General features: G+C 40.1%; 1 long non-coding RNA gene across 1 annotated transcript; it reads right to left on the bottom strand.

The window, feature by feature from the left end:
• Positions 1 to 48,983: 48,983 nt before the first annotated feature.
• On the bottom strand, positions 48,984 to 112,165 carry LOC130138815 (uncharacterized). Its single transcript, XR_008817091.1, has 2 exons — positions 112,072 to 112,165; positions 48,984 to 49,117 (listed from the first exon to the last, which is right to left on the bottom strand). It is a non-coding gene; the product is annotated as an uncharacterized LOC130138815 (long non-coding RNA).
• Between the last annotated feature and the right edge of the window lie 32,014 nt (positions 112,166 to 144,179).

Below are 144,179 nucleotides of genomic sequence, written 5' to 3'. Positions count from 1 at the left end.
GCACAATTTGTTAAAGAAATCAGAAAACCCCAAAATTCAATTGAAAACTAAGAATTTTGAACCCAAATTGGGAATCATGCCCAATATGAAATTGTTGAACCATGAGACCATCATTTCTAGGGTTAATCAGATGTGAGTAATTCAATTTTGATATCAATTTTGCCTAATCAGGTCATTAGGACATCAAACTGAACAAAACCCTATTAACCCGAATACAAAAATGTGAAAATCTTGGACACAATTATAACAAAAATTGGGAAAAATCATATATTTGGGTTCGGAATGTGATGGGGAATTCAATTTTGGGGTTTAATTTTGAAAATTGAGTCAAAATTGAGTTTAATTGGCGAATTTAGACCAACACGGGTCTGCCGGGTCGACTGGGTCGATCACCTTCTTCGCCCGACTCACCTAGATGCACTAAACCCAGAAAAAACCATTTCAAGCCCATGACTTAGTCGATCATTTCCGGTCAAATAAACACGTGTTTGACCTGAATGATAGCTGAAGAATCTCCAGCTGTCGTCGGAGATCAGTTATCATCGATTAGAAATCGGTTCTAACGATCTCTGGGGTGGGATTTTCTATCAATGAAAAACTGAAAAAACTTGAACATTGCGGGGGCGAAGGCGTTCGACGAATTGCTAGAGAGAAAAAAGAGAACCAGGGAGCGAGAAAGCAAGAGTTTTGAGCGTGAGAGGCATGTAGAGGATCCCGGAACTGAGCATTCGACGCTTCCTCCGGCGAGGAAACGTCGGCAAATCAGTTCAGAGAGTGATCTTCCATACCTGAGAAGTCACAGATGAAGTTGCCTGTCAAGGCCTGAAGATAGGTTTTAGCCGGCGCATACTGGACTTTCTCGGCGAAGTGGCGACCATTGACTGATAGAGTAATCGTCCAGGAATCGCCCTACGGTTGTGGTTTGACTTAGAAATTCCAATCTGACATCAACGGAGAAGGTAAAATTTGCTCATGCTCATAGTTTCATAAAATCCAGATTTCATGTTTCAGTTTTGTTATGTTTGATTGTGCCATTTTCTTCATGATTCTGAATTCATTGATGATTGAAACATGTTTCTGAATATATTTCCCGTTGTTTGATTATATCTTGGGTCATTAAACGGTATGGACTGAGTCGGCCGCCACTGTTGATCATCACCGGAGCTTCCCTGATCACACCGGAGTGTTGTTTGTAGCCAACAATCATTCAAGTTAGCCATTTCTATCTTCACTTGATGTTTTGATGTTGATTTGATCGCTAGAAAACGGCTAGGATGATCATAATAGGGGTGAATGTTAGAAAAGTTGGAAAGGTCAGTTTCGAGTTGGCATTTTTAGGTTCGGTTTTCGCAGGCCGATGAACGTCCGCCGGCATTCCGAATAGGTTAGATTGAAAATAGAATGTATGGACATTACAATAGTGCAATCGGAATGGTGAGATAGTCGTCGGAAGGTCATCGGCGACGGGCCCAAACCGGTGACCCCGAAACATTGAACTCCGAATAGTGCCCACCAACCGTTCGAGGAAATGCCTAAATGAGAAATGGTCAAAACGGCGTCGTTTTGGCTTTGGGTTCGCCGGAGGAGATGACCGGCGCCGGCGCCGGCAATGCCTGGTTCGGCCAAGCCGAACCGGGTTGAACCGGGCCAGTCCGGTTCACTACTTCGGTGGGAATTTTAAAAAATAATAAAAAATGATAAAAAAAAATAATAAAAAATGAAAATTTTCATAAAAAATAAAAAATTCAAAAAAAAATCTAAATTTTTTTTTAGAAATTCGAAAAATTTCATAAAAAATAAAAAAATCACAGAAAAATAAAAAATTAGAAAATTCATGAAAATTCAAAAATTCTCAGAAAATTCATAAAAATTAAGAAAATTCAGAAAATACAAATAAAAAAATTCAAAAATTTTAAAAATTCACACAATGGTCCAAAAACACTGTGGCCAACCATAAAAAGTGAAATTTGAATTTTGGAAGTGCCCAAGTGGCATTTTTAGAAAATCCCAAATTCAGGGGTTATAACCCCTAAAAAATTCAAAAACTCTAAAAAATGTAAATCATGAAATGAATAAGCTTCTAGAGCTTCATTAGGGTTTGGATGTTTTGATTGATTTTCATTTTCAGAGACCACTTAGGATTGATTGATATGATTGACATTGATTGTACATTTAATGCTTGTTTGGTTTTTCCTGCGATTAGAATGGATAGAATTAGTGGGTAAGCCTCAGAAATTTGCATGACACGTTAGACGTCGTATCGTTCTTAGGTACCGAAAGGGCGTTAGGGATCTCGATTAGGGATCAATAACGTAACCAAGTCCCCATACTCAGAATCTTTGGTTCGTAGAATCGTGGTATTTCTCCCGTACCTCGATTAGGTTTCTAGTCTACCTACCAATAATGACTAATGACGACTCCAAAATCACAAACCTAGACTAAATAGGAAATTACCTTTCACTGTCACGTGAGGTATGGTCTAGGAGAGACCCTTACACGGAAATACCTCCTTAGCGCGCAAATCCCGAAAGCCCCAAAAAAGCGTGGCGCGACAGGCTTGACGACTCCGCTGGGGAGTTACCTTTTCTAAGTGGACTTAGGCCTAGATAGAACGATATGCTTGTGTTTTGTGCTTGCAAGGATCCCAGGTACGTCCCGCTAACGATAGTGTTAAATGGTTTTGCAGGCGGGTGGTATAAAGAGTGTAGACTTTGCGAACCCTTGTTTTGTAGGATGGTGTTGGGATTGAATGTGGTTTGAATGAATTTTAGAAGTGCTGTTTGGTTATTAATTGCTATGCATGCTTTTAAATTGCTTTAGCACTACACCATTAGCACACACCACCCATGGCCCAACCCCGGCTGTATTTAGGATTACCCTTAGGAGGTATGTGTTTAAGTGAAACTATGGGCCGATTGCTCATGGGATCATTTAAATACAATACCGATCACCGAGGTGGAATAATATTTCATTACTTTAGGCCGATTGCCTATTGGAATGGAATCCCTTGTCCATTAAGGTGATGACCTTGAGCCTTTAACATATCCTACCCTTTTTAGGCGTCAAAACTTCACTGGTTGCATTCGCTTGTCATTGTGGTTGGTATACCTAAAACCAAACAAAAATATCATGGTAAACAAGTATCGTTCCATTCCATTCTTTTACAATTATGCATGTTAGTTGGCACATTCTTAAAAAAAATGCCTAAATGACATTCAATGCTTGGTATAAATGCCATTTCGTTTTAGAATGCATGATTAGGGTGTCATGCTCCATTTGACCATTCTTTCATTTTTAGATGAAATGTATAGGTCCATGGCGGATTTCTCATGTAATTCAAATGCTTATTCGTTCACTTCAATGTATTCGAAGTTGTAAACCATAGTTCAGGGCTTTATGGTCTAAATGGAGTATGACAGAATGGGCATTTACATCACATATTGAATTTGTCTATGATCTTAACTATAAGCTCTTTTAAGGTTTAAACAGACTCAAAATGACATTTGCATTACTTTTGAGGTATGCAAGTGTATTTAATCTCCGTCCTACCTTAAAAGGACATATAAGTGAAATGGGGGCATTAAAATCAATTGGTAATCCATGGTGAATAATAATCACTTTCTTTTACATGCTTTAGATCGAAATGGGGAAACTAGACATACAAGTCATTCCTATTCCAAGGAAGGAGCTTTTTGGCATGGTGGGTAAACATGACAAAGGACAATAAAGCATATGTCAGGGAAAGGGTCGGGTATTTGTTCAAGCTTATCAACCTGGAGTACCAAGTGAGTCTAATCCAAGCATTATCCCATTTCTGGGAAGTTACCACGGCCACATTTCAATTGGGCGAGCACGAGATAGTACCTACACTAGAAGAATATAAGGCAACTATTGGGATTGATTTAGAGTCAAGAACCATTGAGCCCCCAGTTGGATTGAAACCCACAAGCGTTATAGCCGAATTTTTAAACTTGAAGACCCCTTAAGTGGAAAAGTTGATCAAATCGAATACCGGGAGATTTCATCTATCATACTTGGTGGACAATTACTCCAAATTGCCGAAAGAAACGGGAAATACTTTCGCGAGGGTTTTTATTCTGGCCTTCTTCGGATTCGTTTTATTTCCTGCATGAAGGACGGGATTAAATCCTCTCGTTGCGGTAGCTGCTAGGCAAGCTTGCCTAAAATGGGACTTCTCCAATATGCTTTTGGCGGAGACCATCATTTCATTGAACAAATACCAAAATCAACTAAAGGGTGTACTGTAAGCTTCAGCTGGGTTACTTTCTGTATGGTTTATTTCCCATACTCGACCTTGAGAACGTTATATGCGCATTCGAGAGATCGACTCATCTACCAACCCTATTGAGAAGTATTTGAAATTCCAAGACAAAATGCCAAAGTACTCTTTTCATAAGTGGGCAAACTTCATTAGAGCATTAACTCCCGACTAGCTTCGATGGAGAATTCGATGGCCAAAGATAACGGAAGCTCAAATTACTACCCAAGACGGTAATTTTGTGCCTTTGCTAGGATTGAGTGGCGGAACTGCTTATCGCCCAGTAAGAGTCATACGGCAATTCGGAATGGTTCAATAAATTTCACCTATTTGGCATCTTGAGGAGTTCACATTTGAGATACCGCAAAAACCTCTACCTGAAAGGAAAAATTAGGAGGTTGCGAACAAGGGTCGATGGGATCGTGAATTCCTTGAAGAGATCAACCAAGCAAATAGTACGATGGCCGGAAGATTTGGAAGGAGAAATGAAGCTCTTTTTGGCATCTAATGAGTATATAAAGTGGTTGAAGGCTAAGCGACCAATTGACGTCGAACCTTATGTACCTTTGAGTGTTACAACTCATTCTAATGAGCCGTATATCCCAAAGTACATTATGCCAAGCACGCCAGGTGTAGAGCCGTATGTTCCCGAGGAAGTGGTAATCGATATGGAAGAATGGGAGACACGAGTCAAGGAGTATGAAGAAGCTGAAGCTACCTTAGCTAGCAAGAAGCCTAGACTTGTTTAAGCTAGTGTTCCCCTATTTTGTTGAATAGCATTGTAATAAAAATTTTCCAAATTGAAACAATTGCTTAATGAAGTTTCAAAATTTTTTGTGAAGAATCACCATAGATTACAATTCTTTGAATTGTATGATTCCTTGAGAAAGACATTGATGAAAAATTTTATACAAAGCTAAGGTTTGTATGAAATTTCTTATCCTTGACAATCTCATAAAACCATACAATTAAAAGAATGTAGGGTTTCATGATCATTTTACTATGCTGATATCGGGTCGTTTTTGGAAAAATAGGTTGTTTAGCAATGGAAGGTAAAAGACCTCGGACTCGGCTACAAGTTAGAATGGCGGAAGAAGAAACCCGTGCTCGACTAGCTGAAGTCGAGAATCAAATCACCAAAATGGTTGCAATGATGGCAGAAATGAAGGCTTTTATTCTCATATCTCGAGGATCTTATCCTACTACTCCAAATATGGGAACTTCAAACGCTACCGAAATACCTATTGAAGACCCAGTCAGAAACAAAGAACCAGTTCAAGAAAATCCTCCAAAGACTACACCTGAGGTGGTAAATTTGGAAGAGGATGATCAAATCAAGAAGACATCCAAAACAAAGGATGAAGAAGAGGCCAAGAGATTATCCAAAATTGAAGAATACTTAGCAAGTCAAGGCTATGAGCTTCAAAGGTTCGACAAGTTCTCGCCGTACGCTAAGGTGGTTGTTCCAGAAAACTATAGGGAGCCAGAGTTTGTGAGCAAGTATGATGGCACTGGGTGTCCCAAAAGCCATTTGAAGTATTATCTCCGTAAGATGGCAAGATATTCAGACAACACGTAAAAGACTACACTAAATGGGATCATTTGGTAGGACAATTTCTTCGCCAGTATAAGTTTAATGTTGAGGTACTTCCAACTAGAGAGGATCTCGTCAGAACCGAGAAACGGAAGAATGAAGGGTTCAGAGCCATGCTTAGAGATAGAAAGCTGTTGCCTCACAAGTTAAGCCCGCCATAAGTGAAGACGAGCTCATTGAGCTATTTCTAAAGTCATTGCCAGTTGAGTATTATGACAAGCTTCATGTATCAGGCTGTCAAACATTCACTATGTTGGTAAAAGTGGGTGAAAGAATTGAATGGGGATTGAAAGAAAAGAAGGCTCGAGAAACAGCAGCACGAAGGCCTTACCCCGGAAAAAAATACAAAGAATCCATCCGAGAAGTGGCTATGGTGTCAAGCCCAAGTACTCATCAAGCATCATTTCCGAAGCAATCAAATGTCGCTAGGAAAAACCCAAGGCAATTCGAGCCAAATAAAAGGCCCGTGAGGCAATATACACCCTTGCCCCGACCTTTGTTAAATCTATTACTAATGCTTCTAGAAAGGCATTTGGTGGCCAAGGAAGTACCGAGAGACAATCCTGCGAGATTTTCTTGGTACGATGAATCAAAAACCTGCACCTATCACATAGGAGAAATGGGACATGATGTAGATAATTGTCCCACTCTAAAGTACAAGGTTCAACAGCACATTGACAAGAAGATATTGAACTTCCAAGAGCCCAAGCCAAATGTACATCAAAATTCTCTTCCTAAGCACAATACAGTAAACATGATCAAGGATGAAGAAACAGTGATTGAGTTTGACAATAAAGATGAATATGAAGTCAAGATTAAAGCATCTCGATTAGGAGAAGCCCACTTTCGTTAAGAAGCACTCCTAAAAGGCGAGATTGTAGACAACTTGGGAGAAGACTCCGAAAAATATAACTTCCAAGTGAAATATACCCCACCACCATGGGCATTCAAAAAAGAAGTAATCGTGCCTGATGGCTGGGGTGGTATGGATGATGAAACCAGTCCTGAGGAGAAAGCTCTACCCAAGAAAGAAATACTTCAAGATGAAACAGATCAGGATGAAAGGAGAAAGAAAAAGTCCATCAGGGTGAAAGGTGTTTCACCTAGAAATCATCCAGGGAAGGCTAAACTGTAGACTTACTCGGTCAAGACAGCGGTAAATACAATTACCGTGTCAAATATACTCCACCACCATGGGCGTTCAAAAATGAAGACATTGTACCAGACGGATGGGGTGGCATGGATGAGGTCCCGATTAGCCAATTAAATCTCAAGAAGAATGAAGATCGGGAAGAGAAAAAGATGAAAAAGACTCGCCGAGGTGATAGGCGATTTGTTCGAAAAGCACAAAGACAAAGTGAAGTTGTTGATTTTCTGGGTCAAGATAGTGGCCGGTATAATGACTGTGTCAAATATACACCTCCTTCATGGGCATTCAAGAACGAAACAATCACACCCAATGACTGGGGTGGAATGGATGCTGACGAAGCCAATAGAAGCATGGTATCCATGATTACACCATTTCTAATCAAGCTTGATGAGGTAGATAAATATAAGGAGGAGGAAGGCCCTGTCACACCGATCACTATCCGACTTCCCATTGATCAGCTAAGGATCAATGAAGAAAAAACACAGCCTGTGATTATCGCTCTCCCTCCAAAAGAAAAGTTTGACACTAAGTGTGTACCTTGGGATTATTCTCCCAAAGAAGTCAATGCCATAACCCGATCAGGGAGATGCAATGTCTCAAAGGAAAGTGAATATGAAAAGAAAGGAGTAACCGAAGAAGATGTCAAACAGTTGCTTTCGATCATGAAGACAAGCGAATTTGAGGTAATTGAATAGCTAATAAAGATGCCGGCACAGATTTCTCTGTTGGATCTCTTCAAGACTTCAGAAAGCCACAAAATGGTACTTATGAGGCTTCTCAATGAAGTGCACGTCCCGGAGACAATTAATGAAGTATAATTGGAAGACTTTGTTGGCACTATTCTTCTGAAAGACCAAATTGCCTTCTTCGATGAAGATTTCCCAATTGATGGGCGTTCCTATAATAAGGCTCTGTATATCGCCGTCAAATGCCGGGGCAAGGAGGTGTCACGGGTGCTGATTGATAATGGTTCCGCACTTAATTTGTGTCCACTAAGCACACTGCATCGCTTGGGGATTAGCGAAGAGCTCATCAAAGCATCTAAGGTAACTGTGCGTTCGTTTGATGGAATGAAGAAAGACGTTACTGGCGATATCGAGCTCGAGGTGAACATAGGCCCTGTGCCTTTCCTAATTGGCTTCCAAGTAGTGGATATTCCGAGGACTTTCAACCTGTTACTCAGAAGACCTTGGATTCATATAGCTGGTGTCATTCCTTCAAGTCTCCATCAGAAGGTCAGGTTTGTCATTAATGACAAGATGATCACCATACATGGGGAGACAGATTTCACCACCTACAAAGAGAGTGCAATACCGTATGTCGAACCCAAAGTGAAAGAAGAACCAAGTTATCATTCCTTCGAAATGATCTCAATGGTGCAAATTCCTGCCGGTTGCATCATAAAATCTCCGGAGTTCTCAATACCATACATTATGTCTGGAAGGGTGTTATGCCAGTATGGATTTACTCCCGGTAATGGTCTTGGATCGAAATCCCAAGGAATCAAGGAACCTATTACTCCTCTCGCTACAAGAATGAAGCACGAAATAGGTTATATTCCAGATAACTCTAAGGATCACCATGGAGGCCAAGGTCGAGGTCGAAAGAACCATGGAGGCTGTAGAGGCCGAGGTGATCGCCTCATTAATCCATCCATATGGAAGGGCAAAGCTAAAGAGCTTCCCTATCATCAGATTCACATCAAGGAAACTTTTCCTAAACCTTCCAAGCTACTTGAAGAAGAAGACTTACATGCAGAAGAAGAATCTGTTCTGCCAAGTTTATTCGAAGAGAATACCATCAACGTTATCATAACTGAGGCAGAAGATGCCTACGCACTGGAGTAGGAAGATTCTCTTGAACTTTTGCTACTAGCTTTTTCCATTGCATTCTGTTTATTACCGTTTCAAATTTCTTGTGATTTCATTTGCAATTTCAATTCAGTTGCAATTTACATTTCTGTTGAGATAGATGTAATCACGTTTTTCAATTCAATAAAAGTGATCAAATGTTTTGTTAAGGACATGTAGAAACAAAACCAAACCTATGATGAACATTATCCTCAATCGTGAGGCTTGAGGCTTTGGGTTTCTATATTGCTCCTCATTGCGAAAATGATTTTAAGAGCAAGGAAGTCTGATGATATGAGGTCTAGCTCTGTCTTTATGTTCTTTCAAAACAAATTTCAAAATGAATTTCCAAAAGGTTTTTTCATAGGACCACGTGTATTACTTACTTTGTATGCAATTACTAATCATGTTTGTTACATGTCAAGCATGAGCATTCGCATATCCATAATAGGTTCATATGTGACCCAAATCTTTCCGAGGAGATCACTTGCGATATCAAAGTAGATAATGAAGATGAGGAATGGATCAGAAGGGAATGGATTCGTCATGAAGAATCAAAGCCACTCACGTTAGAGAAAACGATCACTGTTAATCTGGGCGATAAAGAGAATCCCAAGGAAGTTAAGATTGGGGAAAGTCTTCTCTCAGCAGAAGCAGAGAGGATCACAGATTTGCCCAAGGAATATCAAAATATATTCGCATGGTCTTATGCTGACATGCCAGGCCTTGATCCAAGTATAGTTGAGCATGCTTTACCAATTGATCTAAGTATTCCACCAAAGAAGCAAAAACTGAGGCGAACAAAGCCCGAATTGGCGAAGAAAATAGAAGAAGAAGTGATGAAATTACTCAAAGTCGGTTTCATCGAAGTAGTACCATATCCAGAATGGGTTGCCAACATAGTACCTGTAATGAAGAAAGATGGTCGAGTACGGGTGTGCATTGATTATCACGACCTAAATAAAGCAAGCCCTAAGGATGATTTTCCGCTTCCACATATTGATGTATTAGTGGATAGCACTACTGGGTTCAAAACATTTTCATTCATGGATGGTTTCTCAGGATATAATCAAATCCTCATGAAGAAAGAGGATAAGGCGAAAACGTCCTTCATAACACCATGGGGCACATTTTGTTATAAGGTGATGCCTTTCGATTTGAAAAATGCTGGTGCCACATATCAAAGAGCAATGGTAACTTTGTTCCATGACATAATGCACAAAGAAATCGAGGTATATGTGGATGACATGATTGCAAAATCCAAACAAGGAGAAGATCGTGTTGAGGTGCTTCGCAATTATTCGAAAGACTTAGAAAGTACAAGTTGCGATTGAACCCCAACAAGTGTGTATTTGGGGCAAAATCTGGCAAACTACTAAGATTTGTGGTCAGTAATAGGGGAATCGAAATAGATCCTTCCAAGATCAAGGCAATATACGACTTAAAGACTCCTTCTACAGTAAAAGAAGTGAGAAGCTTGTTGGGGCGATTAAACTACATTGCCCGTTTCATCTATCAGCTTTCTGAGACTGCTAAATCATTCTTCAAACTGTTGAAGAAAAATGCCAAAGTAAAGTCAGATGCGGAATATCAACAAGCCTTTGACAATATCAAAGAATATCTGGTATGCCCATCAGTGTTGGTACCATCAATTCCTGGAGTTCCGCTGATCTTATATTTGACGATTCACTATGAGTCATTAGGAGCGATGCTTGTACAAAGAAGATCAAATGATGGTAAAGAACAAGCCATTTATTACTTGAGCAAGAAGTTCACAGCATCAGAGGTGAATTACCGGGCAGTCGAGAAGACATGCGTTGTATTGATTTGGGTATTATACAGACTAAGACAATACACCCTTCATACCAAATTTTGCTAGTGACTGAGAATGATCCGATCAAGTATCTTCTCGAGAAATCCTCCTTGGTCGGGAAATTAGCAAAGTGGTAAGTTTTGTTATTTGAATTCGACATCAGAAGTTCATCCCAAAAGTCAGTCAAAGGACGAGCAATAGCAGACATGTTGGCAGAAAATTCGCAGAATATTGCCAGTCCTGAAGAACAACTTGATGATCATATATTGACACTAGTCGACGATAAATGGACCATGTATTTTGATGGTGCAACCAACTTATCTGGATTAGGAACTAGGGCAGTACCGATCTCCCCAGAAGGCCAACACTATCCGGTATATGCGAAATTGGTATTTCCATGCACCAATAACGTCGCTGAATATGAAGCATGCATTCCCGGCTTACAATTAGCCCTCTCAATGAAGGTAAAAAGGTTGCAAGTATATGGAGATTCTATGCTCATCATATTGCAAACAACTGGTGAATGGCAAAGTTGAGATACCAAACTAATTCCTTATCACAGATACTTAGAAGAGATTATAGAAAGTTTCGAAGAAGTAACATTCGATTATCTCCCAAGAACTCAGAATCATTTTGCAGATGCTCTGGCAACTTTGCCATCCTTACTACAAGATGAAGATGGTATGGATATAAAACCATTGAGAATCAATATTCTTGAACAATCAGCTCATTGCATGATGGTCCAAGCAGAGTTCGACAACGAACCATGGTGTCATGACATCAAAAGATATCTTCAACCGGAAGAATTTCCTGAAGAAAGCCAACCAGGTGATAGGAAGTTTATACGGAAGATAGCCAACAAATTCTGCCTCAGTGGTCAAATCCCCTACAAGAAATTATTTGATTCAACCCTACTAAGATGTGTGGATGCTACAGAAGCTGAACATATCATGAAAGAAATTCACGAAGGTGAATGTGGACCACACATGAATGGGCATCTTCTAGCCCGAAAAATTATGAGGTTGGGATACTGTTGGATGACAATAGATCACATTGCATCCAACACGTGAGATGTTGTCATCAATATCAAGTTTATGGAGACAAAATCAATGCAACGCCAAACGAGCTACATCAAATGTCCGAGCCATGGCCATTTTCAATGTGGGGCATTGATATGATTGGTCCAATCAACCCCAAGGCCTCAAATGGACACCGATTCATCCTGGTTGCTATTGACTATTTCACTAAATGGATTGAAGCAAACTCCTACACGAATGTTACTGCCAAGAATGGTGCAAGATTCATTAGGCGGGACATCATTGCTAGGTATGGAGTTCCAAAAGCAATAATTACGGACAATGGCTCAAATCTAAACAACAAGATTGTGGATGACTTACTCGAACACTTACACATTCGACATTTGAACTCATCTCTATATCGTTCATAAATGAATGGAGCAGTTGAAGCAGCAAATAAGAATATCAAGAAGATGCTGACCAAGACAGCTGAAAATTATCGTGATTGGCATGAAAGGTAATTGTATGCTCTGATGGCATACCGAACTTCAATTCGAACATCAACTGGAGTAATCCCATTTTCATTGATTTACAGAATGGAAGCAGTGCTACCTATTGAAGCAAAAATTCCTTCATTAAGGATACTATCCCAATTGAAGCTTTCAGAAGCTGAGTGGATTCAACAAAGATATGAATAACTCAATATGATCGATGAAAAGAGACTAAGAGCTATATGCCTTGAGCAAGCCTATCAGAGAAGAGTGGCTAAATCTTTTAATCGAAAAGTGAAACCGAGGAATTTTAAAACAGAGGATTTAGTAGTGAAGAAAGTCATCTTCAACAATTCAGATCCTCGTGGCAAATTCACTCCGAATTATGAGGGTCCATACATTATCAAGAAAGTTCTTCCTGAAGGAGCATTGATTCTTGTAGATATGGCAGGAACAGAATTGGCCTATCCTGTAAGTGTAGATACTGTCAAGATTTTCTACCCATGAAATGAAGACAAACATTCAAGAAAAAATTCGGGTCATTTTAGAACATGTGCATATCACGCATATATGCATACCATGCATTTCATGAATATGTTTATCGGTTTTGCAGAAGCAAGCAAAAAGAATCCGAACCAGTTGATGATTTCAGAATTCCCAATGGAGTTATCAAATAGTAAAGGGAAGTATCACTTCCAATTCTATTTTCCATTGATGTCCTCTAATGCGCTTTCCTTTTTATCATCTCCAGGAAGACAAAGAAAAGGGAGCAACAAAGGAAGAATCCCCAATGGAACCAAAGCAAAACATGCAAACAAAAGGGATCTCGGTAAGTTGATCAGATAGGTATCCTCAAATCGTGAGAGCATGTGTTAAAGAAGTTGCATTTTTAAGAGAAAAATCAAACTTTTTCTTCCCCAAGCGGAATGACACTAAGGCTGAGCAAAACAAAATAGATTGTTTTAAAAAGGAAAATACCTCAGAAATGTTTCAAATAAAAAGTCTTGAAACATGATGTCTTTGAAAATGCACTAAGCATCAAAATTCCCTAAAAGGGATAATTTGACAAAAAGCTTTGAAAAATTTCATAGAAAAAGTTTAGATCAAATCGAATGGAAAGACCTTCAAATGATAAAAGGTAAGCCATATCCACAAATGTCCCTTATACACTCAAAGTTAAAATGGAGAAGTGAGTGAGAAAAACTCATTCGAAGGAAATAGGGGATATTCGCAATGATTACATGGATTGAAATGATGAAAGGTAATCATTTCACTATCCCAAACACATGTTTATCCCTTGTAAACCAAATTTGAGCCAAAACAGTAGAGAAGTTTTCCCAAAACAACCTTGTTAAGAACCACCCCACATTGGGGCAAATCAGGAAGTTTGTGGATTGACAGCTATGGAGAATAGGGTCAAGAAAGATTTTATTGCATACTCTTGCATCAATCTTTCTGTGATAACTTCATATGAAGTCATATGGAAGCTCAAGACATTCCAAGAGGAAGAAGAGCGCTTCATTTCCTATACCCAAACACATTACCTTTGGCAAAGCCCAATTGAGCCTGAATATTCATTTCAGAACCCCAAATTGGTGATCATCTCTTCACACTGGAGTATGAGCATATGATCCACTTTAATAAATAAGAAACAAAAGAGCAGAACACAGAGTTCTTAGAGTTCAAAAGATCAAAGACAAAAGAGTCTGGGGCATGAAAAAATAATGTGCCTGGTAAAATTAAGGCCAAATGCCCGAGAAAAATGAGAAAGAAAAGAGAGTTCAAAACAAAGCTCAAAATGACAAAAAAAAGTCATGACAGAGTAAAGTTAAGATCATGAGAGACCATAAATCACAACAAGTGAGAATAACAAAAGAAAAGACATTGTGATGAATGTTTAGAGGACTCTGATGTTCATAAAGGAAAAGATCTCTAGTGAAAAAAGAAGAAAAGAAAAAGTGGTGATGCCAAGAAGATCATCAATTTCATAAAAACTCTGAATTCAAATAATACATGGCTTTATGACAAAAAGTCATCACTCAAAAAAGTGTATGCAATTATCTTATCCTCAAGGTTCTTAACTTGTAGACCCGAAGTCAGATATGATGAAATCCTTTTTCTTGGCCTTAGAATGCCTATCCTTTGAATAGCCATTGACCAAGCCAACATTACAGTCCTCCGAAAGACCTTATCGGATCAATTGGATTGTATACATTGCGAACATCTTCGAATACCTAAGAATTGGTTAATAGAGACAAAATTGAGGGATATCAGATAAGTTCCAACAAGTTCCCCTTTTAATCAGACGAAGAAAAGACCAAGTTCATAGATGGAAACAAATCCTTTCTAATGAAGGTCTTCCAAACGATCATTTCAAGCATTTCTTGAAAGATTGCAAGCATTTTGTTCAAATAATTCCTCGAAAAGGAAATTTGATTGTCTCAAATACATTAATGCAAAGAATGCATGTTTCCAAACCAGGTTTCAAAAGTTTTTTGCCAACTTAAAACCAGGTTTTTAAACAGTTTGTGGTAAGCTAAGAAAAAACCACGCTTCAAACAGTTTTGATTAATTTCAAAACTATTTTTCAAAATAGTTTTTGGTCAACTAAAAAACCATACAAAGGTTAGTGAAACCTCAAAATCACATAACTCACGGTCAAGGCATTCATTGTTTGAAGTTTTCCCAAAGTCCTACAGGCGAGGAGCCCCGAGGCAAATTCAAGTCCTACAGGCGAGGAGCCCCTAGGCAAATTCAAAGTCCTACTAGTGAGGAACCCCTAGGCAAATTCAAAGTCCTACAAGCGAGGAGCCCCTAGGCAAATTCAAGTTCTACAGGCGAGGAGCCCTTAGGCAAATCCAAAGTCCTACAGGAGAGGAGCCCCTAGGCAAATTCAAGTCCTACAGGCGAGGAACCCCTAGGCAAATTCAAAGTCCTACCGGTGAGGAACCCCAAGGCAAATTCAAAGTCCTACAGGCGACGAGCCCCTAGGCAAATTCAAGTCCTACTGGGGAGGAACCACTAGGCAAATTCAAAGTCCTACAGGCGAGGAGCCCCTAGGCAAATTCAAGTCCTACAGGCGAGGAGCCCCTAGGCAAATTCAAAGAATTACTGGTGAGGAAACCCTAGGCAAATTCAAAGTCCTACAGGGAAGGAGCCCCTAGGCAAATTCAAGTCCTACTGGCGAGGAACCACTAGGCAAATTCAAAGTCCTACAGGTGAGAAACCACTAGGCAAATTCAAAATTCTACAGGCGAGGAGCCCCTAGGCAAATTCAAAGTCCTACAGGTGGAGGAGCCCATAGGCAAATTCAAGTCCTACAGACGAGGAGCCCCTAGGCAAATTCAAGTCCTACAGGCGAGGAGCCCTTAGGTAAATCCAAAGTCCTACAGGTGAAGAGCCCCTAGGCAAATTCAAGTCCTACAGGCGAGGAGCCCCTAGGCAAATTAAAGTCCTATAGGCGAGGAGCCCCTAGGCAAATTAAAGTCCTACAGGCGAGGAGCTCCTAGGCAAATTTAAAGTCCTATTGGTGAGGAACCACTAGGCAAATTTCCAAACCCTTAGGTAAGGAGCTTCAGGCGTTCATGCTTCGTGGATTCGTCCTTAAACCACGAAATCTAAATAATCATTATAATCATCATCACCATAAATTCATGCCCTTGGATAAGTGATAAAGAGACAACTCACAAACAGGTAAGTCTTTCTCCTTCAATCATTAAAAACCTTTCAAAATACATTTTGAAAAGAAAACTTTTGGATTAGATCACGAATTTTAAAAGCAAGATCCCTAATCAGTTGTTGTGAAATTTCCATCTTATTTTGTTCATTGAGTTGATTGAAAACTCAGGTATCACCTTGTCTTTGAGATCAATCTCTAACGAGCTCAATCTCAAAGAGGGGCAGCTATTGACACCTGATTTTTAGCTCATTTTTTTCATATTTTCAAAAATCTCAAAATTAGGACTAGAAATCTTGGCCAAGCCTAGAAACCTATTTCTAAGCCAAAAAAATATTTTTTTAGCATTTTTCTGCATTTTTCCTTAATTTCTTTTAATCAAAATTAATGAGAAAATCAAGAAAAATAGCAAATGGAATAAAAAAATTCCATAAAAATAGTCATTAGTCTTATTTTAAATCCAATTTCATGAATACATCATCAATTTTGAAAAATCTCAATCGGGTATATGTTTTTCCCAAAATTGGGCAAAATTAAACTTGAATTGAACCAAAAATGCAATTAAATCTTTCCTAGTCATTTTTAAGTCATAGTGTCTTCACAACAAATGATTTTGGGACCTTGAATTACATAATGGTCGGTCCAATTGCACAATTTGTCAATGAAATCAGAAAACCCCAAAATTCAATTGAAAATTAAGAATTTTGAACCCAAATTGGGAATTGTGCCCAATATGAAATTGTTGAACCATGAGACCATCATTTCTAGGGTTAATTAGATGCGGGTAATTCAATTTTGGCTAATCAGGTCATTAGGACATCAAACTGAACAAAACCCTATTAATCCGAATACAAAAATGTGAAAATCTTAGACACAATTATAACAAAAATTGGGGAAAATCATATATTTGAGTTCGGAATGTGATGGGGAATTCAATTTTGGGGTTTAATTTTGAAAATTGAGTCAAAATTGAGTTTAATTGGCGAATTTAGACCAACCCGGGTCTGCTGGGTCAACCAGGTCAACCCGACCCGACCCGGGTCGATCACCTTCTTCGCCCGTGACTTAGTCGATCATTTCCGGTCAAATAAACACGTGTTTGACCTGAACGACAGCTGGAGAATCTCCAGCTGTCGTCGGAGATCAATTATAACCGATTAGAAATCGGTTCTAACGATCTTTGGGCGGGATTTTTTATCAGAGAAAAAACCAAGAAAAAACTAAACATCGCAAGGGAGGTATTCGACGAAAGGCCAGAGAGAGAGAAGAGAGAGACAAAGAGAGAAACAGCATAAATTTTAGAGAGAGAGAGAGAGAGAGAGAGGAGTAGAGATCCCTGGATCGAGTGATCGGCGCCGACCGATTGAACGATGCTGGCAAATCGATCATTCAAGGAGATCTCCTCCTCGGTTGACCGGAAAAAGTCTAATCGCAAAGCTCTGAAAACCGTGTCAGTCCGGAGCATCCATAACTCATTCTGCGAATCCAAGACCACCAGGTTGAAGCTCAAGTATTAAGGAACGACTCCATAGGTGTGGATTAGCTCGGCGATTCCTCTTGATCATTGAACGAAAAAGGTAAACATCGCTCATAGTCACGGTTTTCCAGATTTGAGAAATAGCAAACTTGAGTTCAATCTTGCTGATCGTGCGTTCTCTTTCGCAAATCTGAGTTCTTTGATGCCTAAAAAATGTTTCTAATCATTTTTGGTGTTGTTTAATTGCATTTTGGGCATTAAAAACACACAAACCGAGTTGGCCACCCCCATGAACCATCTCGCCGGAGCCCGGAAGTCCTCGCCGGAGCTTCATTTCGGCCGTAGGCGGTCCAAATTAGACTCCCTTGACTTTGTTTGTTGATTTTATGTTGATTGAGATCGATCTAGACGGCTAGGGCGATTGGGATCAAGGTTTGTATTCTGGAAAATCTATGTTGGAACAGTTTACAAGTTAGGTTGATTAGATTGATTTTTAGCCGGCCGACGAACATCCGACGGCACTACGATTAGGCTAGATTGGTAATAGGTAATATGGAATTTATCGTGGATTAAACGGAACGGCCAAAAGGTCGCCGGAGGCTCGTCGGCAACGAGCTCAAACCGGCGGCCTCGAAAACAACAAGCTTAGATCCATGCCCACGTTCGACCGAATGTCCCAGTGAAGAAGGCCAAAAACAGCGCTGTTTCTAGCGTCGTGCTTATCAGGAGGAAGTGATCGGCGCTGGCACCGGCGAGGCCCGGTTCGGCCCGACCGAACCGGGTTGAACCGGGCCGGTCCGGTTCACTACTTCAGCGGAATTTTAAAAAAAAAATAAAAAATGAAAATTTTTATTAAATTAAAAAAAAATAAGAAAAATCTAAAAAAAATTTAGAAATTCGAAAAATTTCATAAAAAATAAAAAATTCACAGAAAAATAAAAAAAATTAGAAAATTCATGAAAATTCAAAAATTCTCAGAAAATTCAGAAAATTTCAGAAAATTTAGAAAATACAAATAAAAAATGTAAAAAATTTTAGAAAATCAATAAAAAATTGAAAATTTGGAAAATTCATAAATGTTTTTTGAAAATCATAAAAAAAATCAATCAATTCTCGGTTAATAAAATTTTCGAAAAAAATTCAAAAAATTCAAAAATTTTAAAAATTCACAGAATGGTCCAAAAATACTGTGGCCAACCATAAAAAGTGAAATTTGAATTTTTGGAAGTGCCCAAGTGGCATTTTTAGAAAATCCCAAATTCAGGGGTTATAACCCCTAAAAAACCCTAAAACTCTAAAAAATGTAAATCATGAAATGAATAAGCTTCTAGAGCTTCATTAGGGTTTGGATGTTTTGATTGATTTTCATTTTCAGAGACCACTTAGGATTGATTAATTTGATTGACATTGATTGTACATTTAATGCTTGTTTGGTTTTTCCTGCGATTAGAATGGATAGAATTAGTGGGTAAGCCTCGGAAATTTACATGACACGTTAGACGTCGTATCGTTCTTAGGTACCGAAAGGGCGTTAGGGATCTCGATTCGGGATCAATAATGTAATCAAGTCCCCGTACTCAGAATCTCTGGTTCGCAGAATCGTGGTATTTCTCTCGTACCACGATTAGGTTTCTAGTCTACCTACCAATAATTACTAGTGGCGACTCCAGAATCACAAACCTAGACTAAATAGGAAATTACCTTCTACTGTCACGTGAGGTATAGTCTGGGAGAGACCCTTACACGGAAATACCTCCTTAGCGCGCAAATCCCGAAAGCCCCAAAAAAGCGCGGCGCGACACCCCTGAATTGTCATATCAACAGAAGAAAAAATTCTTTTCTGATGTTAAAAATTATTTTTGGGAAGAACCTTTTCTTTTTAAGGTATGTGCAGATCAGGTCATAAGGAGATGTGTTCCAGACGAAGAAAAGGTAAATATTCTGCATCATTGTCATGACAGAGAGGTAGGTGGTCATTTTGGTGCCACCAAAACTGCAGCTAAGGTTTTATAATCTGGATTTTATTGGCCCACACTTTTTAAAGATGCTTACTCCTTTGTAGCTTCATGTGATCGGTGTCAGAGAACTGGAAATATTTTTAGAAAAAATGAGATGCCTTTAAACAACATTATTGTGTGTGAATTATTTGATGTTTGGGGTATTGATTTCATGGGACCCTTTACATCTTCTTATGGTAATTTATACATTTTAGTGGCTGTGGAGTATGTGTCTAAGTGGGTAGAAGCTGTAGCATTGCCAAAAAATGATGCTAAGGCTATTGTCAAATTCTTGAAGAAAAATATTTTTACGCGATTTGGCACTCCTAAGGCAATCATAAGTGATAGGGGGACACACTTTTGCAACAAACAGTTTGAAGCACTTTTGAGTAAGTATGGAGTCACACATAAGGTTGCAACCCCTTATCATCTTCAGACTAGTGGTCAAGTAGAGGTTTCAAATAGGGAAATCAAGAGAATTTTAGAAAAAACAGTGAACGCCTCTAGGAAAGATTGGTCAATGAAACTAGATGATGCACTTTGGGCCTATAGGACAGCATTCAAAATCCCAATTGGGATGTCTCCTTTTAGGCTAGTGTTTGGGAAGGCTTGTCATCTACTGGTGGAATTAGAGCACAAAGCATGTTGGCATTGAAATTTCTGAATTTTGACATGCAGTCTGCAGGTGAGAGAAGATTGTTGCAACTAAATGAATTGGAGGAATTTCGCAATGAGGCCTATGAAAATGCTAAGATGTATAAGGAGCGTACCAAAAGATGGCATGATAAACACATATTCAGAAGAGAGTTCGAAATTGGCCAAAAAGTTTACTTTATAACTCTCGTCTTAAACTTTTTCCAGGAAAGTTACATTCTCGATGGTCTGGTCCTTATACAGTCAAACAGGTATTTCCATACGGAGCAGTTGAAGTTGCACATGACACCGAAGGCACATTTAAGGTGAACGGTCAACGTTTAAAGCCCTACTTCGAAGGTGGTTACAACAAGCAGAAGACCACTATTGAACTTCATCCTCCAGAATAGCGACATCTGAGATAGTTTGGCTGAAAACTATAAAGCAAACGCTTCTTGGGAGGCAACCCACGCATTTTTATTATGTTTCTTCATTAATTTTTACGTTCATTTTTTTTTCAAAAAAAAAACCTGATTAATAATTTTTATCCAGGTTAATTTTCTTTCTTGAAGGATCACCTTTTTGGAGTTTAGTCATCAAGACCATCCATGGACACATCCTACAGCAAGGGGAGTTTTCTTGTTCCTATTTTTCTTTTGTTTCTTTTGTTTTTCGCATTGAGGACAATGCTTCATTTAAGTTTGGGGGGAGACAAAATTTTTGGTGAAAATTGTTTTGCTGAATCTGAAAATTTTTTTATTGCATTCCTTGTGAATTTTTGCGATTCTTAGGAAAATTTAAATTTTGTTCAAACTTGCGAATGATAAGTAAGTTAATTTTGATTCTGATGATGTCGATCCACTTACTGAGCACTAGAAGTCCTTAATTTTTGAGTAGTGTGTACATTTAGAGAACATTCATGTGAAGTATGTGCTTTTCTTAGATCTCACCCAAATCTTAGAATTTGTTTGATTTTCTCTTGAGGCGAAATCCTAGGCTACATCTAACTAAGAAAATGATTTAGGCAATTTTTGGATCGATTGAGCCTTTCAAGCCAACCCTGTTTATTTATCCATAGTCACCCCGTTGAGCCTTAATTATTATCCAATCTTTTATTGGCACCCACATACTTTTTAGCTTACATTTTGCCAAATTATATCATTGTCCCACGCCCCATGAACATGTTGATTTTTTTTAGGATAAAAGTTTATTTGAGCATAATAGCAATTTGGGAGGAAGGGTGGAGCATGGAAATAATTTGATTGCTATGGTTATTTGGGGTGTATCTTCTTCAAAAAAAAAAAAAGAGAAAAAGAAAAAATTGCTTTTATGGTTCCCTATCCAACTTTCAATTGAGTGAGCCTTTTGGATACTCAATGGGTTGGGAATGTTCACGTTATATTAGGAGGGGCTTAGGGAGGAACTCCACCATAAAGCAATGAAAAAAAAAAGAGAAAAAAAAAAGAAAAGAAAAAAAAGAAGAGGAAGAATGATGATCCGTAGAGGCAGAAAGATTATTTTGAAGATGTGAAATTGGGGATAGTGGCATGTGCTCTAATTAGATCCTAGAAATCAATGTGTTCATGGGTGATTTGAGCTTAAATTTACCATTATCTCACCATTAGCCCAACCTTACATTACAACCTGAGTAAAGTCCTATTGATTTTTGGTTGGATGATTAGCTTACATTAGTGGAGAGAGGAATGAAAAACAAACCTATGAGATTTGGTTATAATTATAAAGAGTTTTTGAGAGGTTGCATACCAATGTGAACTTATTTGGATTACATATAATTCGAAAAGATGAGGACTCACACACACACTTGGATCACACAGTTAGAATTGGTTTTAACTTATGAATCTATTTCAATGTTTGGATGAAATTTGTGTTTTTCTTTGAATTGTGATTTCGAGCAATTATGGAAGGAAGTCATGGAGGGGGTTGTTAGCTTGAGTATGTCTTATATCTTGCTTTTGCTCGAGACTAGCAAAATGTTAAGTTTGGGGGTTTGATAACTCTATAAAAATAGAGTTATTTTATCTACTCTAGGCAATAAATAATGCAATATTTGTTAGAATATATTTGGATTTCCTTTTATTTACTTAATTTTTCCTTGTTTATGCAGAATATTGAGATATGGAGAAAATAAGGAAAATATGGCAAAAAGAAGGAAAGGAATATGCGACCCAGGGAAGAGTTAGAAGGTGGATATCACATTGGGAATTCTACGATTTATTCCCTAATTTTATGCGAAAAAGAAGCAATTGCCTTGTGAGAGGAGTCTTGGATGTTATCATATAAATAGGATAACTTGGGGGAACATGGAGTTTTTTCATTTAGATCGTTTTTATTTTCAGTGTTCTGAGAGTTTTTCAAGTATTTTGAAGAGAAGACAAAAGTGGTGACAGAATTCTTGTTCTTTGATTCAAGATGTTTGGTTTAATTTCTATTTTCGTTTCTTCTTCTATTATGTTCTAATTTTCTTTGTTAGAGCTACGATGTAGCCTAACCATGATGATATGAATTTCATGCTTTTTACGCTTTGCAAGTAATTTCATTCATGTGAGTTATATATTATTGTGCTTAATGCCTTTAGGTGACTGGCCACCACTTGAATGATCTGATGTGCATGTTTGAGACTGAGAAGTGATAATATGTAATTGCTCCTTATAATATATAACCATGAATTAAATGTGTATAGAAATATACCATGTTATTTGTGTAGCTTTCGGTGATAAGGTGGTTCAAAAGATTCATTGTAAACCGGGAATATTCACAGATTTTAATGCGCTTATGTTTATTTAAATTCACATAGAAATATAGTGAATTGATAAATTGAGTAGGTTTGCTATACCTAGAGATAGGATAGTAAATAGACTAGGAAATTTCGCTATCACATGTTTGATATTGTTCTTGTATGCATAATGATCCGAAATTCATATCTAGTGGTCATGGTGAAATCGGATGCTCTAACATATTTTACCTTATTGATTATCTGCCTTTAGTTTATAAATTTTCGTTTTTTAAAAATTGTCAATTTTTATTTGTTCTCAATTATATTTTGATCTGTTAGATAAATTTTAGAATTAGTCTATTTTTAATATTTAATTGGTTTATTATCATCAATCTCTGTGGGACGATACTCTTCTCATCATTGTATTACTTGTTCAACATGTTCGTTGACACGTGCAGAATTTTACGAACAGTGAGGCAATACACATCGTTGCCCCGACCCCTGTCAAAGCTATTACCAATGCTTTTAGAAAGGCATTTGGTGGCCAAAGAAGTACCGAGGGACAATCCTGCAAGATTTTCTTGGTACGATGAATCAAAAACCTGCACCTATCACATGGAAGAAAGGGGACATGATATAGATAATTGTCCCACTCTAAAGTATAAAGTTTAACAGCTCATTGACAAGAAGATATTGAACTTCCAAGAGCCCAAGCCAAATGTACATCATAATCCTCTTCCTGAGCACAATACAGTAAACATGATCAAAGATGAAGAAGCAATGATCAAGTTTGACAATGAAGATGAATATGAAGTCAAGATTAAGCTTCTCGATTAAGAAATGCCTGCTTTCGTCAAGAAGCACTCCTAAAAGGCGAGATTGTAGATAACTTAGGAGAAGACTCCGGAAGATATAACTTCCAAGTGAAATATACCCAACCGCCATGGGCATTCAAGAATAAAGTAATTGTGCCTGATGGCTGGGGTGGTATGGATAACGAAATCGGTCTTGAGGAGAAAGCCTCGTCTAAGAAGGAAATGCTCCAAGATGAAACAGATGAGGATGAAAAGGAGAAAGAAAAAGTTCGATAGGGTGAAAGGAGTTTCACCCAGAAATCATCCAGGGAAGGCGAAATCGTAGACTTACTCGGTCAAGACAGCGGTAAATACAATTACCGTGTCAAATATACTCCACCACTATGGGCATTTAAAAATGAAGACATTGTACCTGATGGATGGGGTGGCATGGATGAGGTCCCGATCAGCCAACTAAATCTTGAAGAGAATGAAGATCTAGAAGAGAAAAAGAAGAAAAAGACTCGCCGAGGTGATAGGCGATTTGCTCGAAAAGCACGAAAACAAGCTGAAGTTGTTGATTTTCTAGGTCAAGATAGTGGCCGGTATAATTACCTTGTCAAATATACACCTCCTCTGTGGGTATTCAAGAATGAAATGATCACACCTGATGGCTGGGGTGGAATGGATGCTGACGAAGCCAATAGAAGCATGGTATCCATGATTACACCATTTCTGATCAAGCTTGATGAGGTAGATAAATTTAAGGAGGAGGAAGGTCCTATCAAACCAATCACTATCCAACTTCCGATTGATCAACTAAGGATTGAAGGAGAAGAAACACAGCCTGTGATTATCACTCTCCCTCCAAAAGAAAAGTTTGATACTAAGTGTGTACCTTGGGATTACTCTCCTAAAGAAGTTGATGCCATAATCCGATCGGGGAGATGCAATGTCCCGAAAGAAGGTGAGCACGAAAAGAAAGGAGTAACCGAAGAAGATGTCAAACAATTGCTTTCAGTCATGAAGACGAGCGAATTTGAAGTAATTGAACAGCTAAGAAAAATGCCGGCACAGATTTCTCAGTTGGATCTCTTCAAGACTTCAGAAAGCCACAAAATGGTGCTTATGAAGCTTCTCAATGAAGTGCACGTCCCGGAGACAATTAATGAAGTACAATTGGAAGACTTTGTTGGCACTATTCTTCTAAAAGATCAAATTGCCTTCTCCGATGAAGATTTCCTAATCGACGGGCGTTCCCATACTAAGGTGCTATATATTGCCGTCAAATGCCGGGACAAAGAGGTATCACGTATGCTGATCGATAATGGTTCCGCATTTAATTTGTGTCCACTAAACACACTGCATCGCTTGGGAATTAGCGAAGAGCTCATCAAACCTTCTAAGGTAATTGTACGCTCGTTTGATGGAATGAAGAAAGACGTTATTGGCGATATCAAGCTCGAGGTGAACATAGGCCATGTGCCTTTCCTAATTGATTTCCAAGTAGTAGATATTTCGAGGACTTTCAACTTGTTACTCGAAAGACCTTGGATTCATATGGCTAGTGCTATTCCTTCAAGTCTCCATCAGAAGGTTAGGTTCGTTATTAATGGTAAGATGATCACCGTACATGGGGAGACAGATTTCACCACTTACAAAGAGAATGCAATACCATATGTCGAACCCGAAGTGAAAGAAGAACCAAGCTATCATTCCTTTGAAATGATCTCAATGGTGCAAATCCCTGCCGGTTGCATCATAAAATCCCCAGAGTTCTCAGCATCATCTATTATATCTAGAAGGGTGCTATGCCAGTATGGATTTACTCCCGGTAATGGTCTTGGATTGAAATCCCAAGGAATCAAAGAACCTATCACTCCGCCTGCCACAAGAATGAAACATGGAGTAGATTATATTCCAGATAGCTCTAAAGATCACCATGGAGGCCAAGGCCGAGATCGAAAGAACCATAGAGGCTATGGAAGCCGAGGTGATTGCATCATTAATCCACCCGTATGGAAGGGTAAAGCTAAAAAGCTTCCCTATCATCAGATTCACATCAAGGAAACTTTTCCTTGACCTTCCAAGCTACTTCAAGAAGAAGATTTACGTGCAGAGTAAGAATCTGTTTTGCCTGGTTTATTCGAAGAGAATACCATCAATATCATCATAATTGAAGCAAAAGATACCTATGCACTGGAGTAGGAAGATTCTCTTGAACTTTTGCTACTAGCCTTTTCCATTGCATTTTGTTGATTACAATTTCAAATTTCTTGTGATTCCATTTGCAATTTTAGTTCAGTTGCAATTTCCATTCTTGTTGATATAGATGTAATCACGTCTTTCAATTCAATAAAAGTGGTCAAATGTTTTGTTAAGGACATGTAGAAACAAAACCAAACCTATGATGAACATTATCCTCATTCGTGAGGCTTGAGGCTTTGGGTTTCTATATTGCTCTTCATTGCGAAAATGATTTTAAGAGGAAGGAAATCTGATGATATGAGGACTAGCTCTGTCTTTATATTTTTTCAAAATGAATTTCAAAATGAATTTCCAAAAGGCTTTTCATAGGACCACATGCATTATTTACTTCGTATGCGATTACTAATCATGTTTATTACATGTCAGGCATGAGCATTCGCATATCCATAATAGGTTCATATGTGACCCAAATCTTTCCGAGGAGATCACTTGCGATATTGAAGAGGATAACGAGGATGAGGAATGGGTCAGAAAGGAATGGATTCGTCATAAAGAATCAAAGCCACTCACATTAGAGAAAACGATCATTGTTAATCTGGGCGATAAAGAGAATCCCAAATAAGTTAAGATTGGAGAAAGTCTTCCTTCAGCAGAAACGGAAAGAATCATGGATTTGCTCAGAGAATATCAAGATATATTCGTATGGTCTTATGCTGACATGCCAGGCCTTGATCCGAGCATAGTTGAACATGCTTTGCCAATCGATCCAAGTATTCCACCAAAGAAGCAAAAACTTAGGCAAACGAAGCCGGATTTGGCAAAAAAGATAGAAGAAGAAGTGATAAAATTGCTCAAAGTCGGCTTTATCGAAGTAATACCATATCCAGAATGGGTTGCCAACATAGTGCCCGTAATAATAAAAGATGGTCGAGTACGGGTGTACGTTGATTCTCGCGACCTAAATAAAGCAAGCCCTAAGGATGATTTTCTGCTTCCACATATCGATGTATTAGTGGATAGCACTGCTGGGTTCGAAACATTTTCATTCATGGATGATTTCTCGGGATATAATCAAATCCTCATGAAGAAAGAGGATAAGGCGAAGACATCTTTCATAACACCATGGGACACATTTTGTTACAAGGTGATGCCTTTCGGTTTAAAAAATGTTGGTGCCACATAGCAAAGGGCAATGGTAACTTTGTTCCATGACATGCTGCATAAAGAAATCGAAGTATATGTGGACGACATGATTGCAAAATCTAAACAAGGAGAAGATCATGTTGAAGTGCTTCGCAAGTTGTTCGAAAGACTCAGGAAATATAAGTTGCGACTGAATCCCAACAAGTGTGTATTTAGGGCAAAATCTGGCAAACTGCTAGGATTTGTGGTTAGTAGCAGGGGCATCGAAATAGATCCCTCCAAGATCAAGGCAATATACGACTTAAAGACTCCTTTTACGGTAAAAGAAGTGAGAAGCCTATTGGGGCGATTAAACTACATTGCCTGTTTCATCTATCAGCTTTTTGAGACTGCTAAACCATTCTTCAAATTGTTGAAGAAAAATGTCAAAGTGAAGTGGGATGCAGAATGTCAACAAGCCTTTGACAAGATCAAAGAATATATAGTATGCCCACCAGTGTTGGTACCACCAATCCCTGGAGTTCCGCTGATCTTATCTTTGACGATTCACTATGAGTCATTAGGAGCGGTGCTTGTATAAAGAAGACCAAATGATGGTAAAGAACAAGCCATTTATTACTTGAGCAAGAAGTTCACAACATCAGAAATTAATTACCCGGCAGTCGAAAAGACATGCGTTGCATTGATTTGGTTATTACACAGATTAAGGCAATACACCCTCAATCATCAAATTTTACTAGTGACTGAGAATGATCCGATCAAATACCTTCTTCAGAAATCCTCCTTGGTCGGGAAATTAGCAAAGTGGCAAGTTTTGTTATCTGAATTTGACATCAGAAGTTCATCCCAAAAGTCAGTCAAAGGACGAGTAATAGCAGACATGTTGGCGGAAAATTCGTAGAATATCGCCAATCCTGAAGAACAACTTGATGATCATATATTAACATTGGTCGACAATAAATGGACCATGTATTTCGATGGTGCAATCAACTTATCTGGATCAAGAACTGGGGCAGTACTGATCTCTCCAGAAGGATAACACTATCTGGTATCTGCGAAACTAGTATTTCCATGCACCAATAACGTCGCTGAATACAAACCATGCATTCTCGACTTGCAATTAGCCCTTTCAATGAAAGTAAAGAAGCTGCAAGTATATGGAGATTCTATGCTCATCATATTGCAAACAACTGGTGAATGGCAAACTCGAGATGCCAAACTAATTCTTTATCACAGATACTTAGAAGAGATGATAGAAAACTTCGAAGAAGTAACATTCGATTATCTCCCAAGAGCTCAGAATCATTTTACAAATGCTCTTGCAACTTTGTCATCATTACTACAAGCCGAAGATAGTATGGTTATAAAACCATTGAGAATTAATATTCTTGAACAACCAGTTCATTGCATGATGGTCTAGGCAGAGTTTGACAATGAATCATGATTTCATGACATCAAAAGGTATCTTCAATTGGGAGAATTTCCTGAAGGAAGCCAACCAGGTGACAGGAAATTTATAAGGAAGATAGCCAACAAATTCTTCCTCAGTGGTCAAACCCTCTACAAGAAATCATTTGATTCAACTCTACTAAGATGTGTGGAGGCTACAGAAGCTGAACAGATCATAAAAGAGATTCATGAAGGTGAATGTGGACCACACATGAATGGACATCTTCTAGCTCGAAAGATTATGAGATTGGGATATTATTGGATGATAATGGAAACAGATTGCATCCAACATGTGAGATGTTGTCATCAATGTCAAGTTTATGGAGACAGAATTAATGCACCGCCAAATGAGCTACATTAAATGTTCGAGCCATGGCCATTTTCAATGTGGGGCATTGATATGATTGGTCCAATCAACCCCAAGGCCTCAAATGGGCATCGGTTTTTCCTGATTACTATTGACTATTTCACTAAATAGATTGAAGCAAACTCATACACGAATGTTACTGCCAAGAATGTTGCAAGATTCATTAGGCGGGACATCATTGTTAGATATGGAGTTCCAAAAGCAATAATTACGGACAATGACTCAAATCTAAATAACAAGATTGTGGATGATTTACTCGAACACTTCCACGTCCGACATCTGAACTCATCCCCATATTGACCACAAATGAATAGAGCAGTTGAAGCGGCAAATAAGAATATCAAGAAGATATTGGTCAAGACAGCTGAAAATTATCGTGATTGGCACGAAAGGTTACCGTATGCTCTGATGGCATACCGAACTTTAATTCCAACATCAACTGGAATAACCCCGTTTTCCTTGGTTTATGGAATGAAAGCAGTGCTACCTGTTGAAGCAGAAATTCCTTCATTAAGGATACTATCTCAATTGAAGCTTTCAGAAGCTGAGTGGATTCAACAAAGATATGAACAACTCAACATGATTGATGAAAAGAGATTAAGAGCTATATGCCATGGGCAAGCCTATCAGAGAAGAGTGGCTAAATCCTTTAATCAAAAAGTAAAACCAAGGCATTTCAAAACAGAGGATTTAGTAACGAAGAAAGTCATCTTCAACAATTCAAATCCTCGTGGCAAATTCACTCCGAATTATGAGGGTCCATACATTATCAAGAAAGTTCTTCCTGGAGGAGCATTGATTCTTGTAGATATGGCAGGAACAGAATTGGCCTATCCTGTAAATGCAGATGCTGTCAAGATTTTCTACCCATGAAATGAAGATGAACATTCAAGTAGAGATTTGGGTTACTTTAGAACATATGCAATATCATGCATATCATGCATTTCATGAACATGTTTATATGTTTTGCAGAAGTAAGCAAAAGGAGTCCAAACCAGTCAATGGCTTCAAAAATCCTAATGAAGTTGTCAAATAATAGAGGTAAGTATTATTTCCAATTCAATTTTCCGTTGATATTCCCTAACGTGCTTTTCTTGTTTATTATCCCCAGGGAGACAAAGAAAAGGGAGTAACAAAAGGAAGAATCCCCAGTGGAACCAAAGCAAAAACATACAAACAAGAGGGATCTTGGTAAGTTGATCAGACAGGTATCCCTAAATCGTGAGTGCGTGTTAAAGAAGTTGCCTTTTTAAGAGAAAATCGAACTTTCTCTTCCCCAAGCGGAATGACACTAAGGCTAAGCAAAAAAAAAACACATTGTTTTGAAAAGAAAATACCTCATAAATGTTTCAAATAAAAAATATTTGAAACACGCTTTCTTTGAGAATGCATTAAGTATTAAAATTCCCTAAAAGGGATAGTTTGACAAAAGGCTTTGAAAAATTTCAAAGAAAAAGTTTGGATCAAATCTAATGGAAAGACCTTCAAATGAGGAAAGGTAGGTTGTATCCAAACACGTCCTCTATACACTTAAAGTCAAAATGAAGAAGTGAGTGAGAAAAAACTCATTCGAAGGAAATAGGCGGTGTTCGTAATGATTACATGGATTGAAATGATGAAAGGCAGTCATTTCACTATCCCAAACACATGCTTATCTCTTGCAAATCAAATTTGAGCCGAAACAGTGGAGAAGTTTTTCCAAAACAACCATGTTAAGAACCACCCCACATTGGGGCAAACCAGGAGGTTTATGATTGACAGCTATTGAGAATAGGATCAAAAAAGATTTTATTGCATACTCTCACATCAATCTTTCTGTGATAACTTCAGATGAAGTCATATGGAAGCTCAAGACATCCCAAGAGGAAGAAGAGCACTTCATTTCTTATACCCAAACACATTACCTTTAGCAAACCCCAATTGAGCCTGAATATTCATTTCAGAACCCTAAAATGGTGATCATCTCTTCACACTGGAGCATGAGCATATGATCCACTTTAATAGATAAGAAACAAGAGGGCATGACATAGAGTCCTTAAAATTCAAAAAGGTCAAAGGCAAAGAATCAGGGGCATGAAAAAGCAGTGTGCCTGGTAAAAGTAAGGCCAAATGCCCAATAAAAATGAAAAGGAAAGAGAGTTCAAAAGAAAGCTCAAAATGACAAAAAAAGTCATGACAAAGTAAAGCCAAGATCATGAGAGATCATAGACCACAACAAGTGAGAATGAGCAAAACAAAAGAGATTGTAACGAACGTTTAGGGGACTCTGATGTTCATAAAAGAAAGATCCCTAGTAGACAAAAGAGGAAAAGGGTGGTGATGCCAAGAAGATCACCATTTCATAAAAACCCTGAATTCAAACAAATGAGCCTTTTGAGCCTACCAAATACCAACAATACAACCTCTCCCCAAAGACTCTTCAGATTGGGATGTTGAGAGTAAAAACATGACTTTATGACAAGAAGTCATCACTCAAAGAAGTGTATGCAATAATATCTTGTCTTGTCCTCGAGGTTCTTAATTTGTAGACTCGAAGTCAGATATGATGAAATTCTTTTTCTTGACCTCAAAATGCCTATCCTTTGAATAGCCATTGATCAAGCCAATATTACAACCTTTTGAAAGACCTTATCGAATCAATTGGATTGTATGCATTGCGAATATCTCCGAAGACCTAAGGATTGGTTAAGAGAGACAAAATTGAGAGATATCAGACAAGTCCTATTTCAATGAAATAAAGAAAAGACCAAACTCATATATTGAAAGATTGCAATAATTGAGAGATATCAGACAAATCCTTTCTAATGAAGGTCTTCCAAATGATCATTTCAAGCATTTCTTGAAAGATTGCAAGCATTTTGTTCACATAATTCCTCGAAAAGGAAGTTTGATTGTCTGAAATGCATTAATGCAAAGAATGCATGTTTCCAGATCAGGTTTCAAAAGTTTTTGGTCAACCTAAAATCAAGTTTTCAAACAGTTTATGGTAAGCTAAGAAAAAAAACCACGCTTCAAACAGTTTTGATTAATTTCAAAACTACTTTTCAAAATAGTTTTTGGTCAACTAAAAACCATACAAAGGTTAGTGAAACCTCAAAAATCACATAACTCATGATCAAGGCATTCATTGTTTGAAGTCTTCCCAAAGTCCTACAGGCGAGGAGCCCTTAGGCAAATTCAAGTCCTACAGGCGAGGAGCCCTTAGGCAAATTTAAGTCCTACAGGCGAGGAGCCCCTAGGCAAATTCAAGTCCTACATACGAGGAGCCCCTAGGCAAATTCAAAGTCCTATAGGCAAGGAGCCCCTAGGCAAATTCAAGTCCTACAGGCGAGGAGCCCCTAGGCAAATTCAAGTCCTACAGGCGAGGAGCCCCTAGGCAAAGACAAAGTCCTACAAGCGAGGAGCCCCTAGGCAAATTCAAGTCATACTGGTGAGAAACCACTAGGCAAATTCAAGTCCTATAGGCGAGGAGCCCCTAGGCAAATTCAAGTGCTACAGGCGATGAGCCTCTAGGCAAATTTCCAAAGTTTTACTGGTGAGGAACCACTAGGCAATTTCCAAAGTCCTACAGGCGAGTGTCGCGACCTACCTCTCGAGGGCTGAACTCGATGAAGGTGGGTTTAGAGGTAAGTGTTCATGAAACGGTTCATACGGTACATCATAAAAGATGGTTCATCCGTACAGTCCATTATTCATGAACGTGAATCTTCCCTAATTTATACCTCGCGTGACAGCGGATCAATTTTATCTTTTTTAGGAATCGCCACTAGCCTAGGTCGGAGGTCGGCTAGAATACCTAACTAATACGTGGGAATTTCGTATTGGTTTCTACGAACATCAGATATCAAAGGTTCGGGGACTAGCTTACGTTAATATTTCTATTAACGCCCTTTCGGTACTGCTAAACTTAACATGGTTGTTATCTAAGTTGTCATGCATTTGTTCTTTACCATTTTCATGTCAAAGTTTTAGTCCACAATGTGATCATGCATCTTGTTTTTTCTATTTTCATTTAAGATTGTAAACTCATCCTATCTTAGTCTAGAAAAGAAAGAAAGAAACGATTGTATTGAAAGACATTACGTAAAGTAAACACTCAAAGTATTGAAAAAACGAGCTAATTCTAAGTGCGAGAAAGTAAAAAACCCGCAACTCGTCGGATGTTTATTACAACACAAATTGAAAACCCGAGACATGATCGGGGATGAATGAATTGAATACGAATTGAAACCGGATCGAACATCGGTCTATCGCCATCATCAAATGAATACAAATTGAGACCGGATTGGACATCGGTCAATCGTCTTGGTCTTTTACAACTTTCGATTATCCTCCCATGGACCGTCTCTCGGGTGTCGGTGTTTATATTCACAACATTCATGACAAACAATATCCAAACGAATAACCAAAGAAAAACAATGGTGCAAAATATTCACTAATCAAGCACGGGCCTCGGGATTGGCCTTTGTTTTTCATGCATTTCGATTCACCACCCACCTAATCATCCAATATTATTTGATTAATAGCTAACGATAATGGGCTACCATTTGCATTCAGAAAAACGGCAACTCATATCAATTAACCCCTAAAGTCGGGTTCTAAATGACCATAATGGGCTACCCGCCGAACATGCACCGGGCCTAACATTCATCTAACAAACACATGCATAGCAATGAAATAAAGCATGCATGCAGGCCCAAGGGCCTTATTTCGAAGCCAATAAAACAATGAGAAGTGGGCTTCATAAGGAGACCACTTATTCAGTTATTATCTAATTCGGATTGCTTTTGTTCAGATGTGATTAACTAAACTAATGATGTCCAAATGAAGTGATTCAGGTGTCATTAGAAACCTTATGACATGAGGATCAAAAGTTAAGCAGACCATTTTTTCTAAATCATCACCAATTTTCACAAAAATAACAAATTCACCCTCGGTGACAGACTGGACCCGGTTCTGTTAAGGATTTCAAAATAATGGCGGAAAAATAACAAACCTTATCAAAACCGTTCGAAAAATTTTTATCCAGTTAGTATTCTCTGTGTGTGACAACTTTCATGTTTTGAGTTTTTGCTAAAAAGTCCTACACATTTTTATAAAATTCGGTTTTCACAAAGGACTCAACTGCAAATCAAATTTTAACCCGAGAAGGACTTTTATGAAATTTTAAGCAAATTGACCCTCTAAAAATTGCTATTAGGCCCTGAAAATTTTCAGTAAATATAATGAGACCCCAATGAACAACTTTGTAATTTTAATTTTTCGCAAAGGAGGACTCTAAAACATCTTTTGGATTCCAAAGGAATGAAAATCAGATCTGAACACAGATACTGATTAGATAATAAAAATTCCTTTTGAAAATACAAATGAACTCATATTTTGATGAAATTAGTATCAATTAAAAGATATTGATCTCAGTGTGAACTTTTGTGAAGAAAACTTTTTCATATTTCGAACACATGAATTTATGAAAATCGAAGAACACACGAAGGTCAGTCAGAAACTAGTCTGTCACCAGATTTATGCATAGATGACGTTGCAGATCGTACAATGCTAACATGCTTGGAATTTTATGAAAATTTTATGATAAATATATAAAGATGTTCTTTACGACATTCGTGAAGAAAGTTTTTTCAAAAAACGATCGTAGAAAATCAGAAAAATCATAGAAGAGCACAACGTCAATCAGGAATACATCAGAACAGACTTGAACATCACATTCCAGATTCTGATCCTAACTTTCCAAAGAGTTTTGACATAGCAAACTAAGTCCGATTGAGGCATACGATATATCGAATCGAAGCTTGAGACGCGTTTTACGATTCTCTAGTTCGTCACTTCGCAATATTTCGACATTAACGAGCTGAAATCAGCATCTCAAACATGCAGGTTTCTCTGTACACGAATTTACAGAACAACATCCAAGTTTACTTACCTTGTTTAACGATGCTCCGACGCGCAATCGAGCGATCCGGTCTCCGTATTCAGATCAAAAACAGCACGGAGAAGTCTTGGAAAGCTCGACAAACCAATGAGAATAGATTGCACAAACTATAGTGAGAATCGATTCGATTTCGCACTAATGAACTAATAACAGAGAATCAAGTCAAAAGATGCGATCCGGTGGCTATTCAACGAGAAGCCGGCCACCGCAGCGACATGAAGACGCCAAGGAATGCTGCTGGAGGTTCAGGATCGCCGGAGGGAACGCCGATTAGCCTGTTCAGCCGCTTGAACCGGCTGATTGAATCGCCGGCGACCAAGCCGGTGATACTACTGTGGAGGAAATCTCACCGGAATAAGGAGCTCCGGCCACCAGCAAGCTTGGTTGATCTTGCGACTGGCTTTGTCTCACCGTGGGGGACGATGGTGAGGCAATGGTTCGCCGGAAAATGGCTGGCGAAGAGGCGAGATGGCCGGCGGCAGAGAGAGAGAGAGAGAGAGAGAGAGAGAGAGAGAGAATTCAGATCTGAAAATGAGAGTCCTCCCTAATTTTGGAGGGAAAAAAAACTATATACTCCCCTCAACTTTGAATCTTAGCCCTTAGATTAATCCAATGTCCAAAAATGCATCCTTAATGATTAAGAATATTCTTTAAGGGCTAAGGATTGGTGACATGGCATCATGGATGGACATGATCAATTATAAATGAATGGCCATGATTGATTTGCTTATCCCCTAATTAATTTGCTTAATCCTTAAAGAAGGGCATTTTGGTAATTTCACTTAGGGGCATTTTCGTAATTTTCAATTAAGGGCATTTTTGTCATTTTTGGGCTCAAAGGGATGTGGCTGGCTTTGGCTGGTCGGAATGGACTGTCGATCGCCGGATTTTCGACCGGAAAATGGCCAGTCCGATCAGACCGGTTTAATTCGAATTAAACCGGGTTGAACCGGTTGAACGGGTTCAATCCTTGGTTCCATTTGTTCTAATTTTGTACAATTTGATCTCTATCATGAGTAATTGATCCCATTATTATTGAATTTGATCAAATTGGATTGAACCGATTTGAAATTCATGCACAAATTGATCCAATTTAACTTGTTTAGCTCAATTGTTCTTAAATTTGGGTAATTGCATGGCCAAGCTAGACTGACAAATTTAATTGAAGTCCAATTAGCCAAATTGAGTCTCAATTCATCAAATTGAATATTAGTCTAGAGTGGGTCAAGTTGAATTGCACTAATTGGACCAATTACTCTTAGACTTCTTAATCATTGGATCACTAAATTGATCAAATTGACTCAAGTTCATGTGAATCTTCCAAAATTGATTTTGAAGTTGGATTTGATATAAGAAATTAGGCTCATTCGTGCCTCAATTGCGCAAATCATGAAGAATCGATCCAAATCACTGATTATGGCCAAAATTGGGGCTTTTTGTGTTTGGCTTGGAATTACAAAATTTGTTCCAAAATTGAATATAAGATGACCTCTAGATCAAATGTCGTGAAGAAAACTAACCTAAACAATGACTAGAAATGAAGTAATTTCATTTTTGGCCAATTTGAACCAAATTCGGCAAATTGGGAAAAAGTTGATTCTAAATCGATTTTTGTAAAATTTCAAATGCCAAAGGCAAATTGAATGTAAAATAAGATGATTTTTGGACTTTTGTATATTTCGATTTTTTTGGTCAAATGTTTGACCAAAAGTCAAACCCTAGTTGACTTTTCACTAGGAGTTTGATTTTATGATCAAATCTTTGAATTTTCTGGAATTTCCACTTCTAAAGTGAAATTAAATTTGAAAGGAATCTTTTTATGCGAAAATCCCCAATTTGACCCGGGGTTGACTTTTGGTCAAAGGGTTGACCAAAAAGTCAACGCGAAAGTCAACCGTTTGACTTTTCGGGTTTTTGCATGAAATGAATAGAAAATTGTTTACAGAAACTAGGCCAACAGACAGAATTAAAAAACGACACTTTTTGTTCAAGAAACGGGTTCCGTCGCGATCGGAAACTATAATCTCGAATTTTCTACTTTTAATAACGCGTCGGCTAAAAATTAAGTGTCAACAGCTGCCCCTCTTTGAGTGAGAGTTCGAAGAGGTTCCGTTCAAAGACCAATTGGCACCTGCAAATTTTAGTCGACTTCACTTGGGAAATAAAAGAAGCTAAAGACAAAGGCATTTGATCAGAGTCTTACCTGAAGCACTTACCATTGACTATTTGGATTGTCAGCTCATTCATGTGTTTTTCTCTTCTCTCTCTCTTATGGTGGAACGAAGGAAGAAAAGAAAAAGAAATGGTTTTGTAAGAGAACTATGGTTTAAGGATAACCAACAACCTAAGGACAAGGTTTAAAAATAACCTAGAACCTAAGGTAAGGTTTAAGGATGATCAGGAACCTAAGGACAAGGTTTAAGGATGACCTAGAACCTAAGGACAAGGTTTAAGGATGACCTAGAACCTAAGGTAAGGTTTAAGGATGACCAGGAACCAAAAGACAAGGTTTAAGGATGACCTAGAACCTAAGGACAAGGTTTAAGGATGACCTAGAACCTAAGGACAAGGTTTAAGGATGACCTAGAACCTAAGATAAGGTTTAAGGATGACCAGGAACCAAAAGACAAGGTTTAAGGATGACCTAAAACCTAAGGACAAGGTTTAAGGATGACCTAGAACCTAAGGTAAGGTTTTAAGGATGACCGAAAATCGAAAATGGGGGTTATGGTTTAGGCTGACCAAAAACCGAGAATGGGGGATATGGTTTAGGCTGACCAAAAATCGAAAATGGGGGGTATGGTTTAGGCTGACCAAAAACCGAAAATGGGGGTTATGGTTTAGGCTGACCAAAAACCAAAAATGGGGGGTATGGTTTAGGCTGACCAAAAACCGATCCATTGGGGAAAGATATTTTGAAAAAAAAAGAGTTCCGAGATTGTTTAACGACAAATCAAACGGAATTATTCACATTTTGGTAAAAGACACTGACTATCAAAATCCTTAAGAGGAAATTTTAACAAAATGATCTTTGAATAACCATCTAAAGAGGTTAGATAAAAAATGCCAAATTGGAAATAACCTAATCAAAAAGGTCTTTCGCACTGGCTCTCATAAAGGCTTTGATTCCCATCCATTGATGTGGGAAAGCTATTCAATTCTTATTGGCGATGCCTCACGAACCTATGTCAAAGGTTTTCGGAAACGTTCACATTGAATACAAATTGATTGATCAAAAAGGTCTTTCAAAAGGACCGTAATATAGGCTTGGTCATGGGCTTACACAAAGGGTATTTGCTTTGAGGCCAAGAAAAGAAATATACCATCAACATCTTCATCGGGTTTACAAGTCAAGAACCTTGAAAATAAGACAAGATGTGATTGCTTCCACTCCTTTTAGCGGTAGTTTCTTTGTGAAATCTTTACGTCAACTCAAACCATCCCAATCGGAAGAGACTTCGGAGAGGGTTGTAATGTCGGTTCAGATTTTGATGAAATTAGTATCAATTAAAAGATCTTGATCTCAGTGTGAACTTTTGTGAAGAAAACGTTTTCATATTTCGAACACATGAATTTATGAAAATCGAAGAACACACGAAGGTCAGTCAGAAACTAGTCTGTCACCATATTTATGCATAGATGACGTTGCAGATCGTACAATGCTAACATGCTTGGAATTTTATGAAAATTTTATGATAAATATATAAAGATGTTCTTTACGACATTCGTGAAGAAAGTTTTTTCAAAAAACGATCGTAGAAAATCAGAAAAATCATAGAACAGCACAACGTCAATCAGGAATACATCAGAACAGACTTGAACATCACATTCCAGATTCTCATCCTAACTTTGCAAAGAGTTTTGACATAGTAAACTAAGTCCGATTGAGGCATTCGATATATCGAATCGAAGCTTGAGACGCGTTTTACGATTCTCTAGTTCGGTACTTCGCAATATTTCGACATTAACGAGCTGAAATGAGCATCTCAAACATGCAGGTTTCTCTGTACACGAATTTACAGAACAACATCCAAGTTTACTTACCTTGTTTAAAGATGCTCCGACGCGCAATCGAGCGATCCGGTCTCCGTATTCAGATCAAAAACAGCACGGAGAAGTCTTGGAAAGCTCGACAAACATATGAGAATAGATTGCACAAACTATAGTGAGAATCGATTCGATTTCGCACTAATGAACTAATAACAGAGAATCAAGTCAAAAGATGCGATCCGGTGGCTATTCAACGAGAAGCCGGCCACCACAGCGACATGAAGACGCCAAGGAATGCTGCTGGAGGTTCAGGATCGCCCGGGGGAACGCCGATTAGCCGGTTCAGCCGCTTGCACCGGCTGATTGAATCGCCGGCGACCAAGCCGGTGATACTACCGTGGAGGAAATCTCACCGGAATGAGGAGCTCCGGCCACCAGCAAGCTTGGTTGATCTTGCGACTGGCTTTGTCTCACCGTGGGGGACGATGGTGAGGCAATGGTTCGCCGGAAAATGGCTGGCGAAGAGGCGAGATGGCCGGCGGCAGAGAGAGAGAGAGAGAGAGAGAGAGAGAGGAGAGAGAATTCAGATCTGAAAATGAGAGTCCTCCCTAATTTTGGAGGGAAAAAAAACTATATACTCCCCTCAACTTTGAATCTTAGCCCTTAGATTAATCCCATGTCCAAAAATGCATCCTTAATGATTAAGAATATTCTTTAAGGGCTAAGGATTGGTGACATGGCATCATGGATGGACATGATCAATTCTAAATGAATGGCCATGATTGATTTGCTTATCCCCTAATTAATTTGCTTAATCCTTAAAAAAGGGCATTTTGGTAATTTCACTTAGGGGCATTTTCGTAATTTTCAATTAAGGGCATTTTTGTCATTTTTGGGCTCAAAGGGATGTGGGCGGCTTTGGCGGTCGGAATGGATCGATCGCCGGATTTTCGGCCGGAAAATGGCCGGTCCGTCGAGGCCGGTTTAATTCGAATTAAACCGGGTTGAACCAGTTGAACGGGTTCAATCCTTGGTTCCATTTGTTCTAATTTTGTACAATTTGATCTCTATCATGAGTAATTGATCCCATTATTATTGAATTCGATCAAATTGGATTGAACCGATTTGAAATTCATTCACAAATTGATCCAATTTAACTTGTTTAGCTCAATTGTTCTTAAATTTGGGTAATTGCATGGCCAAGCTAGACTGACAAATTTAATTGAAGTCCAATTAGCCAAATTGAGTCTCAATTCATCAAATTGAATATTAGTCTAGAGTGGGTCAAGTTGAATTGCACTAATTGGACTAATTAGTCTTAGACTTCTTTATCATTGGATCACTAAATTGATCAAATTGACTCAAGTTCATGTGAATCTTCCAAAATTGATTTTGAAGTTGGATTTGATATAAGAAATTAGGCTCATTCGTGCCTCAATTGCGCAAATCATGAAGAATCGATCCAAATCACTGATTAGGGCCAAAATTGGGGCTTTTTGTGTTTGGCTTGGAATTACAAAATTTGTTCCAAAATTGAATATAAGATGACCTCTAGATCAAATGTCGTGAAGAAAACTAACCTAAACAATGACTAGAAATGAAGTAATTTCATTTTTGGCCAATTTGAACCAAATTCGGCAAATTGGGAAAAAGTTGATTCTAAATCGATTTTTGTAAAATTTCAAATGCCAAAGGCAAATTGAATGTAAAATAAGATGATTTTTGGACTTTTGTATTTTTCGATTTTTTAGGTCAAAGGTTTGACCAAAAGTCAAACCCTAGTTGACTTTTCACTAGGAGTTTGATTTTATGATCAAATCTTTGAATTTTCTGGAATTTCCACTTCTAAAGTGAAATTAAACTTGAAAGGAATCTTTTTATGCGAAAATCCCCAATTTGACCCGGGGTTGACTTTTGGTCAAAGGGTTGACCAAAAAGTCAACGCGAAAGTCAACCGTTTGACTTTTCGGGTTTTTGCATGAAATAAATAGAAAATTGTTTACAGAAACTAGGCCAACAGACAGAATTAAAAAACGACACTTTTTGTTCAAGAAACGGGTTCCGTCGCGATCGGAAACTATAATCTCGAATTTTCTACTTTTAATAACGCGTCGGCTAAAAATTAAGTGTCAACAGCTGCCCATCTTTGAGTGAGAGTTCGAAGAGGTTCCGTTCAAAGACCAATTGGCACCTACAAATTTTAGTCGACTCCACTTGGGAAATAAAAGAAGCTAAAGACAAAGGCATTTGATCAGAGTCTTACCTGAAGCACTTACCATTGACTATTTGGATTGTCAGCTCATTCATGTGTTTTTCTCTTCTCTCTCTCTTATGGTGGAACGAAGGAAGAAAAGAAAAAGAAATGGTTTTGTAGGAAATCTATGGTTTAAGGATAACCAACAACCTAAGGACAAGGTTTAAAAATAACCTAGAACCTAAGGTAAGGTTTAAGGATGATCAGGAACCTAAGGACAATGTTTAAGGATGACCTAGAACCTAAGGACAAGGTTTAAGGATGACCTAGAACCTAAGGTAAGGTTTAAGGATGACCAGGAACCAAAAGACAAGGTTTAAGGATGACCTAGAACCTAAGGACAAGGTTTAAGGATGACCTAGAACCTAAGATAAGGTTTAAGGATGACCAGGAACCAAAGGACAAGGTTTAAGGATGACCTAGAACCTAAGGACAAGGTTTAAGGATGACCTAGAACCTAAGGTAAGGTTTTAAGGAGGACCGAAAATCGAAAATGGGGGTTATGGTTTAGGCTGACCAAAAACCGAGAATGGGGGATATGGTTTAGGCTGACCAAAAATCGAAAATGGGGGGTATGGTTTAGGCTGACCAAAAACCGAAAATGGGGGTTATGGTTTAGGCTGACCAAAAACCAAAAATGGGGGGTATGGTTTAGGCTGACCAAAAACCGATCCATTGGGGAAAGATATTTTGAAAAAAAAAGAGTTCCGAGATTGTTTAACGACAAATCAAACGGAATTATTCACATTTTGGTAAAAGACACTGACTATCAAAATCCTTAAGAGGAAATTTTAACAAAATGATCTTTGAATAACCATCTAAAGAGGTTAGATAAAAAATGCCAAATTGGAAATAACCTAATCAAAAAGGTCTTTCGCACTGGCTCTCATAAAGGCTTTGATTCCCATCCATTGATGTGGGAAAGCTATTCAATTCTTATTGGCGATGCCTCACGAACCTATGTCAAAGGTTTTCGGAATCGTTCACATTGAATACAAATTGATTGATCAAAAAGGTCTTTCAAAAGGACCGTAATATAGGCTTGGTCATGGGCTTACACAAAGGGTATTTGCTTTGAGGCCAAGAAAAGAAATATACCATCAACATCTTCATCGGGTTTACAAGTCAAGAACCTTGAAAATAAGACAAGATGTGATTGCTTCCACTCCTTTTAGCGGTAGTTTCTTTGTGAAATCTTTACGTCAACTCAAACCATCCCAATCGGAAGAGACTTCGGAGAGGGTTGTAATGTCGGTTCGGATTAGGCTCAAAAGGCTTGAAATTTTGTGGAAGGGGTTTGAAAGAGAAATGATGATTATCTTGGCATCATTACCAAATCATCCAAATTTGACATCATTTGACTCTTGAAAACCAAATTGTCTCGAGAGTCCATTTTTCTTGCAACATAAGAGCTTTGCTCTTTCTAAGCATATTTTGCAATGGGAATTTCGTTTTCATCATTAACATGTTGTTTTTTGCTTCTGTTTTTGCTTTTGATACATTTTCTTGTTCATGGGCATCGGCCTTGCTTTTACCAGGCACACTGCTTTTTCATGCCCCCTAATATTTATCTTTTGAGCTCTTTGGACTCTCGAGACACTCTATACATATTCACTAATTTTTCCAAATTTTCCTGGTAAATCATATGCATTGCCCCAATGTAGGGAGATAATCAACATTTTGGGCTTTGAAATGAACATGCTTAAGGCTCAATTTGGCTAAGCAAGGGATATTTGTGTTTGGGTAGAGGAAAAGAATGCTCTTCTTCACTTTAGGATGTTTCGAGCTTCCATAAAGATCCACCTGAAATTACCACAAGAAGGTTGATGCAAGTGAAAGCAATAAAATCTTTCTTAATCTTTTTGCTCCAAAAATGATCAACCACAACTTCTTAACTTGCCCCAATGTGGGGTGGTTCTTGACAGGGGTATTTTGAAAATTCTCCTTATTTGGCTCAAAGTGGCTGGCAAAGGATAAAATAAGTGTTTAGGATAGAGAAGTGAAATGCCTTTTATCACTTCAATCCATGTATTTAATGTGAACGAACCCTACGTCCTAGGACATGGTTTTTTTTTCGCTCAATTTTCTCAAAATGTGTAGAGGGACGTGTTTGATCAAAGGTTTGCCTTTTATCATCCTAGGCATTTCCATTCGGCATTTTTGAGAAACCCTTTTTTTTTGTTTTTTCAAAGGATCATTTAGTTAAATCTCCCGTTTGTAGGGAATTTTGATAGACCAAAACGATTGGAAATGATTTTTAAGAATAATGATTCGTTGACTCCTCTGGGATTTTTTTTTTGACAAGATCCCAAACTTGAAAAACCTTTTAGACAGAAAAGGTCCTCACAAATAGGATCTACTTCCTAAGCTCTAGAGAGAAGATTGATTTTATGTAACTGCTTTCTCGAGGTTGACTCCTCGGGGTTTGGAATAGCCTCCTTGGGGAATAGCTGAGTATCTGCAAAATGAACAAATATGCAAAAATGCTATGTACGTATGAGATGCATGATGCAAATATCCTAAAGTGACTCGGATTCAATCCAAAGCAACTCAAAGGCTTTTTATTCAGGGAAAATATTTCTTGACAGCATCAGCATTTACAGGTTTTGGCAACTCTCTGCCATCCATTTCTACAAGAATCAATGTTCCGCCGGGTAACACCTTTTTGATGACATAAAGTCCTTCATAATTGGGGGTGAACTTCCCACAATCTAGAATGATGGGTAGGACTTTCCTCAAAACCAGGTCATTGACCTCAAAATGCCTGGGTCGAACCTTACGGTTGAATGACTTAGCCACTCGCTTTTGGTAGTTTTGTCCATGGCACAGAGCTTTTACCCTTTTTTCATCAATCACGTTAAGCTGTTCAAATCTTTGTTGAGTCCATTCTGCTTCAGAAAGCTTTACTTGCGAAAGTACCCTTAATGAAGGAATTTCCACTTCCACAGGTAAAACTGCTTCCATTCCATACACTAATGAGAATGGTGTTGCCCTAGTCGAAGTGCGAATAGAAGTTCGGTAAGCCATTAACGCGTACGGCAACCGATCATGCCAATCTCGGTAATTCTCTGCCGTTTTGGACAAAATCTTCTTGATGTTCTTGTTTGCCGCCTCCACAGCTCCATTCATTTGTGGGCGGTAAGGAGAAGAATTCAAGTGGCGAATCAAGCAAAGACATCTCGGTACTCTTTCAAGAGTTCGATCAGTCGATCGGTATCTGTTTGAGAGAGACTTGCCCCAATTTTTGTTTCTTTGGGATTCTCAGAATCACCCAAATTTACAGTGATAATTTGTTCTTCAGTGGGAGGTTTGGACTCTTTATGTCGGATCCATTCTCTTTTAATAACGCTGTAATCTTTTTCATTTTTGGGATCAGAATAATCGGGTTCGCAAGAGTCTTTTGGACATGAATGCGAGCCAAACATATGACTATATCATGATTATGCAAAGTGTTATGCTTGAGATGCAACCAAGAATGATTAGCATATGAAGATAATAAATGTAATGCATGTAGATGTGATGAAAAAAAACTTTCGAAAACCAGGTTTTCAAAAATTTCATGGGGAACTCATCCTCATATCATTGGACATCCTTGTTCCAACAAATCATTTTGAAAACTATAGATCGTGCAAAAGCCCAAGCCTCAAAGCATCATCATAGGGCTGGTTTGGTATACTTTCGCACGTCTATTAACAAAACATGAGAATGCTTTTAGTGATATGCATTAAATGTCATACAGCATATAACGTTTTGGATCCAAAGTTTGTGATCCGAATTATTACAACATATGAAATGAACAAATGGAAGTCCCTCGCAGGGGAGAATTAGGTGGATTACAACTGGAAGAAAAGTAGAACACAGAAACATCCCTTACGCAGCAGGATTGATCATGGCTACAATGCCATCGTCTTCAAATTCGGGCCCTCATCCACTTGGGACGATAGTCTTGGGGTCAATAAAAGCACTCGGAGGAGTGTATTTTACCATGAAATCATATTTACCATTCGGCTGTCCGAGGGTGTCGACAATTTCGCCCTTTTCGATTGCCTTCCTAACAAACTCTCGGTCCCAGTAGGAAGTATGGCATTCAAATTCCGAATCAGCATCGGAAGGAACTTCTCTATCATCTTCATCGTTCCATCCAGTCGGAACAATGTCTTTCAAGTCTTTCTCATGGGCCTTCTTCATAAATTCACGATCTTGACAAGCATTCTTGCTCTCATATTCCAAATCGGTATCGGAATACGTGTCACTCCAAAGTTCGTCAACGTCTGGCTCGTATCCATCCTCGTTCGGCTTAAAGCATGAGACTTCGTCTGCGAATTTGCAAGAGAAATTTTCGGATGACAAATCGATTACAGCGGTCTCGATGGACCTTTCGGGTTTCTTTCCTTGAAATGGCTGGATTGTGCCTAAAGCAACCATCTTGGCTAGGCAATGCATTTTCTCCTCTCGGGAGATGTCTCCTCCTTTTGGTTGACATCCAGCTATGGTCGATAGCTCCTCTAGCTTTGCCACGTCGATCAAGAAAGGTTTCTCATTCTCGTCTCCAAATATCACATTAACGGCTTCGGTATGGTTGGGGAGTGGATTTTTTTGAACATTTGGTGTAGCATCTTTAAATGACAAGATCTTCTTATCTAGCAGGTTCTGAATCTTGACCTTGAGAGTATAACAGTTGTCCACATCATGGCCCTTCTCACCCATGTGGTACACGCAAGATTTTGATAAATCAAACCCAACAAACTTTGGTAGGTTGTTTCTCGGGATTTCTTTTGCTACGAGTCTTTGTTCAATCAACATCGGCAGCAACTGAGACATAGGTCTTTGCAACAGAGAAAATTGTCTTTGTGGTGCTTTTCCTTTTCGGTCAAAATTTCGGGAAGAGCCCCCTGCTTCCATAACGGACCTTTGAACTGGTGAGTTTAATGGCTTTTGAGTATTAGGATTTTGAATATAGGCAACCTCCACCATTGGCTCCTTATCCTTCTTTGAGGTAAATCTGCGAGTCGTCATCTCGGATAATCGACCCTCTCGCATGATTCCTTCGATAGGTTCTCCCATTTCAACCATTGCGGGAAAATTGATGCAAGTGTTATTAAACATCTTATCGAAGTATTCTCGAGGTAGAGCTCGAAGAAACAGTTGCATGATTTCTTTCTCGGACAGCGGAGGTTTAACTTGGGACGCCGTAGTTCTCCACCTTTGGGCATACGCTCTAAAAGTTTCATTTCTCCTTTTATCAACCTGGACCAGCTCTTCACGGGTTGGAGCAATTTCAGTATTAAACTTATATTGTTGGAGGAATTCATCTGCGAGGTCTTCCCAGGTGCAAATTTTCTCCAAATCCAACTCGATGAACCATGTTAAGGCGAAATCAGCCAAGCTATCTTGAAAATTGTTGATCAACAACGGAGTATTATCGGAGTAACGAGCCATCTTACTCAAATAATATTTCAAATGGGTCTTAGGACACCCAGTTCTATCGTACCTCCTTGAAAATTCGGGCTCCTTGTAAAAATCAGGGACTTTCACCTTTGTAAAAGGTGACAGCTTATCAAAGCCTTGGAGTTGGTAACCTTGCAACATGCACAGGCGTTCTTCCAATTTTGCGAGACGTCTCGCACTCTCTTCATCCATATGAACAACAGGCGACTCCTTAGGTGGAGCTTCCAAATCAATGACGGCGGGAATAGCATTAACGGGGACCTCTTCAGCAGGTCCTTTGTCGGCAGGATCTATCGTCGGTGTGTTAGCAGGCGCATTAAGAGTAGAAGCTACAGTAATAGGAGCCACAGGCGTGAAGTTCTTTACTTGATTTGCAAGATCAGTTAAGAGCGCCATCATTTGCGCCATCTGATTCTCAATGGTAATAACGCGGGTACAAGTGTCCTCGTTTTCCATCCTTGCTTGGCGATGGGTGCGTATAATTGAATGCGTCTCAGCCGTATTTTAGTACCTTGTGTAAAAAAAACAGAAATCAGGTTAGTATGCGGAAAATGAATTGAGACGAAAATATAAAACCCTTCAATTTTATATTTTCTTTGGATGAAATAGAGATAAGAAATATTCTCATGATCCCAATATCATGTGAATAATCTCTTATCACAATTTCTTCACAAGAAATTATACAATTAAAGGGGTAACACGCGATGATTGATCAAGATGCCCCATCTATATTCCATTGGAATCTCGGGAAAGCACATAAAAGGGAAATTTCACTAATTACAACGAAATTCGTGAAATATAATCCCTATACATCAATCTAGAAACAAAAGGAGAATCCCATTACATCATTACTAACATGAGTAAAGAGGAAACCTTATACATCAAATCTATAAAATGAAAATTACATGAAAGGAGATTTCCTCATGGAATATAGCTAAACTCCTAATGGATCTTCTTTAGGTGCGAGGCGAATTCGTTTGTTTTCTTGGGTCAAACGTTCAACCTCGGCTAAAGCCTCATCCTTTTCCCTAAGAGCTCTTGCGGCTATAGCTTGTTCTTGAGTTGGCTTCTCGGGGACATTAGGGAGATCCACTTTAAGCTCGGGCTCGAGATGACGGTGTATGTACTCCGGCAATGCATGATGTATCTTCATTTCTCCTTCCAATTCTGACTCATCGGTAATGAGAATCGGCTCCGGGTGGCATTTGTACCACATATCAATGATAGACTTGACCATTTCTTTCAAATCCGCCATTTGGTCCTTTTGGATGACATGTTTGCGATAGTCAAAATGATATAACCCCAGCTTGAGGAATGGCGGAATCTTTTGAAGTGCGCGATATTGACGGATCACCCTAAAAGGGTAATATGACGTAGACCCCGTTACACCCAAAAGTGGGATTGGGTTGTCAGATCCGTTATTAAGGCGTACCTCGGGATTTCCAAGCCAACGAACATGCCATTGGATTTGATTTGGAACAAGGTTCTTGAAAAAATTAAACCAAGTTGAGAATGACCAATAAGGAAAGATTTCTTCCTTTTCTCGGAAGAGCGAGATAGGATGACAATCCTTGGACACATCTATGATTTTCAAGCTCAAACCGAAGTCTTTGAGGTGAGAGACCAACCAAATTTGGAGTAAACCTATTGAGGCTCTAAAGATACCATTTCTGTTTTGTTTGAACTTATTGAGTGATACGAAGGTCTCACCTAGGATCATATTGGAGAATCTTTTGAATATACACACTTGATTGACAATGTGAACTACCAAAGGATCCATAGTCTTTTTGGTGAATGGAAAAATCACAAAACCAAAGAATGCTAAGAGAAAGACTCGAGGAATTTGATTACTCGCTTCTTTTGGCAAGCTAGAAAAATGTCGCTCTAAGAATGTGAAAGGGAGTGCATTAGAATTTCCTCTAAGAACGCATTTGATTTGGAGAATGTCAACTTCTAAGAATTGGCTCAAAAGAGTTATAGGATCTATATCTATCGGAGGACTAACTAGACCAAAAAACCCGACTCTTCCAATGGCAATATCGTACTCCTCAATTGTAGGGGTCAATTCATTTCGACCAACCACAAAAGTGGATGTCTTTGAGTTCCAAAAATGGGACAATGCTTTGATCATAGCAACACGAGGCTCGATGTATAAAAGAGCGGGAAGATATCCGATCCTCTTTTCCACGTAATCCTTGTGCTTTGGCTCGAGACTTTCCCACATGACCATGAGAGCTTTAGGTACGGGGATGATTCGAATCTCCGACATATCCATTTTGACTAACCCTAATTTGGGGCATCGAGATTAGTCACCACGCATTATGGAAAGGAATATAACGTGGAATTGAAACGGTGTAATTGAAATTGCAGAACGATACAATCAACCTTACCGCGAAGAAAAAATGGCAAACACATCGACACATTGCATGAGGACATGTGAGTTTTGACATCTAAGGGTAGGATTCTAAAGGTTTAAGGTCCCCACCTTAATTAGATAAAAAGAGTTTACCCACCGCTACTAACGTCGGTCGGTGCACTTCTTACTAATCAAGATGAGCGGTATTGAAGAATGGATTACCACATGCATTCACATGCGGATTCCACTCTTAATACCTCCTAAAGGTGCCCTAAAGCGATCCGGGGTTTTAGACCGCGGGACGTGGGTGCATTGTGTCGTGCTAAAGCAAGTAAACATGCATTTAAATCTAAAGCAAACAACACTTCAACATAATCTCATACATTCGACATTCATCCGAACGCCACCTACAAAACAAAGGGTTTGCATTCACTCCACCCCTTATGTCTCCCACCTACAAAACCATTTAACACATGATTAGTGGACTAACCTCATTTTTCACGCGACTTCGACATGCAGTCGATGCTACAAAATGTAGACAAGTGAGATAACAACCAACAAATTTATTACGGCTTTAATCCACTTAAGTTTGTAACCTAGTCCCCAGCGGAGTCGCCAAGCCTGTCGCGACCTACCTCTCGAGGGCCGAACTCGGTGAAGGTGGGTTTAGAGGTAAGTGTTCATGAAACGGTTCATACGGTACATCATAAAAGATGGTTCATCCGTACAGTCCATTATTCATGAACGTGAATCTTCCCTAATTCATACCTCGCATGACAGCGGATCAATTTTATCTTTTTTAGGAGCCGCCACTAGCCTAAGTCGGAGGTCGGTTAGAATACCTAACCAATACGTGGGAATTTCGTATTGGTTTCTACGAAAATCAAAGATCAAAGGTTCGGGGACTAGCTTACGTTAATATTTCTATTAACGCCCTTTCGGTACCGCTAAACTTAACATGGTTGTTATCTAAGTTGTCATGCATTTGTTCTTTACCATTTTCATGTCAAAGTTTTAGTCCAAAATGTGATCATGCATCTTGTTTTTTGTGTTTTCATTTAAGATTGTAAACTCATCCTATCTTAGTCTAGAAAAGAAAGAAAGAAACGATTGTATTGAAAGGCATTACGTAAAGTAAACACTCAAAGTATTGAAAAGACGAGCTAATTCTAAGTGCGAGAAAGTAAAAAACCCGCAACTCGTCGGGTGTTTATTACAACACAAATTGAAAACCCGAGACATGATCGGGGATGAATGAATTGAATACGAATTGAAACCGGATCGGACATCGGTCTATCGCCATCATCAAATGAATACAAATTGAGACCGGATTGGACATCGGTCAATCGTCTTGGTCTTTTACAACTTTCGATTATCCTCCCACGGACCGTCTCTCGGGTGTCGGCGTTTATATTCACAACATACATTCATGACAAACAATATCCAAAAGAATAACCAAAGAAAAACAATGATGCAAACAATTCACTAATCAAGCACAGGCCTCGGGATCGGCCTTTGTTTTTCATGCATTTCGATTCACCACCCACCTAATCATCTAATATTATTTGATTAATGGTTAACGATAATGGGCTACCATTTGCATTCAGAAAAACGGCAACTCATATCAATTAACCCCTAAAGTCGGGTTCTAAATGACCATAATGGGCTACCCGCCGAACATGCACCGGGCCTAACATTCATCAAACAAACACATGCATAGCAATGAAATAAAGCATGCATGCAGGCCCACGGGCCTTTTTTCGAAGCCAATAAAACAATGAGAAGTTGGCTTCATAAGGAGACCACTTATTCAGTTATTATCTAATTCGGATTGCTTCTGTTCAGATGTGATTAACTAACCTAATGATGTCCAAATGAAGTGATTCAGGTGTCATTGGAAACCTTATGACATGAGGATCAAAAGTTAAGCAGACCATTTTTTCTAAATCATCACCAATTTTCACGAAAATGACAAATTCACCCTCGGTGACAGACTGGACCCGGTTCTGTTAAGGATTTAAAAATAATAGCGGGAAAAATAACAAACCTTATCAAAACCGTTTGAAAATTTTTATACTGTTAGAATTATCCGTTTGTGATAACTTTTATGTTTTGAGTTTTTGCTAAAAAGTCCTACACATTTTTATAAAATTCGGTTTTCACAAAGGACTCAACTGCAAATCAAATTTTAACCCGAGAAGGCCTTTTATGAAATTTTAAGCAAATTGACCCTCTAAAAATTGCTATTAGGCCCTGAAAATTTTCAGTCAATATAATGAGACCCCAATGAACAACTTTGTAATTTTGATTTTTTGCAAAGGAGGACTCTAACTTTATCAAATTCGGAAAAAAATCTTTTGAATTCCAAAGGAATGAAAATCAGATCTGAACACAGATACTGATTAGATTATAAAAATTCCTTTTGAAAATCCAAATGAACTTAGATTTTGATGAAATTAGTATCAATTAAAAGATCTCGATCTCAGTGTGAAATTTTGTGAAGAAAATGTTTTCATATTTCGAACACATGAATTTATGAAAATCGAAGAACACACGAAGGTCAGTCAGAAACTAGTCTGTCACCAGATTTATGCATAGATGACGTTGCAGATCGTACAATGCTAACATGCTTGGAATTTTATGAACATTTTATGATAAATATATTAAGATGTGCTTTACGACTTTCGTGAAGAAAGTTTTTTTCAAAAAACGATCGTAGAAAATCAGAAAAATCATAGAACAGCACAACGTCAATCAGGAATACATCATAACAGACTTGAACATCACATTCCAGATTCTGATCCTAACTTTCCAAAGAGTTTTGACATAGCAAACTAAGTCCGATTGAGGCATGCGATATATCGAATCGAAGCTTGAGACGCGTTTTAGGATTCTCTAGTTCGTCACTTCGCAAGATTTCGACATTAACGAGCTGAAATCAGCATCTCAAACATGCAGGTTTCTCTGTACACGAATTTACAGAACAACATCCAAGTTTACTTACCTTGTTTAACGATGCTCCGACGCGCAATCGAGCGATCCGGTCTCTGTATTCAGATCAAAAACAGCACGGAGAAGTCTCGGAAAGTTCGACAAACCTATGAGAATAGATTGCACAAACTATAGTGAGAATCGATTCGATTTCGCACTAATGAACTAATAACAGAGAATCAAGTCAAAAGATGCGATCCGGTGGCTGTTCAACGAGAAGCCGGCCACCACAGCGACATGAAGACGCCAAGGAATGCTGCTAGAGGTTCAGGATCGCCGGAGGGAATGCCGATTGGCCAGTTCAGCCGCTTGAACCGGTTGATTGAATCGCCGGCGACCAAGCCGGTGATGCTGCCGTGGAGGAAATCTCACCGGAATGAGGAGCTCCGGCCACCAGCAGGCTTGGCTGATCTTGCGACTGGTTTTGTCTCACCGTGGGGGACGACGGTGAGGCAATGGTTCGCTGGAAAATGGCTGGCGAAGAGGCGAGATGGCCGGCGGCCGAGAGAGAGATAGAGATACATGAGCTTAGAGAGAGAGAGAGAGAGAGAGAGAGAGAGAGAGAGGAGAGAGAATTCAGATCTGAAAATGAGAGTCCCCCCTAATTTTGGAGGGAAAAAAAACTATATACTCCCCTCAACTTTGAATCTTAGCTCTTAGATTAATCCAATGTCCAAAAATGCATCCTTAATGATTAAGAATATTCTTTAAGGGCTAAGGATTGGTGACATGGCATCATGGATGGACATGATCAATTCTAAATGAATGGCCATGATTGATTTGCTTATCCCTAATTAATTTGCTTAATCCTTAAAGAAGGGCATTTTGGTAATTTCTCTTAGGGGCATTTTCGTAATTTTCAATTAAGGGCATTTTTGTCATTTTTGGGCTCAAAGAGATGTGCCCGGCTTTGGCTGGTCGGAATGGATTGTCGATCGCCGGATTTTCGACCGGAAAATGGCCAGTCCGATCAGACCGGTTCAATTCGAATTAAACCGGGTTGAACCGGTTGAACAGGTTCAATCCTTGGTTCCATTTGTTCTAATTTTGTACAAATTGATCTCTATCATGATTAATTGATCCCATGAATATTGAATTCGATCAAATTGGATTGAACCGATTTGAAATTCATGCACAAATTGATCCAATTTAACTTGTTTAGCTCAATTGTTCTTAAATTTGGGTAATTGCATGGCCAAGCTAGACTGACAAATTTAATTGAAGTCCAATTAGCCAAATTGAATCTCAATTCATCAAATTGAATATTAGTCTAGAGTGGGTCAAGTTGAATTGCACTAATTGGACCAATTACTCTTAGACTTCTTAATCATTGGATCACTAAATTGATCAAATTGACTCAAGTTCATGTGAATCTTCCAAAATTGATTTTGAATTTGGATTTGATATAAGAAATTAGGTTCATTCGTGCCTCAATTGTGCAAATCATGAAGAATCAATCCAAATCACTAATTAGGGCCAAAATTGGGGGTTTTTGTGTTTGGCTTGGAATTACAAAATTTGTTCCAAAATTGAATATAAGATGACCTCTAGATCAAATGTCGTGAAGAAAACTAACCTAAAAAATGACTAGAAATGAAGTAATTTCATTTTTGGCTGATTTGAACCAAATTCCGCAAATTGGGAAAAAGTTGATTCTAAATCGATTTTTGTAAAATTTCAAATGCCAAAGGCAAATTGAATGTAAAATAAGATGATTTTTGGACTTTTGTATTTTTCAATTTTTTTGGTCAAATGTTTGACCAAAAGTTAAACCCTAGTTGACTTTTCACTAGAAGTTTGATTTTATGATCAAATCTTTGAATTTTCTGGAATTTCCACTTCTAAAGTGAAATTAAACTTGAAAGGAATCTTTTTATACGAAAAACTCTAATTTGACCAGGGGTTGACTTTTGATCAAAGGGTTGACCAAAAAGTCAACGCGAAAGTCAACCGTTTGACTTTTCGGGTTTTTGCATGAAATGAATAGAAAATTGTTTACAGAAACTAGGCCAACAGACAGAATTAAAAAACGACACTTTTTGTTCAAGAAACGGGTTCCGTCGCGATCGGAAACCATAATCTTGAATTTTCTACTTTTAATGACGCGTCGGCTAAAAATTAGGTGTCAACAGCGAGGAGCCCTTAGGCAATTTCCAAAACCCTACTGACAAAGAATCACTACGCAAATTTTAAAATCCTACTGGTGAGGAACCACTAGGCAAATTTCCAAATTCTCAGGCGAGGAGCCTCAGGTGTTCATGGTTCGTGGGTTCGTCCTTAAACCATAAAATCAGAATAATCATCATCGCCATCATTTCATACTCTTGGATAAGCAACAAAGAGACGCTCACAAACAGATAAGTTTTTCTCCCTCAATCATTAAGAACCTTTGGATTAGATCAAGAATTTCAAAAGCAAGATCCTTAATCAGTTGGTGTGAAATTTCCATCTTATCTTATTCATTAAGTCAACTAAAAATTCAGGTGTCACCTTGTCTTTGAGATCAACCTCTAACGAGCTCAATCTCAAATAGGGGCAGTTGTTGACACTTGATTTTTAGCTCATTTTTTTTTTCATATTTTCAAAAATCTCAAAATGAGGACTAGGAATCTTGGCCAAGCCTAGAAACCTACTTCTAAACCAAAAATAAATTTTTTAGCATTTTCCTGCATTTTCCTTTAATTTCTTTTAGTCAAAATAAGTGAGAAAATCAAGAAAAATAGCAAATGGAATCAGAAAATTCCAAAAAAATAGTCATTAGTCTTATTTTAAATCCAATTTCATTAATGAAGCATCAATTTTGAAAATTTCAATCGGGTATGTGTTTTTACCAAAATTGGGCAAAATCAAACCCGAATTGTGCCAAAAATGCAATTAAATCATTTCTACTCATTTTTAAGTCATAGTGTCTTCACAACAAATGATTCTGGGACCTTGAATTACATAATGGTCGGTTCAATTGCATAATTTGTCAAAGAAATCAGAAAACCCCAAAATTCAATTAAAAATTAGAAATTTTGAGTCCAAGTGGGAATCGTGCCCAATATGAAATTATCGAACCATGAGATCATCGTTTCTAGGGTTAATCAGATGTGGGTAATTTAATTTTGGCACCAATTTTGCCTAATCAGGTCATTAGGATATCGAATTGAACAAAACCCCAATAACCCGATTACAAAAAGTTAAAAATCTAGGACATGATTTTGTCAAAATTGGGGAAAATTACATATTTTGGTTCAAAATGTGGTAAGGAATTCAATTTTGGGGTTTAATTTTGAAAATTGGGTCAAAATTGAGCTTAATTTGCGAATTTAGACCAACCCGGGTCTGCCGGGTCGACCGGGTCAACCCGACCCAACCCGGGTCGGTCTTCTTCCTTACCAGACCTACTCAGAGCATGCCAAACCCAGAAAAAATCTTCTCAAACCCATAACTTAATGAATCTTCCCCGGTCATTCTAGCATGTGTAAATTGACCTAGCCAGCTGGAGAATCTCCAGCTGGCGCCAGAGAATCAACCTAACTGATTCTAAGTCGGTTCTAACTGAAGGTGATGAGGAGAAGGTGTTCGAGGAAATTACCGAGAGAAATGAGAGAGAGACTACGTGCGCAAGAGAGAGAGATTGAGCGTGAGGTGAGTAGAGACTCCCGGAGACCAAGCGATCGGCGCTTTTTCGATCGAAAAGCGCCGACAAATCGGTCTCGATGGTGAGTTTCCTCATCGGAGGACCTGCAATGAAGCTAGTCACATTGGCCTGAAAGTCAAGCTCGGCCGGCGTATCCAGGCGTTCTCCGACGAAGCCGAGGCCACCAACTCTGAGTTCAGGTGCTAAGGAAGAGTTATACAGTCGTAGATTCGCTCAAAAACATCATTTGATCCTCTTACGAAGCAAGTAAAATTCATTCATAATCACAGTTCTACAAAATTCCAGAAGACGAACTTGAGTTCAATCTTACTGATCATGTGATTTCTTTTGTGACGTTGAGTTCTTTGGGAATTAAAACATGTTTCTGAGCATTTTTTTGTTGTTGTTTGGTTGCATTTTAATGGTTAAACCTGCATAAACCGAGTAGATTGTCCATGAACCTTCTCACCGGAGCTTCCTTGACCTCGCCGGAGTGCCTCTCGTGGTCATAAGCCACCCAAGTTAGTTGATCCTTCCTCTAATTGATGTGCTGATGTTGATTTGGATCGTTTTAGACGGCTAGGGCGATTAGAATAAGGATTTGAAGCTTGGAAAAGCTTGTGTTTGGTCAATTATGACTTAGGGCTTTTGAATTGGTTTTTCGCCGGTCGATAGTAGTTCGTCGACGTAATGGTTAGGCTAGATTGACAGTAGATGATCAGGACAATACTCAAAACCTAAAACAATGGCAAAAAACTCACTGGAAGGTCGTCGACGGCGAGCTCAAATTGGCGGCCTTGAGAACCTTCAAACCTGGTTTGTGCCCACCAAGTGCTCGACCAAATGCCCCAATGAAAAATGTCAAAACGACGCCGTTTTGGCGCTGAGCTGGCCGGAGAAGACAACCGGCGACCGGCGTCGGCGAGGCCCAGTTCGGCCAAGCCGAACCGAGTTGAACCAGGCCGGTCTGGTTCGTTTTTCAGCGGGAATTTTAAAAAATAAATAAATAATTGAAAAATCAATAAAAATCAATAAAAAATGTAAAAATTCAAAAAAAATGATACAAAATAAAAAATTCAAAAATTCTGGAAAACATAAAAAAAATTTCAAGAAAACATAAAAATTCAAAAATTTTCAAAAAATTCATAAAAATTCAGAAAATTCAGAAAATACAAATAAAAAATGTGAAAAATTTAGAAAAATCTAAAAAAAATTGGAAAATTGGAAAATTCATAAAATTTTTCAGAAAATCATAAAAATCAATTCTCGATTAATGAAATTCTTAGAAATTCAATTTCCAAAAAAAATCAAAAAAATCAAAAATTTCAAAAATTCATAAAGTGGTTCAAAAATACTGTGGCCAACTGTAGAAAGTGAAATTTGAATTTTTGGAAGTGCCCAAGTGGCATTTTTAGAAAATTTCAAATTCAGGGGTTATAACCCCTAAAAAACCCTAAAACCCTAAAAAAAAATACAAATCGTGAAATGAATAAGCTTCTAGGGCTTCATTAGAGTTTGGATGTTTTGATTGATTTTCATTTTTAGAGACCATTTAGGATTGATTGATTTGATTGACATTGATTGCGCATTTAATTCTTGATTGATTTTCCCCGCGATTAGAATGGATAGAATTAGTGGGTAAGCCTCGGAAACTTGCATGACACTTTAGACATCGTATCGTTCTTAGGTACCGAAAGGGCGTTAGGGATCTCGATTTGGGTTCATTGCGTAACCAAGTCCCTGTACTCAGAATCTCTGATTCGTAGAATCGTGGTATTTCTCCCATACCCCGATTAGGTTTCTAGTCTACCTACCAATAATGACTAGTGGCGACTCCAAAATAAAAAACTTAGACAAAATCGGAAATTACCATCCGCTGTCACGTGAGGTATGGTCTAGGAGAGACCCTTACACGAAAATACCTCCTTAGCGCGCAAATCCCGAAAGTCCAAAAAAAAAAAGCGCGGCGCGACACCCCTGCACCGTTTCCCTTGTCTCGGCTCACCTTCCTCTGTTCCGGTGACGACACGGTTATTCTTACTTCATTTCTTACTCGCCGCCGCCGCCCGTGAGCCGGCCACTCGCCCCTGCTGCCGCTGAGCCCCTGCCGTTGCCTTACCAGCCATTCTCGCGACTCAGCCAAGGCCGCCACTGCTGCCGCCCCTGTTCCAGTCGCCGCAGCCCTGTTCTGGCGACTTGCTGCCTCGCTCGGCTCGCTCTCGACTTTGGACTCGAGTAAGCGATTCCCTAAACCCTACCTAGGACAATCGGGTATTGTTAGACTTGTTTAGGGGTTGATTAGTGTGGAATTAGGGGCTGTTATGTGCTAATTTAGTGGCTATTTGTGGCTGAATATGGTGGCTGAATTGTGGTGCAAATGTGGCTGAGTGTGGTGGCTGATTTGTGGTGCAAACGTGGGCTAAATTGTGGCAGTTCAAGGGCCGTTTTGTGTGATGATTTGTGGGACCGATTGGTGCTCGAAGTGGGGCTTAAATGTGTGATAGTTCATGTGTGAATTAATGTTCGATTAGTAGCAATTTGCATTGGTTGTTCGTTGTTGAAGCGAGTGTGTTTGAGTGGCGGTTTGACTTGTGATTTTTCCCCATGTGTGATTGTATGCCTAAATTGAGTTGGATGTGCTGTGTTGGGGGCCGGGTTCAATGGCCTATCGAGGCCTTTGTGCGCTCGATTTAGTATGGTGCATTTTGTGGAAATTGTGGTGGATTGGATGTTTGAACGGATTGATTGAGTGATTGGCGAATGAGCAAGTTGAGTGTGGTTTGAATGTGTGAATGACAAGGAATTGTTGGGTCATGTGGTGTGTGTGATTTGAAAGACCCTGATGCGTGTTTACGGGGGGATTGATCGGTCCTGAGGCGTGTTGATGCCGGACAGTGCCCGGATAGATCGGAGGGCTAATAACTTGAGGCGTGTTGATGCGGGTTGAATGAAAGGACCTGATGCGTGTTACGCGGGTCATGGATGGTTTGAGTGAATTCGTATGTGTACGATGTTACGTGGAATGTGATGTGTGGTGAGATGCTATTGCATTATAGTGATTTGGCTAATGTGCAGGGGCTATGCGTGATTTGATGCCAAGTAAGGAAGTCGGTGTGAATTTTGTTCTGTTGGTTGTCGTGGTGAATGCTTAGACTTGTCTGGGGTACGCATTGGCCTATGTGGGGTTTAGGTTGTCTTCTTATTAAGATTTATTCTTATGGTTGAATTATAAACCATTTCAGATCCCCGATTTTGACTATGCCACCTCGGCGTTTTGGGGTCCCCATGCATACTATTCATGTGGAGACCAAGTATCCGATGGGGGTAGACCAGACTTATATTAGGCACTATAGTAGTGTCTGGGTAGACGAGGGCCTGGCTGAATTGCAGCGCCACACCTATTTGGCTTGGTTTTATCGCGAGCGGTTAGAGACTATCGGCCCGATTCGTGATTTCGACGGGAAACACCATGGCGGTGACGATGCCATGGACTGGGAGCCTTCCGAGAAGTATGCCCCTGATAGTGAGATTCTAGACCCCGAAGATCCCCCGGAGAACCCTGATCCCGAACCCGAGCCCGTACCAGAATCTGTAGCGCCTGCAGATCTCGAGCTCGCAGAGGAATTTGAGGAGTCCGAACCTGAAGAAGAGCCCGAGCCTGTGCCAGAGCCTATGGAGTCCGAGCCCGAGGAGAAGCCGGGTAACGAGGAAGAGCTGATCGAGATCAACTCTGACACGGAGTCGGAGTCTTCAGGGTCTGATTCAGATTGGACGCCATAGGAGTGTTTGGGTACTGGGCTTAGAAGCTTTTGGTAGAGTCCCTTTTGTGTAACCAGCTAGTCTACCTGACCACCTGTCCCTTTTTAATAATAATGGTGGATGTTAACCCTAGGAGCCCAATGTCTGATTGTCTGGCCGAATGTTGTAAGTGACTATTTTTCCATTGCTATGAAATTATTGTTTTATGCTGTTACTATCCCTCTGTCATTGTCTATTGTCTGGGTTGTTATATTTCGCTTCCGTTTGCGTATTCATGTGGGTATTTCGTTTTGGTCGGTGACGCGTCCTGGGACATCGCGTTCTTAATCGACCCGAGAAGGGGTGTCGCGCGCTCGTTGGGGTTCGGGGCGTGACATCCTTGTTGATTTGGTATAAGAACAAGGCCAGCTCGATCCAAGTTGGTCGAAGCCTGGAGTGATAAGGAGCGATGACTTTAGGGTAGCCAGTTAGGGAGACTCATGCACCATGCGTGCCCCTAGACTGTGTAATTGTGGTTGCTGAGTGATCTTATGCAATAATATGTGAAGTGCAGGTGCGTAAGGACTTGAGGTAAGTGCACGAACCATGTTGGCTGCGTTTGAGTGTTCTATGTGATTGGCTGTCTGCTTGGTGAATTGTTGTTGTGATTCACTACCTAGGACAATAGACTTGAATAGTTGGCCTAGGTCTCTAATTCCTTGATGGAATTATAGCAGATAGGTGAGTGGTGAGAACCCTGTAACAATGAGCAACCGAGGAAGAGGGATAGGAGGCCGATTGGGTTCGCGAGCTAGAGTTGCAGAGAACCCCAGAGTGGATGGAATATTGAGGGCACTTGAGGAGGTTGGAATTTTAATGGGCAGACAGACCCGAGAGCAAGCTGCTACTATTACTGCTGCTGCAGAGGCCGCTGTTACCGTCGCTAATGGGGCCAATGGAAACAATAGAAACAATGGGAACAACGGGAATGGTGGGCATCTCGCTTAGTGCCAAGTAAATGCAAATAGGCCGATGTCTAAGCTGGTTGAACAGTTTTTGAAGCTGAAGCCTCCGAGGTTCGATGGTAGAGGTGATACTGAGGCTGCACCTCGATGGGTGGAAGAGCTAGAAAAAGCTTTCGAAGTGCTGGGATGCACTGATGAGGAAAAGGTAACCTTGGCAGTATACCGGCTTCAAGGAAATGCGAGCGAGTGGTGGAGAGCCACAAGAGGCCAAGTGTTCCCTGCTACTACTGCTCCGACTTGGACCATTTTTACTGAGACTTTTAATGGCAAGTATTTCTCAGAAAGTGCCCGAGAGCAGAAGTTGGCAAAATTCATGAGACTTCGCCAGGGTCAGATGTCGGTAGACCAATATGAGGCTAAGTTTGCAAGGCTGTCCAAGTTTGCCCCAAGAATGGTAGAGGACCCAGTGGACAAAGCCAGGAGGTTCCGAGATGGACTGAAGCCGGACCTCCGCAGTTAGATGATCTCACTGAACCTGAGGGGCTATCTTGAGATTTATGACTGGGCTCAGGCAATCGAGCGTGATTTGATGGATCGGGCCGCCGCCTCTGGATTGTGGTAAACCTCGGCTAGGGATAATCGCCACTTCGGCAAGAGGCCGATGGCGGGGAATTGACACTTTATCCCTCCTATCAGGAAGAACATCGGGAAGCCGAGCCACTTTTAGAATAGGAGCGGAGCGTGTTTTGGATGCAGTGGAACGGGCCACCAAATGAGGAACTGCCCTAACAATAGATAGGCTAGGCCGTCTGTACTATCGCAGTCGCCCCAGAATGGGAATCAGATGGGAGCTATCCTACCGGCCACTCAGAATAGGCTGTCAGCTCAAGGACGAGTATGTGACATTCTGAAATCCGTCCTACTTGTGATTTATGAAATGAATGGTTTATGGACATGCTTGTAGTTAGATCTCGCCCGGAATTGATCACTCCTGGGATACTAACCGTTAGGGAAAGGCTAATTAGGGATTTAAATTCGCGCGACCAAAGAAACTCGATCGTGAACCGACTTTCGACCATAAAAATTATCGAGGTGACATTTTGAGCCAATGTAGGCCGATCCAAGGATAGTTAAGGATCAATTCGCAGCTGTCATACGAGTGGATCGCAGGTGATTCCGCTTGACCACGAGATGAACTGACGAATGACCCCAAACCTATCCCAAACAATCGTGCCCGTCGGAACTAGCGATCGATCCTCGTGATTAAGTGACCACCGAGGTCGTCACGATCCGAGTGAACTTAAATGTGGCTTGATTCAGTATCGGTCACGGGTCAAATGTGCGAATTTCCTCAAAAGCCACCCGTTAGTTCGAGATACGCTCAAGTTACGTTAATTAAATTTGGTCATTAATTAACGACCAAGATTGGGCCTCGGAAATTATGAATGTCATGACAGGATAATTGGACGACATTGTTGTTGGCTTAGTCAGCCTCAGATTTGAATTCTGGCGAGAAATGGAAAATGACCGTTTTACCCCTGGGATTTTGTTAAGGCCAAGTATAATGGAGGAGGGGCATTTTGGTCATTTCACACTAGCTTTAGAAATAGAAATTTTTGGATAATTTTGCCCTTGGGAATTTTGTGAAATTCCAATTTTGCCCTTGGATATTTTTTGCAAGGATTAATCCGGACCGTTGATCTTAGGATAAGATTGAATCTTGGCCGTTGATTGGATTTGAGAGAGGAGGGTAGGATGGTCATTTTAGGGGGGGGTGAGACACCAATAATTGGCCTTTAGCATATTTATCCCCATTTTTCTCTCTCTCCCCTCACTCTTTCTCTCTCTCGGCATCTTCCTCTCTCTCTCCCACCCGATCGAGCCACCCCCTCCCCTCACCGTGACCGTGGCTGGCCGTCCAAGCCAGCCGTTGTCGCCGTCCACCCGCCTAGCCGGAGCAGCCGTACGCCGGAGCCACCGTCGCTCGCCTCACCATATCTCTCTCTCTCTCTCTCCTATTTTCCCCTCACCGAGCACCACCACCAGCCCCCTTCGATCCTGTCCAGCCGTGGAAGACCAGCCATCGTCCAGCCAGTCGCCGCCGTCGCCGTACGCCGCCGTTCAGCCACTCGCCGTCGCCGTCCGCCGCCGTGTGGCCGCCGACTGCCGTCCCTTTCCCCTCAACCGAACTAGCTTAGGATTCCAAGTAAGTCGCCCCCTAAACCTTATTTAGGATATCGGCTATCGATGGACTTGATTAGGGGCTGAATCGGGTTGATTAGTGGCGGTTTAGGGGTTATTTAGGGGCTGTTTAGGGGTTAACTTGGTGGACTGATTTGGAGACTTGAATTGGCTGAATTGTGGATGAATTGGTGATGTTTTGGGACTGATTTGATGCTGAGTTGAGTGCTGGAAATCGTGGATTGAAATGACGAGCATATGGTCTGATTTAGGGACTAATTGTGTCGGTTTGGCGTGTTGTGATGTGGTTGGTTTGTAGTGTTTGTGATGGCTTGAAATAAGCATGGAAATGCTGAATTTATGCCATGATTGTGGCTGTGATTGTGGGCCCGATGGTGGCCTTGCATGTTTGTTGAATTGTGAATTGATTGATTGAAATGTGGGCCGTTATATGCGCGCATGGGCTGAATTGAATTGACTGGCAATTGGCCATGATTGGGTGTTAATTGAGCATGTGAAATGTGTGAGGTTTGATGCGTGCATGGGCCGAATTTGATCGGCTGGTAATTTGGCATGTTGGCGTGTAAATTGAGCGAGTGAATGAATGAGAAATGGTGTGAGGTGTTGTTCGTGTGGTCACGAAAGTCCCCGAGGCGGTACTATGACGCGAGGAATCGTGCCGTCCTGAGGCGGCACGTTAACACGGGACGATGCCCGGTATTAGCGAAAGACGGCCAACCTGAGGCGTGTACTTCAACGCGGGTTGTGCCGTAGGTGGTAGATGTTGAGCCTGAGGCGGTACTATTACGCGGGCAAGAGACATAGCCTGAGGCGGTACTATTACGCGGGCTAAGAAGTGTTGTGAATATGAGATGGTCACAGTGAACCTGAGGCGGTACTATGACGCGGGTCACTGGCGAGTCGAGTGGAAATAGTGTGATGAGGCATGAGCGAGTGTATGGAATGTGGAGTTGGAAATGCCACATGTTCGACTTATGTATCGGGCATGAAATTAATTTGAAATGTGCATGTGATTGGAAATTATATATAATTGAGACTAACCTGTAGCTTGCGCGTATCAAAGCCCGGGTAAGTGCAAATTGTGTGCCTGTAATGTGATCATTGAATGTGATTGTGTTTGGACTAGTCTGGAGGTACGTGTTAGCCTAGGTGGGGTTTAAGGTGTTACTTGCTGAGACATGTTCTCATGGTTGTTTCAACCAAACAATTTCAGAACCCCGGCCTGAGCCATAAACCTTCCACCGCCGCCGCCACAGTGTTTTGGGATTCCGATGCACACCGACCATAATGTTGTAGAGCACCCGATAGACGAGAATTTGACCTGGGTCAAACATACTACCGTAGTCTGGGTAGACGTAGGGCTACCTCTTTGGCAGGCCCACACCTACACCGCCTGGATGTTCAAGGACGGGATGGATGAGTTTGGCCTCGTCCGTGGCTTTGACGTTCCGTTTGACGGAGTAGGGGATTGGGATCCGTCAGCCATACCCCCTCCCGACGGCGAGATGACTAATTTGGATACTAGTCTCGCCCAGTCCGGACATCATCCTGCGCCTGCAGCACCTAAACCTCCAGTGGCTGAGCCTGATACTGAGCCGGAGGAATCACAGGCAGGGTATGATCCTATGGAAGTGGATCTCGATATAATACTAGAGGAGGAACCAGGAGAAGAAGACCCTGAGGAAGAACCTGAAGAGGCACGGGAAGAAGAACCTGAAGATGAGCCAGAAGAAGACCCAGAGATGGAACCAGAGGACGCGCTAGAGGATGAGTCAGAGAATGAGCCAGAGGAAGAGCCGGAAGAGGAGTCTGATGAGGAGGAGCGGATGGAGGTTCCAGTGGAGTCGGGTGATGTAGACAACCCGATTGAGATTGAGGCTGATTCAAAGTCCTCAGAGGAGCAGGTGGCTCAGGGGGATTCAGATTCAGGTCCTGAGGAGTCAGACTCGGAGTGGACGCCATCCAGGGGGCGTAGGGGTTAGTTTTAGGGGTTGAGTGTAGGCCTTTTGAAGTGTTCCATTTTTTACAGTTAGGGTACCCAGGCTACTGATCTTTTTGATATAGGTGGTGCATAGTTTAGAAGTTCGGTGTGCATGTATATTATGTGGATTGTGTACGGTGGATATTGTATAAGTTTGAATTAGTAGTGGTTGTTTATTCTCCCTGTTACCCCTAGTCAATTATTCTGGGTGTTTGTGGCTTTTGCTGATGCTTTAAATCTCTCATAAGTTGAATTGAGTCGGCGATATCCTGGGACATCGCGATATTCGCCCAAAGAGGTGTGTCGCGTACTCGATGGGGTTCAGGGTGTGACAAGTATGTGCAATGGCGAGAAAGGAAGCTGAGGACGCGCCTGGCGTGGTCACAGGTACGGTCTCTCTATGTGATCATGCTGTATATGCTTTGTTTGATCCGGGGGCGTCGCACTCGTTTATATCTGAGCAATTCGTTAAATTGACAGGAATTGAACCGAATCTACTAGAAGTTATGCTATGTGTTACCATGCCTTTGAATAATAAAGTGATGATCTCAATTACAATAAAAATTGGGCTCAATTACAATAAAAATTGGGAAAAATTATATCTTTGGGTTCAGAATATGATGGGGAATCCAATTTTGGGGTTTAATTTGAACAAATCGATTGAAATTGAGTCCAATTTGAGTATTTGGTCAAAACCGGAATTGTCGGGTCGAGCGGGTCGATTCGACCCGACCCGAACAGTGCATCTTCTTCACCCGGATTGCCAGAATGCATATTAAACCCAGAAAAACAACTCGTGCCCGCGACTTCATTGATCATTTTCGATCAAACTAGCACGTGTTAATTGGTTTTGCCAGTTGGAAAATGTCCAGCTGGCATCGGTTAATCACCTCAACCGATTGGAATTCGATTCTAACAAATTTCGAGCAGGAAATCAATCAACAAAAAATGAAGAAAAACTGACCGGAGAGAACAGAGGGTGTTCGACGAAATTTCGAAGAGGGAGAAGAGAGAGAAAGAGAGAGAAAGTGCGAAATCTAGAGAGAGAGAGGGTTGAGGATCCCATCACGAGTGTTCGGCGCCGCCATATACAGCAGAGCGCCGGCGAATTGTGAAGAGGCCGTGGTCTTCCCCTCACGGCTTGAACCAGACGAAACTTACTGCGAAGGTCTGAAAATCGGCCTCGGTCGGCGCATCCAGACCTGTTCCGGCGAGTCCAAGAGCACCAGGAGGAAGACTAAAGGTCAAGGAACAACCCTCGGGTCGCCGATCAATTCGACAATCTTGTTTGAACATTGAACGAAACAGGTAAAGTCGGCCGAGGATCAGTTTTTTCAAAATTTTCCAGAATTCAATTTCAATATCGATATACATGTTTGTGTGTTTACTTTCGCGAATTTGAGTTCGTTGATGCTTATAACCAGTTTCTAATCATTTTTCGTGTTGATTGATTGCATTTTGGGCATAAAAAAACACTTAAATCGAGTCGGCCCATCCATAAACCACCTCGCCGGAAAACTCGAAGCCTCACCGGAGCCTCACCGTGACCATAGGTCATCCAAGTAGGCTTCCTTTCACTTTGTTTGATGTTTTGATGGTTGTTAGAATCGATTTAGACGGCTAGGGCGGCTAGTGTTAGGATTAATGTTCTGGAAAATTTTGTTTAGGTTAGTGTCATATTAGGATTTTCTAATCGGTTTTTCGCCGGTTGGCGAACGTCTGACGGCGACCTAATAGGACTAAATTGATACTAGAATATGTGGACTTGATGATGGTGCAAACAGAACGATGAAATAATCACCGGAAGGTCATCGGCGGTGGGTTCAAACCGGCGACCTTGAGAACTTTCGAACCTGGTTGGTGCCTATCAAGTGTTCGGGGAAATGCCCAAATGAAGAAGGCCAAAAACGGTGCCGTTTTGGCACCGTGCCCGCCGGAGAAGACAATCGGCGCCGGCGCCGGTGCCGGCCGGTTCGGTCCGGTTCGTTTCCTGGCGGGAAATTTCAAAAAAAAAATGAAAATATAAAATAAAAAAATTCAAAATAAATATAAAAGAAAAATAAAAAAAGTAAAAAATCTGAAAATTCTAAAAAAAATAATAAAAAATCACAAAAAATCATAAAAAAAATTAGAATTTTTTTTAGAAAAATCAGAAAATTAGAAAATTTCATAAAAATTCACAAAAAAAAAGTAGAAAATTCATAAAAATCCAAAAATTTCAGAAAACTCATAAAAATTCCGAAAATTCAGAAAATAAAAAATAAAAAAAATTAGAAAATCAAGAAAAATTGAAAAATTCATAAAAATTTTCAGAAAACCATAAAAAAATCAATTCTCAGTTTAAAAATTTTTTCAAAAAAAAAATTCAAAAATTCAAAAAATTTAAAAATTCACAGAAAGGTCCAAAATCATCGTGGCCAGTCATAAAAAGTGGAATTTGAATTTTCGAAAATGCCTAAGTGGCATTTTTTTTGGAAAATTCCAAATTTAAGGGTTAAAACCCCTAAAAAACCCTAAACCCAAAAATGCACAATTAAATGAATAAGCCTCTAGGGCTTCATTAGGGTTTGGGTGTTTTGCTCGATTTTCATTTTTAGTGGCCAAATTAGGGTTGTTATGATTGATTTGCCATTGATTGCGCATTTAATTTTTGGGTGCTTAATTATTTGTTCATGATTAGATTAGTGAATTGACCTTAGGAATCCGTGTGACACGTTAGACATGCCATATCGTTCTTAGGTACCGAAAGGGCGTTAAAGGTCTCAATTTGGGATCGTTAACATAACCAAGTCCCTTATCCATAATCTCTGGTTCGTAGGATCGTGGTACTTCTCTCGTACCTCGATTAGGTTTCTAGTCAACCTACCATAAATGACTAGTGGTAACTCCAAGTTTAAATTTAGATCAAATAAACCCCGCTGTCACGTGAGGTATGGTCTGGGAGAGACCCGTGTAGGAAAATACCTCCATTCTAGCACGCGAGAGCGTAGCGCAACAGGCTTGGCGACTCCGTTGGGGAACCTTAGATTTCTAAGTGGACTTAAGCCTAAAATAGAACGATATGCATGTGTTTATGCTCGCAAGGATTCCAGGTATGTTCCACTAATGACGTGTTAAATGGTGATGCAGGTGGGAGGTATAAAGGGTGTAGTCTGTGCTTACCTTTGTTTTGTAGGATGGTGTTGAGATTGAATGTGATTCCATCAAATTTTAGAAGTGCTGTTTGGTTATAAATTGTTGTGCTTGCCTTTAAATTGCTTTAGCACTACACTTTTCGCACACACCACCCGTGGCCCAACCCCAGCTACATTTAGGATCACCCTTAGGAGGTATGTGTTTAGGCGAAACTGTGAGCCGATTGCTCATGTGATTGTTTAAATACAATACCGATCACCGAGATGGAATAATATTTCATTACTTTAGGCCGATTGCCTATTGGAATGGAATCCCTTATCCATTAAGGTGGTGACCTTGAGCCTTTAGTATATCCAACCCTTTTAGGTGTCAAAACCTCACTTGTTGCATATGTTTGTCTTTGTGGTTGTTATACCTAAAACCAAGCAAAAATGTGTCGGTAAGTAAGTGTCGTTCCATTTCTCTCATTTTTTTAATTATGCAAAGTTAGTTGACACAATTTTGTTAAAAAATGCCCAAACGATAATCAATGTTTGATCAAAATGCCTTTTTATACTAGAATGAATGAATAGGGTGACGTGCTCCATTTGGTTATATTTTTCATTTCTAAATGGAATGTATATGTCCATGGCGATTTTCAATGTAATTCAAGTAGATTGAGTGCCCAAGATGTGACATGTACAGTCCTATTTGCCAAAAGTCTATTTTTTATGTATTCGAAGTTGTAAACCATAGGATAAGACTTTATGGTCAAAATGGAGCATGACAAAAAGCATTTGCATTAAATATTGGTTTCATTCACATTTTCAAGTATATGCTCTTTTAAGGCATAAATGGATTAGAAGTGGCATTTGTATTACGTCATAAATATGCAAATGTACTTTACCTCCATTTTTTCCATAAAAGGACATATAATTAAAATGGGGGCATTTAAAATTGATGTGTAATCCATGGTGATTAATAATGAACTTTTTTGCATGATTAGGCTCGATGGGAAAACTAGACATCCAAGTGGTTCCCATTCCACGAAAAGAGCTCATGGCTTGGTGGAAGGACATGACAAAAGATAACCAAGTTTATGTCCAAGATAGGTTGGGATACCTTCTAGACTTGATCCATGTGGAACATCAAGTCAGTTTAATCCAAGCTTTGGCGCATTTTTGGGAAGTTTCCACCGCCACCTTCCAATTTGGAGAGTATGAATTGACACTGACTTTGGTAGAATATCAAGCCGCCATTGGAATTGATTCCAAGCCTAGGATCGTAGAGCCACCCATTGGATTTAATCCCATAAGCATTCTTGCGGAATTCCTTAACCTCAAAGTTTCTAAAATCGAAAAGTTAATCAAGTCAAACACGGGTAGATTTCCATTATCCTTTCTTCGGCTCGGGTTTTCATTCTAGCCTTCTTTGGCTTCGTTCTATTCCCCGTATCTAGAACGGGATTCGACCCTTTAGTTGCAATAATCGCGAGGCAAGCATGTCTCAAATGGTATTTCTCTAATATGCTTCTTGCCCAAACCATCATTTCCTTGAACACATATCAAAATCATGGGAAGGGTATCTTTCAAGCTTCTACCGGTCTTTTGTCTCTATGGTTCATCTCACATATTCGACCATGGTGTCATTCCATGAGTATTCATGAGATTTGCCCAACGATAAATCCCATAGAACGATACCTTCGTATTCAACATAAATTGCCCAAATAATCTTTCTTAGATTGGGCCAATTTCATTAGAGCATTAACTCCTAAACAAATCCAATTGCGGATTAAATGGCCAAAGATTGACAAGGCAAGGATTACAAGCCAAGAAGGGAACGCGGTACCATTACTAGGGCTGAATGGGGGAGCCGCCTATTGTCCTTCGAGAGTTGTCAGACAATTTGGGATGCTTCAACAAGTCCCACCGGCATGGAATCCTGAAGAGTTTGCCTTTGACATCCCAAGTGGAATTATACCCGAAGAAGAGAAGAAAGACCTTCAAGCCAAGGTTCACAAAATTATCCTTTCTTTGGATAATTCACCTTCACAAGTGGTAGAATGGCCAAAGAACTTGGAAGGAGACATGGAGATTTATATGGCATCCAAGGAATACATCAAGTGGATGGAAAGTAAACGACCAATTGATGTGGAGCCATACGTTCCATTGAGCATTATAACGGATCCCGAGGAGGAATATGTCCCAGAATACATTGTCCCACACATGCTTGGAGTTGAGCCTTACATCCCCGAAGAAGTCGTGATCGATGTCGAAGAATGGGAATCTCAAATCAAAGAATGGAAGGATTACCATGGGGCGGAAGCTACCTTAGTTAGCAAGAAGCCTAGACTTGGATGATTTAGAATTCCCATTCGAGTCTAAAATCATTTTGTAAAGCAATCTTGGATTTTATATGAAATACTCATTTTTCGAAATCCGTTTGGATAAATTCAAAGACATGATTAAAAAGAAGGATCACCATGGATTACAATTCTTTGAATGGTATGATTCCTTGAGAAAAGCATTGATGAGAAGTTTTATGCAAGGCTAAGACTTGTGTAAAAGTTCTTATCCTTGTTAATCACAAGAAACCATACAATTAAAAGAATGTGGGTTTTCATATTCATTTCACAAATTCTAATATCCCGATGGTTTTCATGAAGCAAGTTTTCTAGGAACGGAAGGCAAAAGACCCCGAACCCGTTTACAAATTAAAATAGCCAAGGAAGAAACTCGCACTCGACTAGCTGAAGTGGAGAACCAGATGACGCAAATGGCTGCCATGATGGCGAAAATGAAGGCCTTTATTCTCGCATCTCGAGGGTCTTATCCTACTACTCCAAATGTAGGAACTTCTAATACTACTGAAACACCAGTTGAAGACCCAGTCAGAAACAAAGAACCGATTCAAGAAAATCCTCCAAAGACTATGCCTGAGGTAGTGAATTTGGAAGAAGATGATCAAACCAAGAAAGCATCCAAAACAAAGGATGAAGAGGAGGCCAAACGATTGGCCAAAATTGAAGAATGCCTTGCAAGCCAAGGATATGAGCTTCAAAGGTTCGATAAATTCTCACCTTACGCAAAGGTGGTGGTTCCAGAAAACTACAAAGAACCGGAGTTTGTGAATAAATATGATGGAACTGGCTGTCCTAAAAGCCATTTGAAATATTACCTCCGCAAGATGGTAAGATATTCAGACAATATGCCACTTCTTATCAGCACATTTCAAGATAGTCTGAAGGGAGCAACCCTGGCATGGTATACCGCTCTCGACATAGAAGATTTTAACGAATGAGATCATTTGGCGGGAGAATTCCTTCGCCAATACAAATTCAATGTTGAAGTACTTCCAACCCAGGAGGACTTAGTCAGAACCGAAAAACGAAGAAGCGAAGGATTCAGAGCCTACGCTCAAAGGTGGAAAGCTGTAGCCTCACAAGTTAAACCGGCTATAAGTGAGGATGAGCTTATTGAACTCTTCTTGAAGTCGTTACCAACTGAGTATTACGACAAGCTGCATATATCGGGCTGCCAAACAATCACTATGTTGGTGAAGGTCGGTGAAAGAATCGAGTGGACATTGAAGGAAAATAAATCTCAAGAAGTGACAGCACGGAGACTGTATCCTGGAAGAAAGGATAAAGAACCTGTACGTGACGTGGCTATGGTATCTAGCCCCAATGTTAATCAGGCTTCATTCCCAAAACAGTCTAACGTCCCTTGGAGAAATCCAAAACAGTTTGAGCCGAAGAAAAGACCCGTAAGGCAATTCACTTCGTTGCTACGGCCCCTGTCGAAATTACTACCGATGTTATTGGAAAGGCATTTGTTGGCCAAAGAAGTGCCAATAGATAATCCTACAAGGTTCCCTTAGTACGATGAGTCAAAGACTTGCACATATCACATGGGAGAAAGAGGACACGACGTAGACAATTGTCTAACCCTCAAATACAAGGTTCAGCAGCTCATCGACAAGAAGATATTAATTTTTCAAGAGCCAGAGCTAAATGTGCATCAGAACCCTCTTCCTGAGCACAATGTGGTAAATATGGTCCTTACAGAAGGAGAAATAATAAGGCCTGATGATGAAGATGAATATGAGGCCAAATTAAAGACTGCTCGACAAGGAGATACTCGCTTTCGTCGTGAAGTATTCTTAAAAGAGGAAATTATAGACAACTTAGGAGAAAATTCTGGCAAATACAACTTCCAAGTAAAGTATACTCCACCACCGTGGGCTTTTAAAAGTGAAGTGATTGTGCCCAATGGTTGGGGTGGCATGGGCGATGAGCTCAGCAGACAAAATGAGACTCCATCCGGTGATGAAGTGGATCAATTTGAAGAGCAAAAAGAAAAGGTTTGGCAGGGTGAAAGGCGATTTACCCAAACATCACTTGAGCAAGGTGACACTGTAGACCTCCTTGGTCAAGACAGTGGAAAATACAACTTCCGTATTAAGTACACACCTCCACCCTGGGCTTTTAAAAACGAAACTATTGTGCCTGATGGATGGGGAGACATAGATGAAATCCCAATCAACAAATTAAGTCTTGAAGAGAAAGAAGATCAAGACGAGAAAATGAAGAAAAAGGCTCGCCAAGGAGATGGACGATTTGTTCGCAAAGCACGAAAACAAGGCGAAATTGTGGATTATCTGGGACAAGACAGTAGCCGGTATAACTACCGTGTCAAATACACACCGCCTTCATGGGCATCCAAAGATGAAAATATCGTGCTTGACGGTTGGGGTGGAATGGATACTATTGAAGCTGACAAAAGCATGGTGTCCGTGATTACACCACTATTGATCAATCTTGATGAAGTGGATAGGCTTGAGGAAGAGAAGGATCATGTTGAACCAATTACCATTGAGCTCCCAATTGGTCAACTAAAGATCGAAGAGAAAGAGGTTCAGCCTGTGATCATCACTTTGCCTCCAAAAGAGAAATTTGATACCAGATGTGTACCATGGGACTACATGCCTAAAGAAGTTGATGCAATAACCAGATCAGGAAGATGTTATGTCCCAAAAGAAGGTGAGCACGAAAAGGAATGAGTGACTAAAGAAGATGTCAAGCAGTTGTTGTCAATCATGAGGACAAGCGAATATGAGGTAATTGAGCAATTGAGGAAGATGCCAGCACAAATTTCATTACTGGATCTTTTCAAAACCTCAGAAAGCCACAAAATGGTACTTATAAAGCTTCTTAATGAAGTACATGTTCCCGAAACGATCAACGAGGTGCAACTAGAAGATTTCATTGGGGCTATTCTTTTGAAAGATCAGATAGCTTTTTCTGACGAAGATTTTCCAATGGATGGCCGTTCACATAACAAGGCCTTATATATTGCCGTCAAATGCCGAGGCAAGGAAGTATCCCGCGTGCTGATTGATAATGGCTCCGCGCTTAATTTGTGTCCATTAAGCACGCTGCATCGTCTAGGAATTAATGAAGAGTTCGTCAAGCCTTCAAAGGTGACTGTATGTTCGTTCGATGGGATGAAGAAAGATGTTATCGGTGACATTGAGCTAGAAGTAAATATAGGCCCTGTGCCTTTCCTGATCGATTTTCAAGTGGTAGACATTCCAAGGACTTTCAACCTACTGCTGGGGAGGCCTTGGATTCATATGGCTGGCGCCATTCCTTCTAGACTTCATCAAAAAGTTATATTCGTTATTAATGGTAAAATGATTACCGTGCATGGGGAGACGGACTTCACCACTTACAAGGAAAGTGCCATACCTTATGTCGAGCCTGAGATAAAAGAAGAGCCCAGCTATCATTCCTTTGAGATGATTTCTATGATACAAATTCCTGCTAGTAGTGTCATGAAGTCTCCAGAACTTTCGACATCGTCTATTATGTCTGGAAAAGTATTATGCCAATATGGATTCAACCTTGATGATGAACTTAGGACAAAAGCGCAAGGAATTAAAGAACCCATTATCCCATTTGGCACAAAGAAAAAGTATGGGGTGGGGTATGAAGTCACTAGTAATCACCATGGAGGCCGAGGCCAAGGTCAAAAGAATCATGAAGGCCGTGGAAGCCGAGGTGATCGAACCATTAACCCATCAATGTGGAAGGGTAAGGCTAGAGAGTTACCCTATCATCATATTCATATCAGAGAAAACTTTCCCGGGCCTCCCAAACTGCTTTCAGAAGAAAATTTACATGCAGAAGCAGAGTCTATCTTGCTGGGTTTATTTGAAGAGGACGTTATCAGCGTCGTTATAACTGAAGACGAAGACACCTACGTGCTGGAGTAGGAAGATTCTACCCTTTCCTTATTGTTGCCTTTACAATTTGTCTGTTTCATATTGATGTTGCTTGCAATTTCGGCTTAGTTGCAATTCTCATTCTTGTTAATACAGTTGTAATCACGTTTTGTAATTCAATAAAAGTGTTCAATGTTTTGTTAAGGACATATGGAAACAAAACCAAATCAATGATGAATCTTGCTCTCACACGTGAGGCTTGAGGCTTTGGTTTTCCATATGACTCCTAATTGTGAAAACGGTTTTAAGAGCAAGGATGTCCAAGGATATGAGGATTAGCTCTATCCTCTTGATCTCTTCAAAACATATTTCAAAATAATTTTTCAAAATGGTTTTTCATTAAACCTCATGCATCAATTCATTTCATATGCGATTACTAACCATGTTTATTGCATGCCAGGCATGAGCATTCACACATCCATAATAGGTTCATATGTGATCCAAATCTTTCCGAGGAGATCACTTGTGATATCGAAGTGGATAATAGGTTCATATTTGACTCAATCTTGTTGTTCATGTCATTATGATTGTAATTTTGTATTTCTGGATGTTCAAAACTGGTTTCTAATCACATTTTGTATCGTTTGATTGCATTGTTGATTGAAAATATGCATAAATCGAGTTGGCCATGCATGAAAATCACTTCACCGGAGCTCGGAGGTCCTCGCTGGAGTGTCACCGTGGCCATAGACCAGTCAAGTTAGCATTCCCTTACCTTGTATGATGACTTGATATTTGTTTTGAACGATCTAGACGACTAGGGCGGTTAGAATTAGGATTAGCATTCTGGAAAGTTTATGTTAGAGCAGTTTACAAGTTAGGTCATTTAGACCGATTTTTCGCCGGCCGGTGAACGTCCGGTGGCACTTTGATTGGGCTGGATCAGTATTAGAACATATGAGCTTGGTAATGGAACAAAAGAAATGGCAAAACATTCGTCGGAAGGTCGTCGGCAACAGGCTCGAACCGGCGGCCTTGAAAACATTGAATACAGAACTATGCATACCACTTGTTCGACATAATGCTCCAATGAGCATAGGGCAAAACGGCACCGTTTCGGCGTTGTGTTCGTCGGAGAAGACGACCGGCGATGCCCGGTTCGGCGATGCCGAACCAGGTTGAACCAGGCCGGTCCGATTCATTTCTTGGCGGGAAAATAATAAAAAAATTCAAAAAAAAATAAAAAAATAAAAAAACCTAGAAAACAGAAAAAATGTAAAAATCAGAAAAACATAAAAAATTTTGAAAAATTTAAAAAAATTCAGAAAAATAGAAAATTCAAAAAATAAAAAATTTTCAGAAAATTCATAAAAATTCAAAAAAATTCAGAAAATACAAATATAAAATATAAAAAATTTGAAAAATCAATAAAAAAATTTGAAAAATTGGAAAAATTCATAAAAAATTTCAGAAAATCATAAAAAATCAATTCTCGGTTAAAAATTTTTTTCCGAAAAAAAAATAAAATTTTTTGAAAATTCACAAAATGGTCCAAAAACATCATGGCCAGCCATAAAAAGTGAAATTTGAATTTTCGGAAGTGCCCAAGTGGCATTTTTAGAAAATTCCAAATTCAGGGGTTATAATCCCTAAAAAACCCTAAAACCCTAAAAAATGTGTAAATTATGAAATGAACAAGCTTTTAGAGCTTCATTAGGGTTTGGGTGTTTTGATTGATTTTCGTTTTAGAGACCACTTAGGATTGGTTGATTTGATTGACTTTGATTGTGCGTTTAATACTTGTTTGGTTTTTCCTGCGATTAGAACTGATAGGATTAGTGGGTAAGCCTCGGAAATTCGCATGACACGTTAGACATCGTATCGTTCTTAAGTACCGAAAGGGCGTTAGGGATCTCGATTTGGGATCAATAACGTAACCAAGTCCTCGTACTTAGAATCTCTGGTTCGTAGAATCGTGGTATTTCTCCCATACCTCGATTAGGTTTCTAGTCTACCTACCAATAATGACTAGTGGCGACTCCAAAATCACAAACATAGACTAAATAAGAAATCACCTTCTACTGTCACGTGAGGTATGGTCTGGGAGAGACCCTTACACGGAAATACCTCCTTAGCGCGCAAATCCCGAAACCAAAAAAAGAAAAAGAAAGCGCGGCGCGACACCCCTCCTCCGGGCGCGTACTTGCAGTCCGGAGCCCCGCCGCACACCACTATCCACTCGACTGCCGGAGCCGCCCGCCGCCACGCACCCAGCCGTCGGCGCCATTGCTACTTCCTCGCCGGCTCCCCTGCTCTCCTTTCCCCTGTTTCGGTTCGGCCCAACCGAACCCCCCTTGGCCAAGCAGCTGCTACTCTGCCCACCGTCCGCTTGGCCCGTCGCTGCCGTAGGACGCCGCACCTCGGCTGAGCCCCCAGCAGCTCCGTTGTCGCTGCTGCTGTTCCGGCGAAGCCCCCCTTGTTCACACCTGATTTTTAGCTCATTTTTTTTCATACTTTCAAAAATCTCAAAATTAGGACTAGGAATCTTGGCCAAGCCTAGAAACCTACTTCTAAACCAAAAATAAATTTTTTTAGCATTTTCCTGCATTTTCCTTTAATTTCTTTTAGTCAAAATAAGTGAGAAAAATCAAGAAAAATAGTAAATGGAATCAGAAAATTCCATAAAAATAGTCATTAGTCTTCTTTTAAATCCAATTTCATTAATGCATCATCAATTTTGAAAAATTTAAATCGGGTATGTGTTTTTCCCAAAATTGGGCAAAATCAAACTCAAAATTGAACCAAAAATGTAATTAAATCTTTTCTAGTCATTTGTAAGTCATAGTGTCTTCACAACAAATGATTCTGGGACCTTGAATTACATAATGGCCAGTCCAATTGTACAATTTGTCAAAGAAATCAGAAAACCCCAAAATTCAATTAAAAATTAGAAATTTTGAGTCCAAATTGGGAATCGTTCCCAATATGAAATTGTCGAACCATGAGACCATCATTTCTAGGGTTAATCAGATGTGGGTTATTCAATTTTGGCACCAATTTTGCCTAATCAGCTCATTAGGACATCGAATTGAACAAAACCCCAATAACCCGATTACAAAAAGTTAAAAATCTAGGACATGATTTTGTCAAAAATTGGGGAAAATTACATATTTAGGTTCAAAATGTGGTAAGGAATTCAATTTTGCGGTTTAATTTTGAAAACTGAGTCAAAATTGAGCTTAATTTGCGAATTTAGACCAACTTGGGTTTGCCGGGTCGACCGGGTCAACCCGACCCGACTCGGATCGGTCTTTTTCCTTACCCAACCTACCTAGAGCATGCCAAACCCAAAAAAAAAATCCTCTCAAACCCAGAACCTCATGAATCTTATCCGGTCAATCTAACACAAGTAAATTGACTTGGCCAGCTGGCGCTAGAGAATCAACCTAACTGATTTTAAGTCGGTTCTAACTGAATTTGGGTGGGAAAATTAATCAACAAAAACAAGAAAAAACTGAAGATGATGAGGAGAAGGTGTTCGAGGAAATTACCGAGAGAAAGGAGAGAGAGAATACGTGCGCAGGAGAGAGAGATTGAGCGCGAGGTGAGTAGAGACTCCCGATCGAAAAGCGCCGACAAATCGGTCCCGATGGTGAGTTTCCTCATCGAAGGACCTGCAATGAAGCTGGTCACATTGGCCTGAAAGTCAAGCTCGGCCGGCGTAACCAAGCGTTCTCCGACGAAGCCGAGGCCACCAACTCTGAGTTCAGGTGCTAAGGAAGAGTTATACAGTCGTAGATTCGCTCAAAAACGTCATTTGATCCTCTGACGAAGCAGGTAAAATTCGTTCATAATCACAGTTCTACAAAATTCCAGAAGATGAACTTGAGTTCAATCTTACTGATCATGTAATTTCTTTTGTGACTTTGAGTGCTTTGGTAATTAAAACATGTTTCTGAGCATTTTTTTGTTGTTGTTTGGTTGCATTTTGATGGTTAAACCTGCATAAACCGAGTCAATTGTCTATGAACCTTCTCGCGGGAGCTTCCTTGACCTCGCCGGAGTGCCTTTCGTGGTCATAAGCCACCCAAGTTAGTTGATCCTTTCTCTGATTGATGTGCTGATGTTGATTTGGATCGTTTTAGACGGCTAGGGCGATTAGAATAAGGATTTGAAGCTTGGAAAAGCTTATTTGGTCAGTTATGACTTAGGGCTTTTGAATCAGTTTGTCGCCGGTCGATAGTAGTCCGTCGGCGTAATGGTTAGGCTAGATTGACAGTAGATGATCAGGACAATACTCAGAACCTAAAACAATGCAAAAAACTCACCGGAAGGTCGTCGACGGCGAGCTCAAACCGGCAGCCTTGAGTGTCACGCCCCGAACCCCGACGAGCGCGCGATACCCCAAGCTCGGTCGAAATAGTGCGACGTCCCAGGAACATCACCGACCCAAACCAACATATCAAAGTTCGAACACGGTGGAAACGAGAACATAAACCCTGACAATATAATTATGGGGTAATAGGGAGAGATAAATCACCAAACCATCAAGCACTATATTACACTGCAATATATACAATATCCATTACAATCCATTACAACCAGCAACTAACCATTTCATTACACCCACCATAATCACCACAAACATAATATACACACAAACCGGCTTCTAAAGTTCGCACCACCAACATCCAAAAGGTACCAGTAGTCTGGGTATATACTAACTCCAAAAAGGGGCACTTCAAAAAGGGTTACCCTACCCCTAACTAACCCCTACAGCCTCTAGATGGTGTCCACTCTGAGTTGGTTTCCCCAGAACCTGAACCTGATTCTCCCGATCCACCTGCTTCTCTGATGAATCAGAATCCGCCTCAATCTCAATCGGATTATCTATATCTCCCGACTCCAATGGGACCTTAATCAACTCCTTTTCTTCCGGCCCTTCCTCCGGTTCTTCCTCAGGTTCCTCCTCTGGCTCTTCTTCGGGTTCCTCCTCGGGTTCTTCTTCGGGTTCCTCCTTGGGTTCTTCCTCTGGCTCTTCCCCTAAATCCACGTCCATCGGGTCGAACCCTGCTTGTGACTCTTCCGGCTCCGGTTCAGGCTCGGCCATCGTGGGTTCGGGTTCTGCAGGTACAGGCTGATGTCCTGAGTATGCTAAACTAGTGTCGAGGCTGGTCATCTCCCCATCGGGAGGGGGTATAGCCGATGGATCTCAATCTCCCACTCCATCATGAGGGGCATCAAAATCACAAACCGGTCCGAACTCGTCCAAACCCTCTCGGAAACACCAGGCTGTATAAGTGTGGGCTTGCCAAAGGGGTTATCCTATATCTACCCAGACTACTGTGGTGTGCTTAATCCAAGCCATATTGTCATCTATAGGGTACTCTACTACTGCATGATCCATGTGCATCGGGATCCCAAAACGCTGAGGCGGTGGCGGTGGAGGATTCATGGTCCAGGACGGGGTTCTGAAATGGTTTGGTTTAGCAACCATGAGACACTTCTTAATAAGTGAAACCCTAAACCCTAGCTAAGCTAACACGTATCTCTGGGCATATTCAAGCACACAATCAATCAGCAATTAACATGCTATAACATTCACAAGCACGCTGGCCTTACCTCGGCACATGCACCACCCTGCACGTTAGTCCAATCATTATAACAAAGTAGTTACCACAAAACACACTCATCCTCAGAACATGACCAATATATGCACATGTATGATCGATAGACCGAATACTTTCCATTCTCACATTCGACTAACAAACACAATATCATACGATTCCCATTTCACTCGAACACACGTATCCAATTCATTACTGACTCGCGTTACAGTACACGCCTCAGGTCCACTTTCAATCCATGATCCACGTACAACCATCTCACTTTCACAACACTCCTTAGCCCGCGTTAAAGTACACGCATCAGGCTATGTCTCTTGCCCGCGTTACAGTACATGCCTCAAGCTCAACATCCTCTACCTACGGCACAATCCACGTTATAGTACACACCTCAGGTTGGCGGTCTTCCGGTAATACCGGGTATCGTCCCGCGTTACAGTATACGCCTCAGGACGGGTTCAATTCCCCGCGTTACAGTACACAGCTCACGGATTATGTGATCAAGCGAGCACATCAACAAACCACATTTTATCTGGACCCCGCGTTACAGTACACGCCTCAGGGTTTTTAGTGATCATGCGTACGCCCCATCACATGCCTCAAATTTTACACATTCACATACTCGAACACTAATTAGATGCACTCAAATGCACCCAATTCAACCATCTCAACTCAACCCAGGTAACATACATACAACCATCACATAACATGCCATTCCTGCCAAAGCCATCGATCTCAATCCATAACATGACACATTTCAATCTCACCAAGCATTCAATATAGTCACGAGGGCTACAATAAATCAGCCACGAAATCAATGTCACCAAATTTAACACCATTTTCACATTATGCCCTGTTTTTCATTAATCAAGAGTGTTGCACGCATGCCGTCAACCCCGATTCACCACTTATTGCATTTCGAACATAATCACGCACTCAATTTAACCACAAGGAGCGCAATAATTCAGCCACAACGGAAAATCATCAAAACATCACATTTAAGCTCGTTTTTCACGCTATAACTCACGATAGTAGTCCGTAATCATTCCGATTACCCAATCAACCATTTCTAACCTCAATTCCACCTCTAAAATCATCACAAATCCATCCAAATAACTCAGCCAACTCAGTCCACCAATTTCTCCACGAACAATCCCTAAAACTCGCTAAAACGGCCCCGAACTAACCCGAAATCACCCGTTATCCTAGGCGAAGTTTAGGATATCACTTACTCGAGGTCCTACGCGAGTTCGAGCACTCAAAGGTGGCTGAATAGCGGAGAAACAGCAGCAGCGACGGCGTCAAGCGGCGAGGACCACTGGCGGCTCACGGCGGCTACGGGCGGACGACGGCGGACGGCGACGAACTGCTGGTCTTCCTTGGCTGGGTTGAACCAAAATGAAGGCTGGTGATGATGTTTCGGTGAAAGGAAATGCAAGAGAGAGAGAGGGACGGTGGTGGCGGTGGTGTGGCAAGGCGGAGGGGTGAACGGCGGTTTGACGGGACGGCGGCGGACGGACGTGCGTCGGCGGCCAAGGGCATGGCCGGCTGACCACTTCACATGAGGGGGAGGGGAAAAGGATGATCGGCCAAGAGAGGTAGAAAGGAAGAGGGGTGAGGCGTGAGAAAGAAAATGAGGGGAGAGAGAGAGAGAAAAGAATAAATAGGAAGAGAAAAGGCTAGTCTAAGCCTTCCCTAGGTGAAATTACCATCCTACCCTCTTCTCTACTTTCCATCCAACGGCCGATATTCAAGCTTATCCAAAAATCGATAGCCAAGATCAATTCTCACAAAAAAATATCCAAGGGTAAAATTAGAATTTCACAAAAAGTACAGAGGCAAAATCGTCCGAAAATTTATATCTCTAAAATGGGGGTGAAATGAACAAAATGCCCTTCCACTTTTATACTTAGCCTTAACAAAGTCCTAGGGGCAAAACGGTCATATTCCACTTCTCGTCAAAATTTCTGTTTTCTGACGAATCCGGACAAATCCAAGGCTGACCACGATAATAATGACGTCGTCCAATTACTTTGTCATGACTTTCAAAATTTTCAACATCCAAACTCAGTCTCTATTTAATGGCCAAACTCAAATAAACGCGACTTGAGCTTATCTCAAACTAACGGGCAGCTTTCGGGAAAATTCGTATATTCGACCCGTGGTCGATACTAAATCGAGCCACGTTTAAGTTCACTTAAGCCATGGCAACCTCGATTGTCATGTAATTGCAAAGATCAATCACTAGTTCTAAAGAACGCGATCGTTTGGAATAGGTTTGAGATCGTTTACAAATTTCGTATTCTAGCGAGGCAGAATCACCCGCGATCCAATTATACGACATTCGCAAATCGATCCCTGACCATCCTTAGATCGGTCTATATTTGCCCAAAATATCACCTCGACAATCCTTATGGTCGAAAGTCAGTCCATGGTCAAGTTCTATGGTCGCGCGAATCTAGATCCCTAATTAGCCATTCCCTACTGGTTAGTGTCCCAAGAGTGATCAAGTCTGGGCGAGATTTACTACAAGTGCGTTATTGAAATTGTGTATTTCATAAATACCAAGTGGGTCGAAATTTAGGATCACAACTCTTCCCCCCTTATAAAAATTTCGTCCTTGAAATTTATAATCAAAACCAAATTATTCAAACAACTGTGGGTAATGACGTCTCATCAATTCCTCACTTTCCCAAGTAGCGCCTTCGGTCCCGTGATGTTCCCAAATCACCTTGACCAGTGGGATTGTCTTGGTCCTTAAGACTTGTTCTTTCCTATCCTCGATCCGCACCGGTCTTTCCACGTACGACACTCTGTCATCTACTTCTATCTCCTCATAATTCAGTATATGAGCTGGATCCGGTTCATACTTCCTCAACATCGACACGTGAAATACATTGAGCACTTGAGATAAGTTTGGCGGTAAGGCGAGTCGATACGCTAAATCTCCAACCCTTTCCAACACCTCAAAAGGTCCCACAAACCGTGGACTTAATTTCCCTTTCTTACCAAATCGGGACAATCCTTTCATTGGCGATACCTTGAGGAATACGTGATCCCTTACTTGAAATTCCAAAGGTCTTCGCTTTCTGTCTGCATAACTCTTTTGACGGCTTTGCGCTATTTTCAACCTTTCACTAATGATCTTAACCGCCTCAACTGACTGTTGAACTAATTCTGGCCCGATTATACTCTTTTCTCCAACTTCGTCCCAACATACGGGCGTCCTACATGCTCTGCCATACAGCGCTTTAAATGGCGCTATTTCGATACACTGCTGAAAACTATTATTGTATGCGAATTCCACTAAGGGTAATTGTTCTTCCCACTTGCCTTGAAAATCTAATACACATGCCCGAAGCATATTTTCTAGAGTCTAAATTGTCCTCTCAGACTGGCCATCCGTTTATGGATGGTAAGCTGTGCTAAACTGCAATTTTGATCCTCACATCCGAAACATGCTCCGCTTCTGTTCGGACAAGGTCCATTTCCATGTCTTTCCCCACACATCCTACATGGACCATTCTGAAAACGGTTCGATTTCCCGATATTCCTTCTAGCAGGAGGGACGAAACGTCGATTACTCGCCATTGGCTTCTTCCCAAAGTGGCGGTTGTCCCTATCCAGGGCAAATCTTGATCCAGAAGAGGCAGCCCTATCCGCTAAGTCACGCTCAATCACCTGTGCTCGCTCATAAATTTCATTATAATCTCTTAAGTTCAATGATATCATTTGGCTACGAAGGTCCGGTTTCAACCCATCTCGGAACCTTCGGGCCTTGTCCAAAGGATCCTCTACCATCCTCGGGGTAAACTTGGATAATCTAGAAAATTCTGCCTCGTACTGATCCACAGACATTTGTCCCTGACGCAATCTCATGGATTCAGCCAATTTTCGTTCCCGGGCACTCTCAGAAAAGTACTTATCATTGAAGACTTCTACAAACATCGCCCAGGTCTGGGCGGTACCCGCAGGAAATACCCTTCTGCTGGTGGCTTTCCACCAATCACTTGCATTTTCTTGCAATTGATACACCGCTAAAGTCACTTTCTCCTCATCCGTACACCCCAAAACCTCAAAAGCCTTTTCTACTTCCTCTACCCAAAGCGATGCAGCCTCAGGGTCGCCTTTACCATCAAACTTAGGGGGTTTCAATTTTAAAAACTGCTCTACCAGCTGATGCATCTGACGATTCGCATTCACCTGCCCTTACCCTTGATTCCCATTGTTACCATTGATGGCAGTGGCTGCTGCAGCCTCAGCAGCTTGGGCAATAGTGGCAGCTCTTTCTTGAGCCTGCCGTCCCATCAGATTTCCAATCTCTTCTAGGGTCCTCATGACCGCATCCATTCTCGAATCTCCTACAGGTTGGGCTTGCGAACTTGATTGGCCTCTTGTTCCTCTACCTCTCGAACTCATACTCACGGTTTTCTATCACTCACCTATCTGCTATAATTTCACTCAGGAATTAGAGACCTAGGCCAACTATGTCAGTCTATAGTCCTAGGCAGTGAATTATCTCGATAATTCACTTATCAAGCAATCAATCACCACAACACGAGATCACAATCAGTAAGTTTCGCGCACGTACCTCAGGTCCAGACGCACATGTAACTCAACCGTTAAAGCACTCAATTCACCCATCAATCATAACAAGCAATCCAGAGATACGCGTAGCGCTAGACACACCTATGACTCACTAAGGTCTCCCTAAATAGCTATAGCTACCTCGGGGTCTCCGCTCCTTATCACTCCAGGCTTCGACCGACTTGGATCGAGCTGACCTTGTTCAGATACCAAATCAACGGGGATGTCATGCCCCGAACCCCGACGAGCGCGCGACACCCCAAGCTCGGTCGAAATAGTGCGTCGTCCCAGGAACATCGCCGACCCAAACCAACATATCAGAGTTCGAACACAGCGGAAACGAGAACATAAACCCTGACAATATAATTATGGGGTAATAGGGAGAGACAAATCACTAAATCACCAAGCACTATATTACACTGCGATATATATAATATCCATTACAATCCATTACAACCAGCAACTAACCATTTCATTACACCCATCATAATCACCATAAACATATTATACACACAAACCGGCTTCTAAAGTTCGCACCACCAACATTCAAAAGGTACCGGTAGTCTGGGTATTTACTAACTCCAAAAAGGGACACTTCAAAAAGGGTTACCCTACCCCTAACTAACCCCTACAGCCTCTAGACAGTGTCCACTCTGAGTCGGTTTCTCCAGAACCTGAATCTGATTCTCCCTGATCCACCTGCTCCTCTGATAAATCAGAATCCGCCTCAATCTCAATCGGATTATCCATATCTCCCGACTTTAAAGGGACCTCAATCAACTCCTCTTCTTCTGGCCCTTCCTCTGGTTCTTCCTCGGGTTCCTCCTCTTGCTCTTCTTCGGGTTCTTCCTCGGGTTCTTCTTCGGATTCCTCCTCGGGTTCTTCCTCTGGCTCTTCCCCTAAATCCACGTCCATCGAGTCGAACCCTACTTGTGACTCTTCAGGCTCCAGTTCAGGCTCGGCCACCGTGGGTTCGGGTTCTGCAGGTACAGGCTGATGTCCTGACTGTGCTAAACTAGTGTCGAGGCTGATCATCTCCCCATCGGGAGAGGGTATAGCCGATGGATCCCAATCTCTCACTCCATCATGAGGGGCGTCAAAACCATGAACCGGTCCGAACTCGTCCAAACCCTCCCGGAAACACCAGGCTGTATAAGTGTGGGCTTGCCAAAGGGGTTGTCCTATATCTACCCAGACTACTGTGGTGTGCTTAATCCAGGCCATATTGTCATCTATAGGGTACTCTACTACTGCATGATTCGTGTGCATCGAGATCCCAAAACGCTGAGGCGGTGGCGGTGGAGGATTCATGGTCCAGGCCGGGGTTCTGAAATGGTTTGGTTTAACAAACATGAGACACTTCTCAATAAGTGAAACCCTAAACCCTACCTAGGCTAACACGTATCTCTGGGCATGTTCAAGCACACAATCAATTAGCAATTAACATGCTATAACATTCACAAGCATGCTGGCCTTACCTCGGCACATGCACCACCCTGCATGTTAGTCCAATCATTATAACAAAGTAGTTACCACAAAACACACTCATCCTCAGAACATGACCAATATATGCACATGTATCATCGATAGACCGAACATTTTCCATTCTCACATTCAACTAACAAACACAACATCATACGATTCCCATTTCACTTGAACACACGTATTCAATTCATTACTGACCCGCGTTATAGTACATGCCTCAGGTCCACTTTCAATCCACGATCCACGTACAACCATCTCATTTTCACAACACTCCTTAGCCCGCGTTACAGTATACAACTTAGGCTATGTCTCTTGCTCGCGTTACAGTACACGCCTCAGGTTGGCAAGTCAAGAACCTTGAAGATAAGACAAGATAGGATTACTTCCACTCCTTCTAGCGGTAGCTTCTTTGTGAAATCTTTACGTCAACTCAAACCATCCCAATCGGAAGAGACTTCGGAGAAGGTTGTAATGTCGGTTTGGGTTAGGCTCAAAAGGCTTGAAATTTTGTAGAAGGGGTTTGAAAGAGAAATTATGATTATCTTGGCACCATTACCAAATCATCCAAATTTGGCATCATTTGACTCTTGAAAACCAAATTGTCTCAAGAGTCCATTTTTCTTGCAACATAAGAGCTTTGCTCTTTCTAACCATCTTTTGCAATGGGAATTTCGTTTTCATCATTATCATGTTGCTTTTTGCTTTTGCTTTTGATACATTTTCTTTTTCATGGGCATCGGCCTTGCTTTTACTAGGCACACTTCTTTTTCATGCCCCCTAATATTTATCTTTTGAGCTCTTTGGACTGTCGAGACACTTTATACATATTCACCAATTTTTCCAAATTTTCTTGATAAATCATATGCATTGCCCTAATGTAGGGAGATAATCAACATTTTGGGCTTTGAAATAAACATGCTTAAGGCTCAATTTGGCTAAGCAAAGGATAACTGTGTTTGGGTAGAGGAAAAGAATGCTCTTCTTCACTTTGGGATGTTTCGAGCTTCCATAAAGATCCACCTGAAATTACCACAAGAAGGTTGATGCAAGTGAAAGCAATAAAATCTTTCTTAATCTTTTTGCTCCAAAAATGATCAACCACAACTTCTTAACTTGCACCAATGTGGGGTGGTTCTTGACAGGGGTATTTTGAAAATTCTCCCTATTTGGCTCAAAGTGGCTAGCAAAGGATAAAATGAGTGTTTAGGTTAGAGAAATGAAATGCCTTTTATCACTTCAATCCATGTATTCAATGTGAACGAACCCTGCGTCCTAGGACATGGTTTTTTTTCGCTCAATTTTCTCAAAATGTGTATAGGGACATGTTTGATCAAAGGTTTTCCTTTTATCATCCTAGGCATTTCCATTCGGCATTTTTGAGAAATCCCTTTTTTTGTTTTTTCAAAGGATCATTTGGTTAAATCTCCCGTCTGTGGGAAATTCTGATGCATGATGTGTTTACCAATGCGTGAATAAACAATTTGAAGAATGTCATTTGAGATCTCTTGAAAAAAATGATTTCAAATTTCTCTTACGATTATTTGAAATTTGAACTTGGAACATCTTTTTAGTTCAAAACAATGTGTCTGAAATTCCGCATCTAGGACTTGATTGTTTTATAAAGCATTTGAAGACAATGCTTTCAAATTTACCTTGATCATGAAATCAAATTTTTTTTATCCAAGAGATTTTGAAATGAAATGGCTTTGAAAGCTCATTTTTGAGAATTATTCGAAATATTTTTTCTTGAAAGATCTTTGAGGAAAATGATACTTGTTCTGTGTTGGACAATTGATCCCTTGTATTTTCCTTCCATTGATCGATGTCTTCCTATCAAGAGAAAGGAAATTGAGTCAATAAATGATATCAGAAGAGGTAAATTGGAACCGATACAGCTTTACCCTTCATTTGAGTCCATGTAAACGACTCTTTGAGCTTTCTTGATTGTTGACAACTTAGTTGATTGTACTAAAGCCATTTGCCCCAGTTGGACACTTTTGCGTTCAAAGAATCTGGTATGTTCAATGCTCTTCCTTGTTTGATTTCCATTGTCTATTGTTTGAATTTTTCCTTTTTTCACCTTCATGTAAAGAAAAGATATGTCAAATTGGATTCTAAATAAATTTGAGCTTAAAAATGAAATGCTCCCTTTGATGATGACATCATCCTTTTGTCACGTCCATATTATTCAACCGTCTTGATACTTTATCTACAAGATAAACGGATGAACAAGTCAAATCAGATACGAGATATTCTCATTGAAACGAGTACTTTTACCTTTTTGAGACACTGCTCTTTGAGATCATTCTGATTAGGTAAATAGAAGCCAAATTTATGCATGATTGTTTGGAAATCATTTTTGAAAACAATTTCAAAAGTCATTTGAAAATCTAACCCTCAAATCCTTTGGTCCATTTTGATTTAAAAATCTAATCTTCAAAATTTGTTGGGGGGTCAACCACACATTCATGATATGCCCCAAAAATTGGTTTTGAAACCATGCCAGAAAATGTTTTAGGAACTTAGTCTTCATATCCTCGGACATCCTTGTTCCACAAATCTTTGAAACTAGGAAGCGTGCGGAAGTCCAATCCTCAAAGTATCATCACAGGACTGGTTTGGTGTACTTCCACACGTCCTTAATAAAATGTGCATATGCCTTCTTTTTGAAATTCAAATGATAAGGCCGTATTACAATATATACTACCTTGGACCAACGGCTCAAGATCCAAGTGTCCATTACAAATCAAAGATTGAATTGAAAGAATCAATTGAACTAACAAATTGATCCCACGCAGGGGCAAACAAATGAAGCAATAACGAATGCAACAGACTTAGAAAAAGGGTAAGAAGCATCCCTACTCAGCAGGATCGATAGGTGCTCCGGACGATCTGGTTTTACCGTGGGCTAAGATAGTGCCAATAAAGTCTTCATTAAAGAGATCCGCCATAAAGTCGAAGGAAATCTCTTCTTCTTGTAATATCACGGGAAGTCCGAAAAATGTCGCTTTCAAAGATTGAGGTAACAGCCTCTGTCAACCGCTCACCTTTCCTTCTGATTTTTATTGTAACCTTGGCCTTCATGGCTTCCATGGTAACCTAAGCCTTTCTTGTTCTTCTTCATAACAGCTTCAATTGGTTTCAAGATACCTTGGGAATGCTTGCCTAAGCCTTTTCCAAGAGCATACCCATTTTCAAGCAACACCTTGCTAGACATAATGGCAGGCTTTGACATTTGAGGAATTTGCATAATCGCTCCAACAGGCACATGTGCAATGGAGACCAACTCGAAGGAGTGGCAATTCGATTCTTCCTTGATTTCGGGCTCAACATATGGAATGGCGGTATCATGGAACACCTTGAAATCCGTCTCAGCATGTATGGTTATGAGCTTGCCATCTACCACGAATCTCACTTTTTGGTGAAGGCTTGAGGCCACAGCTCCGGCATTATGAATCCACGGTCTACCAAGGGGCAAACTAAAGTTGCTTGGTATATTTAGTACTTGGAAAGTGAGCGAGAAAAGAACAGGTCCAATCAGGAGTTCCAACTCAATTTCGCCTATAGTTTCTTTCTTCATTCCATCGAACGCTCGCACATGTGTTTTGGCGGCTCGAATTCTATCTTCATTTACTCCCAATCGTCGTAACATAGCCAATGGGCATATGTTTAGGGTCGAGCCATTATCAATAAGAACTCGCGACAAAATCGTGTCACGATGTTTTACGGATATGTACAACGCCTTAGAATGGGAATGCCCTTCGGGAGGGAAGTCCTCATCGGAAAAAGAGATTTGATCATTCAAAAGGATTGCCCTAACAAATTTTTCGAGTTGAGCATCATCAATGGAATCAAGTACATGCACTTCATTCAACACCTTGAGCAAGGCATTCTTATGTTTCTCGGATGACTTGAATAAATCCAATAAGGAGATTTGGGCGGGCATCTTCCTTAATCGGTTCACCATGTTGAATTCACTAGTCTTCACCACGGCTAAAAATTGCTTAGCATCCTCTTCAGTCATAGCTTTCTTTTCGACTTCTTCTTTGGGTAGACAACAACGACCCGATCGAATAACGTCATCAATTTCATTTGTTCCGTTCTTCCATGGAATAGCTTTTTTGTCAAACTTGGGAGTAACTTCAACAATTATTTCTTCGCCTTCCATTAATGGTGGTAATTCAATCACAACGTGCTCAAAATCATCCCTCGTGATCTCAATTGACTCAAAGTCTTCAACTAACAAATCAATAACCATAGGTTCCACACCCATCGGCTTGATTTCATAATACGCGGCTTCTTTAGACAAGTTAACTACTACGGGTTCAATACCCATCGGTTTGCTCTCATGATCATTCTCTTCGGAGAGGTCAACCGCAACGGGAGTGATCATAGCCACCATCTCTTCATCATCCATTCCTCCCCATCCGTCGGGAACAATATCTTTCAGGTCAATAAAGAAACTTGGCGGAGGTGAATATTTGACAAAAAAGTCGTACTTCCCACTTGGTTGACCTAGAGTATCAACCACTTCACCATGCTCACGAGCGGCTGTTACAAATTCACGATTGTTGACACCTAAATTTCGGCGCATCATTTAGTGATTAATTGCATAGAAAATTTGGGATTAAATTTTAATCCCTGAACAAAAATATTACAAATCGCATAGCATAAAGTTTAGGTTCATATAGATTAACTGCATTTCGCATTGGATCGGCGGTGGTAAGCAAGCTTAAAATTCATCACGTAAATCGAGGTCGGGCACCGAACGAGATTCGGCTCACTCGGAAAGCATGGGCCGAAAATCACACACAAAAGGGCTTGGTTGTCTTAATTTGAGCTTAAATTAGCCCATTATGCTTAATTAAAGAAAAGCCCAAATTAATTCAGCCAATTTAGAATTAAATTAAAGCCTAAACCTAAGCCCACTAGGACTAGAAAGCCCAGCTAATTGACCTAGGTTTACATTATAAATATATGTTTATGTCTCATAATCAGAGGGGGCTCTCATAATTTTTCAAATCGGATTTTTAGAGAGACATACGAGAGAATTTTGAGAAGAGTGAGAGAGAGAGAAGGAGACCGCCCGCCGCGCCGCACTGCACGCCTGCCGCACCACCGCCTGCCGCACTATGCCAGAGCTGCTCCGCCCCTCAGCCACTGCACGCCTGCCGCACCACCGCCCGCTGCGCGCGCCTCTCCGCCGCGCTGCCGTCTCCCGCCGTGTGCCACCGCGCCGCACGCTTGCTTGCCGCGCCTCGTCGCACACCACCGCCGCGCTGGTGCCACCGCCGCCGCTGGACGTCCTCGCTCCGCTTTGCTCGTGCCGCCACTGCTGGCTCAGCACGCCCGCCGCAGAGCTGCCCCGCACCGCCGCTCGCCGCCCGTAGCTTCCCTACACCGCCGCTCGCCAGCCGGAGCCACCTACACCGCCGTTAGCCCACCGCCTGTGCTGCCGTTATTCGCTGCACAGCCGCCGGAGAGTCGCCCATCCCCGCCTGTTGGCCGCTGCCCGGAGACGCCCGCCGCGCCGCCGTTCCCGTCGCTAGCCGCCACTGTTCCCGACGTCACGCCGCCGCTCCCAACGCACCGCCGATCCGCATTCCCGATCCACTACGGATTCAAATTAGGAAAGAAATCTGCAAATCAGGTAATTATCATATCCCGATTTGATTCGAATATTTGGTTGCCTAATTTGTGCTTATTGATATCTAATTTTGCATATTTGGATAATAAGCATTATTTCAATTAGGATTTTATTTCCTTTTTTGAAATCTTGGATATCTATTACTTTTCAAATTTGGATAGAATTTAGAATTTTCAAAATCTTTTGAATATATCCAAGATATTTAAGATATCTAATTTTTTTCAAAATGTGATCGATTAGGAAAATTTCCTAATCCGCAACCGCACACGTGGAAATAAATCTATCTATCAAACTTTAGATAGAGTTATTTCCATAGCGGGTATTTCGAATTTTAGGATCGATCTGTCAGGCTTCAGATCGAAACTTAATTCGAAAGATTTAGCGGTTATATTTTCTACTTGATTTTAATTTCGAATTTTGGTAAAAAAAAATGCCAAAAAGATTACTCTAGAATAGGTTAATTTCTTTAGTTTAAAATTGCATGTTTAGATAATTGGCATTTTTAATTCCGAATTTCATTAAAGAAAAATACAAAAAAAATAATATGCCCGTCATTAGAAATAGATCACGTCGTCGCATGACATATAGTTTGCATGTTAGGTTGCATTAATCACATGTCAATTTTTGCACGTCATTACATATAGGTTAGCTTTCATTTAAATAAATAAAAAATCAAAAAAGAAAATTTCTGCACCTTTGAACTTTGAGTCAGGATTTATCAAAATTGTCCAATTGAGTATTTCTCTTGAAATTGGTACCGAAAGGGCGTTAGGGAATCTAGCGTAACCAAGTCCCCGAATTTATAATTTCTGGTTCGCAGAAATAAAATAGTACTCCCGCTATTTTATTTAGGTTTCTAATCAACCTGCCTTAAATGATTAGTGGCGACTCCCATTGAAAATATTTGCATGCTCACAATTGGACCTAAGTTGCGATTTGGTAGAGTTTGGGAGAACTTGAGCTAGGTTAGTTAATTTAATTGATCTAGTAATCCATTAGCCTAAGATCGAAAACCTGATTTTTTTTAGGTCGCGACAGCTTGGCGACTCCGCTGGGGACATTAACTTTAATTTTTTTTTAAAGAGGACTTAGGCCAAAAAATTTTTATGGAAAAATCACTCGATTTGACAAAATTTGATTGGATTCTCATTCTTAGGTGTTAAATGGTTTTGCAGGATGGGAGTTATAAGGGGAGTAGTGCTAACCCTTTGTTTTGCAGGCTTGGTGGAGTGGAATTGTGATTTAATTTTTGCACTATTGAAGTGGTGTTTGCATATAATTGTTGTGCATGATTTACAGTATTTGCACTACACCACACAACCTGTGACCGGACCTGGGTCACACCCATAGTTTTAAGATGGTATTTGGATGGTTCTTTAACCTTGGCGGTAAGACTTCGCTAAAGGTTATCCCATTTGGATCCCGAAATTTTTTTCAAAAAATGGCTCAAGGGTCGTCCTCATGCACGTGAGGCTACAATGCATGGAGGTTACCCTTGTCGACCGAACCAAGCCGAAGTGATTGGACCCGACTAGTCATGACTACGGTATGCGAGGCCGCGACTAGTCATGATGATTGTACGCGAGGTTGCGACGTGTCGTTCCGTTCATCATTTCACTTTGCAAAAGCCATTAGGATAGATAGATTAAGATTTAAACTCACGATTCATGTGCATGTCTCTGTGATTGACATTTTTTCCCAAAGACGGTAATTTCTCGAGCTTTATCTTTGGTTTTCTGTATCTTATTTTGAGTCAGTCCATGGTTTAGGTTGAGTCTTTTGGCACGTGGTCTATAAGAAAGGGTCGTCTCGATATCCGTTTCGTGCCTACTCCGAAGCTAGAGCTCAAGAAGTTATAGAGCCAGTTGAAGCCAGATGGTCAGCAGTACGTTCTCAAGCGTATTGGATTCATGTTGCCAATCCTAGACATAGATGTTCAGAGCGGGATCATGCAAGCACTCGTTCATTTTTGGTGCCCCGAGACAACCACATTTGTGTTGGGAGGTAAGTTTGAGCTCACACCGACTTTGGAAGAATACAGTATTGCCATTGGGGAATCGATTGAGTTGGATAAAGTCGAACCACCCATTAAGGTAGATCCTGTGGTAGTGCTTGCTGAATTTTTGAATTTGACTAAAAAGGAAATTGAAAAAGTGCTAAAGGGTAATTGTCAAGCATGCCCATTATCTTTTCTTATTGAATGTTTCGAAAATAACTCCGTCCTCATGAGATCTAAAATTTTTATCTTAGTTTTTTTTGGACTCATCGTTTTTCCATTCCGTCAAAATGCTATTGATCCGGTGATAGCTAGGACGGTAAAACAAATATGTGGTGGAGTTAGTTTTATAAACACAATTCTGGCAGAAACTTTCATGTCTCTGACACGATTCAAGAAAGGAAAAGATAGAGCTTTTCGAGCCCCGATTGAGCTTTTACAAATATGGCTTTTCTCACACCTTTCTCAATTTGGGGAAAATATGACTGTATTTGAAATGGACATGACTGATAACCCTATTTTAAGGTTCAAACAAATACAAGATCAAACTAAGAGCTTGCACTATACACAATGGGTCCATCTGTTCAAGGATTCAAGCTCTAAGATTTTCCTTTGGCAAGCTGTGTGGTTTCGGGAGGTTGAGGCTCGATTATACCATGGCGATCAGAAGCCCATACCTTTGATGGGCATTTATGGGGCAACATGCTATCAGCCCCTTCGAGTTACACGTCAATTCCGAGTTCTGCAGGATGTCCCACCTCCACTCAGGCCCAATGAATTTCAAGTCCAGTTCGAGAAGGATGAGTCCTACAGAGTCGAGCTTAGGCGTCATTCTGAGGCTTGGCAGAATTGTTCCATTCAGAAGCTGATTTGGCCCACGGATGAGCCCACCGGAAGGATGAGAAGTCACTTTGCCACAGCCCGGTATATTCAGCATCATACCATCCCTGCTGAGATACTCCCGAAGATCCCGGTCGTGACAGTACGACATACCCTTCAGACTCAAATCAAAATCAGCGAAGAAAAGGCGACGAAGGCCCAGGAAAAGGCAAATGCTCTGGCTGAAGAGAATGCACGATTACGGCGCGCCTTGAAGGTCCATTCGTCTATAGATCACATAGCCTCTAAAAAGAGGAAGACTATCTGATTTCTAGTTTGGTTTAGGGAGTTTTTCTTTCTTTTTAGGATGGAATGTTAGCTTACATTTGTACTTCATGCTATTGATGATTTTTGGTAATAAATGTTGCTGAACGATTTTTATAAGAATTCTTTTGAGATATTTTCCATTTTGAGCAATTCAATGAAAAACGTTGAGCTATAATTTGTAAATTTTGGAATCAGTCCAGGTTTTTATTGAATAAAGCAATTTGGAATTTCGGGATTTACTGGACGAATCGGTCGTTCGAAAGAAATTTCATCTTGAGGGTCTAGAGGATGTCATGGACCGACTCGTTATTCTTACTTGTCGTATTTATTCCACCGTTGCTTTTTGCAGGTAATTTGCCACGGATCCCCCTCATCCTCATAATACTCGATTGGTGACCAAAAGAACGATGGCCAATCAAGCCGAGATTGCAGCCATGATCGACGAAAAGCTGAAAGAACACATGAATACAATCAATGAGCAGATCACGGCTGCCATGTCCAAAATGATGAGTGATCTCATGGCCAAGCAGCAGCATATCAATGTTGCCTCCCAATCGGAGATTCCACCTCCAACCCGTCAAGGCCTCCGCCTTGACAAATCTCCTGCAGTAAACACTAATACAACCCTTCAACTGGATGATGCCATTTTGATCGACACTAGTGCTTCTCCGTCGGTCCCTGTTCCTCATTCACCCCCCAACGATGAGAATGCCAAGTTGTTGGCCAAGCTCGACCAGAGGTTACGTGAAGTGGAGGGAACTCAAAGTGTTCCGCCCGTTGATTTGTCCATTTTTACCCTGGTCCAAGTGCCCGATAAATTCAAGATGCTAGCCTTTGAGAAGTACGACGGCACCTCGAACCCAATTCAGCACATCGATATGTACCAGGGGCTCATGAATAGATATGTGTCTAACGGACCCCTAATGATCCAAACCTTCCAAGCAAGCTTGAAGGATGCTGCAATGAGGTGGTATACCAACCACCAGATCAACCGGAAAGACTCGTGGGAAGAGGTGGCAAACCTTTTCGTCAAGCACTTCAAGTTCAATCTCGACGTCACTATTACAAGGGAAGACCTGGAGAGAGCTGAGCAGAAAAAGGGCGAGACTTTGAAAGAGTATGCCACTCGTTGGAGGAACATGGCAGGGCAGATCATGCATGAACCCTCAGAACGTGACTTAATGAAGTTGTTCGTGTCCACTCTACCGCAGCCGGTTCGTTCACGAATTTTAGTAACGGCTGCCCAATCTTTTGGCCAGCTAATAGCCATGGGTGAAGAGATTGAAACCAGGCTCAAGAAAGGATGGTACAGTGAGTCAGGTTCATCAAGCAAGAGATTTACTAGTAAGAAGGACAAAGAGCATGTCCCCGAAGTCAACATGACCTATGTGCAGAAGACGCCAGCTCAGGCCCCTAAGCTACAATTTAGCACCCAGCAGACGACCTCTTATGGACGGCAAGGCCAGCAAGACCCACGCCAACAGCGCAAATCCCGCCAGTTTACTCCACTTCCCGAGACGTTATCTCAGGTACTGGCGGTGCTAAGGAAGAAGAACTTGCTGAATTCAGAGCCACAAAGATCTAACGCTGCCGGCTATGCAACGTATGATCCGTCGAAGAAATGCGATTACCATAGAGGTGAGGTTGGGCATTCGATAGATGATTGCCAAGTGCTCAAACATCGAGTGCAGGATCTACTCGATACTGGAGCGTTTGCACTACAGCCAGCCGGTAAGCCCAATGTGCAGAACAATCCACTCCCTGATCATTCGAGCAGTACAAATGTTGTCCTTGGCCCGGGAGTCAAGCAGGTTCGAGGCTTCAGGGTCCCTCTCGAAAATATGTTCGATGCTTTAGTCCGAGCTGGTTATGTTTCGACCGGTGAAGTGGTGTCACTCGGTGACATAAGAAAGAAAGTGGATGAGTTGGTGAGAGAGGGGATGATTGGGACAGCAGATGAATTCGGGGTAGTGGTCGCTATATCACAAGTCATCATTGATTAGAATGAAGAACTCGCAAGGATGACCGATGAACAAGTGAAGTTGGATCCTGACATGCCCGCTCTCGAGGACGCCTCTAACGATGACCTCGGGATCATTATACCCGATACTCCGGAAGTATTGATCCTAGCATTACCTCAGCCCTGCGCTTATGAGAGTGACAAGATGGTTCCATGGTCGTACGACGTTGATCTGATAATGAGGTCAGGGCGAACTTATCTTGATAAGCAACCGGCCAAGCCAGTGGCTGAGAAAGAACCGAAGGAATTCCTAGCTGTGATTAAGGCTAGTGAATATAACGTGGTTGATCAGCTGAGAAAGTTACCTGCACAGGTCTCGTTGTTGGAACTTCTCCAGACATCATATAAGCATGGGAGTGCTCTAATGAAGGTGTTGGGTGAGATTCATGTGCCCGAGACTATTGAAGAAGATAAGCTAGAAGGGTTTGTCGGGACGATCCTCCTCAAAGATCATGTAGCATTTTCTGATGAGGAAATCCCAGTTGAAGGACGTGGTCATAATAAGGCGCTTCACATATCAGTGAAGTACAAGGAGACTCGCATGGCTAGGGTGCTTGTTGATAACGGGTCGGCTCTGAATTTATGGCCGTTGGCTACTTTGAAAAGGCTGGGCATTCCTCCATCTAACATGCAAGCAGCCAAGACTTTTGTACGAGCCTTTGATAGAGTAAAGAAAGATGTCATAGGCCAGATTAACTTAAACCTGCAGATCGGACCTTCAGTGTTTGATATTCTTTTTCAAGTGCTGGATATCCCTTCTGCTTTCAATTTCTTCTTGGGACGGCCATGGATTCACAATGCGGCGCGATACCACTCCATTGCATCGAAAGATCAAGTTTGTGATCAAGCAAAGTTGGTTACAATTTATGGAGAGGAAGATCACCGAATCTTCAATGCAACATCGATCCCATACATAGAACCCGATCATGTTGAGGAGGATAGCTATCATTCATTTGAGATAGTTCAAGTTGTTCAAGCTTCCTCTGATATGCCGTTGCCCGTTCCTGAAGTTTCTAAAGCAGCTCTCATGGTGGTTAAGGTCATGGTCGGTAATGGTTTTAAGCCAGGTCAGGGTCTTGGGAAAGAAAGCTAAGGCATTCATGCCCCGATCGAGACAAATGGACAATCCCACAAAGCTGGTTTGGGATATCATAGGCAGGGAAGCCGCGAACAAAGCAACGATTGTTGCAGAAGTCGAACAGGAGCAGGTCAAAGTCCTTTACCACCTTCCATCAACGACACCTTTCACTCGGCTGGAGTTGTGGGAGGATATGAACATTTAAATCTGAGCCCGACTGAGGATGATCTTGGGCTTATCTTTCCTGAGTCGCCACAAGCCCTAACTGACTCACCTAAGAAGCACGGTAAAGTGATTCTGGTCAGTTTGTCTGACGATTCTGAGGATGATCGGCCACCCTGTATTTTCAAGAAGCCGGAGTAGAGGGTGTTGGACTTTGATGATGGTATACCTTACCTCACCGGTTGGTTTGCTGAGACCTCCATTTGTGCAATCACTGAAGGACCACTTGAAGGGATGGGCAATAGCCCTCAAGAGTAATCATTTCTAGTTTTCGTATCTCCCCTGTGTGGGAATCTTTATTGCTTTTTTCGATTGTCATTCCTATTCATGTTGCACTTAGGTTTTTCAATCCAATAAGATGTAATTCATTGGTTCAATATCAATAAAATTACAGCGTTTTGTAGCATTTTGAATCTTGTTGAAGTGTCCCAAACTAACCCGATGACGATAACCAACGATTGAAAAATTTGTCATCTACGGTAAGAACTAAGGGTTGGGCTTCTCAAGAATTCTCGTTTCGAGGTCTTCGAAAGCAAAATGAATTTAAAAAAAAAACAAAGAACAATTTTCAAAAATTGCATGTAGTTAAGCCCTGTCTTGTCTTTTTGATCCCTTTCTTTCATGTTTAAGGACTAATCTCGAGGCATGCGAAGGGACGGAAATCGTGGACCCTCATATATGTGATGCAAGCCAATCCAATGACTCAGATGATTCTAATCCGAATGATGAAGAGATACGACGGAACTTGGAAATCCATGAGAAATCTAAGCCTCTGACCGCCGAAGAAACCGTGGTGATCAACCTTGGCGACACGGAGAATCCTAGAGAGGTGAAGATTGGGGCATGCCTTCCTGAAGATGTGGCCAAATGCTTGACCTAGTTGTTGAAGGATTATCAAGACATCTTTGCCTGGTCTTATGCTGATATGCCGGGTCTTGATCGATCAATCGTCGAACATTGTCTACCGACTGATCCTTCGGTTGAGCCTGTGAAACAAAGGCCGCGAAGAGATAAGCCAGAACTGGCGAAGAAAATCAAGGAAGAGGTCATGAAGCCCGTGGGATTTATTGAGACTACCCAATACTCAGAATGGGTCGCTAATATAGTTCCAGTGATGAAGAAAGATGGTCGGGTTCGAGTATGTGTTGACTACCGAGATCCGAACAAAGCTAGTCATAAAGATGATTTTCCACTCCCGCACATTGATGTGCTTGTGGGCGATCTGGTGGATTCGAACTATTCTCCTTCATGGATGGTTTCTCAGGTTATAATCAGATCTTGATGAATGAGGATGATAAGTTGAAAACAGCATTTACTACTCCTTAGGGGACATTTCATTACAAGGTGATGCCCTTCGGCCTCAAAAATACTGGGGCAACTTACCAGCGGGCAATGGTCACATTGTTCCATGACATGATGCATAATGAGATCGAGGTCTATGTTGACGATATGATTGCAAAAACTCGACGTGGAGAAGATCACATAGAAACCTTGACGAAATTATTCGATAGGCTTCGTAAGTTCAAATTGCGCCTCAATCCGGCAAAATGCGTGTTCGGGGCAGCCTCTGGCAAACTACTTGGCTTCATCGTTAGTAACAAAGGGATTGAGATTGACCGGTCAAAAGTGAAAGCCATTTGTGAAATAAAATCTCCCTCTTCGGTGAAGGAAGTTCGTAGCTTAATGAGCAGACTAAACTATATTGCCAGATTTATTTCTCAGCTATCTGAGACAGCGAAGCCTTTCTTTAAGCTCCTCAAAAAGAATGCGCTGGTTAGATGGGATGAAGAGTGTAAACTGGCATTCGACAAGATTAAACACTACTTGATGAATCCGCCAGTGCTACTTCCACCAACGCCGGGGCAACCTCTGATCCTGTACCTTACAATCCACAGTGAATCCTTAGGTGCCATGCTTGCTCAGAAAAGTGAAGAGGATGGAAAGGAGCGTGCGATTTATTATTTGAGTAAGAAATTCACCGCCTCTGAGATGAATTATTCCGAAGCAGAAAGAACGTGAGCAGCATTGGTTTGGGTACTACACAGATTGAGGCAATACACTTTGCACTATCAGATATTGCTTGTGACAGAGTGTGATCCCATCAAATACTTGCTCAATCAACCCGCTTTGGTTGGAAAACTGGCAAATGGCAGATTCTCATCTCAGAATTTAATATTCGATTCATGTCCCAGAAATCAGTCAAAGGACGAGTAATTGCCGATGTCTTGGCTGAAAATCCTAGGAAAAATGAGGATCTGGATCCGTTAGAGGATAGAGTCATGCCAATTGATGAGTATATATGGACCATGCCTTTTGATGGAGCCGTAAACTTGTCAGGATCAGGTATCGGGGCAGTTTTAATATCTCCAGGCGGACAACATTATCCGGTCGTAGCGAAACTGATATTTCCTTGTATGAACAATATCGCCGAATATGAAGCATGCATCCTCGGGTTACAAGCTGCAATTGAAATGGGAGTAGCTTGACTTAAGGTGTTCGGGGATTCAACCCTCATTATTCTTCAGACCGTTGGTAAATGGCAAACTAGAGATGCTAAGTTGCAGCCCTATCACGTCTATCTGGAGGAGTTGGTAGAAGAGTTTGAAGACATTTCGTTTGAATACTTGTCAAGGACTCAAAATAGTTTTGCCAATGCTCTGGCTACGTTATCGGCAATGCTACAAGTGACAAGTGGTTTAGAAGTTGAACCTTTGAAGATAGAGGTATTACAGAAATCGGCTTATTGCATGGCCACGACAGAAGAGCCTGACGACAAACCGTGGTATCATGATATCAAGGCATATCTTCAAACACAGGAATTTCCTGAGAAAAGTACCGCATCTGACCAAAAGTATATCAGGAAAATGGCGTCGAAGTTCTTCTTGAGCGAGGAATGCCTATACAAGCGGTCCTATGATTCGGTTTTATTAAGGTGTATTGATTCAACCGAGACTATTCATTTGACGCTAGAAGTACACGAGGGAGTATGTGGTCCGCACATGAATGGTCATATGCTAGCAAGGAAGATAATGAGGATGGGTTATTACTGGCTCACTTTAGAAAGTGATTGCATTCAGCATGTCCGAAGTTGTCACAAATGTCAGATCCATGGTGACAAGATTAAAACTCCTCCGAATGAATTGCATCAAATGTCTGAACCATGGCCATTTTCTATGTGGGGCATTGATATGATTGGCCCAATTAATCCTAAAGCGTCAAATGGGCATCGGTTTATCCTAGTCGCTATCGATTACTTTTCGAAGTGGATCGAAGCTATGTCCTATACGACAGTGACGGCCCGGATTGTGGTGAAGTTCATTCGTCGAGACATCATTGCTCGATATGGTACACCTAAGACTATAATTACTGACAATGGGTCGAATCTAAATAATAAATTGGTGGATGATCTGTCCGCAGATGAACGGAGCGGTCGAAGCAGCCAACAAGAATATCAAGAAAATTTTGGCTAAAACAGCTGAGAACTACCGTGATTGGCATGAAAGATTACCTTTTGCACTTATGGCATATCGGACTTCTATCCGGACATCTACAGGGGCAACTCCATATTCTCTTGTGTACGGTATGGAAGCAGTTCTACCTGTTGAGGTTGAAATTCCTTCGTTGCGTATTCTTTCACAGGTACAATTGTCAGAAGCAGATTAGATCCAGCAGAGATTGGACCAGTTGAACATGATTGATGAGATAAGGCTTAGAGCTCTATGTCATGGCCAGTGCTACCAACAACGAGTTGCTAAATCTTTCAACAAGAAAGTCAAGCCTCGATATTTTTAGGTAGGCGACGTTGTTCTGCGGAAATTATTGCTGATAGTTCCTCTTGCAGAAGGAAAATTCGCCCCAAATTATGGCGGCCCGTACATTGTGAAGAAAGTTCTTCCAGGAGGTGCTTTGATTTTGGCTGAGATGGATGGTCGTGTTTTTTCCGGTCCAGTTAATTCCGATTCTGTGAAGAAGTATTACACTTGATTTGTACTCATTCTGACTTTGTTTCTATCAAGTATCAAGTTGAATTTCATGAATCAATTTATGTTACCAAGTTTTGTTTGAGGAAGGCTTTTGATTTGGCAATCTGTTTCTGTCCTAATAAAGCGATCATATTGCATGAGAGACTTCAAGATGACGAAATGCAAGACATTTCCATACATGTTCTGAATAATAATCCCTAGTGCGAGTTGAGTGAAAATTCCGTGCTGACAAGGTAAAGGATTATCTCACGAAAAGTATGACGACCAAAATGATGAGAGGCATTCATTTCCTCTATCTAAACACTACAGGTTATCATTTGCCTAACCCCTTTGAACGAAGTTTCATTTCTTACCCTGTCAGGAACAACCCCATACCGGGGCAATTTCTTAGAAAGTTCAAAATGGTTAGAATTTTCTTGCTTTCACTTGCATCAATCTTCAAGTATATTTATTGCATGCAAGTTCTGTGTTAGCTCGAGTGCCTTAGATATGACGAAGAGCATTTCTTTCTATATCCCTACACATTATACCCTTTGCATACCCAATTTGAGCGGTGAATTCATTTCAACCCGATTGGTGATCATTCTGGTGATAAACAAATGAAATCATCTCAAAGCAAGTTCAAGGTGACTTGAGGCAAATGGGAGTTAGAGAGAAAATTCATCAGAAAGGACGCAAAAGGAGGGAAAAGAAAATCTCTCGAAAAGAAAATCTCAAAGCAAGTTCAAGGTGACTTGAAGTTCTCTCTCTCGGAAAAATCTCTCGAAAAGAAAATCTCTCTAAAAAAAAAGAGAGAGAAAAAGGAGGGAAAGAAAAGCTTCAGCAAGAACTGAGTCGACATACAAGATCAGTCTTCAAGGAAAAGATCATTTGAAGGTTCATTTGTGGAGCAATTGCTAGAGATAGGTCAATGGTACCAGTAGCGTAATTGGATGATCACCAATCACCATGTTCATAATACCCCCCTTTGATGAAATAAGCCATTCATTTCAAGCCTAACCGAACCTACGTTACAACCCTTACCGAAGTCTCTTCAAAATAGGGCACTTGAGTTAACATAGAGTTTCAAAATGCTTATAAATGTTGCTCGAAGAAGTGCGAGCAAGATTTTTCTATCTCATTTTTGCAGCATTCCTGACTTGTAAACCCGGAGCAGCTGGTGATATCAATTCTTTCAATAGCCTCGACTCGAAGAGTCCCTTTTGCTAAGCCATTGACCAAACCCACGTTTTAGTCCTTATAAAGACCTCTCAGATTGGTCAAGTCATACTGATTTTGAGAATATCCGAACCCTTGTCAAGCACGATGAAGAGAGTTTGAGTGATTCTTATACCTGCATCAAAGGTCGGGTCAAAAGCCTTTCATTGAGAGTGAGTAGAAAGTCCTTTCTGATTAAAGGTCTCTCATTTAATGTGATCAAATTGTCAAAAGGACGAAATGGTTGTTCTTATTGATAAATTCCCCAGTAAAGCTTGGTAATGCAAGCAGATTCATGAATTATGTTTTCTCTGCCCCTGCCCCTGCGCATGTATTGTTTTAGCCTTTTCTCAGGTAAAAACAGGTGCAATGCAATTGGCTTTGCCATTTTTATAACACAAGAAGAAATCAGGTACATCTACTAATTAGTCTTCATTGTTTCTCTTTTCCGAGAATGTGAGACATGATCTCTTTCATATGTTCACCAAGTGGAACAGGTGACATATCATTTGGTGTTGCCAAGTGGAGTACGCGGCACACCCCATTTTATGTTTGCCCAGTAGGATAGGCAGCATAATATCTCATTTGGTGTTGCTAAGTGGAGTACGCGGCACACCCCATTTCATATTTGCCCAGTAGTACAGGCAGCATAATTTCTCATTTGATGTTGCTAAGTGGAGTACGCGGCATACCCCATTTCATGTTCATCCAATGGAAGAGGTGACATGATCCTTTTCGTGATTGCCCAGTGGTATGGGCAACACATCCCATTCTTTCTTTATATCATGCGCTATTTCGCATATGTAGAAAACTACAGGTAACAGATAGGCAATCCAGTACCTCGAGAACCTTACTTCCAGTGGACCAGAAGTTTGGAGATCGAGGGAAGTCAAAGCATTATAAAGCTTTCCCTCACTTGGATGCTTTTTGTGCGATCCGTATGTAAGGCTCTTTCACCGCTCTACACGAAGTGAGAAGCCTTAGCATATGTTCTTTATTGTTTGCATATCATGCATCATTGCATTAAAAAAAAATCATCATTCATCATTTTGCATAGTTTAAATTTAGGTCTCAGTCTTTGAGCGAAACCTCTGTGAGCCTCCACTCAAAGTGGGGCAGCTGTTGACACCTAAATTTCGACGCATCATTTAGTGATTAATTGCATAGAAAATTAGGGATTAAATTTTAATCCCTGAACAAAAATATTACAAATCGCATAGCATAAAGTTTAGGTTCATATAGATTAACTGCATTTTGCATCGGATCGACGGTGGTAAGTGAGCTTAAAATTCATCACGTAAATCGAGCTCGGGCACCGAACGAGACTCGGCTCACTCGGAAAGCATGGGCCGGAAATCACACACAAAAGGGCTTGGTTGTCTTAATTTGAGCTTAAATTAACCCATTATGCTTAATTAAAGAAAAGCCCAAATTAATTCAGCCCACTTAGAATTAAATTAAAGCCTAAACCTAAGCCCATTAGGACTAGAAAGCCCGGCTAATTGACCTAGGTTTACATTATAAATATATGTTTATGTCTCATAATCAAGGGAGGGCTCTCATAATTTTCAGATCGGATTTTTAGAGAGACATACGAGAGAATTTTGAGAAGAGTGAGAAAGAGAGAGAAGGAGACCGCCCGCCGCACCGCACTGCACGCCTGCTGCGCCACCGCCTGCCGTACTATGCCGGCGCTGCTCCGCCCTCGGCCCTTGCCGCTTTGCCGCGCCACCGCCCACTGCGCTTGCCTCTGCCGCGCGTGCCGTCTCTGCCGTGTGCCACCGCCGCTGCTCCCCACCTCGGCCCACTTGCACGCTTTGCCGCGCCACCGCCCACTGTCTTGCCTCACACGCCTGTGTTGCCGTCTCCCGTCGTGTGCCACCGCCGCTGCACGCCTGCCTGCCGCTGCCTCGTCGCACACCACCGCCGCGCCGGTGCCACCACCGCCTGGAGGTCCCTGCTCCGCCCGTCTGTGTCACCGCTCCTCGCTGCACAGCCGCCGGAGAGCTGCCCTGCACCACCGCTCGCTAGCCAGAGCTGCCCTGCACCGCCGCTCGCCAGCCGGAGCCGCCTGCACCGCCGTTAGCCCACCGCCTGTGCTGCCGCTGTTCGCTGCACAGCCGCCGGAGAGTCGCCCGTCCCCGCCTGTTGGCCGCTGCCCGGAGACGCCCGCCGCGCCGCCGTTCCCGTCATGTCACCGTCGCTAGCCACCACTGTTCCCGACGTCACGTCGCCGCTCCCGACGCACCGCCGATCCGCAATCCCGATCCCCTACATATTCAAATTAGGAAAGAAATCTGCAAATCAGGTAATTATCATATCCCGATTTGATTCGAATATTTGGTTGCCTAATTTGTGCTTATTGATATCTAATTTTGCATATTTGGATAATAAGCATTATTTCAATTAGGATTTTATTTCCTTTTTTGAAATCTTGGATATCTATTACTTTTCAAATTTGGATAGAATTTAGAATTTTCAAAATCTTTTGAATATATCCAAGATATTTAAGATATCTAATTTTTTTCAAAATGTGATCGATTAGGAAAATTTCCTAATCCGCAACCGCACACGTGGAAATAAATCTATCTATCAAGCTTTAGATAGAGTTATTTCCATAACGGGTATTTCGAATTTTAGGATCGATCTGTCAGGCTTCAGATCGAAACTTAATTCGAAAGATTTAGCGGTTATATTTTTTACTTGATTTTAATTTCGAATTTTGATAAAAAAAAATGCCAAAAAGATTACTCTAGAATAGGTTAATTTCTTTAGTTTAAAATTGCATGTTTAGATAATTGGCATTTTTAATTCCGAATTTCATTAAAGAAAAATACAAAAAAAAATAATATGCCCGTCATTAGAAATAGATCACGTCGTCGCATGACATATAGTTTGCATGTTAGGTTGCATTAATCACATGTCAATTTTTGCATGTTATTACATATAGGTTAGCTTTCATTTAAATAAATAAAAAATCAAAAAAGAAAATTTCTGCACCTTTGAACTCTAAGTCAGGATTTATCAAAATTGTCCAATTGAGTATTTCTCTTGAAATTGGTACCGAAAGGGCGTTAGGGAATCTAGCGTAACCAAGTCCCCGAATTTATAATTTCTGGTTCGCAGAAATAAAATAGTACTCCTGCTATTTTATTTAGGTTTCTAATCAACCTACCTTAAATGATTAGTGGCGACTCCCATTGAAAATATTTGCATGCTCACAATTGGACCTAAGTTGCGATTTGGTAGAGTTTGGGAGAACTCGAGCTAGGTTAGTTAATTTAATTGATCTAGTAATTCATTAGCCTAAGATCGAAAACCCGATTTTTTTTAGGTCGCGATAACGATCCCAATGAGCTCTTCTAGCACCAAGCTCGGAATCCGTGTCAGAAACATGTTCCTCGTTTTCATTAACGGGTATAGGTTCGAAGACTTTAGATGTGCGATCCACGTTTTCATCATTCATGCCTCCCCATCCATCGGGAACGATATCCTTTGGGTCAATGAAGAAGCTTGGAGGTGGCATGTATTTGACATAGAAGTCATACTTCCCGCTTGGTTGGCCTAAGGTATCTACTACTTCTTTGCACTCACGAGCTGTCTTCATGAATTTATAGTCCCAATGGGTTCTTTTGACATCGAGGTCGGAATCCACATCGGAAACGATTTCTTCATCTTCTTCGAATAGAAAATCATCGTCAATAACTTCTAAAGCTTCTATTTCTTTAGTCAAGACTTTGACGGATCCATCTCTATTCTCCTCCTCTTCTAACTCATAAAGGAAGTTCTCGGACGATACATCAATCATAGCCGTCATCATTGTGGCATCTGATTCTTCTCCCATACACCGGATAACCCCCTGTCAATTAATTTGGAAATGCATGTCAACTTTTCTTCTTTCGAGATGTCACCTCCTTTTTCATAATGCCCAGCTAGCATCAAGATCTCATACAACTTTGGTACATCCACCATAAAAGACTTCTTATCTTCATTCATATCTACAATATTCACACATTGGGTATGATCGGGCAATGGATTTTGTTGTATATTCGGTTCGAGATACTTAAAAGACAAGATCCCTTTGTCAATCAAGCTTTGAACCTTAATTTTCAATACTAGGCAATTGTCGGTGCTATGGCCTTTCTCGCCCATGTGGTACTCACATGATTTCGTAATGTCAAACCCAACGAACTTTGGAGGATTATCTCGGGGGACTTCTTTTGCAACCATTCTCGTCTCAAGAAGCATGGGTAGAAGCCTTGATAGTGGTCTTGGTAAAGGTGTAAACTGACGAAGCGGGTTACACTTACGTGGCTTCTTATTGGACTCATGATGTGGTTGAATATAAATCATGTCCATTTTCTCATCACGTCCTTGGTTACATTCTTCAATCCTAGAAGATTGCTTGATTTCAGACTTTTGCTCTTTGTATTTTCGTTTTCCCTCATCTTTCGAATTAATGTCATTTGTCTCCAATCTAGTACTAGATGGTAATTCCATAGCAATTTGATTCACACGATCTATAAGACGTATCAACATGCCACGCATTTCGTTAACTTGACTCTGAAGATCCGCAAGAGTAGGCATAATCTTGGTCGGAAGCAGTGGAGTTATGAACGCTTTAAAGTCTGCAAATGTGGCAGTTATTTCATCAATTCAGTTTTCCAGATCGGCAATTCGATCGTTCTATTTTTCGATATCCATTTGAAGATCCTTTGCGCAAGTGGGGTTGGGCATTCTCCAAATACCTTGTAAACGAAATGAAGATCAAGTTAGTACGTGGAAAATAAATTGAAACTAAAATGTAAAACCCTTCAATTTTATATTTTCTTTGGATGAAATAGGGATAAGAAATATTCTCATGATCCCAATACCATGTGAATGATCTCTTATCAAAATTTCTTCACAAGAAATTATACAATTGAAAGGGTAACACGCAATGATTAATCAAGATGCCTCATCTATAATACATTGGAATCCTCGAGAAAGCACATAAAAGGGAAATTTCACTAATTACAACGAAATTCGTGAAATATAATCCCTATACATCAATCTAGAAACAAAAGGAGAATCCTATTACCTCATTACTAACATGAATAAAAAGGAAACCCTATACATCAAATCTATAAAATGAAAATTACATGAAAGAAGATTTCCTCATGGAATATAGCCAAACTCCTAATGGATCTTCTTTAGGTGCGAGGCGAATTCGTTTGTTTTCTTGGGTCAAACGTTCAACCTCGGCTAAAGCCTTATCCTTTTCCCTAAGAGCTCTTGCGGCTATAGCTTGTTGTTGAGTTGGCTTCTCGGGGACATTAGGGAGATCCACTTTAAGCTCGGGCTCGAGACGACGGTGTATGTACTCCGGCAATGCATGATGTATCTTCACTTTTCCTTCCAATTCTGACTCGTCGGTAATGAGAATCAACTCCGGGTGGCATTTGTACCACATATCAATGATGGACTTGATCATTTCCTTCAAATCCGCCATTTGGTCCTTTTGGATGACATCTTTGCGATAGTCAAAATGATATAACCCCAACTTGAGGAATGGCGGAATCTTTTGAAGGCGCGATATTGACGGATCACCCTAAAAGGGTAATATGACGTAGACCCCGTGAGACCCAAAAGTGGGATTGGGTTGTCAGATCCGTTATTAAGGCGCACTTCGGGATTTCCAAGCCAACGAACATGCCATTGGATTTGATTTGGAACAAGGTTCTTGAAAAATATTAAACCAAGTTGAGAATGACCATTAGGGAAAGATTTCTTCCTTTTCTCGGAAAAGCGAGATAAGATGACAATCTTTGGATACACCTATGATTTTCAAGCTCAAACCGAAGTCTTTGAGGTGAGAGACCAACCAAATTTGGAGTAAACCTATTAAGGCCCTAAAGATACCATTTCTGTTTTGTTTGAATTTATTGAGTGATACGAAGGTCTCACCTAGGATCATATTGGAGAATCTTTTGAACATACACACTTGATTGACAATGTGAACTACCAAAGGATCCATGGTCTTTTTGGTGAATGGAAAGACCACAAAACCAAAGAATGCTAAGAGAAAGACTCGAGGAATTTGATTACCCGCTTCTTTTGGCAAGCTAGAAAAATGTCGTTCTAAGAATGTGAAGGAGAGTGCATTGGAATTTCCTCTAAGGACGCCTTTGATTTGGAGAATGTCAACTCCTAAGAATTGGCTCAAAGAGTTATAGGATCTATATCTATCGGAGGACTAACTAGACCAAAAGACCCGACTCTTCCAATGGCAATATCGTACTCCTCAATTGTAGGGGTCAACTCATTTCGACCAAACACAAAAGTGGATGTCTTTGAGTTCCAAAAATGAGACAATGCCTTAGTCATGGCAATACGAGGCTCGATGTATAAAAGAGCGGGAAGATATCCGATCCTCTTTTCCACGTCGTCCTTGTGCTTTGACTCGAGACTTTCCCACATGACCACGAGAGCTCTAGGTACGGGGATGATCCGAATCTTCGACATATCCATTTTGACTAACCCTAATTTGGGCATCGAGATTAATCACCACGCATTATAGAACGTGGCATTGAAATGGCGTAATTGAAATTGCAGAAAGATACAATCAACCTTACCATGAAAAAAATGGCAAACACATCGACACATCGCATGAGGACATGTGAGTTTTGACATCTAAGGATAGGATTCTAAAGGTTTAAGGTCCCCACCTTAATTAGATAAGAAGAGTTTACCCACCACTACTAACGTCGATCGGTGCACTTCTTACTAATCAAGATGAGCGGTATTGAAGAATGGATTACCACATGCATTCACATGCGGATTTCACTCTTAATACCTCCTAAAGGTGCCCTAAAGCGATCCGGGGTTTTAGACCGCGGGACGTGGATGCATTGTGTCGTGCTAAAGCAAGTAAACATGCATTTAAATCTAAAGCAAACAACACTTCAACATAATCACATACATTCGACATTCATCCGAATGCCACCTACAAAACAAAGGGTTTGCATTTACTCCACCCCTTATGTCTCCCACCTACAAAACCATTTTAACACATGGTTAGTGGACTAACCTCATTTTCCACGCGACTTCGACATGCAGTCGATGCTACAAAATGTAGACAAGTGAGATAACAATCGACAAGTTTATTATGGCTTTAATCCAGTTAGGTTTGTAACCTAGTCCCCAGCGGAGTCGCCAAGCCTATCGCGGCCTACCTCTTGAGGGCCGAACTCGATAAGGCGGGTTTAGAGGTAAGCGTTCATGAAACGGTCTATACGGTACATCATAAAAGATGGCTGATCCATACAGTCCATTATTCATGAATGTGAATCTTCCCTAATTCATACCTCGCGTGACAGCGGATCAATTTTTTCTTTTTTAGGAGTCGCCACTAGCCTAGGTTGGAGGTCGGCTAGAATACCTAACCAGTACGTGGGAATTTCGTATTGGTTTCTACGAAAACCAGAGATCAAAGGTTCGAGGACTAGCTTACGTTAATATTTCTATTAACGCCCTTTCGGTACCGCTAAACTTAACATGGTTGTTATCTAAGTTGTCATGCATTTGCATTTGTTCTTTACCATTTTCATGTCAAAGTTTTAGTCCACTAAGTGATCATGCATCTTGTTTTTTGTGTTTTCATTTAAGATTCTAATCTAATCCTAGCTTAGTCTAGAAAAAGAAAGAAACAATCAATTGTATTGAAAGACATTTCGTAAAGTAAACACTCAAAATATTGAAAAGACGAGCTAATTCTAAGTGCGAGAAAGTAAAACCCGCAACTCGTCGGGTGTTTATTACAACACAAATTGAAAACCCGAGACATGATCGGGACGAATGAATTGAATACAAATTGAAACCGGATCGGACATCGGTCTATCGTCACCATCAAGTGAATACAAATTGAGACCAGATTGGACATCGGTCTATCGCCTTGGTCTTTTACAATTTTGGATTATCCCCTCCATGGACCGCCTCTCGGGTGTCGGCATTTACATTCACAACATACATTCACGACAAACAATATACAAAGGAATAACCAAAGAAAAGCAATGGTGCAAACAATTCATTAGTCAAGCACTAGCCTCGGGATCGGCATTTGTTTTTCATGCATTTCGATTCACCACCCACCTAATCATCTAACATTATTTGATTAATGGTTAACGATAATGGGTTACCATTTGCATCACAAAACGGCAACTAATATCAATTAACCCCTAAAGTCGGGTTCTAAATGACCATAATGGGCTACCCGCCGAACATACATTGGGCCTAACATCCATCTAACAAACACATGCATAGCAATGAAATAAGCATACATTCAGGCTCATGGGTCTTATTTCTCAACCAATCAAGCAATGGGAAATGGGCTTCATAAGGAGACCACTTATTGAGTGATTATCTAATTCGGATTGCTTCTGTTCATATGTAATTAACTAACCTAATGATGTCTAAATGAAGTGATTCAGGTGTCATTAGAAATCTTATGACATGAGGATCAAAAGTGAAGAAGACCATTTTTTCTAAATCCTCACCGATTTTCACGAAAATGACAAATACACTCTCGGTGACAGGCTGGACCCGGTTCTGGTAGGGATTTCAAAATAATGGCGGGAAAAATAACAAACCTTATCAAAACCACGTGAAAATTTTATACCGTTAGGATTCTCTATGTGTGACAACTTTCATGTTTTGAGTTTTTGCTAAAAAATCCTCCAAATTTTTATAAAATTCGATTTTCACAAAAGACTCAACTTCAAATCAAATTTTAACCCGAGAAGGCCCTATATGAAATTTTAAGCAAATTGACCCTCTAAAAATTGCTATTAGGCCCTCAAAATTTTCAGTCAACATAATGAGACCCCAATGAACAACTTTGTAATTTTGATTTTTCGCAAAGGAGGACTCTAACTTTATCAAATTCGGAGAAACATCTTTTGGATTCCAAAGGAATGAAATTCAGATCTGAACACAGATACTGATTAGATCATAAAAATTCCTTTTCAAAATTCAAATGAATTCCGATTTTAATGAAATTAGTATCAATGGAGAGATCTCGATCTCAGTGTGCAATTTTGTGAAGAAAACTTTTTCATATTTTGAACACATGAATTTATGAAAATCGAAGAACACATGAAGGTCAGTCAGAAACTAGTCTGTCACCAGATCTATGCATATATGACGTTGCAGATCGTACAATGCTAACATGCTTGGAATTTTATGAAAATTTTATGATTAACAGATTAAGATGTTCTTTACGACTTTCATGAAGAAATTTGTTTCAAAAAACGATCGTAGAAAATCAGAAAAATTATAGAACAGCAGAACGTCAATCAGGAAATCATCAGAACAGACTTGAATATCACATTCCAGATTCTGATCCTAACTTCCGAAAGAGTTTTGACATAGCAAACTAAGTCTGATTGAGGCATGCAATATATCAAATCGAAGCTTGAGACGTGTTTTACGACTCTCTAGTTCGTCACTTTGCAAGATTTCGACATTAACGAGCTGAAATCAGCATCTCAAACATGCAGGTTTCTCTGTACACGAATTTACAGAATAACATCCAAGTGTACTTACCTTGTTTAATGATGCTTCGACGCGCAATCGAGCAATCCAGTCTCCGTATTTGGATCAAGAGCAGCACGGAGAAGTCTCGGAAAGCTCGACAAACCTATGAGAATAGAGTGCCCAAGCTATAGTGAGAACCGACTCGATCTCGCGCTAATGAACTAATAACGAAAAATCAAGTCAAAAGAAACGATCCGGTGGCTGTTCAGCGAGAAGCTGGCCACCACAGCTGAGTGAAGACACTAAGGAATGCTGCTGGAGGTTCGGGATCGCCGGAGGGATCGCCGATCAGCCGATTCAGCCACTTGAACTGGCTGATTGAATCACCGGCGGCTATGCCGGTGATGTTGCCGTGGAAGAGACCTCGCCGGACTGAGGAGTTCCGGCCACCAGCAAGGTCAGCTGGTCTTGCGACCGGCCTTGTGTCACCGTGGGGGACAACGATGAGGCGGTGGCTTGCCGGAAAACAGCCGGCGAAGGGGTGAAATGACCGGCGGACGAGAGAGAGTGAGAGAGAGAGGGATTGGTGAGCTAGAGAGAGAGAGAGAGAGAGAGAGAGAGAGAGAGAGAGAGAGAGAGAGAGAGAGAGAGAGAGAGAGAGAGAGAGAGAAAGGAGAGAGAATTCAAATATGAAAAATGAGAGTCCTTTTCAATTTTGGAGGGAAAAAAAACTATATACTCCCCTCAACTTTGAATCCTAGCCCTTAGATTGATCCAATGGCCTAGAATGCATCCTTAATGATTAAGAATATTCCTTAAGGGCTAAGGATTGGTGACATGGCATTATGGATGGACATGATCAATTCTAAATGAATGGCCATGATTGATTTGCTTATCCCCTAATTAATTTGCTTAATCCTTAAGGAATGTCATTTTAGTAATTTCACTTAGGGGCATTTTCGTAATTTTCAATTAAGGGCATTTTTGTCATTTTTGGGCTCAAAGGGATGTGGCCGGCCTTGGCTGGTCGGAATGGACCGCCGATCGCCGGATTTTCGACCGGAAAATGGCCAGTCCGATCAGACCGGTTCAATTCGAATCAAACCGGGTTGAACCGGTTTGTCCCGAGTTTGGCCAGGTTGAACCGGTTCAATCCTTGGTTCCATTTGTTCCAATTTTGTACAATTTGATCTCTATCATGATTAATTGACCCCATCAATATTGAATTCGATCAAATTGGATTGAACCGATTTGAAATTCATGCACAAATTGATCGAATTTAACTTGTTTAGCTCAATTGTTCTTGAATTTGGGTAATTGCATGGCCAAGCTAGACTAACGAATTTAATTGAAGTCCAATTAGCCAAATTGAATCTCAATTCATCAAATTGAATATTAGTCTAGAGTGGGTCAAGTTGAATTGCACTAATTAGACCAATTACTCTTAGACTTCTCAATCGTTGGATCACAAAATTGATCAATTGGCTCAAATTCATGTGAATCTTCCAAAATTGATTTTGAATTTGGATTTGATATAAGAAATTAGGCTCATTCGTGCCTCAATTGCGCAAATCATGAAGAATCGATCCAAATCACTAATTAGGGCCAAAATTGGGGGTTTTTGCGTTTGGCTTGGAATTACAAAATTTGTTCCAAAATTAAATATAAGATGACCTCTAGATCAAATGTCGTGAAGAAAACTAACCTAAAAAATGACTAGAAATGAAGTAATTTCATTTTTGGCCGATTTGAACCAAATTCCGCAAATTGGGAAAAAGTTGATTCTAAATCGATTTTTGTAAAATTTCAAATGCCATAGGCAAATTGAATGTAAAATAAGATGATTTTTGGATTTTTGTATTTTTCAATTTTTTTGATCAAAGGTTTGACCAAAAGTCAAACCCTAGTTGACTTTTCACTAGGAGCTTGATTTTATGATCAAATCTTTGAATTTTTCTAAAATTTTCACTTTAAAGTAAAATTGGACTTGAAAGGAATCTTCTTATGCGAAAAGCCCCAATTTGACCTGTGGTTGACTTTTGGTCAAAGGGTTGACCAAAAAGTCATCTCGAAAGTCAACATTTTGACTTTTCAGGTTTTTGTATGAAATGATTAGAAAATTGTCTATAGAAGCTAGGCCAACAAACAAAATTAAAAAACGACACTTTTTGTTCAAGAAACGGGTTCCGTCGCGATCGGAAACCATAATCTCGAATTTTCTGTTTTTAATGACGCGTCGGCTAAAAATTAGGTGTCAATAATTTATAAGGAAGATAGCCAACAAATTCTTTCTCAGTGGTCAAATCCTCTACAAGAAATCATTTGATTCAACCCTACTAAGATGTGTGGATGCTACAGAAGCTGAACAGATCAGAAAGAAATTCACGAAAGTGAATGTGGACCACACATGAATAGACATCTTCTAGCCCGAAAAATTATGAGGTTGGGATACTATTGGATGACAATAGAATCAGATTGCATCCAACACGTGAGATGTTGTCATCAATGTCAAGTTTATGGAGACAAAATCAATGCATTGCCAAACGAGCTACATCAAATGTCCGAGCCATGGCCATTTTCAATGTGGGGTATTGATATGAATGGTCCAATCAACCCCAAGGCCTCAAATGGACACCGGTTCATCCTGGTTGCTATTGACTATTTTACTAAATGGATTGAAGCAAACTCCTACACGAATGATACTGCCAAGAATGTTGCAAGATTCATTAGGCGGGACATCATTGCTAGGTATGGAGTTCCAGAAGCAATAATTATGGACAATGGCTCAAATCTAAACAACAAGATTGTGGATGACTTACTCGAACACTTCTACATCCGACATCTGAACTCATCTCCATATCGTCCACAAATAAATGGAGCAGTTGAAGCAGCAAATAAGAATATCAAGAAGATACTGGCCAAGACAGCTAAAAATTATCGTGATTAGCATGAAAGGTTACCGTATGCTCTGATGGCATACCGAACTTCAATTCGAACATCAACTGGAGCAACCCCATTTTCATTGGTTTACGGAATGGAAGTAGTGCTACCTATTGAAGCAGAAATTCCTTCATTAAGGATACTATCCCAATTGAAGCTTTCAGAAGCTGAGTGGATTCAACAAAGATATGAACAACTCAACATGATCGATGGAAAGAGATTAAGAGCTATATGCCATGGGCAAGACTATCAGAGAAGAGTGGCTAAATCCTTTAATCGAAAAGTGAAACCGAGAAATTTCAAAACAGAGGATTTAGTAGTGAAGAAAGTCATCTTCAACAATTCGGATCCTCGTGGCAAATTCACTCCGAATTATGAAGGTCCATACATTGTCAAGAAAGTTCTTCCTAGAGGAGCATTGATTCTTGTAGATATGGCAGGAACAGAATTGGCCTATCCTGTAAATGCAGATGCTGTCAAGATTTTCTACCCATGAAATGAAGACAAACATTCAAGAAAAAATTCGGGTCATTTTAGAACATGTGCATATCACGCATATATGCATATCATGCATTTCATGAATATGTTTATCGATTTTGCAGAAGAAAGCAAAAAGAATCCGAACCAGTTGATGATTTCAGAATTCCCAATGGAGTTATCAAATAGTAAAGGGAAGTATCACTTCCAATTCTATTTTCCATTGATGTTCTCTAATGCGCTTTCCTTTTTATCATCTCCAGGAAGACAAAGAAAATGGAGCAACAAAGGAAGAATCCCCAATGGACCAAAGCAAAACATGCAAACAAAAGGGATCTCGGTAAGTTGATCAGACAGGTATCCTCAAATCGTGAGAGCATATGTTAAAGAAGTTGCATTTTTAAGAGAAAAATCAAACTTTTTCTTCTCCAAATGGAATGACACTAAGGCTAAGCAAAACAAAACAGATTGTTTTGAAAAGGAAAATACCTCATAAATGTTTCAAATAAAAAGTCTTGAAACACGCTGTCTTTAAAAATGCACTAAGCATCAAAATTCCTTAAAACGGATGATTTGACAAAAAACTTTGAAAAATTTCATAGAAAAAGTTTGGATCAAATCGAATGGAAAGACCTTCAAATGATGAAAGGTAAGCCATATCCACACACGTCCCTTATACACTCAAAGTCAAAATTGAGAAGTGAGTGAGAAAAACTCATCCGAAGGAAATAGGGGATGTTCGCAATGATTACATGGATTGAAACAATGAAAGGCAGTCATTTCACCATCCTACACACATGCTTACCCTTTGCAAGCCAAATTTGAGCCAAAATAGTGCAGAAGTTTTTCCAAAACAACCCCGTTAAAAACCACCCCATATTAGGGCAAATCAGGAAGTTTGTGATTGACTGCTATGGAGAATAGGATCAAGAAAGATTTTATTGCATACTCTTGCATCAATCTTTCTGTGATAACTTCTTATAAAGTCATATGGAAGCTCAAGACATCCCAAAAGGAAGAAGAGCACTTCATTTCTTATACCCAAACACATTACCTTTGGCAAAACCCAATTGAGCCTGAATATTTATTTCAGAACCCCAAATTGGTGATCATCTCTTCACACTGGAGCATGAGCATATGATCCACTTTAATAGATAAGAAACAAAAAGGCAGAACACAGAGTTCTTAGAATTCAAAAGATCAAAAACAAAAGAGTCGGGGGCATGAAACAGCAGTGTGCTTGGTAAAAGCAAGGCCAAATGCCCGAGGAAAAAATGAGAAAGAAAAAGAGAGTTCAAAAGAAAGCTCAAAATGACAAAAAAAGAAGAGTCATGACAAAGAAAAGTCAAGATCATGAGAGATCATAGAACACAACAAGTGAGAATGAGCAAAAGAAAAGAGATTGTAATAAATGTTTTAAGGGACTCTGATGGTCATAAAAGAAAGACCCTTAGCAAGCAAAAAAAAAAAAGAGAAAAAGTGGTGATGCCAAGAAGATCATCAATTCATAAAAACTCTGAATTCAAATAAACGAGCCTTTTGAGCCTACCCAATACCAACAATACAACCTCTCCCCAAAGACTCTTCAGATTGGGATGTTGAGAGTAGAAACATGACATTATGACAAGAAGTCATCACTCAAAGAAGTATATGCAATAATATCTTCTCTTGTCCTCGAGGTTCTTAACTTGTAGATCCGAAGTCAGATATGATGAAATCCTTTTTCTTGGCCTTACAATGCCTATACTTTGAATAGCCATTGACCAAGCCAATATTACAATCCTCCGAAAGACCTTATCGGATCAATTGGATTGTATACATTGCGAACATCTCCGAACACCTAAGGATTGGTTAAGAGAGACAAAATTGAGGGATATCAAATAAGTTTCAACAAGTTCCCCTTTCAATCAGATGAAGAAAAGACCAAGTTCATAAATGGAAACAAATCCGTTCTAATGAAGGTCTTCCAAACGATCATTTCAAGCATTTCTTGAAATATTGCAAGCATTTTGTTCAAATAATTCCTCAAAAAAGACATTTGATTGTCTGAAATGCATTAATGCAAAGAATGCATGTTTCCAAGCCAGGTTTCAAAAGTTTTTGGCCAACTTAAAATCGGGATTTTAAACAGTTTGTGGTAAGCTAAGAAAAAACCACGCGCAAACAGTTTTGATTAATTTCAAAACTATTTTTCAAAATAGTTTTTGGTCAACTAAAAAAGCATACAAAGGTTAGTGAAACCTCAAAATCACATAACTCACGGTCAAGGCATTCATTGTTTGAAGTCTTCCCAAAGTCCTACAAACGATGAGCCCCTAGGTAAATTCAAAGTCCTACTGATGAGGAACCCCTAGGCAAATTCAAAGTCCTATAGGTGAGGAGCCCCTAGGCAAATTCAAAGTCTTACTGGTGAGGAACCCCTAGGCAAATTCAAAGTCCTATAGGTGAGAAGCCCCTAGGCAAATCCAAAGTCCTACAGGTGAGGAACCACTAGGCAAATTCAAAGTCCTACAAGCGAGAAGCCCTTAGGCAAATTCAAAGTCCGACAGGCGAGGAGCCCCTAGGCAAATTTAAAGTCCTATTGGTGAGGAACCACTAGGCAAATTTCCAAACCCTCAGGCGAGGAGCCTCAAGCGTTCATGGTTCGTGGATTCGTCCATAAACCACTAAATCTAAATAATCATCATAATCATCATCACCATCAATTCATGCCCTTGGATAAGTGATAAAGAGGCAGCTCACAAACAGGTAAGTTTCTCTCCCTCAATCATTAAGAACCTTTCAAAATACATTTTGAAAAGAAACTTTTGGATTAGATCACGAATTTTAAAAGCAAGATCCCTAATCAGTTATTGTGAAATTTCAATCTTATTTTGTTCATTGAGTTGACTGAAAACTCAGGTGTCACCTTGTCTTTGAGATCAACTTCTAACGAGCTCAATCTCAAAGAAAGGCAGCTGTTGACACCTGATTTTTAGCTCATTTTTTTGATATTTTCAAAAATCTCAAAATTAGGACTAGGAATCTTGGCCAAGCCTAGAAAGCTATTTCTAAACAAAAAAATAATTTTTTAGCATATATTAGCATTTTTCCTTAATTTCTTTTAGTAAAAAAAATGAGAAAAGCAAGAAAAATAGCAAATGGATTCAGAAATTTCCATAAAAATAGTCATTAGTCTTATTTTAAATCCAATTTCATGAATACATCATCAATTTTTAAAAATCTCAATCGGGTATATGTTTTTCTCAAAATGGGCAAAATTAAACCCGAATTGAACCAAAAATGCAATTAAATCTTTTCTAGCCATTTTTAAGTCATAGTGTCTTCACAACAAATGATTCTGGGACCTTGAATTACATAATGGTCGGTCCAATTGCACAATTTGTTAAAGAAATCAGAAAACCCCAAAATTCAATTGATATTAAGAATTTTGAACCCAAATTGGGAATCGTACCCAATATGAAATTGTTGAACCATGAGACCATCATTTCTAGGGTTAATCAGATGTGGGTAATTCAATTTTGACATCAATTTTACCTAATCAGGTCATTAGGATATCAAACTGAATAAAACCCTATTAACCCGAATACAAAAATGTGAAAATCTTGGACACAATTATAACAAAAATTGGGGAAAATCATATATTTGGGTTAGGAATGTGATGGGGAATTCAATTTTGGGGTTTAATTTTGAAAATTGAGTCAAAATTGAGTTTAATTGGCGAATTTAGACCAACCCGGGTCTGCCGGGTCGACCGGGTCAACCCGACCCGACCCGAGTCAATCACCTTCTTTGCCCGACTCACCCAGATGTACTAAACCCAGAAAAAACCATTTCAAGCCCGTGACTTAGTCGATCATTTCCAGTCAAATAAACACGTGTTTGACCTAAACGATAGCTGGAGAATCTCCAACTGTCGTTGGAGATTAGTTATCATTGATTAGAAATCGGTTCTAACGATCTCTGGGGTGGGATTTTTTATCAATGTAAAACTGAAAAACTTGAACATTGCGGGGGCGAAGGTGTTCGACGAATTGCTGGAGAGAAAAAAGAGAACCAGGGAGCGAGAAAGCAAGAGTTTTGAGCGTGAGAGGCATGTAGAGGATCCCGGAACTGAGCGTTCGACGCTTCCTCCGGCGAGGAAACGTCGGCAAATCAGTTCAGAGAGTGATCTTCCATACCTGAGAAGTCACAGATGAAGTTGCTTGTCAAGGCCTGAAGATAGGTCTTGGCCGGCGCATATTGGACTTTCCCGGCGAAGTGGTGACCATTGACTGATAGAGTAATCGTCCAGGAATCACCCTACGGTTGTGGTTTGACTCAGAAATTCCAATCTGACTTCAACGAAGAAGGTAAAATTTGCTCATGCTCATAGTTTCATAAAATCCAGATTTCACGTTTTAGTTTTGTTATGTTTGATTGTGCCATTTTCTTCATGATTCTGAATTTATTGATGATTGAAACATGTTTCTGAATATATTTCCCGTTGTTTGATTATATCTTGGGTCATTAAACGGTATGAATCGAGTGGGCCGCCATTGTTGATCATCACCGGAGCTTCCCTGACCACACCGGAGTGTTGTTTGTAGCCAACAATCATTCAAGTTAGCCATTTCTATCTTCACTTGATGTTTTGATGTTGATTTGATCGCTAGAAAACGGCTAGGACGTTCATAATAGGGGTGAATGTTAGAAAAGTTGGAAAGGTCAGTTTCGAGTTGGCATTTTTAGGTTCGATTTTCGCAGGCAAGTGAACGTCCGCCGGCGTTCCGAATAGGTTAGATTGAAAATAGAATGTATGGACATTACAATAGTGCAATCGGAATGGTGAGATAGTTGCCAGAAGGTCATCGGCGACGGGGCCAAACCGGTGACCCCGAAAACATTGAACTCTGAACAGTGCCCACCAACCGTTCGAGGAAATGCCTAAATGAGAAATGGTCAAAACGGCGCCGTTTTGGCTCTGGGTTCGCCGGAGGAGATGACCGGCACCGGAGCCGGCGCCGGCGATGCCCGGTTCGGCCAAGCCGAACCGGGTTGAACCAGGCCGGTCCGGTTCACTACTTCGGTGGGAATTTTAAAAAATAATAAAAAATGAAAAATTTCATAAAAAATTAAAAATTAAAAAAAATCTAAAAAATCTAAATTTTTTTTAGAATTTAGAAAAGTTTCATAAAAAATAAAAAAATCACAGAAAAATAAAAAAAAAATTAGAAAATTCGTGAAAATTAAAAATTTCTCAGAAAATTCATAAAAATTCAGAAAATTCAGAAAATACAAATAAAAAAATTCAAAAATTTTAAAAATTCACAGAATGGTCCAAAAACACTGTGGCCAACCATAAAAAGTGAAATTTGAATTTTTGGAAGTGCCCAAGTGGCATTTTTAGAAAATCCGAAATTCAGGGGTTATAACCCCTAAAAAACCCTAAAACCCTAAAAAATGTAAATCGTGAAATGAATAAGCTTCTAGAGCTTCATTAGGGTTTGGATGTTTTGATTGATTTTCATTTTCAGAGACCACTTAGGATTGATTGATATGATTGACATTGATTGTACATTTAATGCTTGTTTGGTTTTTCCTGAGATTAGAATGGATAGAATTAGTGGTTAAACCTCGGAAATTTGCATGACATGTTAGACGTCGTATCGTTCTTAGGTACCGAAAGGGCGTTAGGGATCTCGATTCGGGATCAATAACGTAACTAAGTCCCCGTACTCAGAATCTCTGGTTCGTAGAATCGTGGTATTTCTCCCGTACCTCAATTAGGTTTCTAGTCTACCTACCAATAATGACTAGTGACGACTCCAAAATCACAAACCTAGACTAAATAGGAAATTACCTTCTACTGTCACGTGAGGTATGGTCTGGGAGAGACCCTTACACGGAAATACCTCCTTAGCGCGCAAATCCCGAAAGCCCCAAAAAGCGTGGCGCGACAGGCTTGGCGACTCCGCTGGGGAGTTACCTTTTCTAAGTGGACTTAGGCCTAGATAGAACGATATGCTTGTGTTTTGTGCTTGCAAGGATCCCAGGTACGTCCTGCTAACGATAGAGTTAAATGGTTTTGCAAGCGGGTGGTATAAGGGTTGTAGTCTTTGCTAACCCTTGTTTTGCAGGATGGTGTTGGATTGAATGTGGTTTGAATGAATTTTAGAAATGCTGTTTGGTTATTAATTTCTATGCATGCCTTTAAATTGCTTTAGCACTATACCATTAGCACACACTACCCGTGGCCCAACCCTGGCTACATTTAGGATTACCCTTAGGAGGTATGTGTTTAGGCGAAACTATGGGCCGATTGCTCATGGGATCGTTTAAATACAATACCGATCACCGAGGTGGAATAATATTTCATTACTTTAGGCCGATCGCCTATTGGAATGGAATCCCTTGTCCATTAAGGTGATGACCTTGAGCCTTTAGCATATCCTACCCTTTTTAGGCGTCAAAACTTCACTGGTTGCATTCGCTTGTCTTTGTGGTGGTATAACTAAAACCAAACATAAATATCATGGTAAGCAAATATCGTTCCATTCCATTCTTTTACAATTATGCATGTTAGTTGGCACATTCTTAAAAAAAATGCCTAAATGACATTCAATGCTTGGTATAAAATGCCCTTTCGTTTTAGAATGCATGATTAGGGTGTCATACTCCATTTGACCATTCTTTCATTTTTAGATGAAATGTATAGGTCCATGGCGGATTTCTCATGTAATTCAAATGCTTATTCGTTCACTTCAATGTATTCGAAGTTGTAAACCATAGTTTAGGGCTTTATGGTCTAAATGGAGTATGACAGAATAGGCATTTACATCACACATTAAATTTGTCCATGATCTTAACTATATGCTCTTTTAAGGTTTAAACGGACTCAAAATGACATTTGCATTACTTTTGAGGTATGCAAGTGTATTTAACCTCCGTCCTACCTTAAAAGGACATATAAGTTAAATGGGGGCATTAAAATCAATTGGTAATCCATGGTGAATAATAATCACTTTCTTTTATATGCTTTAGATCGAAATTGGTAAACTAGACATACAAGTCATTCCTATTCTAAGGAAGGAGCTTTTGGCATGGTGGGTAAACATGACAAAGGACAACAAAGCATATGTAAGGGAAAGGCTCGGGAATTTTTTCAAGCTTATCAACCTAGAGTACCAAGTGAGTCTAATCCAAGCATTATCCCATTTCTGGGAAGTTACCACTGCCACATTTCAATTGGGAGAGCACGAGATGGTACCTACACTAGAAGAATATAAGGCAACTATTGGGATTGATTTCGAGTCAAGAACCGTTGAGCCCCCAGTTGGATTGAAACCCACAAGCGTTATAGCCGAATTTTTTAAATTGAAGACCCCTCAAGTGGAAAAGTTGATCAAATCGAATACTGGGAGATTTCCTCTACATACTTGGTGGACAATTACTCCAAATTGCCGAAAGAAACGGGAAATACTTCCGCGAGGGTTTTTATGCTGGCCTTCTTCGGATTCGTTTTATTTCCCGCATCAAGGACGGGATTAAATCCTCTCGTTGCGGTAGTTGCTAGGCAAGCTTGTCTAAAATGGGATTTCTCCAATATCCTTTTGGCGGAGACCATCATTTCATTGAACAAATACCAAAATCAACAAAAGGGTATACTGCAAGCTTCAGCTAGGTTACTTTCTGTATGGTTTATTTCCCATACTCGACCTTGGGAACGTTATATGCACATTCGAGAGATCGACTCATCTACCAACCCTATTGAGAAGTATTTGAAACTCCAAGACAAAATGCCAAAGTACTCTTTTCTTGAGTGGGCAAACTTCATTAGAGCATTAACTCCCGACTAGCTTTGATGGAGAATTTGATGGCCAAAGATAACGGAAGCTCAAATTACTACCCAAGATGGTAATTTTGTGCCTTTGCTAGGATTGAGTGGCGGGACTGCTTATCGCCCACTAAGAGTCATATGGCAATTTAGAATGGTTCAACAAATTCCACCTATTTGGCATCCTGAGGAGTTCACATTTGAGATACCGCAAGAACCTCTACCTTAAAGGAAAAATAAAGAGTTGCGAACAAGGGTTGATGGGATCGTGAATTCCTTGAAGAGATCAACCAAGCAAATAGTACAATGGCCGGAAGATTTGGAAGGAGAAATGAAGCTCTTTTTGGCATCTAATGAGTATATAAGGTGGTTGAAGGCTAAGCGACCAATTGACGTCGAACCTTATGTACCTTTGAGTGTTACAACTCATTCTGATGAGCCGTATATCCCAGAGTACATTGTGCCAAACACGCCAGGTGTGGAGCCGTATGTTCCCGATGAAGTGATAATCAATGTGGAAGAATGGGAGATACGAGTCAAGGAGTATGAAGAAGCTGAAGCTACCTTAGCTAGCAAGAAGCCTAGACTTGTTTAAGCTAGTGTTCCCCTATTTTGTTGAATAGCATTGTAATAAAAATTTTCCAAATTGAAACAATTGCTTAATGAACAATTGCTTAATGAAGTTTCAAAATATTTTTGTGAGGAATCACCATGGATTACAATTCTTTGAATTGTATGATTCCTTGAGAAAGACATTGATGAAGAATTTTATACAAAGCTAAGGTTTATATGAAATTTCTTATCCTTGACAATCTCATGAAACCATACAACTAAAAGAATGTAGGGTTTCATGATCATTTTACTATGCTGATATCGGGTCTTTTTTGGCAAAATAGGTTGTTTAGCAACGGAAGGTAAAAGACCTCGGACTCAGCTACAAGTTAGAATGGCGGAAGAAGAAACCTGTGCTCGACTAGCTGAAGTCGAGAATCAAATGACCTAAATGGTTGCAATGATGGCAGAAATGAAGGCTTTTATTCTCACATCTCGAGGATCTTATCCTACTACTCTAAATATGGGAACTTCAAACGCTATCGAAATACCTATTGAAGACCCAGTCAGAAACAAAGAACCAATTCAAGAAAATCGTCCAAAGACTACGTCTGAGGTGGTAAATTTGCATGAGGATGATCAAATCAAGAAGACATCCAAAACAAAAGATGAAGAAGAGGCCAAGAGATTATCCAAAATTGAAGAATACTTAGCAAGTCAAGGCTATGAGCTTCAAAGGTTCGACAAGTTCTCGTCGTACGCAAAGGTGGTTGTTCCAGAAAACTATAAGGAGCCAGAGTTCGTGAGCAAGTATGATGGCACTGGGTGTCCCAAAAGCCATTTGAAGTATTATCTCCGTAAGATGGCAAGATATTCAGACAACACGTAGAAGACTTCACTAAATGGGATCATTTGGCGGGACAATTTCTTCACCAGTATAAGTTTAATGTGGAGGTACTTCCAACTAGAGAGGATCTCGTCAGAACCCAGAAACGGAAGAATGAAGGGTTCAGAGCCTATGCTTAGAGATGAAAAGCTATTGCCTCATAAGTAAAGCCCGCCATAAGTGAAGACAAGCTCATTGAGCTTTTTCTAAAGTCATTGCCAGTTGAGTATTATGACAAGCTTCATGTATCAGGCTATCAAATATTCACCATGTTGGTAAAAGTGGGTGAAAGAATTGAATGGGGATTGAAAGAAAAGAAGGCTCAAGAAACAGCAGCACGAAGGCCTTACCCCGGGAAAAAAGACAAAGAACCCATCCGAGAAGTGGCTATGGTGTCAAGCCCAAGTACTCATCAAGCATCATTTCCGAAGCAATCAAATGTTGCTTGGAAAAATCCAAGGCAATTCGAGCCAAATAAAAGGCCCGTGAGGCAATATACACCGTTGCCCCGACCTTTGTCAAATCTATTACTAATGCTTCTAGAAAGACATTTGGTGGCCAAGAAAGTACCGAGAGACAATCCTGCGAGATTTTCTTGGTACGATAAATCAAAAACCTGCACCTATCACGTAGGAGAAAGGGGACATGATGTAGATAATTGTTGTTGACACCTAAATTTTGGCGTATCATTTAGTCGTAATTTGTATAGAAAATTAGGGATTAAATTTTTAACCCCTAAACAAAAATATCTAGGTTGCATAACATATAGTTTAAATTCATTTTAGATTAGTTGCATTTTGCATCAGACCGGCGGTGACGAACGAGCTTAAATTTCATCGAATGGGACTCGGCTCGCTTGGAATGCAAGGGCCGGGAATTACAAGTCAAACGGGCTCGGTTGTTTTAATTTGAGTTTAATTCAGCCCATTATGCTTAATTAAATAAAAGCCCAAGTTAAATCAGCCCATTTAAATTAAATTAAACCTAAGCCCAAGCCTAAGCCCATTAGGACTATAGAGCCCATCTAATTGATCTAGGTTAGCATTATATAAACATGTTTAGGTCAGATTTTTAGGGAGAGGAGAGAATTTTCGGTTCAGAAATTCGGAGAAGTCGGAAGCTTCATTCAAGAGGAGGTCTCCACGTTCTGGACGAAGGGAGACCGCCAAAAGAGCTCTCCTTCTCTGTAATGTTCATCACGTACAGAAAGAAGAGAGTTTGACTTTGAAAAGAGAGGGGCTGTCTTGCTTCTTGCGAGACTTCACGTGCAAAACAGGGATTGCACTAGAGAAAAAGAAAAGGAAAGGACCTCCCACTGCACGTTCTGAAAAGTCAGAGTTCTTCGAAGACCTCCCTGGTCATCATCTCGTCTCTGCACTCTCAGTGGTCTGCTGCTCCTTGACTTCCCTGCATCAGCCGCGTCAGCAACATCCGGATTTCTTTCCAAGACGGTCTTTACACCTTTGCCGAACGGAAGCGCTCTTGCCTACACCATCGAGTCATCGACGTCACAACACTTTGCTGCAGAGTCACCGAATATACAGCAGTGACTGGCGAATTCCTCGAGCACCTCGGCGAGACCCATCCATCTATTTATCTTCTGCAGGTTTCTCGGTGAACTCCAGGAGGTTACTAGCTCATACCGACGTCTCCAACAGTGACAATTCAGCCTCAGCGAGTCTCCCGCCGTTGGTCCCGCCACCACCACGCGCTCCACCGCGCCCGTCGCCGAACGCCACCGTGAGCCGCCGCGCCGACGCCGCGTCGCCCGTCGTCCGAGTTCGATCCCGATCCGCAAACTCGATCCCGAGTCGATTTGAATTTGGGAATTATCTGCAAATTAGGTAATTCAACATTATCCGATATTTTCAGAATATTTAATTTCCTAATATGGGTGTTTGAATATTTCGTGAATATCATGTGGATATTTAGATATCTTAGGATAATGTTCGATATATCCGCAATATTTTTAAATATTCAAAATTAGGAAAACTTCCTAATTTAGCAACGTATCTGGACGACTATCCGACCTTATCCCTAAGGTTCGATACGTGGCGATACGGAAAATTATTATCTTATCCATAACCACTTGGGTACGATAATGATTTTTATCCGCTTTCCAAATTTGAATAATCGGCTTTCCGTCGATATCTATAACCCTATAGATATGACCGATAGTTTGATTTGTATGCCTAATCCGAGTTTGAAACAAATATGGCGGATCGCGTGGACGTTTTGAATGTGGTTGCTATCCTTGTTTATTTAATTGCTTTCCTTTTTCAAATAAACAGAAAATTCAAAAAAATATTAATTAGATTTGAATTAGAGTTTTTGCATGTCTAGGAATCCTAAATATATCTAGAAGATAGAGTAGTTATTTAATTTAAATTAGGACTTGAGATGATTTATTTCCTAGTTTAAATTAAGTAATATTCTAATCTTAATAGATTATTCAGGTTATTTTATTATTTCGAATTTCCATGAAAATCCCAAGAAAAGAAGAATGAATTGTTTTAGGATAGATTAGGATAGATTGTATTCTTAATTTAAGTAATTCATTATTTCGAATTTTAATAAAAATCCTAAAAAGAAATCATGCTAGGGTAGATTAAGTCATCATAGTTTGCATGTTAATTTAGGCATTTTTATTATTCCGAATTTAAATTGAGAAAATACCAAAAATAATCATTCGTCCTGTCATTAGAAATAGGTCACGTCGTCGCACGACATATAGTTTGCATGCTAGGTTGCATTAATCGCATGTCATTGCATATAGGCTAGATTTCATTTAAATAAGTGAAAATCCAAAAAAGAAATTGAGTGAATTGCTTGTTAATTAGAAATCATATTAGGGTGTCAATGTGATTTTCTAGCTAACAATGCAGATGCTTATGTTGCTTCCAGGTAAGTAATTCTTCCAAACTTGCAATTTATTTAATGCTTTCTGGGTGTTAAATTGGTGGTTTGCGCACTCGCATTAACACCTCACATGTTAGTAACTAAGTTAAAATGGATCCAAACTGCCTGCCAAAACATTTTTGAAAAGAAATGGTACTGAAAGGGCGTTAGACTAGACCTAGCGTAACCAAGTCCCCAAGCTTAGAATCTCTGGTTCGTAGGAATAAAACATATCTCCCTATGTTTTATTTAGGTTTCTAATCAACCTACCATAAATTGATTAGTGGCGACTCCGAGCATAAAAAATTTTGCATGTTAAAAACTTAAACTCTAAGTTGCGAATTGGTAGGGCTTGGGAGGGCCCAAGTTAGGCTTAGTCTTAACAATCCATTAGCCTGAGAGAAATTTTAGGTCGCAACAATTGTCCCACTCTAAAGTACAAGGTTCAACAACTCATTGACAAGAAGATATTGAACTTCCAAGAGCTCGAGCCAAATGTACATCAGAATCCTCTTCCTGAGCACAATACAGTAAACATGATCAAGGATGAAGAAACAGTGATCAAGTTTGACAATGAAGATGAATATGAAGTCAAGATTAAAGCTTCTCGATTAGGAGATGCCCACTTTCGTTAAGAAGCACTCCTAAACGGCGAGATTGTAGACAACTTGGGAGAAGGCTCCGGAAAATATAACTTCCAAGTGAAATATACCCCACCACCATGGGCATTCAAAAATGAAGTAATCGTGCCTGATGGCTGAGGTGGTATGGATGATGAAACCAGTCCTGAGGAGAAAGCTCTACCCAAGAAAGAAATGCTTCAAGATGAAACAGATCAGGATGAAAAAGAGAAAGAAAAAGCCGATCAGGGTGAAAGGTGTTTCACCCAGAAATCATCCAAGGAAGGCGAAATTGTAGACTTACTCGGTCAAGACAGCGGTAAATATAATTACCATGTCAAATATACTCCACCACCATAGGCGTTCAAAAATGAAGACATTGTACCGGACGGATGGGGTGGCATGGATGAGGTCCCAATTAGCCAATTAAATCTCAAGAATAATGAAGATCGAGAAGAGAAAAAGAAGAAAAAGACTCGCCGAGGTGATAGGCGATTTGTTCGAAAAGCACAAAGACAAAGTGAAGTTGTTGATTTTCTGGGTCAAGATAGTGGCCGATATAATTACTGTGTCAAATATACCTTCATGGGCATTCAAGAACAAAACAATCACACCTGATGACTGGGGTGGAATGGATGCTGACGAAGCCAATAGAAGCATGGTATCCATGATTACACCATTTCTAATCAAGCTTGATGAGGTAGATAAATATAAGGAGGAGGAAGGCCCTTTCACACCGATCACTATTCGACTCCCATTGATCAGCTAAAGATCAAAGAAGAAAAAACACAGCCTGTGATTATCGCTCTCCCTCCAAAAGAAAAGTTTGACACTATGTGTGTACCTTGGGATTATTCTCCCAAAGAAGTCAATGCCATAATCCGATCAGGGAGATGCAATGTCCCGAAGGAAAGTGAACATGAAAAGAAAGGAGAAACCGACGAAGATGTCAAATAGTTGCTTTCGGTCATGAAGACGAGCAAATTTGAGGTAATTGAATAGCTAAGAAAGATGCCGGCACAAATTTCTCTGTTGGATCTCTTCAAGACTTCAGAAAGCCACAAAATGGTACTGATGAGGCTTCTCAATGAAGTGCACGTCCCGGAGACAATTAATGAAGTACAATTGGAAGACTTTGTTGGCACTATTCTTATGAAAGACCAAATTGCCTTCTTCGATGAAGATTTCCCAATTGATGGGCGTTCCTATAATAAGGTCCTGTATATCGCCGTCAAATGCCGGGGCAAGGAGGTATCACGGGCGCCGATTGATAATGGTTCCGCACTTAATTTGTGTCTACTAAGCACACTGCATCGCTTGGTGATTAGCGAAGAGCTCATCAAACCATCTAAGGTAACTGTGCGTTCGTTTGATGGAATGAAGAATGATGTTATTGGCGATATCGAGCTCGAGGTGAACATTGGCCCTGTGCCTTTCCTAATTGACTTCCAAGTAGTGGATATTCCGAGGACTTTCAACCTGTTACTCGGAAGACCTTGGATTCATATGGCTGGTGTCATTCTTTCAAGTTTCCATCAAAAGGTCAGGTTTGTCATTAATGGCAAGATAATCACCGTAAACGGGGAGACAGATTTCACCACCTACAAAGAGAGTGCAATACCGTATGTCGAATCCGAAGTGAAAGAAGAACCAAGTTATCATTCCTTCGAAATGATCTCAATGGTGCAAATTCCTGCCGGTTGCATTATAAAATCTCCGGAGTTCTCAATACCATCCATTATGTCTGGAAGGATGTTATGCCAGTATGGATTTACTCCCGGTAATGGTCTTGGATCGAAATCCCAAGGAATCAAGGAACCTATTACTCCTCTCGCTACAAGAATGAAGCACGAAATAGGTTATATTCCAGATAACTCTAAGGATCACCATGGAGGCCAAGGCCGAGGTCGAAAGAACCATGGAGGCTATAGAGGCCGAGGTGATCGCCTCATTAATCCATCCATATGGAAGGGCAAAGCTAAAGAGCTTCCCTATCATCAGATTCACATTAAGGAAACTTTTCCTAAACCTTCCAAGCTACTTGAAGAAGAAGACTTACATGTAGAAGAAGAATATGTTCTGCCAAGTTTATTCGAAGAGAATACCATCAACGTTATCATAACTGAGGCAGAAGATGCCTACGCACTGGAGTAGGAAGATTCTCTTGAACTTTTGCTGCTAGCTTTTTCCATTGCATTATGTTGATTACCGTTTCAAATTTCTTGTGATTTCATTTGCAATTTCAGTTCAGCTGCAATTTACATTTCTGTTGAGATAGATGTAATCGCATTTTTCAATTCAATAAAAGTGATCAAATGTTTTGTTAAGGACATGTAGAAACAAAACCAAACCTATGATGAACATTATCCTCATTCATGAGGCTTGAGGCTTTGGGTTTCTATATTGCTCCTCATTGCGAAAATGATTTTAAGAGCAAGGAAGTCTGATGATATGAGGACTAGCTCTGTCTTTATGTTAACAAATTTCAAAATGAATTTCCAAAAGGTTTTTCCATAGGACCACATGCGTTACTTACTTTGTATGCAATTACTAATCATGTTTGTTACATGTCAGGCATGAGCATTCGCATATCCATAATAGGTTCATATGTGACCCAAATCTTTTCGAGGAGATCACTTGCGATATCGAAGTGGATAATGAAGATGAGGAATGGATCAGAAGGGAATGGATCCGTCATGAAGAATAAAAGCCACTCACGTTAGAGAAAACGATCACTGTTAATCTGGGCGATAAAGAGAATCCCAAGGAAGTTAAGATTGGGGAAAGTCTTCTCTCAGCAGAAGCAGAGAGGATCACAGATTTACTCAAGGAATATAGATATATTCGCGTGGTCTTATGCTGACATGCCAGGCCTTGATCTAAGCATAGTTGAGCAAGCTTTACCAATTGATCCAAGTATTCCACCAAAGAAGCAAAAACTGAGGCGAACAAAGCCAGAATTGACGAAGAAAATAGAAGAAGAAGTGATGAAATTACTCAAAGTCGGTTTCATCGAAGTAGTACCATATCCAGAATGGGTTGCCAACATAGTACCCGTAATGAAGAATGATAGTCGAGTACGAGTGTGCATTGATTATCGCGACCTAAATAAAGCAAGCCCTAAGGATGATTTCCCGCTTCCATATATTGATGTATTAGTGGATAGCACTACTGGGTTCGAAACATTTTCATTCATTGATGGTTTCTTTGGATATAATCAAATCCTCATGAAGAAAGAGGATAAGGCGAAAACGTCCTTCATAACACCATGTGGCACATTTTGTTATAAGGTGATGCCTTTCTATTTGAAAAATGCTGGTGCCACATATCAAAGAGCAATGGTAACTTTGTTCCATGACATGATGCACAAAGAAATTGAGGTATATGTGGATGACATAATTGCAAAATCCAAAAAAGGAGAAGATTGTGTTGAGGTGCTTCGCAAATTGTTCGAAAGACTTAGAAAGTACAAGTTGCGATTGAACCCCAACAAGTGTGTATTTGGGGCAGAATCTGGCAAACTGCTAGGATTTGTGGTCAGTAACAGGGGAATCGAAATAGATCCTTCCAAGATCAAGGCAATATACGACTTAAAGACTCCTTCTACAGTAAAAGAAGTGAGAAGCTTGTTGGGGCGATTAAACTATATTGCCCGTTTCATCTATCAGCTTTCTGAGACTGCTAAACCATTCTTCAAACTATTAAAGAAAAATGCCAAAGTAAAGTAGGATGTGGAATGTCAACAAACCTTTGACAAAATCAAAGAATATCTAGTATGCCCACCAGTGTTGGTACCACCAATTCCTGGAGTTCCGCTGATCTTATATTTGACGATTCACTATGAGTCGTTAGGAGTGGTGCTTGTACAAAGAAGACCAAATGATGGTAAAAAACAAGCCATTTATTACTTGAGCAAGAAGTTCACAGCATTAGAGGTGAATTACCCGGCAGTCGAGAAGACATGCGTTGTATTGATTTTGGTATTATACAGACTAAGACAATACACCCTTCATCACCAAATTTTGCTAGTGACTGAGAATGATCCGATCAAGTATCTTCTCGAAAAATCCTCCTTGGTCGGGAAATTAGAAAAGTGGCAAGTTTTGTTATCTCAATTCGACATCAGAAGTTCATCTCAAAAGTCAGTCAAAGGACGAGCAATAGCAGACATGTTGGCAGAAAATTCACAGAATATTGCCAGTCCTGAAGAACAACTTGATGATCATATATTGACAATGGTCGACGATAAATGGACCATGTATTTTGATGGTGTAACCAACTTATCTGGATGAGGAACTAAGGCAGTACTGATCTCCCCAGAAGGCCAACACTATTCGGTATCTGCGAAATTGGTATTTCCATGCACCAATAACATCGCTGAATATGAAGCATGCATTCTCGGCTTACAATTAGCCCTCTCAATGAAGGTAAAAATGTTGCAAGTATATGGAGATTCTATGCTCATCATATTGCAAACAACTGGTGAATGGCAAAGTTGAGATACCAAACTAATTCCTTATCACAGATACTTAGAAGAGATTATAGACAGTTTCGAAGAAGTAACATTCGATTATCTCCCAAGAACTCAGAATCATTTTGCAGATGCTCTGGCAACTTTATCTTCCATACTACAAGCTGAAGATGGTATGGATATAAAACCATTGAGAATCAATATTCTTGAACAACCAGCTCATTGCATGATGGTCCAAGCAAAGTTCGACAACGAACCATGGTATCATGACATCAAAAGATATCTTCAATCGGGAGAATTTCCTGAAGAAAGCCAACCAGGTGACAGGAAGTTTATAAGGAAGATAGCCAACAAATTCTGCCTCAGTGGTCAAATCCTCTACAAGAAATCATTTGATTCAACTTTACTAAGATGTGTAGATGCTACAGAAGCTGAACAGATCATGAAAGAAATTCACGAAGGTGAATGTGGACCGCACATGAATGGACATCTTCTAGCCCGAAAAATTATGAGGTTGGGATACTATTGGATGACAATAGATCATATTGCATTCAACATGTGAGATGTTGTCATCAATGTCAAGTTTATGGAGACAAAATCAATGCACCGCCAAACGAGCTACATCAAATGTCCGAGCCATGGCCATTTTCAATGTGGGGCATTGATATGATTGGTGGATGACAATAGATCAGATTGCATTCAACATGTGAGATGTTGTCATCAATGTCAAGTTTATGGAGACAAAATCAATGCACCGCCAAACGAGCTACATCAAATGTCCAAGCCATGGCCATTTTCAATGTGGGGCATTGATATGATTGGTCCAATCAACCCGAAGGCCTCAAATGGACACCGGTTCATCCTGGTTGCTATTGACTATTTCACTAAATGGATTGAAGCAAACTCCTACACGAATGTTACTGCCAAGAATGTTGCAAGATTCATTAGGCGGGACATCATTGCTAGGTATGGAGTTCCAAAAGCAATAATTACGGACAATGGCTCAAATCTAAACAACAAGATTATGGATGACTTACTCGAACACTTCCACATCCGACATCTGAACTCATCTCTATAACGTTCACAAATGAATGGAGCAATTGAAGCAGCAAATAAGAATATCAAGAAGATACTGACCAAGACAGCTGAAAATTATCATGATTGGCATGAAAGGTTACCGTATGCTCTGATGGCATACCGAACTTCAATTCGAACATCAACTGGAGCAATGCCATTTTCATTGATTTACGGAATGGAAGCAGTGCTACCTATTGAAGCAGAAATTCCTTCATTAAGGATACTATCCCAATTGAAGCTTTGAGAAGCTGAGTGGATTCAACAAAGATATGAACAACTCAATATGATCGATGAAAAGAGACTAAGAGCTATATGCCTCGGGCAAGCCTATCAGAGAAGAGTGGCTAAATCCTTTAATCGAAAAGTGAAACCGAGGAATTTTAAAACAGAGGATTTAGTAGTGAAGAAAGTTATCTTCAACAATTCAGATCCTCGTGGCAAATTCACTCCGAATTATGAGGGTCCATACATTGTCAAGAAAGTTTTTCCTAGATGAGCATTGATTCTTGTAGATATGGCAGGAACAGAATTGGCCTATCCTATAAATGTAGATGCTGTCAAGATTTTCTACCCATGAAATGAAGACAAACATTCAAGAAAAAATTCGGGTCATTTTAGAACATGTACATATCATGCATATATGCATACCATGCATTTCATGAATATGTTTATCGGTTTTGCAGAAGAAAGTAAAAAGAATCCGAACTAGTTGATGATTCCAGAATTCCCAATGGAGTTATCAAATAGTAAAGGGAAGTATCACTTTCAATTCTATTTTCCATTGATGTCCTCTAATGCGTTTTCCTTTTTATCATCTCCAGGAAGACAAAGAAAAGGGAGCAACAAAGGAAGAATCCCCAATGGAACCAAAGCAAAACATGCAAACAAAAGGGATCTCGGTAAGTTGATCAGACAGGTATCCTCAAATCGTGAAAGCATATGTTAAAGAAGTTGCATTTTTAAGAGAAAAATCAAACTTTTTCTTCCCCAAGCGGAATGACACTAAGGCTGAGTAAAACAAAACAGATTGTTTTAAAAAAGAAAATACCTCAGAAATGTTTCAAATAAAAAGTCTTGAAACACGCTGTCTTTGAAAATGCACTAAGCATCAAAATTCCCTAAAATGGATAATTTGACAAAAAGCTTTGAAAAACTTCATAGAAAAAGTTTAGATCAAATCGAATGGAAAGACCTTCAAATAATGAAAGGCAAACCATATCCACACACGTCCCTTATACACTCAAAGTTAAAATGGAGAAGTAAGTGAGAAAAACTCATCCGAAGGAAATAGGGGATATTCGCAATGATTACATGGATTGAAATGATGAAAGGCAATCATTTCACTATCCCAAATACATGTTTATCCCTTGCAAACCAAATTTGAGCCAAAACAGTAAAGAAGTTTTCCCAAAACAACCTTGTTAAGAACCACCCTACATTGGGGCAAATCAAGAAGTTTGTGGATTGACAGCTATGGAGAATAGGGTCAAGAAAGATTTTATTGCATATTCTTGATTCAATCTTTCTGTAATAACTTCATATGAAGTCATATGGAAGCTCAAGACATTCCAAGAGGAAGAAGAGCGCTTCATTTCCTATACCCAAACACATTACCTTTAGCAAAGCCCAATTGAGCCTAATATTCATTTCAGAACCCCAAATTAGTGATCATCTCTTCACACTGGAGCATGAGCATATGATCCACTTTAATAAATAAGAAACAAAAGAGCAGAACACAGAGTTCTTAGAATTCAAAAGATCAAAGGCAAAAGAGTCTGGGGCATGAAAAAGCAATGTGCCTGGTAAAAGCAAGGCCAAATGCCCGAGAAAAATGAGAAAGAAAAGAGAGTTCAAAACAAAGCTCAAAATGACAAAAAAAGTCATGACAGAGTAAAGTTAAGATCATAAGAGATCATAAATCACAACAAGTGAGAATAACAAAAGAAAAGAGATCGTGATGAATGTTTAGAGGACTCTGATGCTCATAAAGGAAAAGATCTCTACTGAAAAAAGAAGAAAAGAAAAAGTGATGATGCCAAGAAGATCATCAATTTCATAAAAACTCTGAATTCAAATAATACATGGCTTTATGACAAGAAGTCATCACTCAAATAAGTGTATGCAATAATATCTTGTCTTGTTCTCGAGGTTCTTAACTTGTAGACCCGAAGTCAGATATGATGAAATCCTTTTTCTTGGCCTTAGAATGCCTATCCTTTGAATAGCCATTGACCAAGCCAACATTACAGTTCTCCGAAAGACCTTATCGGATCAATTGGATTGTATACATTGCGAACATCTCCGAACACCTAAGGATTGGTTAAGAGAGAAAAAATTGAGGGATATCAGATAAGTTCCAACAAGTTCCCCTTTCAATTAGACGAAGAAAAGACCAAGTTCATAGATGGAAAAAAATCCTTTCTAATGAAGGTCTTCCAAACGATCATTTCAAGCATTTCTTGAAAGATTGCAAGCAATTTGTTCAAATAATTCCTCGAAAAGGAAATTTGATTGTCTCAAATGCATTAATGCAAAGAATACATGTTTCCAAGCCAGGTTTCAAAAGTTTTTGGCCAACTTAAAACCAGGTTTTTAAACAGTTTGTGGTAAGCTAAGAAAAAACCACGCTTCAAACAGTTTTGATTACTTTCAAAACTATTTTTCAAAATAGTTTTTGATCAACTAAAAAACCATACAAAGGTTAGTGAAACCTCAAAATCACATAACTCGCGGTCAAGGCATTTATTGTTTGAAGTCTTCCCAAAGTCCTATAGGCGAGGAGGCCCTAGGCAAATTCAAGTCCTATAGGCGAGGAGCCCCTAGGCAAATTCAAGTCCTACAGGCGAGGAGCCCCTAGGCAAATTCAAAGAATTACTGGTGAGGAACCCCTAGGCAAATTCAAAGTCCTACAGGCGAGGAGCCCCTAGGTAAATTCAAGTCCTACTAGCGAGGAACCACTAAGCAAATTCAAAGTCCTACAGGCGAGGAACCACTAGGCAAATTCAAATTCCTACAGGCGAGGAGCCCCTAGGCAAATTCAAAGTCCTGCAGGCAAGGAGCCCATAAGCAAATTCAAGTCCTACAGGCAAGAAGCCACTAGGCAAATTCAAAGTCCTACAGGCGAGGAGCCCCTAGGCAAATTCAAGTCCTACAGGCGAGGAGCCCTTAGGCAAATCCAAAGTCCTATAGGCGAGAAGCCCCTAGGCAAATTTAAGTCCTACATGCGAGAAGCAAATTAAAGTCCTACAGGCGAGGAGCTCATAGGCAAATTTAAAGTCATATTGGTGAGGAACCACTAGGCAAATTTCCAAACCCTCAAGCGAGGAGCTTCAAGCGTTCATGGTTCGTGGATTCGTCCTTAAACCACGAAATCTAAATAATCATTATAATCATCATCACCATCAATTCATGCCCTTGGATAAGTGATAAAGAGACAGCTCACAAACAGGTAAGTTTCTCTCCCTCAATCATTAAAAACCTTTCAAAATACATTTTGAAAGAAAACTTTTGGATTAGATCACGAATTTTAAAAGCAAGATCCCTAATCAGTTGTTGTAAAATTTTCATCTTATTTTGATCATTGAGTTGACTGAAAACTCAGGTATCACCTTGTCTTTGAGATCAACCTCTAACGAGCTCAATCTCAAAGAGGGGCAGCTGTTGACACCTGATTTTTAGCTCATTTTTTCTATATTTTCAAAAATCTCAAAATTAGGACTAGGAATCTTGGGCAAGCCTAGAAACCTATTTCTAAACCAAAAAATAATTTTTTATCATTTTTCTGCATTTTTCTTTAATTTCTTTTAGTCAAAATAAATGAGAAAATCAAGAAAAATAGCAAATGGATTCAAAAAAATTCCATAAAAATAGTCATTAGTCTTATTTTAAATCCAAATTCATGAATACATCATCAATTTTGAAAAATCTCAATCAGGTATATGTTTTTCCCAAAATTGGGCAAAATTAAACTTGAATTGAACCAAAAATGCAATTAAATTTTTTCTAGTCATTTTTAAGTCATAGTGTCTTCACAACAAATTATTCTGGAACCTTGAATTACATAATGGTCGGTCCAATTGCACAATTTTGTCAATGAAATCAGAAAACCCCAAAATTCAATTGAAAATTAAGAATTTTGAACCCAAATTGGGAATTGTGCCCAATATGAAATTGTTGAACCATGAGACCATCATTTCTAGGGTTCATCAGATGCGGATAATTCAATTTTGACATCAATTTTGCCTAATCAAGTCATTAGGACATCAAACTGAACAAAACCCTATTAACCCGAATACAAAAATGTGAAAATCTTGGACACAATTATAACAAAAATTGGGGAAAATCATATATTTGGGTTCGGAATGTGATGGGGAATTCAATTTTGGGGTTTAATTTTGAAAATTGAGTCAAAATTGAGTTTAATTGGCGAATTTAGACCAACCTGGGTCTGTTGGGTCGACCGGATCAACCCGACCCGACCCGGGTCGGTCACCTTCTTCGCCCGACTCACCCAGATGCACTAAACCCAGAAAAAACCATTTCAAGCCTGTGACTTAGTCGATCATTTCCGGTCAAATAAACATGTGTTTGACCTGATCTCCAGCTGTCGTCGGAGATCAGTTATAACCGATTAGAAATCGGTTCTAACGATCTTTGGGCGGGATTTTTTATCAGAGAAAAAACCAAGAAAAAACTAAACATCGCAAGGGAGGTATTCGACGAAAGGCCAGAGAGAGAGAAAGAGAGAGAAACAGCGTAAATTTTAGAGAGAGAGAGAGAGGAGTAGAGATCCTTGGATCGAGTGATCGGCGCCGGCAAATCGATCATTCAAGGAGATCTCCTCCTCGGTTGACCGGAAAAAGTCTAATCGCAAAGCTCTGAAAACCGTGTCAGTCCGGAGCATCCAGAACTCATTCTGCAAATCCAAGACCACCAGGTTGAAGCTCAAGTATCAAGGAACGACTCCATAGATGTGGATCAGATCGGCGATTCCTCTTGATCATCGAACGAAGAAGGTAAACATCGCTCATAGTCACGGTTTTCCAGATTTGAGAAATAGCAAACTTGAGTTCAATCTTGCTGATCGTGCGTTCTCTTTCGCAAATCTGAGTTCTTTGATGCCTAAAAAATGTTTCTAATCATTTTTGGTGTTGTTTGATTGCATTTTGGGCATTAAAAACACACAAACCGAGTCGGCCACCCCCATGAACCATCTCGCCGGAGCTTGGAGGTCGTTGCCGGAGCTTCATTTCGGCCGTAGGCCGTCCAAGTTAGACTCCCTTGACTTTGTTTGTTGATTTTATGTTGATTGGGATCGATCTAGACGGCTAGGATGATTGGGATCAAGGTTTGTATTCTGGAAAATCCATGTTGGAACAGTTTACAAGTTAGGTTGATTAGACTGATTTTTAGCCGGCCGACGAACATCCGACGGCACTACGATTAGGCTAGATTGGTAATAGGTAATACGGAATTTATCGTGGATTAAACGAAACGGCCAAAAGGTCGCCGGAGGCTCGTCGACGACAAGCTCAAACCGGCGGCCTCGAAAACAACAAGCTTAGATCCATACCCACCACCTGTTCGACCGAATGTCCCAGTGAAGAAGGCCAAAAACAGCGCCGTTTCTGGCGTCGTGCTCGCCGGGAGGAAGTGATTAGCGTTAGCGCCGGCGAGGCCCGGTTCAGCTTGGCTGAACTGGGTTGAACCGGGCCGGTCCGGTTCACTACTTCGGCGGGAATTTAAAAAAAATAATAAAAAAATGAAAAATTTCATAAAAATAAAAAATTCAAAAAAAATCTAAAAAATCTAAATTTTTTTTAGAAATTCGAAAAATTTCATAAAAAATAAAAAATTCACGAAAAAATAAAAAAAATTAGAAAATTCATGAAAATTCAAAAATTCTCAGAAAATTCATAAAAATTCAGAAAATACAAATAAAAAATGTAAAAAATTTTAGAAAATCAATAAAAAATTGAAAATTTGGAAAATTCATAAAAATTTTCAGAAAATCAGAAAAAAATCAATCAATTCTCGGTTAATAAAATTTTCGAAAAAAATTCAAAAAATTCAAAAATTTTAAAAATTCACAGAATGGTCCAAAAACACTATGGCCAACCATAAAAAGTGAAATTTGAATTTTTGGAAGTGCCCAAGTGGCATTTTTAAAAAATCCCAAATTCAGGTGTTATAACCCCTAAAAAACCCTAAAACCCTAAAAAATGTAAATCATGAAATGAATAAGCTTCTAGAGCTTCATTAGGGTTTAGATGTTTTGATTGATTTTCATTTTCAGAGACCACTTAGGATTGATTGATTTGATTGACATTGATTGTACATTTAATGCTTGTTTGGTTTTTCCTGCAATTAGAATGGATAGAATTAGTGGGTAAGCCTCGGAAATTTGCATGACACGTTAGACGTCGTATCGTTCTTAGGTACCAAAAGGGCGCTAGGGATCTCGATTCGGGATCAATAACGTAACCAAGTCCTTGTACTCAGAATCTCTGGTTCGTAGAATCGTGGTATTTCTAGTCTACCTACAAATAATGACTAGTGGCGACTCCAAAATCACAAACCTAGACTAAATAGGAAATTACCTTCTACTGTCACGTGAGGTATGGTCTGGGAGAGACCCTTACATGGAAATACCTCCTTAGCGCGCAAATCCCGAAAGCCCCAAAAAAGCGCGGCGCGACACTCCTGAATTGTCATATCAACAGAAGAAAAAAAAAATTTCTAATATTAAAAATTATTTTTGGGACGAACCTTTTCTTTTTAAGGTATGTGCACATCAGGTCATAAGGAGATGTGTTCTAGAAGAAGAAAAGGTAAATATTCTGCATCATTGTCATGACAGAGAGGCAGGTGGTCATTTTGGTGCTACCAAAACTGCAGCTAAGGTTTTATAATCTGGATTTTATTAGCCCACACTTTTTAAAGATGCTTACTCCTTTGTAGCTTCATGTGATCGATGTCAGAAAACTGGAAATATTTCTACAAAAAATGAGATGCCTTTAAACAACATTATTGTGTGTGAATTATTTGATGTTTGGGGTATTGATTTCATGGGACCCTTTACATCTTCTTATGGTAATTTATACATTTTAGTGGCTGTGGAGTATGTGTCTAAGTGGGTAGAAGCTGTAGCATTGCCAAAAAATGATGCTAAGGCTATTGTCAAATTCTTGAAGAAAAATATTTTTACGCGATTCGGCACTCCTAAGGCAATCATAAGTGATAGGGGGACACACTTTTGCAACAAACAGTTTGAAGCACTTTTGAGTAAGTATGGAGTCACACATAAGGTTGCAACCCCTTATCATCCTCAGACTAGTGGTCAAGTAGAGGTTTCAAATAGGGAAATCAAGAGAATTTTAGAAAAAAAACAGTGAATGCCTCTAGGAAAGATTGGTCAATTAAACTAGATGATGCACTTTGTGCCTATAGGACAGCATTCAAAACTCCAATTGGGATGTCTCCTTTTAGGCTAGTGTTTGGGAAGGCTTGTCATCTACTGGTGGAATTAGAGCACAAAGCATATTGGCATTGAAATTTTTGAATTTTGACATGCAGTATGTAGGTGAAAGAAGATTGTTGCAACTAAATGAATTGGAGGAATTTCACAATGAGGCCTATGAAATTGCTAAGATGTATAAGGAGCGTACCAAAAGATGGCATGATAAACACATATTCAGAAGAGAGTTCGAAATTGGCCAAAAAGTTTTACTTTATAACTCTCGTCTTAAACTTTTTTCCAGGAAAGTTACGTTCTCGATGGTCTGGTCCTTATACAGTCAAACAGGTATTTCCATACGGAGCAGTTGAAGTTGCACATGACACCGAAGGCACATTTAAGGTGAACGGTCAACGTTTAAAGCCCTACTTCGAAGGTGGTTACAACAAGCAAAAGACCACTATTGAACTTCATCCTCCAAAATAGCGACATCTGAGATAGTTTGGCTGAAAACTATAAAACAAGCGCTTCTTGGGAGGCAACCCACGCATTTTTATTATGTTTCTTCATTAATTTTTACGTTCATTTTTTTTTCAAAAAAAAAACATGATTAATAATTTTTATCCAGGTTAATTTTCTTTCTTGAAGGATCACCTTTTTGGAGTTTAGTCATCAAGATCATCCATGGACACATCCTACAGCGAGGGGAGTTTTCTTGTTCCTATTTTTCTTTTGTTTCTTTTGTTTTTCGCATTGAGGACAATGCTTCATTTAAGTTTAGGGGGAGACAAAATTTTTGGTGAAAATTGTTTTGCTAAATCTGAAATTTTTTTTATTGCATTCCTTGTTGTGAATTTTTGCGATTCTTAGGAAAATTTAAATTTTGTTCAAACTTGCGAATGATATGTAAGTTAATTTTGATTCTGATGATGTCAATCCATTTACTGAGCACTAGAAGTCCTTAATTTTTTAGTAGTGTGTACATTTAGAGAATATTCATGTGAAGTATGTGCTTTTCTTAGATCTCACCCAAATCTTAGAATTTGTTTGATTTTCTCTTGAGGCGAAATCCTAGGTTACATCTAACTGAGAAAATGATTTAGGCAATTTTTGGATCGATTGAACCTTTCAAGCCAACCCTGTTTATTTATCCATAGTCGCCCCATTGAACCTTAATTATTATCCAATCTTTTATTGGCACCCACATACTTTTTAGCTTACCTTTTGCCAAATTATATCATTGTCCCACGCCCCATGAACATGTTGATTTTTTTTAGGATAAAAGTTTATTTGAGCATAATAGCAATTTGGGAGGAAGGGTGGAGCATGGAAATAATTTGATTGCTATGGTTGTTTGGGGTGTATCTTCTTCAAAAAAAAAAAGAGAAAAAGAAAAATTTGCTTTTATGGTTCCCTATCCAACTTTCAATTGAGTGAGCCTTTTGGATACTCAATGGGTTGGGAATGTTCACGTTATATTAGGAGGGGCTTAGGGAGGAACTCCACCATAAAGCAATGAAAAAAAAAAGAGAAAAAAAAAGAAAAGAAAAAAAAGAAGAGGAAGAATGATGATCCGTAGAGGTAGAAAGATTATTTTGAAGATGTGAAATTGGGGATAGTGGCATGTGCTCTAATTAAATCCTAGAAATCAATGTGTTCATGGGTGATTTGAGCTTAAATTTACCATTATCTCACCGTTAGCCCAACCTTATATTACAACCTGAGTAAAGTCCTATTGATTTTTGGTTGGATGATTAGCTTACATTAGTGGAGAGAGGAATGAAAAACAAACCTATGAGATTTGGTTATAATTATAAAGAGTTTTTGAGAGGTTGCATACCAATGTGAACTTATTTGGATTGCATATAATTCGAAAAGATAAGGACTCACACACACACTTGGATCACATAGTTAGAATTGGTTTTAACTTATGAATCTATTTCAATGTTTGGATGAAATTTGTGTTTTTCTTTGAATTGTGATTTCGAGCAATTATGGAAGGAAGTCATGGAGGGGGTTGTTAGCTTGAGTATGTCTTATATCTTGCTTTTGCTCGAGGACTAGCAAAATGTTAAGTTTGGGGGTTTGATAACTCTATAAAAATAGAGTTATTTTATCAACTCTAGGCAATAAATAATGCAGTATTTGTTAGAATATATTTGGATTTCCTTTTATTTACTTAATTTTTCCTTGTTTATGCAGAATATTGAGATATGGAGAAAATAAGGAAAATATGAAAAAAAGAAGAAAAGGAATATGCGACCCAGGGAAGAGTTAGAAGGTGGATATCACATTGGGAATTCTGCGATTTATTCCCTAATTTTATGCAAAAAAGAAGCAATTGCCTTGTGAGAGGAGTCTTGGATGTTATCATATAAATAGGATAACTTGGGGGAACATGGAGTTTTTTTCATTTAGATCGTTTTTGTTTTTGTGTTCTGAGAGTTTTTCAAGTATTTTGAAGAGAAGACAAAAGTGGTGACAAAATTCTTGTTCTTTGATTCAAGATGTTTGGTTTAATTTCTATTTTCGTTTCTTCTTCTATTATGTTCTAATTTTCTTTGTTAGAGCTACGATGTAGCCTAACCATGATGATATGAATTTCATGCTTTTTATGCTTTGCAAGTAATTTCATTCATGTGAGTTATATATTATTGTGCTTAATGCGTTTAGGTGACTGGCCACCACTTGAATGATCTGATGTGCATGTTTGAGACTGAGAAGTGATAATATGCAATTGCTCCTTATAATATATAACCATGAATTAAATGTGGATAGAAATATACCATGTTATTTGTGTAGCTTTCAGTGATAAGGTGGTTCAAAAGATTCATTGTAAACCGAGAATATTCACAGATTTTAATGCGCTTATATTTATTTAAATTCACATAGAAATATAGTGAATTGATAAACTGAGTAGGTTTGCTATACCTAGAGATATGATAGTAAATAGCCTAGAAAATTCCGCTATCACATGTTTGATA

Source organism: Syzygium oleosum, unplaced genomic scaffold, assembly GCF_021117445.2.
Source record: "Syzygium oleosum isolate NSW1041296 unplaced genomic scaffold, Sole_v2.1 Sole_v2.08, whole genome shotgun sequence".
NCBI classification, from domain to species: domain Eukaryota; kingdom Viridiplantae; phylum Streptophyta; class Magnoliopsida; order Myrtales; family Myrtaceae; genus Syzygium; species Syzygium oleosum.
The sequence above is the reverse complement of the archived record's forward strand: the minus strand, read 5'-3'. Positions and strand labels throughout refer to the sequence as shown.